Source organism: Haliotis cracherodii, unplaced genomic scaffold (assembly GCF_022045235.1).
Source record: "Haliotis cracherodii isolate W230 unplaced genomic scaffold, xgHalCrac1.p SCAF_12, whole genome shotgun sequence".
NCBI lineage: Eukaryota > Metazoa > Mollusca > Gastropoda > Lepetellida > Haliotidae > Haliotis > Haliotis cracherodii.
The window spans coordinates 19,502,742-19,611,134 of NW_027266267.1; the positions used below are offsets into that span (position 1 = coordinate 19,502,742).

The 108,393-nt window shown below is 43.6% G+C and overlaps 2 protein-coding genes across 6 annotated transcripts; one reads left to right on the forward strand and one right to left on the reverse strand.

Annotated features, from left to right (window-relative positions):
- Positions 1 to 4,112: 4,112 nt before the first annotated feature.
- Positions 4,113 to 34,070, forward strand: LOC139458228 (ribosomal RNA processing protein 1 homolog A-like). Its single transcript, XM_071239590.1, has 11 exons — positions 4,113 to 4,239; positions 7,472 to 7,551; positions 8,077 to 8,220; positions 9,552 to 9,746; positions 11,041 to 11,105; positions 12,629 to 12,803; positions 15,143 to 15,240; positions 18,050 to 18,186; positions 19,109 to 20,151; positions 28,196 to 28,280; positions 29,718 to 34,070. The coding sequence occupies exons 1-11, from the start codon at positions 4,116 to 4,118 to the stop codon at positions 29,963 to 29,965; spliced, it is 2,394 nt and encodes a 797-aa protein (XP_071095691.1). The 5' UTR covers positions 4,113 to 4,115; the 3' UTR covers positions 29,966 to 34,070.
- An 896-nt stretch (positions 34,071 to 34,966) lies between these two features.
- LOC139458229 (E3 ubiquitin-protein ligase CBL-B-like) lies at positions 34,967 to 97,005 on the reverse strand. 5 transcript variants are annotated; one of them, XM_071239593.1, is made up of 13 exons: positions 96,446 to 97,005; positions 68,481 to 68,528; positions 60,998 to 61,144; positions 60,311 to 60,442; positions 58,620 to 58,757; positions 57,720 to 57,939; positions 55,110 to 55,250; positions 53,777 to 53,827; positions 51,852 to 51,976; positions 50,149 to 50,261; positions 49,530 to 49,697; positions 44,714 to 44,810; positions 34,967 to 43,538 (listed from the first exon to the last, which is right to left on the reverse strand). In XM_071239593.1, exons 1-13 carry the CDS (start codon positions 96,985 to 96,987, stop codon positions 43,304 to 43,306), a joined length of 2,157 nt encoding a protein of 718 aa, XP_071095694.1. In that variant the 5' UTR covers positions 96,988 to 97,005; the 3' UTR covers positions 34,967 to 43,303. The 5 variants fall into 5 exon arrangements, with proteins under 5 accessions (XP_071095694.1, XP_071095692.1, XP_071095695.1 ...); XM_071239591.1 differs by having other exon boundaries at positions 44,714 to 44,831; XM_071239594.1 differs by lacking the exon at positions 68,481 to 68,528 and having other exon boundaries at positions 44,714 to 44,831.
- Positions 97,006 to 108,393: the final 11,388 nt, after the last annotated feature.

A 108,393-nucleotide genomic window follows, 5' to 3' on the forward strand; every position in this document is an offset into this window, starting at 1 on the left:
ACCTCAAACCTATGTAAAGTAATGGAATCTATGGCCAAAAATAGACTACAACACTACTTAACTCAAAATAACATCATAAACACAGATCAAAGCGGTTTCACTCCTGGCCGCTCAACCTTAGATAATCTCGCCCGACTAGAACAGGACATAAAGACGGGACAACTCAACAAACAATACACAACAGGCATCTTTCTGGATTTCTCCAAAGCATTCGACATGGTTTGGCACAACGGGCTAATACAAAAACTTAAAAAAATAGGACTAAAAGGACAAATAATAAACTACATTCAGGACTTTCTAAACGAACGTAAAATAACAGTGGGGATAGACCATACTCTATCGGACCAGTGTCCCCTAGAAAATGGCACTCCCCAGGGCAGTATCCTCAGCCCCACACTCTTTAATATAATGATAAACGATCTCTTCGAGGGCCTATCCCCTAAAGTAAACACATCCAAATTCGCGGATGATGGAGCCCTCTGGATCCGCACAAAAAGTATTAATATGGCCCAAAATTTACTCCAAAAATCTCTTAATAAAATACAACAATGGGCTGACAAATGGGGCTTCTCCCTTAACTCAGAAAAAACAACAGGAATAGTATTCAAACATAAAAACATGAAACCCGCCTCCCCAATCCTCCAGCTAAACAATCAAACAATCAAATTTCAAAAACAAACCAAATTCTTAGGACTTATCTTCGATCAACATCTCACCTGGGATGCTCACATCCAAAACCTAACAACTAAATGCAGTAAAGACCTAAACACCCTAAGATGCCTCACTGGCTCAAACTGGGGAGCCTCCAAAGATACCCTCCTCTCACTCTACATATCACTAATTAGATCAAAACTAGACTACGGCTGCGCCATATACAACACCCTAAACAACTCTCTATCTAAAAAACTTGACTCAATACAATATCAGGCTCTCAAACTAATTACACGCACCCAACATGGCACCTCCTACACTTCACTCCAGGCCTTAACAGGAGAAATGCCACTAAGTCTACGCAGGGAACAGCTAAGCTTAAATTTCTGGGCCGCATCCCAATCAAACCCTCTCATCCAAAACCTAATAAACCAAAATATCAGCCCCAAAAACCAAGCTCTAGCTCGTAAACACCCCTTACTTACCCCAATATCTCAAAGAATAACAAACTACCTAAATGAACACCAAATTAAAAATCTTAAACAAAACTGCAAACAATCAAATATCTTCACCCCGTAACTTAAAATACCCAAAATAGACACAACACTAGCTAGCCAAATAAATAAACAAACCGACCCAAACATAGCTAAAACCACCACACTAGCATACATACACGAAAATTGGCCAAATTGGTGTCACATTTACACGGACGGATCTTCAGATCCGACCTCCAAACACACAGGTTTCGGAGTCCATACCACACAACCAACTAAAACTACACAATCCTTCCGACTCCCAAACAACCAATCAATATTCACGGCAGAACTAATGGGCATGGCCTCAGCCCTCCATAGTCAAGAATCCAAAAACCACAATAAAATCCTAATACTTACCGACTCCCTAAGTGGACTGCAAGCCCTCAAAAACAAAAATACCAAAAACCGACCTAAATTAATAAATCTAATACTTAAAAGCTCCAACGACCTAACTAACGCAGGCAAACAAATAACTTTCTTGTGGATACCCGCCCACGTAGGAATATACGGTAATGAAAACGCCGATAAGGCAGCTAAACTATCCCTCAAAATCCCAGAAATAAGCTTAAACTTACCCATCTCAAAATCAGAAATTAAAAGTGTAAATAAGCAAAAAATCACCAAAAAATGGCATAACCTATATCTAAACTCAAATAGCCAAATCAAAAAAGTACTCAGCAAACCACTAACCAAACCAAAAATTCACCATCCATCAAAAAAAATCGACAGAGTAATCACTAAACTCCAAACAGGACACACCAACCTAAATAACCACCTAAAAAAAATAAAAAAACATACTACAGGTAACTGCCCACACTGCAAACAACTAGAAACCCCAGAACACGCACTCATCTACTGCACACACTACCTAACACATCGAACCGCATTACAAACCACCCTCAATCTAAACCAGGCTCTCACTCTAGAAGCAATACTAAACCCACAAAATAAACTAGAAAACTTCAAGGCCTTAGGCGTATTCTTGATCAAAACGGAACTAATAAAACGCATCTAAAAACACTATAATCCACCAAATCAAAATTACATAAACACACAAAAATCCACCATACCCAGCTCCCTTAGTTCTCCTCCCTTACCCCATCGGCATCTATTCCAAATCTCAAAATTCCCAAATTCTATATAAGCAACCCCTAAAGCCCCCTCTTGGGTTGCACACACCACTTTCGCCCCTTTCGGAAACACATTAAATGGCCTGGCCGGGCCCGTGTGCGAAATACGCATCAGTCGGAAAGCGCACGTTAAATCTACAAAGTAAGTAAGTAAGTAAGTTGAGAAACGAACACTGGTTATAATATCCCGAAACGATATATATCTTTTAGAATATTTGATAGTTACAGAGACACGTGACATGGAATAAGTTATTTTGTATAGCTGCAGATGAGTGGGACATTATTCCTTTGTGTGGATATTTACGGATACATTCCTCGAACAAGGAAGCTGTCTATTTATACACATAAATTTGGTGGGTTGTAATTATGGTATTTGCATTTTGTTTTCCTTCATTTGAACCGATTCGTTCTTGTTTCTCTACGTCTTGGTTGGGAAACTCTTCAATGCGCGATAGACGTTGTTTTCACAGGGCATTTCCTTTGTAAGCGTGTATAGATTACCGTCAATTTGTAAAATGTGATTCTCTCAGGCAATTTATAAAATGTGTAAATATTTCAGTCATTTTGACTAAAAAATCTGTCCAGATTGATTAAGACGATCAAAAGGGCCTACAAACATCACAACAGATTATTATGTAGGATTAGAAGCCAAACAACATAGAAATGTACTTTTCAACGTAACATTTTCAGTCTCTTGGTGATGACATTAAACATCAAAATGTTTGGAATTCGTTATCATAGTAATACAGATGGAAATGTTTTTCAGTCACTTTGTAAAATAACTGAATATTTATACGTATAATAAATATGTTACACATTTTGACAGTAAAAAAATATACACACTATAAAAAGGCAATGCTCAGATGAAATATTTACTTTGAGTTGCAAGTCAAAATAGTGTAAACGAAAATTACCAAGCAGTGACTTATCAAAACTTCGTCACCATTACCGATGCTACCCACAAAGATACCTACATTTCCTTATTATCTCGAAAACTGTATTTCATTTTGTTGATCAATGTGACCATACGCCCTTATTACTACCGGTATCCATAAAAGTGACTAATGCGCTTACGAATGGCGCAACAGAGGTCGCGAGCTAGTCTAGATTTCTGCTCTACATCCGGGTACTCACTGGGAAAAAACAATAACAAAGGCAACAACCAGTCCCGGGGAATTGCGTTAGATCAGTGCCCCTTTAACAGAGGAATTTTCCAAAAGTCAACTTTCTATTTATTGTCGTACGACTCTTGTTCAGAAGTTGTTTGATCGGGCATACGGGTGGCCCAGTCGTCTAAGGCGCCGCGATTCGCTGTGCAGAGTTGCGTCCCTTAGGCACGCCAGACACCTATATGGTTGTGGGTTTGAATCCTGGTTCGCCCCGATCATTTTTCTAGGTTGGTCAGCACCATACCCGTGCTCGTGGGTTTCACCGAAGTGATAAACGTCTCTGACCTGCATCACTTCGGGCTTTCCTCCCACATTAAGCTGACACGCCGCGATATAACCCAACTCACTCACGCCATTCTGGACGTTTTCAAAGCATTCATAAAATCACAAAGACAGTACTGTATATTTTAAGTTGACATAAATGGACTATCACTGCAGTGTATTTATCCTATTTGTAAGTAAAACGGAAACTACGTTAAAAAAAGATATGTTTAAAGATATTGATTCATTTTTAATTCCATTTATATGTTGATTAAACTGAAAATCCTCGAAGCCGTTCTCTTCCCTTTTGTTTTCACCAATCACACAGAGTTGTCGCTCTTGTGCTTCCGGCAGACCATGTGTTTAAGATGGCGGCTCCCAGTGCTGAGATACAGTTTGCTCAAAGACTAGCTGCAAATGAGAAGAAAATACGCAATAAGGCCCTGAAGAAACTAAGGAAATATATCCACTCAAAATCTGCTGCTAAGCCAGGTACACGATGTCACGTGTTTATCAATTGTGTTCATTGTACTTGTATTTCTTCTGCGCCGAGTTGAGACACGTGAGAGCTTCACTTTTCGCGCATCAGAAAACATGGACATATTGATGGCAAGAACGAATTTCACCGTGCGCAGCTTATATTGTGTTAATTGTCTCAGATTGCTGACTTTGTTTCTCGCTTCACATATCCCACATGCCTCCTCGATCCATAGGTTTAAGCGGGAAGGTGCACTCCTCCCATATTACCACTTTGTTTATAGATGCTCATATATTTTTTTATAAAGATAATTACGTATAAAACATTCAGTAATAAACTGTCAAAACACTGTACGAGAAAACAGTCAACCATGAATAAACCGAAATAGCCACACCCACTGTAATACTGTCATTAGGTCAAAGACTAAAATAGAGGGACAGCCCTCTAGCCTATGTGCGAAACCATCAGGGCTACGGAACTGCCCAGCGCATACAGAAGCTGGCAGAAACGTGATCACTGCAGTCATCGTCGTCAATGCTGAGGATATATTTCAAAATATATATTGACGCTCTGTATTTCTTAACATTGTCAATATTACAACTGAGATTTGTTGGTGCACTGAAGCATAACATTGTCCTTGTATTTGCTGAATACGGTCACACTTAATCTTTAACAAACCTGGAGCAATCCTGCAATTTTTTATTTTGACTCCAGAAATGTGACAAAATCTGACTTTGTACCATGGACTTTTGTTAAACTGTGTTTTGGTGACCCATTATGTCCATAAATTGTGCCACTTTTTGTCAGTTAACATTAAATTTGGATACAAACTAATGTTAAAAACGAGATACCCCCAAAATGCATTGATATTTCACTGGGACACTTTCATGAATTATTTTCATGAAATGATGTTTATTTTGCAGTCAGTATACATGATATAGTTAAACTATTGTAACATAAAATAAGATATATTTACTGATTTAAAAAAAATAAAATAAATTATATTATACTTTATATTATGACGGTTTGGTAGTGGTAACATCACTATCATTTTTAGTCTGTCATACAGATCCTGAAAGTGAAACAAATGTGTCCAATACAGCCCATGCAAGTCTATAATATCTGGCAAGTCTGGATGTCTGTGCATCCGTCTTGCATCTGCAGCAGTTTCCCAACACCAGTAAACACAGCTGTCTCTTACAATAAGTGCTTTCCTGTACACAACAGTTATCAAGTTCTGAAACCATGACTGATTCCTTGGTTAGACGACCCATGAAGACTGGGGTAGAATAGGTCTTCAGCAACCCATGCTTGCCGCAAAAGGTGACTATGCTTGTCGTAAAAGGCAACAGGATTGGGTAGTCAGTCTCGCTGACTTGGTTGATGCATGTCATCGATGCCAATTGCGTGGACCAATGCTCATGATATCAATCACTGGATTGTCTGGTCCAGACTAGATTATTGAAAGACCACGGTCATATAGCTGGAATATTACTGAGTGCGGCGTTAAACAACGAACAAACAAACAAACCTTGGTTAGACATCACCTCCGTATTGCAGGGGATAGAGTGTCTGCCGGAAAGCGGAAGGTTGGTGGTTTGATCCCCATCTGTATCTTAGCAAAAGATGTTAAAATATGGTACTTGTTGTTACCCTGTCTTGTGCTCGGCATTAAGGTGATAAGACAAGGACTGGTTGGCTCGGAGTCAGTGTACTGTGTCTGAGTGGGGTATTCATGTAAAACTGCGGCATGGCATCTCAGTGGGCTGGCTCTATAAAACTGGCATTAGTTGAGACTAGCATAAGCAGCCACACACACATGCATGCATGTCACTATGAGAACAATAATCTTACACATTTAACCACATTTCACCACACCACCGACCGCCTCCGTGGTCTAGTGGTAGAGCGTCCGCCCGGAGAGCAGAAGGTTCGGGGTTCGATCCCCGGCCGCGTCATACCAAAAGACGTTAAAAGATGGTACTTGTTGTTACCCTGTCTTGTGCTCGGCATTAAGGTGATAAGACAAGGACTGGTTGGCTCGGAGTCAGTATACTGTGTGTGAGTGGGGTATTCATGTAAAACTGCGGCATGGCATCTCAGTGGGCTGGCTCTATAAAACTGGCATTAGTTGAGACTAGCATAAGCAGCCACACACACATGCATGCATGTCACTATGAGAACAATAATCTTACACATTTAACCACATTTCACCACACCACTGACCGCCTCCGTGGTCTAGTGGTAGAGCGTCCGCCCGGAGAGCAGAAGGTTCGGGGTTCGATCCCCGGCCGCGTCATACCAAAAGACGTTAAAAGATGGTACTTGTTACCCTGTCTGGCGCTCGGCATTAAGGGGCTAAAACAAGGACTGGTCGGCTCTGAGTCAGTATACTGTGTCTGAGTGGGGTATTCATGTTAAACTGCGGCATGGTATCTCAGTGGGCTAGCACTATAAATCGGCATCAGTCCGGACTAGTACAAGCAGCCACACACACACACACACACACACACACACACACACACACACACACGTACATGCACGTCGCTATATAAGTGCAATAATCTTGGACGCGACGTTAAACCCAATTTCACCTCACCTCACCTCACCAACTCCTTGGTTAGACACTGAAATAAGTCATCGATGAAATCAATTATTTGGAGCAACAATTACCATGCTTTCACAGTTGCTCAGTGTTCCCATTTACTTGTAATTACCAGTTTTTTACCGATAAAATTAGACTTGGACCGGTAATTCATGTTACTGCAAGTCCCTGTGGACTGGCAAATAAATTACCTCATAAGTCTTTGTTGTTGAACAAAACATTGGTGATATTCAGATAAGTATATTTTTCGAACAAAGTCAGCTTGTTTGTTACCATTAGGGTTTCCTGTTATCTATTTTTAGTGCAAGGAAATAACATTTCGCTTTGCTTTGAGGTTAAATATATATTTGTAGTCTCAAAATACTAAAAAACCCGAGAAAATAGTGACTGAACTTTGTGTGAATAACTTGTAGATCTAACAAAGTTACTTCTGAGATGACGTCGTTGCATTTTTGTTGTTGAAAGTTGGGACTTACAAAAATTAGAGGGGACTGGTCATTTTTAGAGTTACCAGTCCACGAGGTTTTAAAACGCAACGGGAACACTGTCACTTTCCTGTACATTTTAACAGTAACCACAGGGTTACATTGACCTTGATCATGATCGTTGATGATGCTTGTTAATGGATGTACTTGTTTCAGGACTGACAGAGGAGGACCTCATCAAGCTATGGAAGGGTCTTCACTACTGCATGTGGATGCAAGACAAGCCCTTGCTGCAGGTAAACCATCCCAGGGTTAGAATACGTCCCCAGGACTCTGCATCACATCTGGGGGTCAACGGTATCGACGGGGTCGGGCGACACGCTACTGATGGGGTCGGATGGCATGGTACTGATGGGGTCCGATGAGGCAGTACTGACGTGGTCGGGTGAAGTGGTATTGACGGGGTCATATGGCATGGTACTGACGAGGTCGGGTGAAGCGGTATTGACGGGGTCTGATGGCATGGTACTGACGGGGTCGGGTGAAGTGGTATTGACGGGGTCATATGGCATGGTACTGACGGGGTCAGGTAAAGCGGTACTGACGAGGTCGGGTGAAGCGGTACTGACTGGGTTGGGGGACACAGTACTGATGGGGTCTGGTGAAGGGGGTTCAGGTGACTGGGTCGAGTGAAGTGGTATAGACGGGGTCGGGTGAAGTTGTATTGACGGGGTTGTATTGCAGCAATATTGACGGGGTCGTGTGACGTATTGACTGGATCGGGTGTCCTGGTATTTACTGATGTTTGTGTTTGCCACCAGGAGGAGCTGGCTGTCCACATCACCCGCCTTGTCTTCAGCTTCACCAACACTGCGGCAGCCATGACATTCTTCAAGGTGTTCCTGGTGACAGAAGCTCGCGAGTGGAACGGCATCGACAGACAGCGGCTGGACAAGTTTATGATGGTCAGTGCTGGGGCAGTTTGAATACAGGGTTATAAAGTGGAGCAGTGTCTCAGCAGAGTCTCAGCAGAATAAACTGACAGCCTTAATGGCCAGCACATTTTAAAAAAACAGTAGGCCCTGTGGAAAAACTGTAGGCCCAGTGGAAAAACTGTAGGCCCAGCGGAAAAACTGTAGGCCCAGTGGAAAAACTGTGGGCCCAGCGGAAAAAACTGTAGGCCCAGGGGAAAAACTGTAGGCCCAGCATAAAAACTGTAGGCCCAGCGGAAAAACTGTAGGCCCAGTGGAAAAACTGTAGGCCCAGCAGAAAAACTGTAGGCCCAGCAGAAAAACTGTAGGCCCAGCGGAAAAACTGTAGGCTCAGTGGAAAAACTGTAGGCCCAGCGGAAAAACTGTAGGCCCAGTGAAAAAACTGTAGGCTCAGTGGAAAAACTGTAGGCCCGGTGGAAAAACTGTAGGCCAAGCAGAAAAACGGTAGGCCCAGCAGAAAAACTGTAGGCCCAGTGGAAAAACTGTAGGCCCAGCAGAAAAACTGTAGGCCCAGCGGAAAAACTGTAGGCCCAGTGGAAAAAACAGTAGGCCCAGTGGAAAAACTGTAGGCCCAAACATTTCAGCTGAAGCAGGGAGACGTATTCTTGCATTATAACTTACAAAACACAATCAGTCAACCAGAAGCTTTTACTGCTCTCATATCGACCCCCCAGAGGCTCGGCAGTGATAGATGAAGCCCACATTCATCAGGAAATATCAGCTTGAAAACATCTTTGCGACTATATGTCATACACCATTTGAAAGGTCTAATCCCACTGTTTATGAATATGAAAGTTTTGTTAATCACATTAATTAAAGAATGCTTAATAAATAATTACTTAAATAAATGGCAGGCCGTAAGGGTCTGCTGAACTTTAAAACTGTCAGCCCGAGAACAAATCTATCGGCCTTGGGCCTACAGGCCTATTTCAAACACTGAATGTAAGTCAGGGCTGGGCAGATTTATAATACAGTGTTATTTACGTTGGTCAGAGACCCGTGAAGATTCCGGGGTAGAATAGGTCTTCAGCAACCCATGCTTGCCGTAAAAGGAGACTATGCTTGTTGTAAGAGACGACTAACAGGATCGGGTGGTCAGGCTTGCTGAGTTGGTTGATGCATGTTATCGAACCGATGCTCGTGAAATTAATCACTGGATTGTCTGGTCCAGACTTGATTATTTACAGACCGCGGTCATATAGCTGGAATATTGCTGAGTGCGGCGTTAAACAACAAACCAACCAACCAACCAATGTTGGGCAGAAATCAAAGTTCATGACAGAGATGCTCTGACATGTTTTCAGATGACGCGGCAGATGCTCCACCAAGTGTTTGTGCTGCTGAGACAGGGTGGATGGGCGGAGGAGATGATCGCCGACCTGGCAGAGGTGATGCGGGCGACGACGCTGAGCACGACGTCAGACAGCATCCCTGACAGTTTCTCCATGCACCTTGCTGACATCTACCTGTCAGAGCTGGCCAAGGTTGGAGCCCAGCAGGTGGGTGCAAATGTTGAACCAATCTCATTGAAATCAGATCTTAGTTCTCGCTACCGCTAAACAAAGATCTGACAACATCCCATTACGGGTCACGTCAGAACGATCTTTCGCGAATTTGGACCGACCAGTGAAATGACTGACAAGCAATCGACATTGGCCAATCAAGGGCAGCTTTCTCGAGCTTTACGACACTAGTTTCAAACTGGCGACTATGCTTCTAAACATAGTTTGACATATTCTCGATTTAAAAATTTAAAACTGATAGAACATTCTGGAATGGCTTATATATGGCATAGATTGTATGGTTATAATCACAAAACCGTAACTGTAGTTCGGAATACCCCGTGTTAAATATATCGTGGTTACATGATTAGAAAACACATTCTGACTGTCACTTTCATGATCTGGTAAGCGACGCTCTGATTGGTTGGATGAAAGGTTGTTCTGACGTGACCCCTAATGGGATGTCCTCGGATCTTTGTTTAGCGGTAGAGAGAACTAAGATCTGATTTTAATGAGGTTGTTGAACAAACATCGAGGTAGGATGGTGGCCTTCCTGGCCCTCTGAAAACTCAAATATCGAAGCCTGAAATATTGGTAAGAAAATTATCAATCGTGACCAAACTCGCTCTTTTTTTCTTTTTTCCTAAACCTTGCAAGTTTTGGACTTTGGACATTAATATACTTCCGACAAATAATAGTGAATGATAGTGAATGTGTAAGGACGATAAATGTCTCTAAAATTAATTAATGTGGCAGATCAATGTGTGGTGTGTCCACCATTTTGGGCCACTCACTCATGAACTCACTCATGAACTCACTCACTCATGAACTCACTCATGAACTCACTCATGAACTCACTTACTCATGAACTCACTCATGAACTCACTCACTCATGAACTCACTCATGAACTCACTCACTCATGAACTCACTCATGAACTCACTCACTCATGAACTTTCATGGTGGTCAGATGCAGGGCCACCTCAACAGCTACAGTGTCAAGTCCATTTCTGGTATCCCCCGCCGTAATATTGCTGGAATATTGCTAAAAGCAGCGTTAAACCATACTCACTCACAGACTCACACAATAGCCACATTCAAATCATTAGTTCCCTTTTCTTTGTTGTTAGTATACATATGTAAGTCTGAAGTGTGTGAGAAGGAACAATTGTTGAAATACACAAAGTTTAATTGTCATGTGAAGACGTTGTTGATTGATTGACTGGTATTTGAAATAGAAGATCCTACTGGCCAACTCCTCTCTCATGCTGCTCTCTGATTGGTCATTTCAGCTGGATGGTCAGCAGATCCTGTCTCTCCTCAAAGTGTTTGACGACTACCTGCAGACTGGGAGAAGGTATGTCCCCTCATTCATGGCCTGTATGTCAGCAGCTGGAGGTCATCAACGGATGATGTCTGGATGTCCACATGGCCTTGACAGATACTGTCTGAATGTCCACATGGCCTTGACAGATACTGTCTGAATGTCCACATGGCCTTGACTGATGCCATCTGAAAGTCCACATGGCCTTGACAGATACTGTCTGAATGTCCACATGGCCTTGACAGATACTGTCTGAATGTCCACATGGCCTTGACAGATACTGTCTGAATGTCCACATGGCCTTGACTGATGTTTGAATGTCCACATGGCCTTGACACATGTTCTCTGATTGTCCACAAGGCCTTGTCAATGTGGCCTTGACTGATACTGTCTGAATGTCCACGTGGCCTTGACTGATGCCATCTGAATGTCCACATGGCCTTGACAGATACTGTCTGAATGTCCACGTGGCCTTGACTGATACTGTCTGAATGTCCACATGGCCTTTACTGATGCCGTCTGAATGTTCACATGGCCTTGACAGATACTGTCTGAATGTCCACATGGCCTTGACAGATACTGTCTGAATGTCCACATGGCCTTGATTGATGTCTGAATGTCCACATGGCCTTGACGCATGTTTTCTTATTGTCCACAAGGCCTTGTCAATGTGGCCTTGACTGATACTGTCTGAATGTCCACGTGGCCTTGACTGATGCCATCTGAATGTCCACATGGCCTTTACAGATACTGTCTGAATGTCCACATGGCCATGACTGATACTGTCTGAATGTCCACATGGCCTTGACTGATGCCGTCTGAATGTTCACATGGCCTTGACAGATACTGTCTGAATGTCCACATGGCCTTGACAGATACTGTCTGAATGTCCACATGGCCTTGACTGATGTCTGAATGTCCACATGGCCTTGACGCATGTTCTCTTATTGTCCACAAGGCCTTGTCAATGTGGCCTTGACTGTTACTGTCTGAATGTCCACATGGCCTTGACTGATGCCGTCTGAATGTCTACATGGCCTTGATTGATGCTGTCAAATGTCCACATGGATGTCTGAATGTCCACATTGCATTGACTGATACTGTCTGAATGTCCACGTGGCCTTGACTGATGCCGTCTGAATGTCCACATGGCCTTGTCTGACACTGTCTGAATGTCCACATGGCCTTGACTGATGCCATCTGAATGTTCACATGGCCTTGACAGATACTGTCTGAATGTCCACATGGCCTTGACAGATACTGTCCACATGGCCTTGACTTATGTCTGAATGTCCACATGGCCTTGACGCATGTTCTCTTATTGTCCACAAGGCCTTGTCAATGTGGCCTTGACTGTTACTGTCTGAATGTCCACATGGCCTTGACTGATGCCGTCTGAATGTCTACATGGCCTTGATTGATGCTGTCAAATGTCCACATGGATGTCTGAATGTCCACATTGCATTGACTGATGCTGTCTGAAAGTTCTTATTGCACTGATGGATGTTCTGTAGACCTGTAGACTTCATCACTAGAGTGTGTTGTGTCGTCTCCAGGCCCCTGGTGCTGAAGAGGATCATTGGAAGTGTGTACAACAGCGTGGTGGAGCAGACAGCGGAGAGGTTGCAGCGGGAGGGAGAGAAGAAGGAGGAGGCAGTGGAGGATGGGATGGAGGGGACAAAGGATGACTCGGACTCTGGCTACGACGAGGACTCGGAACCCAAACTGAAGGTGAGTATACGCACAGGGGGCCAATCAGCTTGTTGGTGAACACTGACGATCTCAGGAATTATGGGTCGTCTAGGATACTTTGCTCTGAAAAACACAAGTGATATTAAACTAATGCTATGTACATGGATGACATTCGTTGTGACTGAAGTATCTGAGACCGCCTCCATGGTCTAGTAATAGAGCGTCCGCCCTGAGAGCGGAAGGTCCGATGTTCGATCCACAGCCATGTCATACAAAAAGACGTTAAAAGATTGTACTTGTTGTTAACCTGTCTGGCGCTCTAAAATAAGGACTGGTCGGCTCGGAGTCAGTATACTGTATCTGAGTGGGGTATTCATGTTAAACTGCGGCATGGTATCTCAGTGGGCTAGCACTGTAAATTGGCATCAGTCCGGACTAGTACAAGCAGCCACACAAACACACACACGTGCATGCACGTCGCTATATAAGTGCAATAATCTTGGACGCGAAGTTAAACCCAATCTCACCTCACCTCACCTCACCTCACCTCACCTCACCTCACCTCACCTAAAGTGTCTGAAGAGGGGAACCTGCAGCTGTAGGAGGATGTCTGCCGTGACGGGACATAGATTTTATTTTTTTTCATAGATAATTACTTTGGTATCAAAATCTTAACACATCATAATTATGTTTCATGATATGAATCTATTGATTAATGTCACGATGTATTCTCCATCTTCATGGGGACAAAGTTACTGACTCAATTGTGTCATTTTTCAAAGTGAAATTGACAAACTTGCATCTTGAGAATCAGTCCCATCAGTAGATGTTGGTTGCAAAGAAATCTCCACTTGAAGATTAGAATTGGCCTTCAGCAACCCATGCTTATCATGAGAGGCGACAAACGTCCAGGCTTGATTTAGCTATGTAAAACATGCACAAGTGCATCCTATTATTGAAAAATGCAGCCTAATATTTATGTCTTCAGCAATCCATGCTTGTCATGAGAGGCGACAAATGTCAGCGCTTGATTTAGATATGTAAAACATGCACAAGTGCATCTTATTATTGAAAAATGCAGCCTAATATTTGTCTACATGCGTCAAGTGCATGTCAAAATATTTCAGATTTGTGTATGGCTATCCCTTAATGGTCTTTGAACACACACGATACCTCTAAAGTTTATTTACCCTACTAAGCCACGAAGCCCTGTGTTATCTGTATTTTGTCATGCTTTCTTGGGCTTGACATCATCAAACTGTCGGCACTTCAAGATTATGTGCATGTGTGAAGCCCATTTCTGGTGTTCCCCGCCGTGATATTGCTGGAATAATGCTAAAAGCGGCGTAAAACCCATCTTCCCGAGGCAAGAGAGTTAACTGACTACATAAGTCCAGTTTCCACCCTTGCTGAACGTTTTTATGAGTTATGTCCCTTCTGAGCCTCTCCTATGGACCAATCGGATTCCATCACTTGCATTTGTTTCAAACAAAATGGCGGTGCCCAGTCAAGACGATCTGATCGATAATCAAGATCTATATTGTGATAAAACGAGTCTTACATTGCGAGAGCACCTTGCTTAAAAACATGAAAAGATTTGGAAAATATCTGTTGACAACGAGTTGACGGTGTACATGCTTTGCAAATCCTGCAATTGACCGAAATCTGCATGACAGTTTACACACCGGATTTCGATTTTGGTGCGCGATTTTGATTGGACTCTGCATAGACTCGTTAGTCCAGCCAAAATGTAACTCCATAATACCAGTCTAGTTCGGCAAGGGTGGAAACTGGACTTTTATAGTCAGTTAACTCTCTTGCCTCGGGAAGATGCGTAAAACCATACTCAATCACACACTCAAGATTATGTGCACATGTTCCTATTACGTTTTACAACAATGCGTCATTAACTTCTGTGACAATGGCTGTAGAACAGCCTATGTTTCAACTTTGTTGTTTTATGGAGCCAAGGTGCAACCTGGTTTTGTCTGGTGCAACGTGTGTTTTTGATGACAACATGAACCTGGTGCAAGTTAAATCATGTTCCTTAAATCGAGCCCAGAATGGAATCTGGTGGTCAGGCTCGCGGACTTGGTTGATCCATGTCATTGTATCCTGGTTGTGTAGATCGATGCTCATGATGTCGATCACTGAATTGTCTGGTCAAGATTATTAACCGACCGCTGTCCAATGCTTGGTATCGCTGAGTGCAGCGTTAAACAACAAACTAACAAACAAAACAAACAGAGCAACATTGTTCAGGTACAGATCTGTTTGCAGCATTTTTGCTACTTTCCCAAATTATTTCAGGTCCTGCTTGTAGAGTGTGTGAAACTATGCACGACGTGTGTCCTAATGCGATGGTTCCTCTGTTTCAGTTTGACTGCTCGCTGCTTGCAGATCATCTGTTCCAAGTGGGGAGCCAGGAGCGATGTCGGGGAACAAACAGACAGATGCTGTACAGGACTGTCAACAGGTGAGAGCATCTCTACCACAGACCCTCCATAGTGAGGGCATCACAATCACAGACCACAGACCCTCCATAGTGAGGGCATCACTATGACAGACCACAGACCCTCCATAGTGAGGTCATGACTACCACAGACCCTCCATAGTGAGGGCATCTCTACCACAGACCCTCCATAGTGAGGGCATCACTATGACAGACCACAGACCCTCCATAGTGAGGTCATGACTACCACAGACCCTCCATAGTGAGGGCATCTCTACCACAGACCCTCAATAGTGAGGGCATCTCTACCACAGACCCTCCATAGTGAGGGCATCACTATGACAGACCACAGACCCTCCATAGTGAAGGCGTGACTACCACAGACCCTCCATAGTGAGGGCATCTCTACCACAGACCACAGACCCTCCATAGTGAGGGTATCTCTACTGCAGACCCTCCATAGTGAGGGCATCTCTACCACAGACCACAGACCCTCCATAGTGAGGGTATCTCTACCACAGACCCTCCATAGTGAGGGCATCACAATCACAGACCCTCCATAGTGAGGGCGTGACTACAACATACCCTCCATAGTGAGGGCATCTCTACCACAGACCACAGACCCTCCATAGTGAGGGCATCTCTACCACAGACCCTCCATAGTGAGGGCATCACTACCACAGACCCTCCATAGTGAGGGCATCTCTACCACAGACCACAGACCCTCAATAGTGAGGGCATTACTACCACAGACCCTCCTTAGTGAGGACGGGGACACAGGTGGCCCAGTCGTCTCAGGCGCTGCTATTCACTGTGCAGAGTTGCGTCTATTGGGCACGCCAGAACCCTATGATTGTGGGTTCGAATCCTGGTTCGCTCTGATTATGTTTCTATGTTTGTCAGCACCATACCCGTGCTCGTGGGCTTCATCGAAGTGGTAAACGTCTGAGACCAGCATCAGTTTGGGCTTTCCTCCCGCAATTAAGGTGACACGCTGTGATATGACTGGAATACTGTTAAAAGTGGCGACAAACCCAACTCATTCACTAACTTAATCCCTATGGCACCTCACCCCTCATCACCTCACCTATGCTTACCTCACCTCACCTCACTTCACCCCTTATCCCCTCACCTCTCATCATCTCACCTATGCTTACCTCACCTCACCTCACTTCACCCCTTATCACCTCACCTCATCACCTCACCTATGCTTACCTCACCTCACCTCACTTCACCCCTTATCACCTCACCTCACCCCTCATCATCTCACCTATGCTTACCTCACCTCACCTCACTTCACCCCTTATCACCTCACCTCACCCCTCATCATCTCACCTATGCTCACCTCACCTCACCTCACTTCACCCCTTATCACCTCACCTCACCCCTCATCACCTCACCTATGCTTACCTCACCTCACTTCACCCCTTATCACCTCACCTCACCCCTCATCTCACCTATGCTCACCTCACCTCACCTCACTTCACCCCTTATCACCTCACCTCACCCCTCATCACCTCACCTATGCTTACCTCACCTCACTTCACCCCTTATCACCTCCTCTCATCACCTCACCTATGCTTACCTCACCTCACCTCACTTCACCCCTTATCACCTCACCTCACCCCTCATCTCACCTATGCTCACCTCACCTCACCTCACTTCACCCCTTATCACCTCACCTCACCCCTCATCTCACCTATGCTTACCTCACCTCACCTCACTTCACCCCTTATCACCTGCTCTCATCACCTCACCTATGCTTACCTCACCTCACCTCACCTCACCCCTTATCACCTCACCTCATCACCTCACCTATGCTTACCTCACCTCACCTCACTTCACCCCTTATCACCTCGCCTCTCATCACCTCACCTATGCTTACCTCACCTCACCTCACCCCTTATCACCTCACCTCTCATCATCTCACCTATGCTCACCTCACCTCACCTCACTTCACCCCTTATCACCTCGCCTCTCATCACCTCACCTATGCTTACCTCACCTCACCTCACCCCTTATCACCTCCTCTCATCACCTCACCTATGCTCACCTCACCTCACTTCACCCCTTATCACCTCCTCTCATCACCTCACCTATGCTTACCTGACCTCACCTCACTTCACCCCTTATCACCTCCTCTCATCACCTCACCTATGCTTACCTCACCTCACCCCTTATCACCTCCTCTCATCACCTCACCTATGCTCACCTCACCTCACCTCACTTCACCCCTTATCACCTCCTCTCATCACCTCACCTATGCTCACCTCACCTCACCTCACTTCACCCCTTATCACATCACCTCACCTCTCATCATCTCACCTATGCTTACCTCACCTCACCTCACCCCTTATCACCTCCTCTCATCACCTCACCTATGCTCACCTCACCTCACCTCACTTCACCCCTTATCACCTCTCATCACCTCACCTATGCTTACCTCACCTCACCTCACTTCACCCCTTATCACATCACCTCACCTCTCATCATCTCACCTATGCTTACCTCACCTCACCTCACTTCACCCCTTATCACCTCACCTCTCATCACCTCACCTATGCTTACCTCACCTCACCTCACCTCTCATCACCTCACTTCACCTCACCTCACTTCACCCCTTATCACCTCACCTCTCATCACCTCACCTATGCTCACCTCACTTCACCCCTTATCACCTCACCTTTCATCACCTCACTTCACCTCACCTCACTTCACCCCTTATCACCTCACCTCTCATCACCTCACCTATGCTCACCTCACTTCACCCCTTATCACCTCACCTCTCATCACCTCACCTATGTTCACCTCACCTCACCTGTATGTTGTGCAGGTTGCGGGATGCCGCGGCAGGTGCTGTACCGACCGCTGATGAGACGGAGGACTACGACCCTGATGCAGACTTAGAGGATGCTGTGATGAGGCTGGTGAATCTCAATCCTAAAAAGAAGAAGAAGAAACGCCAGCAAGGTGCCCTAGTTTGTTCCCATTTACACTCTTGTTACCCGGAGGCGTAGTTACCCGACGGAGTAGATTGTGGGTTGTTGACTAACGCCTCACAGGTCAATATTCTTGCTCCATGACTGCATCTCTCAGTCTGGGCTTGTCATTGTGCCTGGTGACCTCGATCACTGCTCATGCTTCCAATCATTGGATTATCTAGCCCAACTTGATTGTTGTCAGGCCATGGTGTAGCTTGAATATTGCTGAGTGGCACTGAACACCACTCACTCCACTCCTGGAGACCCGTGAAGATCCGGGGTAGAATAGGTCTTCAGCAACCCATGCTTGTCTCCCCGTGAAGATCCGGGGTAGAATAGGTCTTCAGCAACCCATGCTTGTCTCCCCGTGAAGATCCGGGGTAGAATAGGTCTTCAGCAACCCATGCTTGTCTCCCCGTGAAGATTCCGGGGTACCATAGGTCTTCAGCAACCCATGCTTGCCGTAAAAAGTGACTATTCTTGTCGTAAGAGGCCACTAACGGGATCGGGTGGTCTGGCTCGCTGACTTGGTTGATGCATGTCATCGTATCCTAATTGCATGGATCGATGCTCATGATGTCAATCACTGCATTGTCTGGTCTAGACTCTATTATTTTTAGGTCGCCATTATATAGCTGGAATATTGCTGAGTGTGGCGTTAAACAAACAAACAAACACTAGTTTATTTAGGAATATTGTGTAGGCTGTATGTCCTTTGGGTGTTGAAGACAAGATTTTGCTGGAGACAAATGTCTTTAGGACCTTTTTAGTATATTATCAAATTTTGATGGAACATTTTTCTATATCATTGCTACAGTTTAAACATATGAGGACATTTTCCATGACGATAAGTAGTGTTCTAGAGAATAATCCAATCTTAAAACGAGGTTTTTCTGTTATTACTTCTGTAGAAGCAACGGATAAGGTGAACACACTGGATAAGGTGAACACACTGGATAAGGTGAACACACAGGATAAGGTGAACACACAGGATAAGGTGAACACACAGGATAAGGTGAACACACAGGATAAGGTGAACACACGGGACGAAGTGGACGCACAAGATGAGGTTGCAGGTGAAACAGAAGATGTCGTCAAGAAAGGGAAGAAGAAGCAAAAACGCAAACTCCAGGAAACGGCGTCGGAGAAGAATGCTTCAAAGAAAGTAAAGTTAACTCCATCCAGTGAGGCTGATAAAAAGATATATCTGGATACAAGCAGTGCTGTGTCAGAAACAGATTCCCCTAAGAAGAAAAAGAAGAAGAGGAGGAAGAAGAAGAAGGGGGCCCAGTCTGCAGAGGTGGCTGAACAAGGGGGAGATAAGTCAGTGTCCAAGGGAGGCAACTCCCATAAGGGTTCAAGTGGGGATGAGCTGCAGAACGATGGAAGTATAGGCACTAGCCCTCCAAACAATAAGAGTTGTGAAACTATTCCCAAGGAACAAGGCAGTTCAAGCAAGAAGTCTAAAAAGAAGAAAAGGTTAAAATCAACTGAAGAGAAGATTGAGGAGAAAGATGTTTCTCCTCCAAAGAAAACAAAAGCAGTGCCTGTGGACGGTAGCGTCAGTAAGCAGCTGTTCAAGGACGAAGGGAAAGATGGTGAGAACAAAAATAAAGGAAACAAGAAAAAGTCCAAAAAAAGTTCATTGAAGGAAGATGAGATAGTTAGTGTAAGCAAGGAGACAAAGGATGGAAATGCTAGTGTTGGCAAGGAGACAAAGGATGGAAATGCTAGTGTTGGCAAGGAGACGAGGGATGAGCATCTGCTAGAGGGAGAGGTGGAAATATGGGTGCCCAGCAAAAAGCATCAGGCCAAGGTCAAGGCTGAAGAGAAAAAGACCAAGGACAAGAAGTCGAAAGGATCCGAATTTGCGAAGTTTGAGAAGATGTCAACTCCACCTGCTGCCTTTGTGAAGAAAGCCGTTGCCAAGGTGATGAAGACACCGGTTAAAAAGGTAAGAGATGTATATTTGAAATTTTTTAGACTTAAATGACATGTTTACACAGCTGAAATAGGCATATATATATATATATATATATATATATATATATTGTCGTACCACAACAGCTGGAGACATTTATAAAAAGTTGTATTTTTTCACATAATTTTTATTTAATTTAGCACATTACCGTATTCGACGTAGTAAGCGCCCCGCTCTTATTAGTGCCCACAGTCATATTTGCTAATATATTGGCTAGCGAACAATACCAATCAGCACCCCTGACGATGGATCAATGTACACAAGACTTATTTAACCGTGTATAATACACACTCGAGTGTTACCATGGTTATATGCACCCTTAATTATGGACATTTAAATTCTTGAAAAATATATCTGTCATGTATAATATCCACAGACTTTTCTTTTGTATCATTTCAGGCTGTCAGCATAAACCACAAAATTTACGATCTTTCAACTTTTTTTTTTTCACCAATTTTTTTTCTAATCAGAGCCCCCTATTTCTAATTTTAAGAGCGCCTTACATTGAATACAGTATTTTGGGACAGCTCATTTATTATAGGGATGGTGGGTCATGAATTATGATTCTCTTTCTGATTAAATCCTCCTTGGGGCACTTATCGCATTTTCCTTGCTCAAGAAAATCTACATGACATAGTTGTAACCATTTTCCTTAATAAAAAATGTTACCACACAAAAACTTCGTTTTCGTATGATATACGACCACCCTTACGGGGCCTCACCACCAACGGCGCCTCACGCCAGGGGGAGCAACTCTCACCCAAATCACTTTCCTTATGTCATCTGTAAGAGACAGACGTGTTGATTTTTCACACAAAACAAAATATGAGAAATCTATCGTTCGACAAGAACCATGGCTGACCAAACTGTATGTATGGTACATTTCTTTCATTGCAAAGGCGTAATACCTCGCATTGTGAAGTTATAGAGTTGTAATTGACGCCACGTGCACGGTACCTTTGAATTCAAATGGCCGTAATGGCGTCCATATTGTAGTTCCACGGGCTGATACATGTAACACCAAGGCCATTAAGAAACGGCTTGGGGTTTTGTTATATCATACAGCATTGGTCTACAATTTTTTCCTTTACAAAACCCAAGGTGGTGTGTTAATTTATAAACTACACTTACCTTTTTTACGGGTTTTACACCTTAGCGCGTAACACGCCCCTTTGGTGTTCTAATTAAACTACGACATTGGCTATTAGTATCGTGTTACAAATCGCATTCTACATTACGCCTTTGCTTCTAGTTTTACAATTTAAGCACGTATCTTTCCAATCTTTATATCACACTGATACACGTTAATACCCTTCCCGCCAACCTCAGAAATTACGGTCTTGTTTACAAAGACCTTCAAACTGTGTACGGGTTGTTCTAAGACAGGCACGAACGCTGCCTGATATGTCTGGCGGAGGACATTGCCTTTACCCCCCAAAAGAGACAAGTTGACTTGTTCCACTTTAAAGAGGTCTATAAAGGCTGGGGTAGATATCAGATCTACTAAGACATCCCCCCTCCCCATCTAAAAAGGGTAAAAAAGCTGCCGAGATTGTCTCCCCCGCTCCCTCTCCGGGGGCCGGGGGAGAAGGCTAGAGGGTCCCCGTAGTAAGCACTGCACCCTCTCCTGCACTGTCTTTGGCAGACTGTTCTGCGTTACTTAAGTCGCCGATGGCGTCGATGATGGAGGAGGTGAAGTCTCGGCTCCGGCAGGAGCTACGGGCTGAGCCTTCCCCGTTGTCGGCGCCGGACGCGGCTTCGAGATCTGTGTTATGCCCGGCGTCGGCCGAGGCAGGCCACTTGATCTCGGGGACGATCCGAGACCGGGCTTCGGCTCCGGCTCGAGGTCGCTCCCCAGCGGAGGGGTGGCGGGCGCCGGCCCGTGCACTACCGACGCACAATTTTCCCTAGCGGAGCCAGACGCCTCTTCCGAGGCCGAGGCTTTCACTAGTGGATTCGTAGCCCGGAGCCAGGGGGGTTCCCTTTGTCTCGGGGACGATCCGAGACCGAGCTTCGGCTCCGGCTCGAGGTCGCTCCCAAGCGTAGTGGTGGCGGGCCCCGGCCCGTGCACCACCGACGCACAATTTTCCCTAGCGGAGCCAGACGCCTCTTCCGAGGCCGAGGCTTCCACTAGTGGATACCTGCCCCGGAGCAAGGTTGGTTCCCTTTGTCTCGGGGACGATCCGAGACCGAGCTTCGGCTCTGGCTCGCGGTCGATCCCCAGCGTAGTGGTGGCGGGCGCCGGCTCGGCCCGTGCACTACCGACGCACAATTTTCCCTAGCGGAGCCAGACGCCTCTTCCGAGGCCGAGGCTTCCACTAGTGGATACCTAGCCCGGTGCCAGGTGGGTTCCCTTGAACCTCCGGCACCTCGGCACCGGGACTCGGCATCGGGCCGGGTGCAGAGGCACGTGCGGGACAGGATTGTCCAGGTACTGCCTCAGGTGGCTGCGCCCATGCCAGAGTCGGAGACACCCAACTTGACTAAGGTCAAGCAGGGCCGGCTGTTGCCCCCCCTTTCCCGTGTGCGGTGCGGAGTTGAAGGCTGCTTACATATGCTTCGAGGAGCAATATCATAATGCATGCCAACAGCTCCGTGTGTCCGTACACTCCGTGTATCTGTCGGCTGTACAGAGTGAGTTAGCGGGAGAGGGGCCGGTCGACTCTTCGGAGTTGGCCGCGCAACTAACGGAAGTTCAGTTATCTTACGCGGGACGCTATTCGTAGCTGTCCCTCGCAGATGATGTGCGCTGTTATGGGCATGCGCAGGCGGTGGATGTCGGTATCTAAATACTCGAATTACACACGCCAAGACTTACTTGCTTTGCCGTATAAGAGGGTGCCACCCTCTTCCCTGGGGCTCAGCAGGTGGTCCGAGAGGCCGCTCAATTGTATACTTCCATCAAAGACTCATGAGGCCATGTTGGAGGTATTAAGTGTTAAAACCGCGTAAGCGGGCCTCTCCAATTGTCCCCTCCTACGCTAACGCACGGGTCAGACGTCCACACCTGCTTGGAAGCCGCCGCTTCCTTCAGGTATAAGGGCGCCGGGAGGAGCAAGAGAGGCACGGGCCGGGGCAAGGCAGCTGGTCGAGACCAACAGCTTATTCGCGTGGCTGGGAACGATGGGTTCCCATTAGCGCCCGAAGAGCCCCGGGTGAACCCACAGTCGCAAGTTATCGAAGTGCCGACAGCCGGGGTCCACTGCCTCCAGCCGGATGTCCCCGTAGGCGGCCGACTGGCTCTATTCCTGAAGGAATCGGAGACAGTTACATCACAATCCCCGGACCCCGTCCATTTTAAGGGATGGCCATTTGCCACGGTGGAAACATCATCCGCCCCTCCCCTTCTCCGGGATAAAGCACACTCCGGTGCCTGCTACCCGAGAGAAGGCGGAATTCCTCCGTGCCGAGGTCGACGCACTTATGAAAGCTGCGATCGAACCGAGTCCCGAGGGACAGGAAAACGAGGGCTTCTACTCGACTTGTTTCCTAGTCACCAAACAGTGACCTCACCTGTCGAGACAGGAGAATGGCTAACGTCAATAGACTTAAATACGCCTATCTCCACATACCAATACACCCCGAGTTCAAGAAATACCTGAGGTTTTCTTTCGACGGGAGGTGTTATCAGTTCAGGGTTCTACCATTCGGGATCTTCACGGCCCCGAGGGTGTTCACCAAGCTGATGTTGATTCCCGCCCAAGTGGCCAGGTCAAAAGGTCGGTTCTGCCATCCGTACCTCGACGACTGGTTACTAAGAGCTCTATCGCAATCCCTGAGTCAGATAGCTACACAACAAGTGATAGATATTCTGATCACTCTAGGGTGGATGGTCAGTCTCAAGAAGTCAGATCTGAGCCCCACTCAGAATCTAGTCTTCCTAGTGGCTAATTTCAACACGGTGAGAGGACGTGTATCTCTGTCACAAGATATCAAGTCCCTTAAGCGCAAGTCACACTGCTCGTACATAGCTCCAGTGACTGGACAACATGGCGGCGACAGTGTATTTGGTCTGGCGGGGCGCTTGAGAATGAGTCCCATTCAACAAGCACTCTGTCGACTTTGGGCGAACTCGGAAGATCTCGAGACTGTGCTCGAGACTCCGTAGTGGCTCATAACACACCTCCAGTGGTGGACCGAGGTCGGGAATCTGTCCCGGGGGCTCCCCCTCGACACTCCCATTCCGTCTCTCACAGTTCAAACAGACGCGTCACTCTCCGGCTGGGGAGGCGATCTGAATGATCACACTGCCTCGGGACTATGGTCCCAGCAGGAGATCAAACTGCATATCAATGTGCTAGAACTGAGAGCGGTCAGGTTGGTGTTCCAACGCTTCCCGGGTCTGCTTCGTGGCCAAGTGGTTCGTCTAGAGATGGACAACCAAACGGCGATGACTTACATCCGGAAGCAGGGGGGAACGGCGTCTCCGTCGCTTCGACGAAAGACGTGGCAGTTCCTACTATAGTGCGACTCTCACGATATCAGGGTGCTACCTGTTTATCTCCCGGGGGTGGACAACGTCCGTACGGACGCTCTGTCTCGCCGGATCCTCGCTCCTCACGAGTGGAGGCTCGACCCGGGGATATTCGGGATTTTCTCCCTGTTAAACAGGCCGTTACAGGTGGATCTGTTTGCGTCTGTGATGAATCACCAGACACCAACGTTCTGCTCCCGAGTCCACGACCCGAGGTCGGTGGCACCAGACGCCTTCCAGCTAGATTGGACGGACAGAATTCTGTGGGCATTCCCCCCAGTACCTCTGATTTCCAAGGTCCTGTCTCAGCTAAGCACTCAGCCTGCGCGACTAATTGTGCTCCTGGCACCTCTTTAGTTGGCGCAGAGTGTGTTTCAAGTAATACTCAGGTTTCTGGCTCAGCCTCCTGTTATATTACCTTTATGACCGGACCTCCTATCCCAGAACGGGGCCCTCCACCCGAATCCCAGGATTCAATGGGTGGCTTGGCCACTGTCAGGAATCGCCTCCAGAAGAGCGGTATTCCTGCACGGGTTGCAGACACAATACTGGTTTCGCGGAGAGATTCGACAAACGTTCAGTACGATAGATAGGCCTGCTATGCGCCCTGGTGTGTCGATAGAGGGATTGCAGATCTTTTTTTCTGCAGATCTCGTATCCGTGCTTGAGTTTCTCCAGTCGCGACTAGATGACGGCCTGGCCGCATCAACAGTCCGGGGGTACTCTACAGCTATCGCAGCTTTTCACGTCACTGTCGACGGGGCACTTCTGGGTGCACACCCATTAGTGCAGCGCTTTTTAGCAGGTGTGGACAGGATCCGACCGCCAGTCCGGCGGATCAGTCCTCCTTGGGACTTGTCAATCATTCTCGATTGGCTGTCCGGTCCTTCCTTTCGGGATCTGTCGTCTCTCTCTCTTCAGCTGTTGAGCTGGGAGACGGCATTCCTTCTGGTGGTAACGTCCGGCAGACGGGTAGGCGACATTCGTGTTATGTCAGCCGATCCCGAAATAACTGTCTTCCATGCGGTCGATAAATATCACCGGGACAGAGTCAGTTTTCGACTACCGGACTCTTACCGTCAAAGGCTCGCACACGCTTCCACGTGAACGGCTCCTATGATTGAGCTACCTGCTCTTTCACAGCCTTCCTCGTCGGGGACCACTGCAAGACATGCTCATGTCTTGGATGTCCGCACGACTCTCAAGGCCTATATCAGCAGAAATATTGGTGTCCGTAAGGATAACCAACTATTTTGCTGTTACGGCGGTAGGAAGGTTGGCTCACCTGCGAGTAAACAATCTATCTCGAGGTGGATAGTTTCAACCATTTGTACAGCGTATACGCTTACAGGCAGGGACCCCCCCTACCAGGTTGAAGGCTCATTAGGTTAGAGCAGTGGCTGCGTCAAAAGCGTACGCCGCGGCTCTGCACATTGAGCAGATCTGCTCCGCGGCTATTTGGAGCCAGCCGAGCACGATTCATCAAACCTTACCAACTCGACAAACACTCAAGCGAGCGTACTCGGTTTGGTCAGTCAGTTCTCCGAACGGGGCAAAGTTCTAATCTCTAGCCGATTGAGCATTCGAGATTTTAGACAGTCCTCCGGTTATACTGCTCGGTAATGGTCCGGATTTTATCTTCTGCGGTCGATAAATATCAGTCCGTACTACTCGATAATACTCGTATTTTGCGCACGCGCTCCTTCGATCCTCGGGGACCCTCTGGCCTAGCTCAGCGCTGGTTATGGTCTCTCGTGATCTACGCCCCTATATCACTTGTTCAAAAAAAGTGTGGGGGTGGGAGGTGTTTCGAGTCCTCAACTTATGACAAGCCGCAAAAACAGGCTTTATCATAATATATGGTCGACCACGCCCTGTCTCTAGCCCCCGCCTTTCGACGGTGGTGCCTCACGATAAGGTTGGTTCCATTTATTGAACTCAATATTTTATTCTGTTGAATAATCAAATACGATGTATTTATTTACGCCTGTTGCTGACGGATGCCACTTCCTAGATTATCTTTGGGAGTCTGTCCTGATGCAATAAGTGCCCCAAGGAGGATTTAATCAGAAAGAGAATTTTACAAACCTGTAGAGGTTATGAATTCTCTGATGAAATCCTCCTTGGGGCACGGCCACCCACCTCCCCACATTCCGTCAGCATTTGACATATGGAAAGTGATTTGGGTGAGAGTTGCTCCCCCTGGCGTGAGGCGCCGTTGGTGGTGAGGCCCCGTAAGGGTGGTCGTATATCATACGAAAACGAATTTTTTGTGTGGTAACATTTTTTATTAAGGAAAATGGTTACAACTATGTCATGTAGATTTTCTTGAGCAAGGAAAATGCAATAAGTGCCCCAAGGAGGATTTAATCAGAGAATTCATAACCTCTACAGGTTTGTAAAAATTTTTGTCTTGTATTAAGGTTAGTGGGAGTGTGGCAAGGTGATGTTAGCTTCCGTTGCCTTTTAAACAGCAAGAGTGGCCACTGTTACCCTGAAACAAAGATCAAATGAAATGTTCTTGTCTAAACTTGTTTAATATTTAAAATAAAACAAAGTTTAGAAAATATATATCCGTCATTGCCCTTACATAGATGTTGTTCATGTGCACACAAAGTTTAAGCACACAGTGATGGAATATTATCTAGGTCTACTGACAAGAAATCAAACCTAGAAATGAGAGAATCAAGATCAGCTTTTTTAATGTTTAGGTGTCAACATGGTCAAATAGTACAAAACACATTTTATCATTTATATTAAATAAGCATTTGAATGTGAAATTGTCACCAAAGTGGTAAACGTCTGAGACCTGCATCACTTCGGACTTTCCTCACACATTAAGCTGACACACTGTGATATAACTGTAATACTGTTAAAAGCGGCGTTAAACCCCACTCACTCACTCACTCACTCACTCACCCACTCACTCACTCACTCACTCTCTGAGATGTAATGTTGCAGGTTTCCAGAAAAAAGGCTGTCCTAGTAGTCGTAAGGTGTTGCAGTTCTCTATGCTGAGTTACGCCACTGTATAACTGAAATTATATGTGGTGTTTTTCACTCACTCACTCACTCACTCACTCACTCACTCACTCACTCACTCACTCACTCACTCCAGAAAATAATCTAGTGAGCTACAGCGCCTCATTGCACAAAATGTCTCAACTGAGATTCACTGGCCTCCTGACCCGTGAAGATTCCGGGGTAGAATAGGTCTGCAGCAACCCATGCTTGCCGTAAAAGGCGACTATACTTGTCGTAACACGCGACTAACGGAATCTGGTGGTCAGGCTCGCTGACTCGGTTGATGCATGTCATTGATCCCAATTGCAAGGATCGATGCTCATGATATTAATCACTGGATTATTTACCGAGTGCCGTCAAATAGCTGGAATATTGCTGAGCGAGGCGTAAAACAACAAACCAACCAACCAGCTACTGACCTCCTACAAATATGTATTCTAACTACAGCCTTTATTCTCCTGCTGAGGGCAGAGTAAACAACCAAGAGACTGGTTCTATTTATTTGTTGTGGCATTACAGACCGGCGACGCCCTACAGACCACACCCGAGATGACAGCCAGTGAGAAGAAAGTCAAGTTTAACATGAAGAAGAATACCGCCCAGAGTGAGTGGTTACTATGGTTACACGGAAGTGATTGAGGTGCCGTGATTAATGCGTGTCATCATACCCCAACAGCATGGTCGGTTCTCATAATATCAATCACTGGATTGTCTGGTCCAGACTCAATTATTTACAGGCTGCTGAGTGCTGCGTTAAGCAACAAACACACTTTTCCTCCCACACGACTGGTCCAGGGTCCCAGGGTCCCAGGGTCCCAGGGTCCAAGGGTCCAAGGGTAACTCTTGATCGGTTTCCCATCAACATATCGAGTTGTACACAGATTTCTGTTGATGTTAGTGTATCATCTCCTGACCATTTCTTTGTGTACCCCGGATTTGGTTCTTATTTAGCAGCATGTGACGTTTACAGCATCAGTCTGCTTTATGGCATAAGGGGAGATAACTGTACGCACAAAAGCCAATGTTGTTCCCAGTATAGGCCCGTTATGATCCTTGTTAGAAAACTAGAAGACTTCAGCAACTCATGCTTGCTGTAAAAGGTGACTATGCTTGTCACATGAGGAGACTTGCGAGATCGGGTGGTCAGGCTCGCTGACTTGGTTGATTCTTGTCATTGCATCCCTATTGCATGGATCGATGCTCATAATGTCAATCATTGGATTGTCTGGTCCATACTTGATTACTTACAGATCGCCATCATATAGCTGAAATAGTGCTGAGTGGGGCGTTAAACAACAAACACACAAACAAACACACTGGTAAACTGGTAGATCAACCGATAGAACTACACTGGAATAATGAACCATGGATTGTCATACTTTGACGTCATATCAAGCCTCTTTAAAATCTTTGGAATTTTGGTATACCGTTTAAAGGCACAGAAAGTTCTTCTTGGGGAATTCGTGCTGTTTAATGCTGTAAATACATTTATGACTTTCAGTGTCTTAAGTGTAAAAAGTACTGCTAACAGCTTCAATTTCTAACAGATGCAATTTCATTGCATCTACATACTCAAGCCATATCTCCTGTGGGAGCTAGTTTTTGATAATAGATGAGTTTATCCTTTTGTATGTACTTGCAGAGATTGAACGATGAGTTTATCCTTTTGTATGTTCTTGCAGAGTTTGACAGATGAGTTTATCCTTTTGTATGTTCTTGCAGAGTTTGACAGATGAGTTTATCCTTTTGTATGTACTTGCAGAGTTTGACAGTTGAGTTTATCCGTTTGTATGTACCAGCAGAGTTTGACAGATGAGTTTATCCTTTTGTATGTACGTGCAGAGTTTGAACGATGAGTTTATTCTTTTGTATGTATTTGCAGAGTTTGAACGATGAGTTTAACCTTTTGTATGTACCAGCAATGTTTGAACGATGAGTTTATCCTTTTGTATGTATTGCAGTGTCTGAACGATGAGTTTAACCTTTTGTATGTACCTTCAGTGTCTGACAGATGAGTTTATCCTTTTGTATGTACTTGCAGAGTTCGAGGACAGTATAACGGTCAGTCCCATGCCAGCCTTCAACCCTAAGATGACCCCGACGCAGGGCATCCTCAAGTCTCCCGCGTCCTCCGATATGGCATCAGCACAGTCTGGCAAGAAGAAGAAGAAGAAGAAGTCAATGGGTGGTAACGCTGACAAAAACACTCCAGTGACACACAGGACTGACAAAACTCCTGGTTCAAACAAGAAGACACTCACACGATCTCGGGCAGCAGATTTCTTCTGAGTTGTGTCACCATGAATGTTGTACTGAGATTCAATAGCAACACAATAGGCCTATGCGCTATACGCCAAGGATGCTGACAATATCAACTCCACACCAGCCTCCGTAACACGGAGGTCTGCTGCAACTATAACTACAAGTGTCCTGGTTGCCAAGGTTGTTGTTATGGTAACAGGTGTGGTTGCCCTGGAAACAGGAGTGTCCTGTTATACTTTGTGACCACTCACTCACTCACTTACTCATGTAACAGATCGTGTACAGTGGTGTTATAGACGGGAACAGGGATACACTGAGTTAAGGCAAGTTCACTGGCAGCTGTCTATAGCTGGGTGGGGTGGGGCTCAATTGGAGGAGCATTCTTCACATATTGTGTGGGGGGGTTGTTAAAGAGTGGGGTGGCAACTTTAATATATATTGGGGTTGGGAGTTGGATGCATGTAGTTAACACATGGTTAAAGTGAGTGACTGAGTCAGATGGCTTTAGCGCTGCTTTTAGCAATGTTTCAGTTATGTCACAGCAAGTCAGCTTATTGTGGGAGGAAAGCCCAAGTGATGCAGCTCTCAGACGTTTATCACTTCGGTGAAACCCACAAGCACGGGTATGGCGCTGACAATCTAGAAACATAATTGGGGCAAACCGGGAATCGTACCCACTATCATAGGTTTCTGGTGTAGCGAAGGGATGCAACTCTGTATAGCAAATTGCAGCGCTTTAGATGGCCACCTGTGTCCCTTTGTAGCTAAAGAATTAGAGAAAAACCAACAAGCGACGAGGAAGCACAGATTGCCTGTCCCGGATAAATGAATGGAAGACGTTCTGAGCCTTTGGCAGGTGACGCACAAAGTTCATTCACAAGGGTACAGCTAATCCCCCCTGTAATTTGAGTATCAAGTAGGATATTGAGAGAGATAATGAAGAAAAAATGTCAACCCTACAGAAAAACTTCACTAAAGGCAGCCTATTGTTCAGATGATATTTAATGTATTTAATTTGTGACGTAAAGAACAGGGCTGAAGTAACATATTTTATTCAACAATGACGCACGATGACATCACATGACTTCAACTGACCAATCAGCAGTTAGAATCAATAAAATGCAAATACCAGAATGTTATTCTGCATGGTCATTCTACCTTTATGGGTTTCGTATTCGACGTAATAAGCGCCCAGGTCACTGTCAAAACTAGAAATAAGGGGCTCTTATTAGCATGATTAGAATACTATTTTGGTAAAAAAAAAAAAAACAGAGTTGAAAGATCGTAAATTTCGTGGTTGATGCTGACAGCCTGAAATGATACAAAGAAAAGTCTGTGCGTATCATACATGACAAATCTATTTTCCAGAATTTAAATGCCCATAATTAAGGGTGCATATAACACACAAGTGCATATCATACACGAATAAATAAGTCTTGTGTACATTGATCATTCAGAAGGGATGCTAATTGGGATTGTACACTAGCCAATATGTAAGCAAATATCGCCGTGGGCACTTATTATAAAACCACTCACTCACTCACTCACTCCGCCACCCTCCCACCCACCCACTCACTCACACACTCACTCACTGGGCTAGGACGGGGGTAACCACAATTTGGTAAGCAGAGTTGCTTCCCTTAGCATTGCCAGGATAGGCTTATTGTGGGTTCTATTCTCAGATTTGCCGAGATTATGATCCTCGGTTTGTCAGAATCATACCCATGGATGTGGTAAATGTCAAAAGTGCTGCCTCTCTTCAGGCTGTGCGACCACATCAAGCTGACATCCTGTGATAAAGCGGTAATACTGCTCAAAGCAATGTTTGATTACCAGAGTGAATGTTGGTCTGAACAAGAGATGTTATAATTGTACAGTTTATGATTTGTATATAGGTTTCCATGGTGATGACATAGCACTGCAGTCAGGGTTTGCCACATATTTCTTCATAGTGTATTTCCATGGTTACAGGAGCCAGTTGCCTCTGCAATTCTGTTGAGATTCTGTAGGAAGAAACTGATGTCCTGATTTCGTTGGTTAAATTGAGATTTCTCAAATTGCGAATTTGATTGAGGATTTTCAGGAAATCTTGATTTCAAGTAATGATTTCAAGTAATGATTACAAGTCAAAACAAAATGTCTCCTCTACCCTAGATGAATTGATATGTCCAGTTAACACTGAATGATAATGAGGTGTCCAGATTATGTTGAATTATAGTGAGGTGTCCTGATGTCATTGGAGGAAACTGAGGCATTTCAAGTTTATCTGGGCCGGTCGGGTAGCCTAGTGGTTAGAGCGTTCGCTCGTCGTCCGAAAACACAGGTTCGATTCCCGACATGGGTACAATGTTTAAAATCGGGGGGGGGGAGTATGAACGATGTCCTATTTATACAGTTTCAGCATCTTTTGTCCTGTTCAACTCTTGATAAGGATAATCAGTCATTTCATATATAGAGGATATTATATGAGTGTTCATGTCATGTATGACATGGACACGAATATGCCAGCAATGTTCTATTTATTACCGAAGACACACAGAGACGAATTGTAGAGTTTACCTTTAACGACAGTAAGTCACAATAGCAGCTGAACCACAATTTGTCGAATGACGTCAACAATCTTCAGCTATGACACCGTTTCTAGTGTGACGTCATACCGACATTGCGTCACAATAAGATTCGAATGACGTCAACAATGTTGTCCGGATGACAGAAACAATACACTGTTGTCACATGATAAGGAAGATATGATTTTTATTAACCCCGATATGTTTGCCCCCGTAGGTCATAAATGAATAAAATATGTTATCAGTGCCCAATATGATAACATCTATGGAGGTTATCCTTTCAATCTTGAATCCTTCATTACATTACACACCTGGCATATAAGGGTTTGTTTAGTTCGTCATGGGAAGATAAAAATGTCACTATCAAAAATGGAGTAGTATACATTGATGGAGTATGGAACATGCTGATGAAACAGCACTGAAACATTTGTGGTTCCCCCGAATGAGTTTGTGTCAGAGGTGGCTTGGTCTTCCTGCTAGAAAGGCATTACTTAACTTTCCTGTCTGCTGTGCTCCTGGTGGCTTATAGAAATGGGGTTCCAGGGTGTGGGTCAACCTCGTGTTGGTATCAATGGACACCCAGTCTTTCACGTTCAGGAGTGTTTCTTGTGGAGCATTGCTCACACAGAGGTGCCTACCGTTATGATTTGGCTGTAGTCATTGTGAGTTTTATCCAAACATTTGAATATATGGTATTATTGTCCTCATCGAAAGTTCAGTATTATATACTACTCAAAAGAAGTTAAGGAAACCGAATTTCTGCATAAAACTATACAGTAAACTACTTTTATAACAAACACGCTTATAACGAACTGATGGATATAACAAACTGGTTTTTAGTAGCGTCCATTTGCTGCATATATGCTTATGATGAACTACGGTTTTAACGAACAAAAATTAGTGGTCCCTTTGATTTCGTTATTACCATAGGTTACTGTAGTTAATCGGACAGATTTACTATAATCATAGTGAGCTTCTTGATTGAGTTGGAATGGGTGAGTTGGGTTAAACGCCGCTTTTAACAGTTTTCCAGTTATATATTGCGGCGTGTCAGCTTAATGTGGGAGGGAAGCCCGAAGTGATGCAGGTCTCAGACGTTTACCACTTCGTCTAAGGCGCTGCTATTCGCTGAGCAGAGTTGTGTCCCTTGGGCATGATAGAAACCAATGATTGTGGGTTCGAATCCTGGTTCACCCTGATTATGTTTCTAGGTTTGTCAGCACCATACCCGTGCCTGTGGGTTTCACCGAAGTGGTAAATGTCTGACACCTGCATCACTTCGGGCTTTCCTCCCACATTAAGCTGACACGCCGTGATATAACTGGAATACTGTTAAAAGCGACGTTAAACCCAACTCACTCACTCACTCACTGGTGTAGCTCTGATTTACTTGCAATCTGAAGTGGTGTATACGACTCAAAAGACAGATTAACCATAGTAATTTGAAGAATCAGGTGTTCCTTAACTTCTTTTGAGTTGAAGATTATGAAAAGACCTACCCTTGCTTGACTGATGACATTCTTGAACCATGTTGTACATTGTAGAAGTTGAAGACATTTGAATAAACAAAGAGTATTGTTTCTGCATTCTGTGTTCTTGATGCTTGTGATATCAATCAGTGGCTGTGTCACGATTTACAGTAATTTGTCTTAGATGTTTAATTACATCAACTTGTCTGTATGAACACATGGCCGACCAACATGAGGATTGGATGGTTAAAATTACTATATTCTCATATTATACATTTATATACCACAGGTATCGAGGTACTAATGCCGGTAATCAAAAGCGGTCTTATGTGTTCCCTGGCCAGTGCATCCGTTTGCATTCGAGTTATCATTCTCAACTCCCTGGGCAGTATACAACCCAACCTGTTAGAAGTTTTTACATCCGCTTCACATACCGGATACCCATTCCCTGCTGGGTGAACAGAGGCACATTTGAACTAAGTCACTTGCCCAGGGTGACCCCACACGTTGTGACACTTGTGTTTCGAGTGTATGTACGTATCCGTGTTTCCACTGTCTTGTCATCTACCGTCAGTCCTATTACATACCCTTGTCTTGTGATATACGAGGCCTTCCAGACCCGTAAAGATCCGTGGTAGAATAGATCTTCAGCAACCCATGCTTGATGTAAAAGGCGACTATGCTTGTCATAAAAGGCGACTAACTGGATCGGGTGGTCAGACTCGCTGACTTGGTTGATGCATGTCATCATATCCCAATTGCATGGATCGATGCTCATGATGTCAATCACAGGATTGTCTTGTCCAGACTTGATTACTTACAGACCGCCGTCATATAGCTGGAATATTGCTGAGTGCGGCGTTAAACAACAAACCAACCAAGTTCAGTCGTCGTATATGAGCCCCAACACTCTCTCTCTCTCTCCGTCTCTCTCTCTCCTCTCATTCACCAGGAGCTAGGTTCACACGCAGATAAAAAACAACAGCAAAGGGTTGATGGTTTGAAACATTTATGCATTTTCTTTATACATGCATGGGAGCCGTGAGCGTCGAGAGGCCACCCACAACTTCATATACAGCAGTCAAGCAGGATAGGTGGCAGGGACGTCAGCCCTTCACACAGTACCCTCAGTGAACACTGGAGATAACTAGACATACACCACACTGGCAATATACACATTTATACACCACTTATAGTGGCAAAGGTTTGCATAACAGTGGTTAGTGAACATGAAAAACCAATTCCACAAACTGCCACATATGGACCTAAAACGGAACATATTTAGCACTTGGTGCCCAATTTCATTTCTTTGGAATACCTGAAGGCCATTTCACATATTGTGACAATATTTGATTGTAGTATCCACGGTGACAGGATGTGGAATATGACCAGAATCCGCAAGCTCCTCACAGTGATACCCCGGAGCTCTCTATACTATCACTGCCACCAGTCAAACCTCCCCACTGTGAAGCGTGGCCACAACCATACATGGAATTGAACTCGCAGCCGAATGACCGTTATGTTTACAACCAAGTGACAATGCCGTGATGTGGATACTCTTACCCTTGCTATATTATTTTCTTTGTTTATCAATCTGAATTAGCGTTTCATGACAACTATCATGTAATTGATATTGTTAGACTGTAAGGGGGATTGGTTGATTTTCCATTTGTCTGCAATTGTGAACCAATCTGATCAAACAAACAAAATGGTAAATACATCTGGAAAATATGGTCAGTCATAAACCTTTTCAAAATTCACTATGATATGGGGTTAGAGGGCAAATTTGAAGATTCTTGTAATGGGCGTGCCCCTACTGGTGGCAGCGATGTGACCGAGAGTGTAACGAAGGTGTCAAGCGCTGGGAGGGAGCTTGAAGAATCAGGTCCTGTGATTGGAGGAGGTGGGTGATGCTGGATGTACAGGGCATGAGACAGGTCATGAGAACACTGCAAGCAGGGCAACCAAGCGGCATTGTATTAAGTACAGCTTCAAGAACTCATATAAACACCAAAGGCCAACAAAAATTGATTGCTACATTATCCCCTGTCCTCTCAACTTCTTATTTCATTATAACAGAACTTTTACAAAAACAATTGTGTCAGGGAACTGTAGTTCACCTGGATATGTACGCAACAGTTTTAAAAACAAAGGCAGTCTGAACCTTATTCTGCTGTCTGCATTGATTTTTATCTATTCTCTGTATAAATACTAAACACTAAAACTAAAGTCTAATGAATTGACCAAAATGTCATCAAAAGGAGAAACATACATGACAAAGTCTTACAATTTCATAGAAGTGAGTGAGGTTTTACACCGCCTTTAGCAATATTCCAGCAATATCACGGCGGGGGACACCAGAAATGGGCTTCACACATTGTACCCATGTGGGGAATCAAACCCGGGTCTTCGGCGTTACAGTAGGCTACCCGACCGCCCCTTTTATAGAAGTGTTACAGCACATGGAGAGATTTAACAGCATGACTCACAGATAGCTAACTAGATATTAACTGTAATCACATTTTGAACAATGACTGAGTAATGGTCTTAAATAACTTTTTCAAAATGGCTGCCATGGTGGCCATATTGAAAAACTGATTCCAACCTCTTCAATAGATTCAGTGCCATCATTGTTGGGAATAAACAAGTGAAGTTCCAGCTTCATTGGTCTTGTGGATTCTGAGGAGGAGAAATTTACAGAAGACAAGCAGACCAGCAGACAACGACATACGCTCACTTTCAATCGTGACCTTGAAAGATGATGTTTTTAAAAATAAAACCCCCTCCTCCTTCACTATATTGATAAATTTGGATCATAATGTAATAATTAATTTCTTATGGCCAGAGATTAGTGTTTGTGAAAAATATAGTTTGGCTGGAAATACATTCCGCACCCCTCACTCAGCCTGTCCTACACCGTCAATGTGACTTTACCAAGCCACTTTACATTTACCCTTATAGTTCAGGAGGGACAGTGTTCCTGGAACTGCCAGCCAACCAAGGCCAAGTGCCCCTCAAATGTAGTAATGCAATATTTTACAAATTGGTGTGAGTTGATTATGAAATCGAGGCCCTGTTAAAAAATAACTCAATCTTGGGACATTCATCTTCCAGCCAAACTATTTTTGACATACATGAACAATTTGAAATGTATCCAAGACAATGAGGAGTCAACAGTCTCCATGAATGATGATAGCTTATGTACAGGGAAGTGAGGACAGCAAGTAACAAACATTGTACACATTGTACACAGTTGTATATGTACAGGAGAGGGTACTGCGTAGAGGGGGATATGAGTCATACCGCCCGGTAGAAAGTATGTATATATAACAGTGGACATATCTTAGAAAAAAACAACAATATACATAGCACTGTCAAAACAGTCATACAATAAGAATTGGATCAGCTTGTGAGCCAGCATATAAACAACAATAACAGACTCAATGGTCATGAATACCAATGGAAAAAAAACAAATCCTATGAAAATATGACCTTAACAGATCACCATACATTAGGTATGGCAGGGGGATACAAACATCAAGCCTTCACAATAAAAGTTAAAGTTGCGATAAAAAAATTACAAAATATACTTTAGCTAAGAGGGCATGCCTTGTGTGTAACATATGTTCTAAGTCAACCGTATAAAACATACACACTCCCAATTGTCCTGACTAACTTACTGGTTTCAATGGTCCGAGGCTCAAACCCGAATTGATTCAGCCAGATTCCACCTTATTCAGTAATTGCTGGGGCAGCGAAAAAGGTCAAGGTCGTAAACACTCGATCAAGGTCATAAGCACAAAGTTCAGTGTCATAAGCACAAGGTCAAGGTCATAAGCACTAGGTCATGGTTTCCATGCAATGTCAAAGCCAAATTTTCCAAAGCTTTGACAAATGGAGCATAAAATGGAGCCTACATGAAGTCATGACAGAAATCAGAGTATCCACGGTATCAGCAATGGGAAAAACACTGCCCAATAGCAAAACAATAGGAAACAGATTGTAACATTGTATGACAGTTATAACCATATAGTTTTAAGTTTGGGCCTGACAGCAGCCTTCAGCACCAGATCCGACAAAGTTCAGGGTCCAAGACATGAATATACAGTTTAATATGGTAATTAACACTAACCCACTGCCAGTACAGATGCAAGGTGCTAGAAAATCGGTTGTGCTTCACACCACTGTGAACAGTATTTCACATATACTACTCAAAACAAGTCAAAGAGCACCCACAAATGGAAGGTTATGTGCACCCACCAGCCATGACAGACTAACAATAGTCATAAGATAACATTGGGCTGTCTTTAACTTCTTTTTGAGTAATATACATGGTGTGTCAGTTTGTGTTAGGAGGAAGGCCAGAGTGATGCAGGTCTTTGACGTTTACCACTCTGGTGAAACCCACAACACAGGTATGGTACAGAAAACACCGTGACAATCTGGGTGAATCTGGGATTCAAACCCATGATCACAGGTTCACGGCATGCCTGAGGGAGGAATTGCAGCACACTGCAGCACCTTGGGTGAGGTGGCCCTCAAACCAGGGCCACCCCTGGCCCTCGAACCTGGGCCACCCCTGGCCCTCGAACCTGGGCCACCCCTGGCCCTCGAACCTGGGCCACCCCTGGCCCTCGAACCTGGGCCACCCCTGGCCCTCAGACCTGGGCCACCCCTGGCCCTCAGACCTGGGCCACCCCTGGCCCTCAGACCTGGGCCACCCCTGGCCCTCAAACCTGGGCCACCCCTGGCCCTCAAACCTGGGCCACCCCTGGCCCTTAAACCAGGGCCTGTAGAGTGTGGAGGACACTGCTGATGTGAGTGCAATAATACTTTGGTTAACATGTACAAGGAAGAAGATATCCCATTGGCCTATAATGATAGACTCAACTACTTATTTCACGCTTAGATGTTTAGTATTTTCCATTAATATACACATGTAATATATAGTATATTCCAAGGAAAATATAGTTTCATGCAAAGTTTTTAAGTTTGCAAATCAGGGCATTGTAATGATTGCCTACCTCGTTAAGATAACCTTGAACCTGTGTTGCTGCTTGTAACAGAGACTAAGGACATCTCATAGTTCAGTTTAAGAACAAAATGTCCAGTCGAATGGTAGGAATTTGTCATTTTTCAAAGGTGAACAACAGCAAATAAAAACATTATCTGATAATATTTATGTCATCTGGAACGTCAGTCTTGATCCCAAAGCTAGTTTCCTTCCGCAACACAGAATTCAGGGCCTCCCTCCACTGTTGAAACTCTATCGTCGACTTACGATAGTCGCAGCACTCGTATCATCTTATGGCGCATGGCCCAGTAGTTATTAAGTGTTAATTAACAAATGCAAAATACAAATAATTCTAGACAGCTGTGTACATTATCCTACCTATTCTGGTCAACACACCTTATTAATCACGACAGAAGAACTCGGACATGCCACAGGCTTATTTAAGAACAGCATGCCCGTTGATCTTTCTGGCAAAGCAAATACAAAATCACATTATCCAAAACATAATTCTGCAATGTTATTTTCCTTATGAGCAATAACACAAAGCCTTATTTCAACAACTTCACTTTAAGTTGTTTGGTTAGAAAACCAAATACTGCAGTTGACCCAGGATTTTTATACATATTTTTCTGCATTTCTTTTGAACAATAATGCTAAAGTCACACTGTTTTTTCTCTCTCACCTATTTGGTAAAATGGAGTCAGTCAAAAGAAATTGTTAAGTCAAATGTAATATTTCTTCTTTCTAATTTCAACTTGTTTGTCAGTCTCTTTAACCAAGTGAAACAATATCTGGCCTTCAGTTTTGTCCCTTTGCCTTCTGATCCGGACAAGATACTATTCTATTTCCACATTCCTGCACATTGTGTAACATGTTACAAATATATTTTACATTATATTATGAATAACTATTTGATCTCTGAAGTTGATGCAACTGCTGACAGAACCTCACCCCACCCCCAGGACCCCACGAGCCCGGGTATGGTGCTGACTAAACCTAGAAACATAATCAGGGTGAATCGGGATTCGAACCCACAATCATACACTGCACAGCAAATCGAGGCACCTAAGTCAACTGGGCCATCTGTGCCCCCTACTCTTAGAGGAGACTTATCAAGTTAAAGATGCTCCTATTTTGAATGCAATAATATACGACTCAACATTTGACCAACATTCATCTTCAGTCAATGGTGTGGTCCTTAGCAAATGTTGAGCAGCATTGCTCAATTGATACTCCCATCCTGCAGGAATCTGTATATTCTAGCACAGCATAGACGCTGTGGGGATGTACGGTCAGGGTGCCCCTATCAGCATTATCTCAATTGATACACCCATCCTGCAGGAATCTGTATATTCTAGCACAGCATAGACGCTGTGGGGATGTACGGTCCAGGTGCCCCTATCAGCATTATCTCAATTGATACTCCCATCCTGCAGGAATCTGTATATTCTAGCACAGCATAGACGCTGTGGGGATGTACAGTCAAGGTGCCCCTATCAGTGTTTGTCAACTGATCACCCATCTTGTCTATTCTATCAGAAGGTATGTACTAGATCAAATGGTCTCACAGAGATTTACAGAAATCAGAAATAAGGAGGGTAGTCGTAAGAGACATTTTATATAAAAAAAACAATAATAAACATGTCATAAATATGCATACAAACTCATGCTCTATTTGCAGGTATTTGGAAGAATAAAGACACACCCACCCAGAATCAATGCCGAATTTCATTTTCAGTTATGAACACCACAAACAATATACTGTAAATCTGGAAATTAATACGTCTCCAAATTAATACGACTGCTGACCCCTAGCCAAAAAATGCGACTCAAAATCAATGCGACTCCCCCCACCCCATCCCCAGTGGAATGATAGGAATCCTTACCCTAATCCAATCAAACAGTGGTCAATGATGCCTAGTTTGACACGAGTGGGTAGAACCCTTGACCCCAGAAGTGATAACTCACCGGATGCCCTTTGTGTAATTCCTATTCTTTAAATGACATTGTTATGTACTTGTTACAACTGCTGCTCAATAAACCGTGTTTGTGTATATATTCAAGTTGGTATTTCCGCTATCCAAAGTGTGAGCTATCCGAAGTCATGTTGTTGATAGTCATTTTGGAGACATAAATACGAAGTTTCATTAATGCGAACAAAGACCACTCGCATTTTTAGCATTTAATTCATGCTCGCGTTAACTTCAAGATTTACAGTACCTCGTAACATAGGATTATCCTATAACACGTATCTCCCATTGTACGCAATAGATGCCAGGAAATTTGTTGTGCCTGCTAAATCCCAGTATGAGATGACCACAATAAAGCTAACTTGGTGAGAACACTACGACCTTTATGAGACGACTTGGAGTCAGTTGGCTTTAACATTGCTTTGAGTGTGAGTGAGTCAGCTTAATGTGGGAGGAAAGCCCGAAGTGATGCAGGTCTCAGACGTTTACCACTTCGGTGAAACCCAAGAGCACAGGTATGGTGCTGACAAACCTAGAAACATAATCGGGGTGAACCGGGATTCGAACCCACATTCATAGGTTTCTGGCGTGCACAAGGGTCGCAACTCTGCACAGCGAATCGCGGCGCCTTAGACGACTGGGCCACCTGTGCCCCCAACATTGCTTTGAAGAGAATTTCAGTTATACTCCATGTGTCAACTTGACGTGGGGGCAAAGCCAGGTCTCAAACGTTTAGCACTTGAGCTGACGAACCTAGAAACATAATCGGAGTGAACAAAGATTTAAACCCTCGATCAAAGGTTTCTGGGTGTGTCCAAGTGACGGAAGTCACAGGTCAACTCAGATCTATCATTATCAGTATTGAGATGTTACCTTCAATATACAATTAACTACTCTTGATCATTCGTATTGTTAAACCGAAATATAATTTAAAGTTCATGAAGCCCTCAAACTTTCCTGTCTCATAACAATAACTTAGCCACAAACCATAAAATGTTAGAACCGGACGCCATCTTGTTTCCTAGCAGACGAGTCAATATTCATCACGTGACAAGTCAATACTGATCATGTGACAAGTCAATACTGATCATGTGATAAGTCAATGTTTGAGGTCAGTGTCAGTCACATGATTTGGGGGTCAACATTGCAACGTATTTTTTTGTCACGTGGTACGGAATAATCAATGGAATAGCAAGATTCTTAAAAGAGGCATAACTGGTTATAATGAACACATTCTTAATGAAAGATTATCAAGAAGTTTGCCTACAGTAATAATTACCTTATTTATCATTATTGACACTGATATATTCACCTGTGAAGCTGTTCTTCATGAATAATCAAGATATTCAGCTGTCAAGTTAATTGTCAGGATTATCTTCGTACCAATATCATGAACAGTTTAGTAGATCTTCATGAACACATCTATCATGAAAGGTATTATTTAGATGCCCACCTACAAGTATGTTGACCAGGCTAAATGGTAAACAGAGTGTCAGCTTGACGAACAACATGCTTTGTACAAGCGGCCAGGGCATGTTTATCAAAAGGTGCATCTGGCGTGTTGGTATGCAATTCAAAGAGAAAAACCAGCTCTTGAAGAATGGCATACTTGTCCCAACATTACAGCGACAGAAATAGGCAATTTGTGGGCGTGTCCCAATGTTACAGTGGCGGAAACATGTAACTTGTGGGCGTGTCCCAATGTTACAGTGGCGGAAACATGTAACTTGTGGGCGTGTCCCAATGCTACAGTGACAAAAACAAGTAACATGTGGGCGTGTCCCAATGTTACAGTGACAAAAACATGTAACTTGTGGGCATGTCCCAATGTTACAGTGACAGAAACATGTAACTTGTGGGCGTGTCCCAATGTTACAGTGACAGAAACATGTAACTTGTGGGCGTGTCCCAATGTTACAGTGACAAAAACGGAACTTGTGGGCGTGTCCCAATGTTACAGTGACAAAAACGGAACTTGTGGGCGTGTCCCAATGTTACAGTGACAGAAACAAAGTAGAAAAGTCTCCTCTCTTGGTGCGGCTGAAATGAATAGAGTCACAGCCTCATGGGATATACGGACATAAATACTAACGTACTAAAAGCATAAGTGACTCTCCGCCACACGACCCCAGGAACCTGCGAGGGGTAGGACCAGACCGAGGCAGCCTCACTTTGATTGTAGAGTGAGTATAAATTATTTGATTACGACACGTCTACAGCAGAACAGTCTCAAGTCACATGACACTCTGTCCACGTCTCTTCTCAATACAATCAGTCCAGGCGTATCAAACGTGGCGACAGTGCCCCCTGGTGGTTGGTAGAATCATCACACTCCCTACTATTTTTCATCGATTGTTTTTAACAAACGTATCCAGAATGTCCTCGGCCATTTTGAGGTTGTTGTGCGACACTCTCAAGGCCTCCACTGCTTTGAGGCGATCGTAGCCCCGGTCTACGAGTATGGTGACGTGCTCCTCGTTTAAACTGCCCACAATCGTTCCATTGTTCTCCTTGTTCAGGTCCTGGTTCTCTCGCAGTCCCTCGCGCCGAGCGGGCAGGGGGATATCATTCACATCTCCGCTGAAAAAACACACACATCCAATAATAATTAACCATACTTGATGGTCCCAGCTGTCACAGTAGTGTAGAATAGTGGGCAGATCGATCTCATTAACTCATAGAAACAACATCAAAATACTATCATACATTCATATTTTCCCCACAAACAGGAAATTATTTTTGATTTTGTATTTATTTTGTGCCAGATGTATGCTCTTCTATTTGTATAGTAACCATGCATATTTATGCACATGTCTTCAAGTTTGCACATACATCTTAAACTATCACCCAACCTACATTCCACATCAGTAAAAGAGCTGGAATGCAGGGGGATTACAAGATCCTTCCCCTTTAATGACTTGATATACACTCCCCATCAATGATTCTATATTCCCTACCCCTCAATGACTCGATATTCCCTCCCCATCAATGACTTGATAAACCCTCCCCCCTCAATGATTCCATATACCCTCCCCCTCAATGATTCTATATTTCCTACCCCTTAATGACTCCATATACCCCCCCCTCCCCCCTCAATGATTCCATATACCCTCTCCCCCTCAACGATTCCATATACCCTCTCCGCTCAATGATTCCATATACCCTCCCCCTCAATGATTCCATATACCCTCCCCCCTCAATGATTTCATATACCCTCTCCCTCAATGATTGAGGGGTGAAGGTGTGGAGGTGTGGGTCTGTGGGGTGGAGGTGTGGGTCTGTGGGGTGGAGGTGTGGAGGTGTGGGTCTGTAGGGTGGAGGTGTGGGTCTGTGGGGTGGAGGTGTGGGTCTGTGGGGTGGAGGAGTGGGCCTGTGGGGTGGAGGTGTGGGTCTGTGGGGTGGAAGTGTGGAGGTGTGGGTCTGTGGGATGGAGGTGTGGAGGTGTGGGTCTGTGGGGTGGAGGTGTGGGTCTGTGGGGTGGAGGTGTGGGTCTGTGGGGTGGAGGTGTGGGTCTGTGGGATGGAGGTGTGGGTCTGTGGGGTGAAGGTGTGGGTCTGTGGGGTGGAGGTGTGGGTCTGTGGGATGGAGGTGTGGGCCTGTGGGGTGGAGGTGTGGGTCTGTGGGGTGAAGGAGTGTCATTGTGGGGATGAGTGTGTCATTGTGGGGTAGAGGTGTGGGTCTGTGGGATGGAGGCGTTGGTATGCGGGGGAGGTGTGTTACTGTGGGGTTGAGAGGCTCGGGTTTGCTGTACTTACTGTGACTGAACAGGAGCTGGCTGTTTGGCCCTGGGCATATGGGCAGGTGGGCAGGCATATTCACTTGGAAGTCGATGTAACTGGGGGGGAGCGTTTCCTGTCACGGAGAAAATAGTTCCTGTAAAATGTGAGTGAAGCATGAGGAAAGCATTAGGCAAAGCATGCTGGGTAAGCAACTAAGGGCAAGCACAGGCATGCAACTTCAAAACAGCAGAGTCAAGCATGACAAAAATTCAACATAAAAAACCAAATATTGGAACAAAGTGTTTGTTCACATGAATGCTTTGCATGAAAGATCAAGTCAAACATGTTATATATGTGCCAAAGTAATATATTTCTACCTCAACAAGTGCATCAAGTCTCAAGAAAGTCGAGAGAACATTGCATACAACTATTCAGGGATATGTTAAGTGCATCACAAACCCTTCCAGAACTGTTTTGTTGAGGAATTGGTGAGAATTAGAGCCCTAAGTTCTTGTGATTGTGCAGCCTAGTGTAAATGTCAACATCCATGCAGAGGTGTTTACTCATTCAGCCATCTGGGAAGATCCCGGGTAGAAGGTCTTCAGCAACCCATGCTTGCCGTAAAAGGCGACTCTGCTTGTCGTAAGAGGCGACTAACAGGATTGGGTGATCAGGGTTGCTGACTTGGTTGATGCATGTCATCATATCCCAGTCGTGTGGATCAATTTTCATGATGTCAATCACTGGACTGTCTGGTTCTGACAAGATTATTTACAGACTACCGTCATATAGCTGGAATATTGCTGAGTGCGGCGTTAAACAACAAACAAACAAAACAAACAAAACTCATTCAGCAGATCCTCAGATCCAAGACTCATTCAGAGTGAGTGAGTGATGACTGCATTATTCCAGCTCTATCCCTATGACAGGTTGTGAGTAATGGACCAGACAAACCAGTGACTGAAAGGACGTCAGTAAATCCCCACCATCAAGGTACACAGACACACAATCAAGCCTGTCACAGAGAACTCATCCCAGACTCTAGGTGATGGGTCACTAACTCTACGCAACTGCATGGTACTGAAGATGAGTGAGTGAGTGAGTTTGGTTTTACTCCGCTTTTAGCAATATTCCAGCAATATCACGGCGAGGACACCAGAAATGGGCTTAACACATTGTACCCATGTCGAAATTAAACCCGGGTCTTCGGCGTGACGAGCGAATGCTTTAACCACCAGGCTACCCGAGCACCCCAGTACTCAAGATGAGTGAAGGACCCAAATGGTAATTGTTGTTTATAACCATCCCAATATTTAATTATATATATTTACTTTCACTTTTTATAACTGTGTGGTTTATATGGTATTGTTTTTAAAAAACAAAACAACATAAATACAAAAAAGTACACAGGGTGGAAATTAACGCTCACCTATAGGCCCGAGGCCAGTAGAAAATACCTCGGGCTAATATACTCATACTTCTACTTAGCTATAGGCCATGCTGTTAATTATCGTCCTCTCGATTCCCCAAATCGCTGCGCTAGACATCTGGCATAATCTTTCAAGTCTTAAAAGATTGAGTTAAAAGATTAGTTAATAAATATGGCAAATATTTGCCCCTTTTCACCATGTGTAAACTTTGATGGACACCTGTAGCGAACTTAAACTTGCTGACCTGCTGTCTGCTGTATAGGTAACATATACCTAACAAGTATGCTACAAGATGTGCTACTCCATGTATAACTCTGTAATGTCATATACTGAATTGAATAAAAAAATATTTTTTTTAAAAAAGATTGAAATTTGAGAGTCTGCTTATTTTTTAAGGATTAGTAACCTTTTGCAGGGCTAGCAGAAAACAATTCCCACAAGCCCTGTGTTTTTCTAGTTAATTTCCATCAATGGCACAGCACAAGACAGAAGACAAATGATCGTGACAGTGTGACAACGTGACTGTGAGACAGTGTGACAGTAAGACTGACCAAGACTTCAGCGTCACAAGCAGAGACATAAGGGTCAACACATGAAGCTTCAGGAGTATGACATATCTCACCGTATTCAAGTTACCAAGACAACAGACAAGTATTTAATTAAAATGGCCATATGAGTTCTATAAGCATGCACGTCAAGCCCATGGTGACTCCTGGCCTGAATAGGTGCCCACTACCCTATGCTTGTGGTAATACTTCTGATTCAGCACATATCTCTCCATAGGGGACACTGCTGATGAGTGAATGTATGCTTGTGGTAATACTGCTGATTCAGCACCTATCTCTCCATAGGGAACACAGCTGATGAGTGAATGTATGCTTGTGGTAATACTGCTGACTCAGCACGTATCTCTCCATAGGGAACACAGCTGATGAGTGAATGTATGCTTGTGGTAATACTGCTGATTCAGCACCTATCTCTCCATAGGGGACACAGCTGATGAGTGAATGTATGATAAGTGAATGTATGCTTGTGGTAATACTGCTGATTCAGCACCTATCTCTCCATAGGGAACACAGCTGATGAGTGAATGTATGCTTGTGGTAATACTGCTGATTCAGCACCTATCTCTCCATAGGGAACACAGCTGATGAGTGAATGTATGATGAGTGAGTGAATGTATGCTTGTGGTAATACTGCTGATTCAGAACCTATCTCTCCATAGGGAACACAGCTGATGAGTGAATGTATGCTTGTGGTAATACTGCTGATTCAGCACCTATCTCTCCATAGGGAACACAGCTGATGAGTGAATGTATGCTTGTGGTAATACTGCTGATTCAGCACCTATCTCTCCATAGGGAACACAGCTGATGAGTGAATGTATGATGAGTGAATGTATGATGAGTGAGTGAATGTATGCTTGTGGTAATACTGCTGATTCAGAACCTATCTCTCCATAGGGAACACAGCTGATGAGTGAATGTATGCTTGTGGTAATACTGCTGATTCAGCACCTATCTCTCCATAGGGAACACAGCTGATGAGTGAATGTATGATGAGTGAGTGAATGTATGCTTGTGGTAATACTGCTGATTCAGCACCTATCTCTCCATAGGGGACACAGCTGATGAGTGAATGTATGATGAGTGAATGTATGCTTGTGGTAATACTGCTGATTCAGCACCTATCTCTCCATAGGGGACACTGCTGATGAGTGAATGTATGCTTGTGGTAATACTGCTGATTCAGCACCTATCTCTCCATAGGGTTTGGTTTGGTTTGTTGTTTAACGCCGCCCTCAGCAATATTCCAGCTATATGACGGCGGTCTCTCCATAGGGAACACAGCTGATGAGTGAATGTATGATGAGTGAGTGAATGTATGCTTGTGGTAATACTGCTGATTCAGCACCTATCTCTCCATAGGGAACACAGCTGATGAGTGAATGTATGATGAGTGAGTGAATTTATGCTTGTGGTAATACTGCTGATTCAGCACCTATCTCTCCATAGGGAACACAGCTGATGAGTGAATGTATGATGAGTGAGTGAATGTATGCTTGTGGTAATACTGCTGATTCAGCACCTATCTCTCCATAGGGAACACAGCTGATGAGTGAATGTATGATGAGTGAGTGAATGTATGCTTGTGGTAATACTGCTGATTCAGCACCTATCTCTCCATAGGGAACACAGCTGATGAGTGAATGTATGATGAGTGAATGTATGATGAGTGAGTGAATGTATGCTTGTGGTAATACTGCTGATTCAGCACCTATCTCTCCATAGGGAACACAGCTGATGAGTGAATGTATGCTTGTGGTAATACTGCTGATTCAGCACCTATCTCTCCATAGGGAACACAGCTGATGAGTGAATGTATGCTTGTGGTAATACTGCTGATTCAGCACCTATCTCTCCATAGGGAACACAGCTGATGAGTGAATGTATGATGAGTGAATGTATGATGAGTGAATGTATGATGAGTGAGTGAATGTATGCTTGTGGTAATACTGCTGATTCAGAACCTATCTCTCCATAGGGAACACAGCTGATGAGTGAATGTATGCTTGTGGTAATACTGCTGATTCAGCACATATCTCTCCATAGGGAACACAGCTGATGAGTGAATGTATGCTTGTGGTAATACTGCTGATTCAGCACCTATCTCTCCATAGGGAACACAGCTGATGAGTGAATGTATGATGAGTGAATGTATGCTTGTGGTAATACTGCTGATTCAGTATCTATCTCTCCATAGGGAACACAGCTGATGAGTGAATGTATGCTTGTGGTAATACTGCTGATTCAGCACATATCTCACATATGGCATATACCACACAGACATCCTTGGAGCAGCATAATATTCGCATTACTAAGTAGTGTAAATATCACACACAGACATCCCTGGAGTGGTATAATACTTGTATTACACAGCAGTGCATATGACATCACACAAACATCCTCGGAGCGGTATAATAACGCAGTATAAATAGACAAAACAGACAAGATGCAGAAGGTGGTTATCTGTAGCAATATGTAGCATTTAGTCTCCAGTAGTTAAGCACAGCAGACCACTGCTCTCATAGATCTTATACGGTTTAGACACAATAATGCATACTGCAGACAGAACAAGAGATCAATATAGAAGAGGCGAGGGGAACAAAGCAAATAGCTGTCACAGGAAAAAGCTCATATAATGAGATCACTGCCTAAGGCCAACTTTTGCAGGGTCTCAAAACCTAGCTTACATAGCCTCCACTTCCAGTCTTGACCCTATCTTTCTCCTCCCTGTCATTGTCTGGTAACTACACAGTGATTTATGTCTTTCCTGCTTGGGTATATCTGCCCCTAACATTGCCTATTGCCAATGAATTCCCCAACCCCTTGTGTAAGGATGCTGGTATGCTGATGCCGTACCTCCCTCAGGTGACGGCGGGTGTTTGGAGATGCCCTCCGACGTGGGGGAGGTGTTGATGAGAGGGTGCACGCCAGGCAGGGGTTTGTCGTAGTGCGAGTCCGGCTCCGTGTCAACGGTCTTCACAGTGTGGCCGGGGATGTCGTACCTTAGCTCCGCATAGGACACTCCTGAAACACAGGCTACATCTTAGACACTGCCACCCTTCCCTCTAAACAGTTACTACACCTGCACCCAGAAGCCGAACTTGAGTTAACATTCCGCTGCAACACAGTGGGATCCTCTGGAGCCACAAGGGGTTGAGTTTAGGGGTTAGAGGTTCGTGGACACCATGTGAGGAGATATTCTCAAGCTAAACATTAGTGTGATGTTACTTTCTGTACACTGACTTTTACCAGACACAAGGCATAAACTAGGCTCTCCACAAGGGATCGTTTCCATCTAATGTGCGAGAGTGGGGTGTATGAGAGGGTGGAATATGAGAGTGGGGCGTTGGAGCGAGTGGAATATGAGAGAGTGGGGCGTGGGAGAGAGTGGGTGAGTGAGTGAGTGGGTAAGTGAGTGAGTGGTAGCTAGCAGCAGCCAAGTGTTCAGGTGTGTGTGAGGACAGCTGTATCTAACCTTGGTCCTTCTCTGCGGGCGTCACGTTGATGACCGTCCTCTGGGGTACTGTCGGCCGCTGGAGGCGGGGCGTGTCTTCGTCGTCTGCTGGCGGGGTGGGTGGAAGCTGACGTCTGTCAACATAAACAACACAACACATCTCGTCACTCAGCAAACACAGAAAACCTCATACATTGCGTAATGTTTGTTTGTGTGCTGTCAGCCATGAACACTGGGCCAGACAAACCAGTGATTAACACAAAGACTAACATCCCATGTAGTCAGAGTATGACACAGCAAGTCTGTTTGTGTGTTGCTTAATGCCACACTCAGCGCTATTCAAGCAATATGACGGCAGTCTGAAATATTTGTTTGTTTGTTTGTTTGTTGTTTAACGCCGCACTCGGCAGTATTCAAGCTATATGACTGCGGTCTGTAAAAAAATCGAGTCTGGACCAGACAATCCAGTGATTGATATCATGAGCATTGATCTAAGCAATTGGGATCGATGACATGTATCAACCAAGTCAGCGAGCCTGACCTACCGATCCCGTTGTCACCTTTTACGACAAGCATAGTCGCCTTTTATGGCAAGTATGGGTTGCTGAAGACCTATTCTACCCCGGAATCTTCAAGGGTCCAGTCTGACGGGAAGTGACGGGAAGCTTATGCCAAGGTAGGACGTCGATAAGGATTCAAACTCTTAGAACATTAATGCTTGCCTTCACGCTACTGTACCACACACCAATTTCTTTGTTTTCTGTCAGTACTGCTGAAAACTATTTCCCAAATTCCACAATGCGGATCCTGGACTAACTAAGGGCCACAACTCAGCACTGTGAACAACGACCTTTAAGTGATGCGGTAGGGGTGTGTGTAGGGGACATAGTACGAGGAGGTTTTGGTGATTTGAGAGGGGAGTGAGTAGGGGACAACCTACCTGGGAGGTTTTGGTGATTTGAGAGGGGAGTGAGTACGGGACAACCTACCTGGGAGGTTTTGGTGATTTGAGAGGGGAGTGAGTACGGGACAACCTACCTGGGAGGTTTTGGTGATTTGAGAGGGGAGTGAGTACGGGACAACCTACCTGGGAGGTTTTGGTGATTTGAGAGGGGAGTGAGTACGGGACAACCTACCTGGGAGGTTTTGGTGATTTGAGAGGGGAGTGAGCACGGGACAACCTACCTCGGAGGTTTTGGTGATTTGAGAGGGGAGTGAGTACGGGGCAACCTACCTGGGAGGTTTTGGTGATTTGAGAGGGGAGTGAGTAGGGGACAACCTACCTCGGAGGTTTTGGTGATTTGAGAGGGGAGTGAGTACGGGACAACCTACCTGGGAGGTTTTGGTGATTTGAGAGGGGAGTGAGTACGGGACAACCTACCTGGGAGGTTTTGGTGATTTGAGAGGGGAGTGAGTACGGGACAACCTACCTGGGAGGTTTTGGTGATTTGAGAGGGGAGTGAGTACGGGACAACCTACCTGGGAGGTTTTGGTGATTTGAGAGGGGAGTGAGTACGGGACAACCTACCTGGGAGGTTTTGGTGATTTGAGAGGGGAGTGAGTACGGGACAACCTACCTGGGAGGTTTTGGTGATTTGAGAGGGGAGTGAGTAGGGGACAACCTACCTGGGAGGTTTTGGCGATTTGAGAGGGGAGTGAGTACGGGACAACCTACCTGGGAGGTTTTGGTGATTTGAGAGGGGAGTGAGTAGGGGACAACCTACCTCGGAGGTTTTGGCGATGTGGTTGGGGAGTGAGCAGGCGACATAGTACGAGGAGGAACCGGAGGCGGCACGTCTCTCTTTGACGTGTGCGGAGAATCAAACGGGGAGCTGCGATCTCTTGTATTCTGAAATTATAAAACACCATAGCTGACACCACAAACATACAAACATTCCATGTACAGTACCCACAAACATACAAACATTCCATGTACCATATCAACAAACATACAAACATTCCATGTACAGTACCCACAAACATACAAACATTCCATGTACAACACCAACAAACATACAAACATTCCATGTACAGTACCCACAAACATACAAACATTCCATGTACAGTACCCACAAACATACAAACATTCCATGTACAACACCTACAAACATACAAACATTCCATGTACAGTACCCACAAACATACAAACATTCCATGTACAACACCAACAAACATACAAACATTCCATGTACAGTACCCACAAACATACAAACATTCCATGTACAGTACCCACAAACACACAAACATTCCATGTACAGTACCCACAAACATACAAACATTCCATGTACAGTACCCACAAACATACAAACATTCCATGTACAACACCCACAAACATACAAACATTCCATGGAGAGTACCCACAAACATACAAACATTCCATGTACCGTACCCACAAACATACAAACATTCCATGTACAGTACCCACAAACATACAAACATTCCATGTACAACACCCACAAACATACAAACATTCCATGTACAACACCTACAAACATTCCATGTACAGTACCCACAAACATACAAACATTCCTTGTACAACATCCACAAACATACAAACATTCCATGTACAGTACCCACAAACATTCCATGTACAGTACCCACAAACATACAAACACTCCATGTACAACACCCACAAACACACAAACATTCCATGTACAGTACCCACAAACATACAAACATTCCATGTACAGTATCCACAAACATACAAACACTCCTTGTACAACACCCACAAACATACAAACATTCCATGGACAGTACCCACAAACATACAAACATTCCATGTACAACACCCACAAACATACAAACATTCCATGTACAGTACCCACAAACATACAAACATTCCATGTACAGTACCCACAAACATACAAACATTCCATGTACAGTACCCACAAACATACAAACATTCCATGTACAGTACCCACAAACATACAAACATTCCATGTACAGTACCCACAAACATACAAACATTCCATGGACAGTACCCACAAACATACAAACATTCCATGTACAGTACCCACAAACATACAAACATTCCATGTACAGTACCCACAAACATACAAACATTCCATGTACAGTACCTACAAACATACAAACAAAGTGCTTACAAGTCAATGAAAGCTCAATCGATTGTTCTATCAATTTTTAATTTGCTTTCATTCTTTCACAATGGCAGATTGAGTGAGTTGGGTTTAACACCACTTTTAACAGTATTCCAGTTATATCGCGGAGTGTCAGCTTAATGTGGGAGGAAAGCCCGAAGTGATGCAGGTCTCACACATCTACCACTTGAGTGAAACCCACGAGCACGGGTATGGTGCTGACAAACCTAGAAACATAATTGGGGCGAAACGGGATTCGAACCCACAATCATAGGTTTCTGGCATGCCCAAGGGATGCAACTCTGCACAGCGAATCACAGCACCTTTGACGACTGGGCCACCCGTGCCTCCCAATGGCAGATTGAAACATGTCGCCAAGAAAAATATGTTGCGCAAGTATCACGTGGGTATTATCTGACCCTTTTCTGGTTATATACCACTTGCCTAAGGTTGTGGCATATAACCTAACACCACATATACCCCATGTGATACTGCTACAACGTATAATATACAAGAACACTATATGGCTAAATGCTAAGTGAACAACTCACTCTGTCTCGGGGGCTGACCGACAGGGCATGTAATGTAGTCGTCCCACCGTCCTGAAATGCAATGTCAAGGATAGAAATGCGTTCTTTTCAAGTGTGCCACTAACACATTTATGGATTTTTAGAAAGGCCAACCAGATGAAAATTTTTCAATTAAAAGCATAATAGGTTATTTGAAATACAGTAATTTAAGCAAGTTCCTCACTGACCTCAATAACATGCATCAACCAAGTCAGCGAACCTGACCACCTGATCCTGTTAGTCGCCTTTTACGACAAGCATGGTCACCTTTTACGGCAAGCATGGGTTGCTGAAGATCTACTCTACCCCGGAATCTTCACAGGTCTCAGAGACTAGTGAAAATATAGACAGACTAGTTGTTTTTATCCAAAATCTACTTATGTTACATAAACCAATAGTCCAAATTCAGCTGTCGGCTAGTTGGATATAACCAATGGCAGGAGTTATTGTTATCGAATTATCAATGTATTGCAATTGTTTGTCCTACAATAGCACCATAACGATAGAACATACAAATGCCAATAGCAATGGCGATAGTATGAACAACAATCGATAGTTTCAATAGTTTCAAATGGTATTAAATAAAACATAAATCAATCAAATTTCAAACATGATTTAGAGTTACTTCCCTTTGGTTTGAGCAGCGACAGGGAGAAAAATGTCTGACTTTGAGATTGTCAGCAATACATTTTTCCTTTTTATTACATTGATTAATATAATTATCAAGCCTTTAGGCTGGTTTAATACTATTGCAATAGTGTGGGAAACAGGGGCAGTACAATCGCAATAGCGAAAATAGCCCTAATAGTCATCCCAATAAACCCATGGTGTCTACCCAGCAACCCATGCTTGTTGAGAGGCGACTAACGAGATCGGGTGGTCAGGCTCGCTGACTTTGTTGATGCATGTCATCGTATCACAATTGTGTGAACTGATGCTCATGATGTCAATCACTGGATTGTCTGGTCTAGACGAGACTAACGAGATCGGGTGGTCAGGCTCGCTGACTTAGTTGATGCATGTCATCGTATCACAATTGTGTGAACTGATGCTCATGATGTCAATCACTGGATTGTCTGGTCTAGACGAGACTAACGAGATCGGGTGGTCAGGCTCGCTGACTTAGTTGATGCATGTCATCGTATCACAATTGTGTGAACTGATGCTCATGATGTCAATCACTGGATTGTCTGGTTTAGACTCGATTATTTCCAGAACACCGTCCTATAGCTGGGATATTGCTGACTGTGGCGTTAAACAACAAACAAACTAATAAATATAATGGACCAATAATACACTGGACGTATAATCTCACATCATCATCCTCTATGTCCATGGTGTGGTTGTGTCTGGGCTCCACCTTGAGGCTCCCCGACGGGTGGAAGGCGTCCACTATCACCTGCTCTGTGCCCTTGATCTCAGTACGACAGAAAGGACAACTCTGCCCATCAGAATCCTGTAACAGACAGAGAAATTGGAGTCATGTACAGAGTTGTCTCCCTTTGGCCAGACATGCTGCAGAAAATATTTCACTGTACACATCACTGGATACATCATTAGAAAATTGGTGAGGTGAGGTGAGGTGAGGTGAAATGGGGTTTAACGTCGTGTCCAAGATTATTGCACTTATATAGCGATGTGCATGCATGTGTGTGTTTGTGTGGCTGCTTGTACTAATCCGGACTGATGCTGATTTATAGTGCTAGCTCACGGAGATACCATGCTGCAGTTTAACATGAATATCCCACTCAGACACAGTATACTGACCCCAAGCCGACCAGTCCTTGTTTTAGCCCCAAGCGCCAGACAGGGTAACAACAAGTACCATCTTTTAACTCTTTTGGTATGACGCGGCCGGGGATCAAACCAGAGACCTTCCGCTCTCCGGGCGGACGCTCTACCACTAGACCACGGAGGCGGTCTCTTATAAAATTGGAGCTTCTTCTCTATCATATTTGAGTTTTATTCATGAATTTTTCTGATGAATAGTGAGTGACTGATCTTTTGACCAGTGTCAGTGGTGGGCCTCACCTGCCACTGTGTCAGACAAGGGGTACAGTATGTGTTTGTGTTGGGTCTCACCTGCCACTGTGTGAGACAAGGGGTACAGAGTGTGTTAGTGGTGGGTCTCACCTGCCACTGTGTCAGACAACAAGGGGTACAGTGTGTGTTTGTGGTGGGTCTCACCTGCCACTGTGTGAGACAAGGGGTACAGAGTGTGTTTGTGGTGGGCCTCACCTGCCACTGTGTGAGACAAGGGGTACAGAGTGTGTTAGTGGTGGGCCTCACCTGCCACTGTGTCTGACAAGGGGTACAGTGTGTGTTAGTGGTGGGCCTCACCTGCCACTGTGTGAGACAAGGGGTACAGAGTGTGTTAGTGGTGGGCCTCACCTGCCACTGTGTGAGACAAGGGGTACAGAGTGTGTTTGTGGTGGGCCTCACCTGCCACTGTGTGAGACAAGGGGTACAGAGTGTGTTAGTGGTGGGCCTCACCTGCCATTGTGTGAGACAAGGGGTACAGAGTGTGTTAGTGGTGGGTCTCACCTGCCACTGTGTCAGACAAGGGGTACAGTGTGTGTTTGTGGTGGGCCTCACCTGCCACTGTGTCAGACAAGGGGTACAGTGTGTGTTAGTGGTGGGCCTCACCTGCCACTGTGTCAGACAACAAGGGGTACAGTGTGTGTTAGTGGTGGGCCTCACCTGCCACTGTGTGAGACAAGGGGTACAGAGTGTGTTTGTGGTGGGCCTCACCTGCCACTGTGTCAGACAAGGGGTACAGTGTGTGTTAGTGGTGGGCCTCACCTGCCACTGTGTGAGACACGGGGTACAGAGTGTGTTTGTGGTGGGCCTCACCTGCCACTGTGTGAGACAAGGGGTACAGTGTGTGTTAGTGGTGGGTCTCACCTGTCACTGTGTGAGACAAGGGGTACAGTGTGTGTTTGTGGTGGGCCTCACCTGCCACTGTGTGAGACAAGGGGTACAGAGTGTGTTTGTGGTGGGCCTCACCTGCCACTGTGTCAGACAAGGGGTACAGAGTGTGTTAGTGGTGGGCCTCACCTGCCACTGTGTCAGACAAGGGGTACAGTGTGTGTTTGTGGTGGGCCTCACCTGCCACTGTGTCAGACAAGGGGTACAGTGTGTGTTAGTGGTGGGCCTCACCTGCCACTGTGTCAGACAACAAGGGGTACAGTGTGTGTTAGTGGTGGGCCTCACCTGCCACTGTGTGAGACAAGGGGTACAGAGTGTGTTTGTGGTGGGCCTCACCTGCCACTGTGTGAGACAAGGGGTACAGAGTGTGTTTGTGGTGGGTCTCACCTGCCACTGTGTGAGACAAGGGGTACAGAGTGTGTTTGTGGTGGGCCTCACCTGCCACTGTGTCAGACAAGGGGTACAGAGTGTGTTTGTGGTGGGCCTCACCTGCCACTGTGTCAGACAAGGGGTACAGTGTGTGTTTGTGGTCGCCTCACCTGCCACTGTGTGAGACACGGGGTACAGAGTGTGTTTGTGGTGGGCCTCACCTGCCACTGTGTCAGACAAGGGGTACAGTGTGTGTTAGTGGTGGGCCTCACCTGCCACTGTGTGAGACAAGGGGTACAGAGTGTGTTTGTGGTGGGTCTCACCTGCCACTGTGTGAGACAAGGGGTACAGAGTGTGTTTGTGGTGGGCCTCACCTGCCACTGTGTCAGACAAGGGGTACAGAGTGTGTTTGTGGTGGGCCTCACCTGCCACTGTGTCAGACAAGGGGTACAGTGTGTGTTTGTGGTCGCCTCACCTGCCACTGTGTGAGACACGGGGTACAGAGTGTGTTTGTGGTGGGCCTCACCTGCCACTGTGTCAGACAAGGGGTACAGTGTGTGTTAGTGGTGGGCCTCACCTGCCACTGTGTGAGACAAGGGGTACAGAGTGTGTTTGTGGTGGGCCTCACCTGCCACTGTGTGAGACAAGGGGTACAGAGGAGGTGGCCGCATGGCTCGATGCGGATGTCCTTGTCGTTCTCAGCACAGATCTTGCAGAGTTGGAAGGTGGAGCCCATCTCGCAGTACAGCTCGTACTGCTCCTGCGTCACCTTGATGTGGTCCTCCTGGCTGTCCTGTACCAGGAAACTCAGGTCGGGGTTGATGTGGCGACCGTCAGGGTACAGGAAGCTGAAACAGACGCAAGTTCTGGGAATCAGTGGGGTTTTATCACTTATCAATTATCATAGGTTTTCCAAATTATGAATGGGAATTAATGGGTCCATGTCATCAAACTAAGGTCCAGGGATTCCAAGTACAAAAGCAGCTAACTCAAAGGACTGAAGAAACACCTCCATCTGCCCTGACACAGACACTGGTGCTATACTTACAAGCCCTCCCTCTGCCCTGACACAGACACTGGTGCTATACTTACAAGCCCTCCCTCTGTCCTGACACAGACACTGGTGCTATACTTACAAGCCCTCCCTCTGTCCTGACACAGACACTGGTGCTATACTTACAAGCCCTCCCTCTGTCCTGACACAGACACTGGTGCAATACTTACAAGCCCTCCCTCTGCCCTGACACAGACACTGGTGCTATACCTACAAGCCTTCCCTTTGCCCTGACACGTACACTAGATACACTTACAAGCCCTCCCTCTGCCCTGACACAGACACTGGTGCTCTACTTACAAGCCCTCCCTCTGCCCTGACACAGACACTGGTGCTATACTTACAAGCCTTCCCTCTGCCCTGACACAGACACTGGTGCTATACCTACAAGCCTTCCCTTTGCCCTGACACATACACTAGATACACTTACAAGCCCTCCCTCTGCCCTGACACAGACACTGGTGCTATACTTACAAGCCCTCCCTCTGCCCGTCCAGCAGCGCCTGACACAGAGACTTGTTCTGAGGGATGGTCTGAAGAATCTGCTTGTCTGACGTCACATAGCCAATGGCCCACTGTCCCAGCCTTGTGCAGCTGAGCCGAAACACGTAGCTGTAGACAGAAATCAGGACAATTAGTCAACAAAAACACAGAAAAGAAAACAAAGAAATCAAACATATTTCAGAACACCATAATGCTCAAGATTGAATAATGTTTCAGATGGCAGCAGAACGGCAAAGAGATTGTAATGGGTTGACCTAAAGAAAACTACATGCATCAACTTCATGGTTTAGTCAGCTCTTGCAACAAGATTGGGTACCAGGCAACCTTCTCTCACTTATTCCACCTCCCTGCAATTATCAACTTTTCACTCTCTTCTTTCCCTACTCATTCTCAGACAGTGACTCTCCCTCCTTCCCTCACAAGCTCAGATGTCCTCCTGCCTTCCCTTTCAAGCTCAAACGTCCTCCTGCCTTCCCTCACAAGCTCAGACGTCCTCCTGCCTTCCCTCACAAGCTCAGACGTTCTCCTGCCTTCCCTCACAAGCTCAGACGTCCTCCTGCCTTCCCTCACAAGCTCAGACGTTCTCCTGCCTTCCCTTTCAAGCTCAGACGTCCTCCTGCCTTCCCTCACAAGCTCAGACGTTCTCCTGCCTTCCCTCACAAGCTCAGACGTCCTCCTGCCTTCCCTTTCAAGCTGACGTCCTCCTGCCTTCCCTTACAAGCTCAGACATCCTCCTGCCTTCCCTCACAAGTTCAGACGTTCTCCTGCCTTCCCTCACAAGCTCTGACGTCCTCCTGCCTTCCCTTTCAAGCTGACGTCCTCCTGCCTTCCCTTTCAAGCTCAGACGTCCTCCTGCCTTCTCTCACAAGCTCAGATGTTCTCCTGCCTTCCCTCACAAGCTCAGACGTTCTCCTGCCTTCCCTCACGAGCTCAGACGTCCTCCTGCCTTCCCTTTCAAGCTGACGTCCTCCTGCCTTCCCTTTCAAGCTGACGTCCTCCTGTCTTCCTTCTCAAGCTCAGACGTCCTCCTGCCTTCCCTCACAAGCTCAGACGTTCTCCTGCCTTCCCTCACAAGCTCAGACGTCCTCCTGCCTTCCCTCACAAGCTCAGACGTTCTCCTGCCTTCCCTCACAAGCTCAGACGTCCTCCTGCCTTCCCTCACAAGCTCAGACGTCCTCCTGCCTTCCCTCACAAGATCAGACGTTCTCCTGCCTTCCCTCTCAAGCTCAGACATCCTCCTGCCTTCCCTATCAAGCTGACGTCCTCCTGTCTTCCCTCTCAAGGTCAGGCGTCTTCCTGCCTTCCCTCTCAAGCTCAGACGTCTTCCTGCCTTCCCTCTCAAGCTCAGACGTCCTCCTGCCTTCCCTCTCAAGCTCTGCATCCTCCTGCCTTCCCTCTCAAGCTCTGACGTCCTCCTGCCTTCCCTCTCAAGGTCTGATGTCAAAATTTACGGGCCACTGTCATATAGCTAGGATACTACTGAGTGGGACACAGACAGAAAGACAGACACAGACACAGACACAGACACAGACACACACACACACACACACACACACACACACACACACACACTGTCGTAAGTCTATGTCAAAGCATGGGAGTTGCGATTGTCTTAGCGCTAAGATTGCTTTGTGGAATGTTGCCCTGTACGTTGTACACACCTCCCTGGTTTGTTGATGTAATTCTTTAGTCTAGCCTTCACCTCGTCATACGTGAGGAACGCCACGTAGCCAGGATGCGTGACGGCCAAAACGTTCCAGTTGCGCAGCAAATTATTCCAAGGCTGAAACAATCTGGAAGAAAACATTGCTAGTGTTAAAATAGCCGTAGATGAATGAAATCAACAAGATCAAGAGAAATACAAGTTGTTATTTTGTTCATTTACAAGAAAGGCAAAAATATATTAAAAATATAATTCCTATCTTGTGAAGACATCAAACACTGATATATTGTCGTATATCCTACCTTGTGATGACAACGCTAATATATTGCCGTATATCCTACCTTGTGCAGACATCAAACACTGACATATTGCCATATATCCTACCGTGTGAAGACATCAAACACTGATATATTGCCATATATCCTACCTTGTGAAGACATCAAACACTGATATATTGCCATATATCCTACCTTGTGAAGACATCAAACACTGATATATTGCCATATATCCTACCTTGTGCAGACATCAAACACTGATATATTGCCATATATCCTACCTTGTGAAGACATCAAACACTGACATATTGCCGTATATCCTACCTTGTGAAGACATCAAACACTGATATATTGCCATATATCCTACCTTATAAAGAAATCGAACACTGACATATTGCTGTGTATCCTACCTTGTGAAGACATCAAACTCAAACACTGATATGTAGTCGTTACACGTAAGGTCGATGGTGGACTTGAGCGCCATGGCCTCCAAGGAGGTGCTGATGGAGTGAGTCTCATTTAGTGTGCTGCGGAAATCTTTCCAGGACACAATGATTCTGAAACAGAAGAGGATGTATTAGACCACAGCTACTTGTCTCTCAGAAATGTGCTGATCCAGCACGATGTCAAAGTACTGCAGCATTAAACCAGCCTCAGAAACTCGCCTTTTTCAGACTAGTCGAGAGGACTGTAGAAACATTATTTCACTGGTACTTTCAATTAACTTGAGTACAAAAACACATGCATTAAATGAAAAACTCAAATGTCTAAAAACAGTTTGCGTAAAAACCCAATGAAGCTTTTTCAGCATGGGTACAAAGGAGCTAATTTCCGAAACACAATTACGAGCTAATTTTCTTTCCGAGTCAAGCCTATATATTTAAAACAGTTACATACATCTAAAACATTCTTCCATTGTTTTTAAATCTTAAAATGTTCACTAATTTTGGGGGAAAGCCAATAGAGTGATGAATAGATGAGTGAAAAAATATTGGTTACCCAATTGAAATAGAAACCCTAGAGTCAAACTCAATTGCTCAAAAAGTTATCTGGAGCTCTGGTCATGCTTGAGCAAGCTAAGAATGTACACTATGTTTTTCAAAGCTGTCAATTTTACTCAGTTCCAGTGTGTAGTAAGGTTAAAGTATTGAGAACCGGTTCAGGCCCCTCAACTGCTGCTAGTCAACGAGGAGTGCCATGATTGAATTTTCACTAGTCCTCAGCACAATTTGGTAGCCTTGGGCTTGCAGACTAGTGTGAATTTCTAAGGCTGTAAACCAGCGTTGGAAAAAAAGGAAGGCCTGGGTTTCTTGAGATTCTACAGTACTTCTAGGGACTCCTGAATACCCCCTCCAGTTAACAAGATAAACAATGGGTTAGGACAGGACCCCTTGATTTTCATGCAAAATCTCAATCTCTGGAAACTAGGACACCGTGAAAAAAACTGTAGGCTATACACTGTGATAAAACTGTAGGCTATACACTGTGATAAAACTGTAGGCTATACACTGTGATAAAACTGTAGGCTAAACACTGTGATAAAACTGTAGGCTATACACTGTGATAAAACTGTAGGCTATACACTGGGAAAAAACTGTAGGCTATACACTGTGATAAAACTGTACGCTATACACTGTGATAAAACTGTAGGCTATACACTGTGATAAAACTGTAGGCTATACACTGGGAAAAAACTGTAGGCTATACACTGGGAAAAACCGGAGGCTATACACTGTGATAAAACTGTTGGCTATACACTGGGAAAAAACTGTAGGCTATACACTGTGATAAAACTGTTGGCTATACACTGTGATAAAACTGTTGGCTATACACTGTGATAAAACTGTAGGCTATATACTGTGATAAAACTGTTGGCTATACACTGTGATAAAACTGTAGGCTATACACTGTAATAAAAATTGTAGGCTATACACTGTGATAAAACTGTTGGCTATACACTGTGATAAAACTGTAGGCTATACACTGTGATAAAACTGTAGGCTATACACTGTGATAAAACTGTTGGCTATACACTGTGATAAAACTGTGGGCTATTTGTGATAAAACTGTAGGCTACACACTGTGATAAAACTGTTGGCTATACACTGTGGTAAAACTGTTGGCTATACACTGTGATAAAACTGTTGGCTATACATTGTGATAAAACTATAGGCTATACACTGTGATAAAGCTGTAGGCTAAACACTGTGATAAAACTGTAGGCTATACACTGGGAAAAAACTGTAGGTTATACACTGTGATAAAACTGTACGCTATACACTGTGATAAAACTGTAGGCTAAACACTGTGATAAAACTGTAGGCTATACACTGGGAAAAAACTGTAGGCTATAGGCTATACACTGGGAAAAACCGGAGGCTATACACTGTGATAAAACTGTTGGCTATACACTGGGAAAAAACTGTTGGCTATACACCATGATAAAACTATTGGCTATACACTGTGATAAAACTGTTGGCTCAACACCATGATAAAACTATTGACTATACACTGTGATAAAACTATTGGCTATACACTGTGATAAAACTGTTGGCTCAACACCATGATAAAACTATTGACTATACACTGTGATAAAACTATTGGCTATACACTGTGATAAAACTGTTGGCTATACACTGTGATAAAACTGTTGGCTATACACTGGGAAAAACTGTAGGCTAAACACTGTGATAAAACTGTAGGCTATACACTGGGAAAAAACTGTAGGCTATACACTGGGAAAAACCGGAGGCTATACACTGTGATAAAACTGTTGGCTATACACTGTGATAAAACTGTAGGCTATACACTGTGAAAAAACTGTAGGCTATACACTGTGATAAAACTGTTGGCTATACACTGTGATAAAACTGTTGGCTATACACTGTGATAAAACTGTAGGCTATATACTGTGATAAAACTGTTGGCTATACACTGTGATAAAACTGTAGGCTATACACTGTAATAAAAATTGTAGGCTATACACTGTGATAAAACTGTTGGCTATACACCATGATAAAACTGTAGGCTATACACCTTGATAAAACTGTAGGCTATACACTGTGATAAAACTGTGGGCTATTTGTGATAAAACTGTAGGCTATACACTGTGATAAAACTGTTGGCTATACACTGTGGTAAAACTGTTGGCTATATACTGTGATAAAACTGTTGGCTATACACTGTGATAAAACTATAGGCTATACACTGTGATAAAACTGTAGGCTAAACACTGTGATAAAACTGTAGGCTATACACTGTGATAAAACTGTAGGCTATACACTGGGAAAAAACTGTAGGCTATACACTGTGATAAAACTGTACGCTATACACTGTGATAAAACTGTAGGCTAAACACTGTGATAAAACTGTAGGCTATACACTGGGAAAACACTGTAGGCTATACACTGGGAAAAACCGGAGGCTATACACTATCGGCTATACACTGTGATAAAACTGTTGGCTCAACACCATGATAAAACTATTGACTATACACTGTGATAAAACTGTAGGCTATACACTGTGATAAAACAGATGGCTCAACATCATGATAAAACTATTGACTATACACTGTGATAAAACTGTTGGCTATACACCATGATAAAACTATTGGCTATACACTGTGATAAAACTGTTGGCTATACACTGTGAAAAAACTGTTGGCTATACACTGTGATAAAACAGTAGGCTATACACTGTGATACAACTGTTAGCTATACACCATGATAAAACTATTGGCTATACACTGTGATAAAACTGTTGGCTCAACACCATGATAAAACTATTGACTATACACTGTGATAAAACTGTTGGCTATACACTGTGATAAAACAGATGGCTCAACATCATGATAAAACTGTTGGCTATACACTGGGAAAAAACTGTTGGCTATACACCATGATAAAACTATTGGCTATACACTGTGATAAAACTGTTGGCTCAACACCATGATAAAACTATTGACTATACACTGTGATAAAACTGTTGGCTATACACTGTGATAAAACAGATGGCTCAACATCATGATAAAACTGTTGGCTATACACTGGGAAAAAACTGTTGGCTATACACCATGATAAAACTATTGGCTATACACTGTGATAAAACTGTTGGCTCAACACCATGATAAAACTATTGACTATACACTGTGATAAAACTGTTGGCTATACACTGTGATAAAACAGATGGCTCAACATCATGATAAAACTATTGACTATACACTGTGATAAAACTGTTGGCTATACACCATGATAAAACTATTGGCTATACACTGTGATAAAACTGTTGGCTATATACTGTGATAAAACTGTTGGCTATACACTGTGATAAAACAGTAGGCTATACACTGTGATACAACTGTTAGCTATACACCATGATAAAACTATTGGCTATACACTGTGATAAAACTGTTGGCTCAACACCATGATAAAACTATTGACTATACACTGTGATAAAACTGTTGGCTATACACTGTGATAAAACAGATGGCTCAACACAATGATAAAACTTTTGACTATACACTGTGATAAAACTGATGGCTCAACACCATGATAAAACTGTTGACTATACACTGTGACAAAATTGTTGGCTAAACACGCCCAGACACTGTTTATTTGTTTGTCTTTTATCTAAAACAGCAGTGTGCACCCATCAATGATTGATATCATATTAATGACACTCAATCAGCCACATCAATAAACCTGCACTAATCCATTTAGTTGCCCCTAATTACGATGACCGGTTACTGGGGATCTGTTCCAACCAAGCACCACCCTAAGGGATGACAGGTGTTAAATGTGATTGGTTTAGTTTGTTTGTTGTTAACGCCACACTCAGCAATATTCCAGCAATGTGACGTCAGTCTGTAAATAATCAAGTCTGGACCAGACAATCAAGTGATTGGCATCATGAACATCGATCCACGCAATTGGGATACAATGACATGCATCAACCAAGTCAGCGAGCCTGACCATCCAGTCTTGTTAGTCCCTTCTTACGACAAGCAAAGCCGCCTCTATCAGCAGCTTGGGTTGCTGAAGACCTATTCTACCCCGGATCTTCATGGGTCTGGGATACGATGACATGCTTCAACCATTAGAATCCACCACTGATTGGACCTCCAGTGGTATCAAATTGAGAGGAATTTACAGGTATCAAATCTACACTGACATCCTCTAAATTGAGAAGCAGTAATGAGATAGGTTTTTAAGTTCATATCAAAGGCAATTTTCATTCGACCAACACTTATGAGTGAGTGAGTTGAGTTTAAAACCGCTTTTAACAGTATTCCAGTTACATCGCGGCGTGTCAGCTTAATGTGGGAGGAAAGCCCGAAGTGATGCAGGTCTCAGACGTTTACCACTTCGGTGAAACCCATGAGCACGGGTATGGTGCTGACAAACCTAGAAACATAATCGGGGTGAACCGGGATTCGAACTCACAATCATAGGTTTCTGGCGTGCCCAAGGGACGCAACTCTGCACAGCGAATCGCTGCGCCTTAGACGACTGGGCCACCTGTGCCCCCCTCTAACACTTATGATGGATCACTGCATTGGTGTATGTCCAAACTTCCGTTCTCTTCAAACCGAAGTTTTTGTTTTAAAGCGCTTTGAATACACTTGACCCTGACCAAGAAAAACTATGAATTTATGTCCTGTTGATGACAAATTCTGCGCTGTATTTTAGAATAATAATATTCAAGTAAGGAAGTAAGTTACTGCAGTCTCGTTAGCCCTCTACTTCGTCAGTTCTAAACACTCCCACACCACCGTCACACTTCAAAATGTATCACAACAAATATTTTATATCAGTTCTCTCCTCAACCATAGGTATGTGTTATTTCTATTTTTTATTATATTCATCATTCGGCCCACTCCCTACACCTGAGTGGAGTGGAGAGGAGTGGCGTGGAGTGGAGTGGAGTGGAGCGGAGTGGAGTGAGTCAAGTGAGTGAGCAAGTCAAGTGGAGTGGAGTGGAGTGGAGTGGAGTGGAGTGGAGTGGAGTGGAGTGGAGTGGAGTGGAGTGGAGTGGAGTGGAGTGGAGTGGAGTGGAGTGAGTCAAGTGAGTGAGCAAGTCAAGTGGAGTGGAGTGGAGTGGAGTGGAGTGAGTCAAGTGAGTGAGCAAGTCAAGTGGAGTGGAGTGGAGTGGAGTGGAGCGGAGTGGAGTGAGTCAAGTGAGTGAGCAAGTGGAGTGGAGTGGAGTGGAGTGGAGTGGAGTGAGTCAAGTGAGTGAGCAAGTCAAGTGGAGTGGAGTGGAGTGGAGTGGAGTGAGTCAAGTGAGTGAGCAAGTCAAGTGGAGTGGAGTGGAGTGGAGTGGAGCGGAGTGGAGTGAGTCAAGTGAGTGAGCAAGTGGAGTGGAGTGGAGTGGAGTGGAGTGGAGTGGAGTGGAGTGGAGTGGAGTGGAGTGAGTCAAGTGAGTGAGCAAGTCAAGTGGAGTGGAGTGGCGTGGAGTGGAGTGGAGTGGAGTGGAGCGAGTCAAGTGAGTGAGCAAGTCAAGTGGAGTGGAGTGGAGAGGAGTGGAGTGGAGTGGAGTGAGTCAAGTGAGTGAGCAAGTGGAGTGGAGTGGAGTGGAGTGGAGTGGAGTGGAGTGAGTCAAGTGAGTGAGCAAGTCAAGTGGAGTGGAGTGGAGTGGAGTGGAGTGGAGTGGAGTGAGTGAGTGAGTGAGCAAGTCAAGTGGAGTGGAGTGGAGTGGAGTGGAGTGGAGTGGAGTGGAGTGGAGTGAGTCAAGTGAGTGAGCAAGTGGAGTGGAGTGGAGTGGAGTGGAGTGGAGTGGAGTGGAGTGGAGTGGAGTGGAGTGGAGTGGAGCGGAGTGGAGTGAGTCAAGTGAGTGAGCAAGTCAAGTGGAGTGGAGTGGAGTGGAGTGGAGTGGAGTGGAGTGGAGTGGAGTGGAGTGGAGTGGAGTGGAGTGGAGTGGAGTGGAGTGGAGTGGAGTGAGTCAAGTGAGTGAGCAAGTCAAGTGGAGTGGAGTGGAGTGGAGTGAGTCAAGTGAGTGAGCAAGTCAAGTGGAGTGGAGTGGAGTGGAGTGGAGTGGAGTGAGTCAAGTGAGTGAGCAAGTGGAGTGGAGTGGAGTGGAGTGGAGTGGAGTGGAGTGAGTCAAGTGAGTGAGCAAGTCAAGTGGAGTGGAGTGGAGTGGAGAGGAGTGGCGTGGAGTGGAGTGGAGTGGAGTGGAGCGGAGTGGAGTGAGTCAAGTGAGTGAGCAAGTCAAGTGGAGTGGAGTGGAGTGGAGTGGAGTGGAGTGGAGTGGAGTGGAGTGGAGTGAGTCAAGTGACTGTGTGAGTGAGTGAGTGAGTGAGTGAGTGAGTGAGTGAGTGAGTGAGTGAGTGAGTGAGTCAAGTGACTGTGTTAGAGAGTTGGGTTTTAATGAGTGTCAACTTAATGTGGGAGGAAAGACCAAAGTGATGCAGGTCTCAGACGTTTACCACTTTGGTAAGACCCACGAGCACGGGCACGGTGCTGACAAACCTAGAAACATAATCAGGGCGAACCAGGATTTCAACCCACAATCATATGTTTCTGGTGTGCCCAAGGGACGCAACTCTGCACAGGGAATTGCAGAGCCTCAGACGACTGGGCCAACCGTGCCCCAGCTGAGCATGGAGATTTGAAGCAATCATGGGAACATCTACATAACCATAGGGGGCGTTTGGGTAGCCTAGTGGCTAAAGCGTTCGCTTGGAATGCCGAACGCCCGGGTTCGATTCCCCACATGGGTTGCAATGTGTGAAGCCCATTTCTGGTGTCACGCTGTGAAATTGCTGGAATATTGCTAATACCAGTGTAAGACCATACTCACTTAGATAACAATAGTATTATCACACATAACCATAGTATAATCACACATAACAACAGTTTAATCACACATAACAATGGTATTATCAGCCCTTAACCTCACCCAGTGTTTAATGAATTCATCTTCCGGCCCCCTCCCTTGCAGCTCAGCCTGGAGATGAGAAACACATAATAAAGTGGATGGATGTACGATCTTGAGTGGGGTTTAACACCGCTTTTAACAGTATTCCAGTTATATCACAGTGTGTCAGCTAAATGTGGGAGGAAAGCCTGAAGTGATGCAGGTCTCAGACGTTTACCACTTCGGTGAAACCCACGACATGGGTGTGATGCTGACAAACCTAGAAACATAATCGGGGCGAACCGGGATTCGAAACCCACAATCATAGGTTTCTGGCGTGCCCAAGGGACGCAACTCTGCACAGTGAATCGCGGCACCTTAGACGACTGGGCCACCCGTGCCCCCGGACTTACAATCAGTCATGGGACATCAACATGGCACAGCAGTATCAGCCCTGAACCTCACCCAGTGTCTAATAACAACCCGTGAACATCCAGGGTAGAATAGGTTTTCAGCAACCCATGCTTGTAGTAAAAGGCGACTATGCTTGTCGTAAGAGATGACTAACAGGATCGGGTGGTCAGGCTCGCTGACTTGGTTGATGCATGTCATAGATCTCAATTGTGTGGATCGATGCTCATGACGTCAATCACTGGATTGTCTGGTCCAGACTCGATTATTAACAGACCGCCTTCATATAGCCATGATAGCTGGAATATTGCTTGGTGCGGCGTTAAACAACAAACAACCAACCAGTGTCTAACAAGTCTAATATCATGCATGTGTGTAAGGAAAACATGTACTTCCTCGTGTGTGTGATACCTGATAGGGAGTGTTATGAGATAATATACCATGGCTGCAATTACACACAGAATCAACTGTTTTCCTCATCCTGCTCTAGTCACCAATATATCTTAAACAAACACTCACATGGCTTTTTGTGACACAAATCAAACTCAGTGAGTCTTTTTATTGTGATAATATACAGCAAAACCCATTTGTACATTTCCACCAGTCCTCATGATATAAGGCTTCTGGGCAGTTTGGCAAGGACTATAGGTCTTGTGCCAATTTCCAAAGCTGATACTTAGAGACTACAGGGATCCAAATGAAGGGAATCCTACAGTATCTGAAGCAAGGATCCCATTAATTATATTCTCACCACCAAAAGAAACGCAAACTATAGAAACATGTGGAGAAGTTTATAAGCTGAGAAGAGATGTTTCTAATGTGTACCACTTTATGAGTGAGTGAGTGAAGTGACTGTCTGAGAGAGTCGGGTCTAACGCCGCTTTTAACAGTATTACAGAAATATCGTGGCGTGTCAGCTTAGTGTGGGAGAAAAGCCTTGTAGATACAGCAGTCGTATTAATTTGGAGACACATTAATTTTAAGATTTACAGTAATGGACAGAGGGTAGCCTTGTGGTTAAGTGTTTGCTTGTCATGGTAGAGACCTGGGTTTAATTCTCACATGGGTTAGTGTGTGAAGCCAATTTCTGCTTCTCCCTGGAGATGATTAATTGATCATTCTACCATGAATGTAGAAATTACACAATTCTGACTGGTCAATCAGAGGTATCAAAGCACAATAACCACCTCTGATTGAAACAATCAATTTGATGGCTCCATCACTAAAGATAATGTTTACAGACCACACAATAATTTTATATTTGTAACTTCACACTGTCCATTTCAATTTAGCGCGGGTGGCCCAGTCTTCTAAGGCGCTGCGATTCGCTGTGCAGAGTTGTGTCCCTTTGGCACGCCAGAAACCTATGATTGTGGGTTCCAATCCCGGTTCGCCCCGATTATGTTTCTAGGTTTGTCAGCACCATACCCGTGCTCGTGGGTTTCACCGAAGTGGTAAACGTCTGAGACCTGCATCACTTCGGGCTTTCCTCCCACATTAAGCTGACACACCGCAATATAACTGTAATACTGTTAAAAGTGGCGTTAAACCCAACTCACTCACTCACACTCCAAATTCAATTTAGCGCGGCTAAATCTACAAGTGACCAAGTTCAACACCCAAACCACAGCACGTTAATATCCTGATTGATCGCTCTTTCAAACTTACGGCCACTACTTGTCGTGTATCGGGGACGGAAGTGATGTGCGGTTTCTCTTTCACAACGAAAAACATGACGAGCACATCACATGAATATCTACATTCCTCTGGCATCGTGTCCGTGTGTCAAACAACAAAGTGAAACTACTGATAAACTACTGATGTCCACACCTCCAATCAGTGTCATACAGGAAACTTTGATATAAAGATCACACCCTGGCTGAACAGGGTGATATCCTTGTCACTGTATCATATATCATATTTGAAATGTAAATATTACTACAGTGATCGCTCGCTATTGCGCTCTTCGATAAAGCGCTACTTCGGTTACTACGCGCGGTAACGCATGGCTCCCAAAATTTATGTACACTTTTATTACTGATAGTTTTACACAGACATAATTGTATTGTTGTTCGTTGTTCATTTGCACATAACGCTTCTCATTGCATAATCAACCGTTTATCGCTGAATGGAGTTCTAATAATCTGTTTGAAAACATCCGCGGCAAGTCCCGGAAATACGATTGTTCAACTAGTTAACTTATCACACTATCGACCTTTGATCTTAGAAGCGCATGCATGCAATAAAAGAGAACCACAAGCGAAGTTTATATTCTTAATTAGTGGGCAATCCAATTTGAGGCGACACTGTCACACACATGTAGTTGCTGTCACAACACGGCGGTCATTCATTTCGTAATCGCGCTTTCGTAACATCGCCTGGTTTTTTCCGTAGTTATAACAAGCGATTTCATAGGATTAAAATGTGTTTCTAATGACGCTTTCTTGCCGAAATCTACTACAAGTTTCGTGATTGGTCAATTTTGAGCACGTGACCTCAGGCAGCCAATCAAATTATAGCTGTGATACCAATCTCGTGTTTGATAAATTTCAGAAGTTGGCGAAAGATTTTTTGTTAAATCGTGTTAATCTGAACGTTTTAAGCAGGAAATCACGATATATATTAAAAATATGGAACTTCGCGAATGTATCGTGCTAGGTTACGAGCTGTGACAAAGATTTTTCATGCATATATTTTTGCATTAAATATTGTGTCCGAGCCGAGAATTCAAGGCGACAAAAGCCGAGATGTCATTTGACTTACATTACACGCGATCGCACGAAACGATGGAAATAATAACTTAGATGTAAGTTTGATTACTTTTAGATATATTTTTGTTGATTTTATTTATCACTTTGTATAATATATTTAAAGATTTGTTTAAAACGTCTTTATTTTGCTCTTTGATGTGGACCCGTTGTCGAAATGTGTGTCCGAGAATTTTATTTTCAATAACATCGCGGGAAATAGTGAATAATTTTTTAATTTATCGATTAAAAATGATAAATTGAAATGGAATACGTATTTCAGACATTGTGAAATGTGACAGATTTAATAAATGAATGATATTAAAGGTAGATCTAGGTCCATAAAAATATATACTATTTTGATGTGACGTGAGATAAACACATTGATGATTTGAGATTTTCCGAGCGCGCGCCTCGGCCTCGGTTAAACGGCTCATCGTCTATAACGCCCACCAATTATTTGGACCCCATTGGTAGCGTTATAGCGAGCGATCACTGTATTATGATTAATGCTGCGTACACTGATTGTTCTAAATGCTGGTTTCACAAAATTAATTCAGGTAGACAATGAATACACAGAAGAGTGACTAGTCCCACCGAATACCTTGATAAGCCTTTTATTTTTCATTATTGTTTGACAAAAGATGTGGCCTTTAAATCAAAGTAGGTGGTTGGAAATGATTTCTTCTTTAGTTTCAACTTCCAGAATAGCACTGCTTCTCATAAATGAAAAACAAAGTCATAGGTCACACTATCAAGGAAGTATGATTGTGAAACGATACTGACAGATATTTGAGTAATTTTATTACAGTAAAGATTTTTAAATATATTTTTCACCTTTTAATTAAAATAGCAGTGATAAAATCTTGTCTTTTTTTCATTATACCTAAGTGCATCTCTATACAAGTCGGCCCAAAGTAATCATATTTTATTTTTTCGAATTTAAGGTTGTTGTTTGTTGTTTATCCCAAATGCGTGGAACAATGCTCATGATGTCAATCACTGGATTGTCTGGTCAGACTTGATTATTTACAGACCGCCGTCATATAGCTGGAATAATGCTGAGTGAGGCGTTAAACAACAAACAAACAAACAAACAACAACAACAAAACAACAATCTGCAAAATGCACTGAAAGTGAAAGGCTTCCATATGCTCGTCTGCTCAGATTTCAGAATAAGCGCTTTTGTTTACAAACAAGAGAAAAGTTTGATCATGTGACATGCAAGTCAGCTTGTGGCAGTGGTGTCATGCTAAGTCATCACTGCGTCAGGGAGTGGATATAACTATCAATACTGCCTCTGAAGCCAGGCAAGTATCTATGTATCCCCCTTCCCTGTGATGGCCGACTTGTGTCAGGGGAGACTACTTGGACATAACAGGGTCTATGCTTGGGGTGAGGTGAAATGGGGTTTAACGTCGCGTCCAAGATTATTGCACTTAGATGGAGACGTGCATGCACGTGTGTGTGTGGCTGCTCCGAACTGATGCTGATTTATAATACCCCACTCAAACACAGTATACTGACTCCAAGCCGACCAGTCCTTGTTTCAGCCTTTAATGCCGAGTGCAAGACAGGGTAACAACAAGTACCATTTTTTAACGTCTTTTGGCATGACGCGGAAGGGGATCCAACCCTGGGCCTTCCGCTCTCCTGGCGGATGCTCTACCACTAGACCAAGGAGGCGGTCGTCTAAGCTTGGCCACTTATACATCCTCCGCTGAAAATTTGGGATTTCATTGGTCATTCTGGATTACCGTATTCGACGTAATAAGCGCCCCGATCTAATAAGCTCCCACAGCGATATTTGCTAACATTTGGCTAGTGAACAATCCCAATTAGCATCCCTTCTGAATGATCAATGTACGCAGGACATATTTATTCGTGTATAATACGCACTTGTGTGTTATATGCACCGTTAATTACGGGCAATTAAATACTGGAAAAATATATCTGTTGTGTATAATACGCTCAGACTTTTCTTTAGTATCATTTCAGGCTGTCAGCATAAACCACAAAATTAACGATCTCTCAACTCTTTCACCAAAAATATATTCTAATAAGAGCCCCCTATTTCTAATTTTGAGAGCGACCTGGGCGCTTATTACATCGAATACGGTAAATAGAATAACACACATTATTGACTTGTAACAAGTAAGGAAGTTGAGATCTAGGAAGTCAAAAAGCAGAAACTGTCTTTCTCTTTGTTGATTTGGATGTCATTTCACTACAGTTTCAGCGTTAGAAATTGGCACTAGTCCTACAGTCCTTGTCAAACTGCCAATAGTTAAGGTATCATAAGGACAAGTAGACATTTGCCATTACTAGGGGTTTCTCTATATGTTATCATCATAAGGACAAGTAGACTAAAACTGGTTTTTTTTACCACTGAGTTTATACGTAAAATAAGTTATACAGCACTTTATTTTGAGAAATATATATCAGTATTCTTAATTGAAGGGGTGTTCTGGGGTCCATGTTATAACAAGATGAGTGAGTGAGTGAGTTGTGTTTAACGCCGCTTTTAACAGTATTCCAGTTATATCGCGGCGTGTCAGCTTAATGTGGGAGGAAAGCCCGAAGTGATGCAGGTCTCAGACATTTACCACTTCGGTGAAACCCACGCGCACGACTATGGTGCTGACAAACCTAGAAACATAATCGGGGCGAGTCGGGATTCGAACCCACAATCATAGGTTTCTGGCGTGCCCAAGGGACGCAACTTAGACAATCGCAGCGCCTTAGACAACTGGGCCACCCGTGCCCCTTATAACAAGATGAAGTGAGGTGAGGTGGAAAGGGGCCCAACATCACCTTTAAGATTATTGCACTGATGTAGTCATGTGTGAGATTTGTTTGTTTGTTTGTTCGTTGTTTGATGCCGCACTCAGCAATATTCCAGCTATATTCCAGCAGTCTGTAAATAATCGAGTCTGGACCAGTTAGTCCAGTGATTGACATCATGAACATTGATCCATGCAATTGGGATACAATGACATGCATCAACCAAGTCAGCGTCCCTGACCACCCGATCACATCAGGCGACGAGCATCGTCGCCTTTTACAGCAAGCATGAGTTGCTGAAGGCCTATTCTAATTTGGATCTTGTGAGTGCATGCATGTTTACTTGCATGTCACAGTACACTGATTCCGAGGCCGACCTCCTTGTTTTATCCAAGCACAAGGCAGGGAAACAACAAATACCATCTTTAGGTATGACGCATCCGGGGAAGGAATCAACAACCTTCTGCTCGGTCCACTACACCACTAAGGCAGTCTATGACAATACACTCCCCCCCCTCCCTCCCCCCCCCAAAAAATGTAATGCTTCATTCCAAACACTGAATGTTTGCTATATTCAGAAAGTTGGGTTAATGCAGCCTTCAACAATATCCAAGTCATATCACAGTGTGTCAGCTTAATTTGGGAGGAAAGATCAAAGTGAAACGGGTTTCAGACGTGGTATGTCAAATAGGTTATTAAGCACTTTATTTTTGTGTGTGTGTTTGCTTGTTTGTTTATTTGTTTGTTGTTTAACACCACCCACAGCAATATTCCAGCCATATGATGGCGGACTGTAAATAATCGAGACTGGACAAGACAATCCAGTGATTGATATCATGAGCATCGATCCACGCAATTGGGATATGATGACATGCATCAACCAAGTCAGCGAGCCTGACCGATCACATCAGTCGCCTCTTACAAGCACAGGTTGCTGAAGACCAATTCTGACCATGTTCTTCGAGGGGCTTGTGATCAATTTATGATATCTGAGACCAGTTTGGGAAGATAAAATATTCCAAATATTCTAATGATCACATCATGCTATTTTCACTGCCTCACATTAGGTCCAACGTGTATCTAGTGTGTATGAGGGAGTCGACTCCTGCTGTTCCACACAGACTGTAACAGTAGTGTTCTGTTGTACTTTATCTGCAAGAGAACACACACTTGATCTCCATAACTAGGTCACCATGTTTATCCCCTGTGTTTTTTTCCCTATCGATAACAAGGAAGGAGAATGTATACCACAAGGGACTCGATAACTTGATCGGCAGGATAGGCGGACACAGACACAGATAATGTGCACTAGCATGCACAGGCCGATTCATGTAATATACTTCCTTGATCGTGACAGTAGGCTGAGGCAGCCAGCAACTCAGGTCTAGGCCTGGAGTCACATTACATGAAATCTTCCATGCAGTGCCTCACAAGGAAGGGCTGGTTCAAGAGACTGATAATCGGAATTATCATCAATGTGAAGAAATATTAACATTGGTTGGTTTGTTGTTTGACGCCACTCTCAGCAATATTCCAGCTATATGACTGAGGTCTGTAAATAATCAAATCTAGACCAGACAATCCAGTGATTAATATCATGAGCATCGATCCACGCAATTGGGATCAATGACAAGCATTCAATTATTTACAGACTGAGTTATATAGCTGGAATATTGCTGGGTATGGTGTTACAAAACAAATGATACCCAAACCAGTATACAATGGTTGGTTGGTTGGTTTGTTGTTTAACGCCGCACTCAGCAATATTCCAGCTATATGACGGCAATCTGTAAATAATCGAGTCTGGACCAGACAATCCAGTGATTGATATCTTGAGCATTGAGTGAGTGAGTGAGTGAGTGAGTGAGTGAGTGAGTGAGTGAGTGAGTGAGTGAGTGAGTATGGTTTTACGCCGCTTTTAGCAATATTCCAGCAATATCACGGCAATGGTAGTGAGGAAACTTCTCCCTGATAACACCAGCACCAGTCTTAATGATACCGTCCGTCAAGTGTCCTGGTCCAGACAATCACTGGACACAAATCTTGTGCCATTTCGTCTGACTATCATGTAACATTAGATTCATCTCGTGTTGGCACATCATACAGTGAGCTCATCTTTCAATGAAATACAAACACACAGTGTTAGCAAAGAATATATTGTAAGAAGCTTTGTTCTAATCGTAATTTTGTATGTAAGGTAATCTAATGTGCTCAGTAAGCTAATCTAGTGCTCAGTAAGCTAATCTAGTGTGTTCGGTAAGCTAATCTTGTGCTCAGTAAGCTAATCTAGTGTGTTCAGTGAGCTAATCTAGTGTTCAGTTAACTATTCTAGTGTTAAATAAACTAATCTAGTGCTCAATTAACAATTCTAGTGTTCAGTAAACTTATCTAGAGTGTTCAGTAAACTTATCTAGAGTGTTCAGTAAGCTAATCTAGTGTGCTCAGTAAGCTAATCTAGTGTGTTCAGTAAGCTAATCTAGTGTGTTCAGTAAGCTAATCTAGTGTGTTCAGTAAGCTAATCTAGTGTGTTCACTAAGCTAATCTAGTGTGTTCAGTAAGCTAATCTAGTGTGTTCAGTAAGCTAATCTAGTGTGTTTACTAAGCTAATGTAGTGTGTTCAGTAAGCTAAACTAGTGTGCTCAGTAAGCTAATCTAGTGTGTTCAGTAAGCTAATCTAGTGTGTTCAGTAAGCTAATCTAGTGTGTTCACTAAGCTAATCTAGTGTGTTCAGTAAGCTAATCTAGTGTGTTCACTAAGCTAATCTAGTGTGTTCAGTAAGCTAATCTAGTGTGTTCAGTAAGCTAATCTAGTGTGTTCACTAAGCTAATCTAGTGTGTTCAGTAAGCTAATCTAGTGTGTTCAGTAAGCTAATCTAGTGTGTTCACTAAGCTAATCTAGTGTGCTCAGTAAGCTAATCTAGTGTGTTCAGTGAGCTAATCTAGTGTTCAGTTAACTATTCTAGTGTTAAATAAACTAATCTAGTGCTCAATTAACAATTCTAGTGTTCAGTAAATTTATCTAGAGTGTTCAGTAAACTTATCTAGAGTGTTCAGTAAGCTAATCTAGTGTGCTCAGTAAGCTAATCTAGTGTGTTCAGTAAGCTAATCTAGTGTGTTCACTAAGCTAATCTAGTGTGTTCAGTAAGCTAATCTAGTGTGCTCAGTAAGCTAATCTAGTGTGTTCAGTAAGCTAATCTAGTGTGTTCAGTAAGCTAATCTAGTGTGTTCAGTAAGCTAATCTAGTGTGTTCACTAAGCTAATCTAGTGTGTTCAGTAAGCTAATCTACTGTGCTCAGTAAGCTAATCTAGTGTGTTCAGTAAGCTAATCTAGTGTGTTCGGTAAGCTAATCTAGTGTGTTCAGTAAGCTAATCTAGTGTGTTCAGTAAGCTAATCTAGTGTGTTCAGTAAGCTAATCTAGTGTGTTCACTAAGCTAATCTAGTGTGTTCAGTGAGCTAATCTAGTGTTCAGTTAACTATTCTAGTGTTAAATAAACTAATCTAGTGCTCAATTAACAATTCTAGTGTTCAGTAAACTTATCTAGAGTGTTCAGTAAACTTATCTAGAGTGTTCAGTAAGCTAATCTAGTGTGCTCAGTAAGCTAATCTAGTGTGTTCAGTAAGCTAATCTAGTGTGTTCAGTAAGCTAATCTAGTGTGTTCAATAAGCTAATCTAGTGTGTTCAGTAAGCTAATCTAGTGTGTTCAGTAAGCTAATCTAGTGTGTTTACTAAGCTAATGTAGTGTGTTCAGTAAGCTAAACTAGTGTGCTCAGTAAGCTAATCTAGTGTGTTCAGTAAGCTAATCTAGTGTGTTCAGTAAGCTAATCTAGTGTGTTCACTAAGCTAATCTAGTGTGTTCAGTAAGCTAATCTAGTGTGCTCAGTAAGCTAATCTAGTGTGTTCAGTAAGCTAATCTAGTGTGTTCACTAAGCTAATCTAGTGTGTTCAGTAAGCTAATCTAGTGTGTTCAGTAAGCTAATCTAGTGTGTTCACTAAGCTAATCTAGTGTGTTCAGTAAGCTAATCTAGTGTGTTCACTAAGCTAATCTAGTGTGCTCAGTAAGCTAATCTAGTGTGTTCAGTGAGCTAATCTAGTGTTCAGTTAACTATTCTAGTGTTAAATAAACTAATCTAGTGCTCAATTAACAATTCTAGTGTTCAGTAAACTTATCTAGAGTGTTCAGTAAACTTATCTAGAGTGTTCAGTAAGCTAATCTAGTGTGCTCAGTAAGCTAATCTAGTGTGTTCAGTAAGCTAATCTAGTGTGTTCAGTAAGCTAATCTAGTGTGTTCACTAAGCTAATCTAGTGTGTTCAGTAAGCTAATCTAGTGTGCTCAGTAAGCTAATCTAGTGTGTTCAGTAAGCTAATCTAGTGTGTTCAGTAAGCTAATCTAGTGTGTTCACTAAGCTAATCTAGTGTGTTCAGTAAGCTAATCTAGTGTGCTCAGTAAGCTAATCTAGTGTGTTCAGTAAGCTAATCTAGTGTGTTCGGTAAGCTAATCTAGTGTGTTCAGTAAGCTAATCTAGTGTGTTCAGTAAGCTAATCTAGTGTGTTCAGTAAGCTAATCTAGTGTGCTCTGTAAGCTAATCTAGTGTGCTCAGTAAGCTAATCTAGTGTGTTCAGTAAGCTAATCTAGTGTGCTCAGTAAGCTAATCTAGTGTGTTCAGTAAGCTAATCTAGTGTGCTCAGTAAGCTAATCTAGTGTGCTCAGTAAGCTAATCTAGTGTGTTCAGTAAGCTAATCTAGTGTGTTCAGTAAGCTAATCTAGTGTGCTCAGTAAGCTAATCTAGTGTGCTCAGTAAGCTAATCTAGTGTGCTCAGTAAGCTAATCTAGTGTGCTCTGTAAGCTCAGTGTGTTCTACAATACCAACTGATTACAACTACTCTCACACTACACCACCCCCTACCCACACCTGCTTGTCGTAGGAGGCGACAGGCAGGATCGGGTGGTCAGGCTCGCTGACTTGATCGATGCTCATGATGTCAATCACTGGATTGTCTGGTCCAGACTCGATTATTTTCAGACCACTAACATATAGCTGGAATATTGCTGAGTGGGGCGTTAAACAACAAACCAAACCAACCACATCAAGACAGAACAGTACACTATTCCACAATATCAGCTGTTAACTAGTCTGTCATGCAGTCCCTGAACCCTATTATTTTCCCTTCCCCCCAGCCCTTTCTGTAATAGTAATGCAAAAGCCCTAAATAAAGCAAGTCTGGATTTTCCTAAGCAATCTCCCATCTCGCTGGGGCTGCTTTTTAATTTAAGAGGAGTTACTTGTTTCTATCAACATCCTATATTTTCGGAAGCATTAGTCTAGCTGTTAACTACAACCTCCCCACCCATTCTCATCTCTCATAAACAGTAAGCTTGCTGTTATGGCAATTGCCTCCATTAACTGACGAGGATGTACTGCTTTGTCTCTGTCTGCGTGAAGTAGGAGGGATGGGCGTCCTGCCATACCCACCCCCACACCAGCATCGTTAGCAGCAGGGTAATGAGTGGCAATAGACTCAACACACACACCTCACTTCCTGTTTCCCTCTCACAAACAACCTGTGTCTTTCACAAACTATGAATGAATAACAGCGTTGGCAGAAACTGGAAAATACCTCTCATGCCCCATGCTCTGAAAACACTTCTTTATTCTAAAACAAACTGTTTATATCCTACATTGCTACTGCTGTTGTATGTTTGAAACATGTGTCTGAGTTTCGTTCCACGGGCTTCTTCCAGATTCCTACACAGGGATCGGAAAACAATAGCAGCCTGCTACTCGTCCCTTCTGTCGGGTGTCACTGATCAGTGTCCGAAATGACTGCCAACTTGCCTGCCTGACCGCCTGCCCGACTGCCCATCTGACCACCTGCACGCCTGCCCATCTGACGACCTGCCCGACTGCCCATCTGACCGCCTGCCCATCTGACCACCTGCCCACCTGACCCTTCTGCCCACCTGACCGTCTGTTCGCCTGCCCACCTGCCCGCCTGACCACCTGACTGCCTGCCCACCTGACCACCTGACTGCCTGCCCGCCTGACCACCTGACCACCTGCCCGCCTGCCTACCTGACCGCCTGACCACCTGACCACCTGACTCCCTGCCCTACTGCCAACCTGCCTGTGGCTTGATTCTTTTCTGTAGGGCTGCATGAAATTTTCCTCCAACCAACCCAACTGCCTGGAAGATAATTTTATGACTACTTACAACTGAACTTAATTATGACTCCTTTTAGATTCTCAAGTGATTGTTTGCATTATTTCAAGAAGCGATTTGTCTCTTTTAGGGGCAATTTTTCAATATTTATAATGTCTGAATGTGGGCAGGTAACTTTGAAGACGGGCAAGCATCAATTATAGGTTACCTGCCCAACCATCTTGTTGGGTTTAAAACTTATTTTTTAAACACTATCACTGATAACATTCTGTGTCAACTGCAATTGCTCAAAGACATACAGCAGGCCCAGATACATTCTGCGATAGCATTATCAAAATTCTGCACCTAAAATTACAAGTTTCTGCAGTAAAATCTGCACAATTTCCCCCTCAAAAATAAAGACAAACTCATATTTTTGTTTAAAAATTGTACTCTTGGCAATACAAGCAATACTTCCAGACACAGACATGAACATGTGTAGGACCCTACAGTCCCATCTGGGCAATACAAGCGATACTTCCCGGGACAGACATGAACGTGTAGGACCCTACAGTCCCATCTGGGCAATACAAGCAATACTTCCCGGGACAGACATGAACATGTGTAGGACCCTACAGTCCCATCTGGGCAATACAAGCAATACTTCCCGGGACAGACATGAACATGTGTAGGACCCTACAGTCCCATCTGGGCAATACAAGCAATACTTCCCGGGACAGACATGAACATGTGTAGGACCCTACAGTCCCATCTGGGCAATACAAGCAATACTTCCCGGGACAGACATGAACATGTGTAGGACCCTACAGTCCCATCTGGGCAATACAAGCAATACTTCCCGGGACAGACATGAACATGTGTAGGACCCTACAGTCCCATCTGGGCAATACAAGCAATACTTCCCGGGACAGACATGAACATGTGTAGGACCCTACAGTCCCATCTGGGTAATACAAGTAATACTTCCTGGAACAGACATGAACATGTGTAGGACCCTACAGTCCCATCTGGGTAATACAAGCAATACTTCCCGGGACAGACATGAACATGTGTAGGACCCTACAGTCCCATCTGGGCAATACAAGCAATACTTCCCGGGACAGACATGAACATGCGGAATGACCTGCCCTGCTGAGGTGGGTCATCCAGCTCGGGATGTGATTGTGCAAATGGCTGTAGCGGAGTGGTTGCTGTCATTGACCCAAATACTGCTACAAGTACAAGCAGCCATTCATAATATTACTCTGCAGGTCACCTGCAATTAGTCTTCTTCCATTCAGAATCTGGTTAACCCTACATATGCCAACATGTGGAGCAACCCACTCCTCGCAAGCTCCGATGTTCATACAGTTTGGCCCTCGCCCTATGAAGGTTCATACTCCAATGAGTGGTGGTGGAATGGGGTTTAACGTCGCGTCCAAGATTATTGCACTTATATAGCGACTTGCATGTACGTGTGTGTGTTTGTGTGGCTGCTTGTACTAGTCCGGACTGATGCCGATTTATAGTGCTAGCCCACTGAGATACCATGCCGCAGTTTAACATGAATACCCCACACAGACACAGCATACTGACCCCGAGCCGACCAGTCCTTGTTTAGCCCCTTAATGCCGAGCGCCAGACAGGGTAACAACAAGTACCATCTTTTAACGTCTTTTGGTATGACCCGGCCCGGGATTGAACCCCGGACCTTCCGCTCTCCGGGCGGACGCTCTACCACTAGACCACGGAGGCGGTCCATATTCCAATGAACCCACACAAAGTGAAAGTCACTTCTTAAATGACCAATATACTGAATGTACCTGTGATATTAAGTGCTGCTGGCCCAGTGAACTAGCAAATTTAGTCCAGCAATATCACGGCGGGGGGACACGAGAAATGGGCTTCACACATTGTACCCATGCCGGGAATCAAACCCGGGTCTTTGGCGTGACGAGCGAACGCTTTAACCACTAGGCTACAGCCCCACTGGTTCTAAGAAATTTATCAAAACAAAAGTGTTTACAAGGCAGATTCAAACTAAAGGCCATTTCATGGTCGAAATATTCAAGGCTTCTTCAAGCTTATTCTAACCTGTACAGTTAGGAAGTGTGTTACATACAGATATATTGCCCTACTTTCAAAGCAACCTTTCCAGAAGCAAACATTGTGCTTTTCAGTGGACAAGTTTCTATTAAAGAAACTAATTGTGAAGCCAATGGCCCGGTATGGTGGACAGGAAATATTTGAGAGGAGAGTGCATAACCTGAGTATGAATCAGTTCACCCATACTACCACTGGGGCATCCCTGACAACATACTGACAGCATACTGACAGCATACTGACAACATACTGACAGCATACTGACAGCATACTGACAACATACTGACAGCATACTGACAGCATACTGACAACATGCTAACAACATACTGACAACATGCTGACAACTTACATACTGACAACATGCTGACAACATACATACTGACAGCATACTGACAACATACTGACAGCATACTGACAACATACTGACAGCATACTGACAGCATACTGACAGCATACTGACAACATGCTGACAACATGCTGACAACATACATACTGACAACATACTGACAACATGCTGACAACATACATACTGACAACATGCTGACAGCATACTGACAGCATACTGACAGCATACTGACAACATACTGACAACATGCTGACAACATACTGACATACTGACAACATGCTGACAGCATACTGACAGCATACTGACAACATACTGACATGCTGACAACATACTGACAACATACTGACATCATACTGACAACATACTGACATGCTGACAGCATACTGACAGCATACTGACAACATACTGACAGCATACTGACAGTATGCTGACAACATGCTGACAACATACTGACATACTGACAACATGCTGACAGCATACTGACAGCATACTGACAACATACTGACATACTGACATACTGACATCATGCTGACAACATACTGACATGCTAACAGTATACTGACAACATGCTGACAACATACTGACACTAACTGACAGCATGCTGACAATATACTAACATGCTGACAGCATACTGACAACATACTGACATGCTGACAGCATACTGACAACATACTGACAGCATACTGACAACATGCTGACAACATACTGGCAACATACTGACAACATACTGACAGCATACTGACAACATACTGACAGCATACTGACAACATACTGACAGCATACTGACAACATACTGACATACTGACAACATACTGACAACATGCTGACAGCATACTGACAACACACTGACAGCATACTGACAGCATACTGACAACATACTGACAACATACTGACAACATACTGCCAACATACTGACAGCATACTGACAACATACTGACAACATACATACTGACAGCATACTGACAACATACTGACAGCATACTGACAACATACTGACAACATACTGACAGCATACTGACAACATACTGACAACATACTGACAGCATACTGACAACATACTGACAGCATACTGACAGCATACTGACATACTGACAACATACTGACAGCATACTGACAACACACTGACAGCATACTGACAACATACTGACAGCATACTGACAACATACTGACAGCATGCTGACAACATGCTGACAACATGCTGACAGCATACTGACATACTGACAACATACTGACAACATACTGACAACATACTGACAAGTCCTCTAGCACTGTAAACTCAAATGGTAAAACCCTTTACTGGACCGTTACAAAGTAAATGACCTTATGATCCCATTCCACAAAGTGATCTCAGTCAGGGACAGACCATTTCATATTGGTGGGAAGAGCCTGGCATTTTATCAAAAACAATTGATTGTCCCCGAAAGTTCTTAAACAAAATATACATGCTTCAGCAATGTTGGGAAAAAAAGAATTGCCTGCCACAAATAATTATTATTATTTTTTTTTTAAATATAAAAAAATTCAGGCTCATCGTTTTAAATTAAAAAAATATCTGTTGTTTCAGCTGTAGCTGAAAAACATGTAATCTTGATACAAAATCTCCCCCCCCCCCCCCCCCCAGAATAGCAAATAGTCCATCCTTAAGCACTAAGATGATCATGACTCTAAAATGTAATAGGTTACCATCCGCGTTGACAATTCATGTGTGTGTTGCGATCCATACCACCATGTATTGCATGTGTTCCTACATCTGTACTTCATGGATCTAATAAAATAACCCAAACATTGGACTTCCCTATCCACAGCCCCCCCCCCCCCACCACACACACACACACTGACAACTTTGTAGTCATCCGACAGGTTGATGTGGCCACTACGCATTAATAGACACATTATACAGGAAGCTGGTCGGGAATAGTTTCCTCTTCACGATCAGAGAAATCATTTGCTAATTTCTGAATTTCATTTCGACTTGTCACTTATGTAAACTTTGCCAACAAGATGAATATATGCATGATTTTGAAAGAACTCAATACACTGGTATTTTCCAAACGTATTGTGATACACATTCATTAGTGTTTCAAATCATGGTATATCGGTAATACCACACACCTCTAGTGACAGACAGATACACCATAAAGATTGCTTTATTGACTGGAACAAAGCATGGTTTGCTAAGACCAATCTTAACACAGGCCTTAATGGGTCAAACGCGATGCCAAAAGATAAGTTCAAGCAATCAGACTCTTAACGTTTTCTACACAGCCTGCCATCCTGGCACAATCTTTAAACAATCTGGTCACATTTTAAACAACATCTTCCTGAGGCAAGGGCGTTAACTGACTATAAAAGTCCAGTTTCCACCCTTGCCGAACTGGTCTGGAATTTCCTGGCTCGATCGTAGCGTCACCAATGGCTATTACAAGATATGTCCCTTCTATGTTCCTCCTATTGACCAATCAGATTCCATCTCTCATATCACTTACATTTGCTTCAAAATCCATGGCTGCGCCCAGTCAAGATGATCTGATCGATAATCATGATCTATATTGAAATAAAACAGGTCTTACACCGCAAAGTGCATCAAATCACTAGAGCACCTTGATTAAAAATATGAAAAGATTTGCAAAATATCTGTCGACCGAAACCTGCATGTTGAAATCCATTTTGTTTATGAACCGGATGTCTAGTTCGTTACACGATTTTGATTGGACTATGCATAGACTCGTAAGTCCAGACAAAATGTAACTCCATAATTCCAGCCTAGTTTGGCAAGGGTGGAAACTGGACTTTTACAGTCAGTTAACTCCCTTGCTTCAGGAAGATGTTTAAACAATTGCTCCCATAATTATCGACCCGTGAAGATTCCGGGGTAGAATAGGTCTTCAGCAACCCATGCTTGCAGGAAAAGGTGACTATGCTTGTCGTAAAAGGCGACTAACGGGATCGGATGGTCAGGCTCAATGACTTGGTTGATGAATGTCATCAATTCTAATTGCGTGGATCGATGCTCATGATATTAATCACTGGATTGTCTGGTCGACTCGATTATTTACAGACCGCTGTCATATAGCTTGAATATTGCTGAGTGCGGCGTTAAACAACCAACCAACCAACCAAACCCATAATTATCACCCTATTACACACTCTGTTTTTCAATGACACAATTTCTTTCATATTAATTAAACACAAATGCTGCTTTCAAGTTTGAACGTCAAGGTGCTTTGTAGTATATTTCCCTCTCTACATCACTGGGGCTACTTGAGGCAGAGCTGGGTCCACTCTATCTGGCTCTGTGTCAAAGTGTAAACTACTAGCCCCACCACTTGTCTTCCATGCCGAGCTTCCTGTCGCCGTGACGACAGCTGACCTATCACATAATGGCTAGTAATGGCCGATTTCCTCCACAGTGGAACAGGCTACAATTACAACCACCAAATTTATGTGTGTTCATCAAATGTGTCAGGCGTACTTTGAAATTGAAATTGTGTTGGCTCCAATTCAGTTGGGAAGTTTCATGGGAATGTGAGAGACCAGATATATCAGTGCCTGTTTTCAGTTCACTTGTAAGACATGACACTGGCTTAACACCATGTGACACTGCTCAACACCATGTGACACTGGCTCAACACCATGTGACACTGGCTTAACACCATGTGACACTGCTAAACACCATGTGACACTGCTCAACACCATGTGACACTGCTCAACACCATGTGACACTGCTCAACACCATGTGACACTGCTCAACACCATGTGACACTGCTAAACACCATGTGACACTGCTCAACACCATGTGACACTGCTAAACACCATATGACACTGCTAAACACCATATGACACTGCTCAACACCATATGACACTGCTAAACACCATATGACACTGCTAAACACCATGTGACACTGGCTCAATACCATATGACACTGCTTAACACCATGTGACCCTGGCTCACACACCATGTGACACTGCTAAACACCATATGACACTGCTAAACACCATATGACACTGCTAAGCACCATATGACACTGCTCAACACCATATGACACTGACACTGCTAAACACCATGTGACACTGCTAAACACCATATGACACTGCTAAACACCATATGACACTGCTAAGCACCATATGACACTGCTCAACACCATATGACACTGCTAAACACCATGTGACACTGCTAAACACCATGTGACACTGCTAAACACCATATGACACTGCTAAACACCATATGACACTGCTCAACACCATATGACACTGCTCAACACCATATGACACTGCTAAACACCATATGACACTGCTCAACACCATATGACACTGCTCAACACCATGTGACACTGCTAAACACCATGTGACACTGCTAAACACCATGTGACACTGCTAAACACAATGTGACCCTGCTAAACACCATGTGACACTGCTAAACACCATATGACACTGCTTAACACCATATGACACTGCTAAACACCATATGACACTGCTCAACACCATATGACACTGCTAAACACCATGTGACACTGCTAAACACAATGTGACCCTGGCTCAAAACCATGGACATAATATAACCACATTGCTGTAGCAGGTCATGATCTTGAAGTGACACTTCTAAACACTATGTGACACTTCTAAACACTATGTGACACTGCTAAACACCATGTGACACTGTTATAAGCTCTTTGGCACTGCTAAAAGCTCCAGACACTGCTACAAGCTGCCAGACACTGCCAAAAGCTTTGTGATACTGCTAAAGGCTCTGACACTACTTAAAGCTCTGTGAAACTCCTTAAACTTTCCCAGAGCCGTAACTTTTAGTTTCATCCCCAGAGCCATAACTTTTAGTTGCATCCCCTGAGCCATTACTTTTAGTTTCATCCCCAGAGCCATAACTTTTAGTTGCATCCCCAGAGCCGTAACTTTTAGTTTCATCTCCAGAGCCGTAACTTTTAGTTTCATCTTCAGAGCCTTAACTTTTAGTTTCATCTCCATAGCCATAACTTTTAGTTTCATCTCCAGAGCCATAACTTTTAGTTTCATCCCCAGAGCCATAACTTTTAGTTTCATCTTCAGAGCCGTAACTTTTAGTTTCATCCCCAGAGCCATAACTTTTAGTTTCATCCCCAGGGCCGTAACTTTAAGCTTCATCCCCAGAGCCATAACTTTTAGTTTCATCCCCAGGGCCGTAACTTTTAGTTTCATTCCTAGAGCCATAACCTTTAGTTTCATCTCCAGAGCCGTAACTTTTAGTTTCATCCCCAGAACCATAACTTTTAGTTTCATCTCCAGAGCCGTAACTTTTAGTTTCATCCCCAGAACCATAACTTTTAGTTTCATCCCCAGAGCTGTAACTTTTAGTTTCATCCCCAGAGCCATAACTTTTAGTTTCATCTCCAGAGCTGTAACTTTTAGTTTCATCCCCAGAGCCATAACTTTTAGTTTCATCTCAAGAGCCGTAACTTTTAGTTTCATCTCCAGGGCCATAACTTTTAGTTTCATCCCCAGAGCCGTAACTTTTAGTTTCATCTTCAGAGCCGTAACTTTTAGTTTCATCTCCAGAACCATAACTTTTAGTTTCATCTCCAGAGCCATAACTTTTAGTTTCATCTCCAGAGCCTTAACTTTTAGTTTCATCTCCAGAACCATAACTTTTAGTTTCATCTCCAGAGCCATAACTTTTAGTTTTATCCCCAGAGCCTTAACTTTTAGTTTCATCTCCAGAGCCATAACTTTTAGTTTCATCTCCAGAGCCATAACTTTTAGTTTCATCTCAAGAGCCGTAACTTTTAGTTTCATCTCCAGAGCCATAACTTTAAGCTTCATCCCCAGAGCCATAACTTTTAGTTTCATCCCCAGGGCCGTAACTTTTAGTTTCATTCCCAGAGCCATAACTTTTAGTTTCATCTCCAGAGCCGTAACTTTTAGTTTCATCCCCAGAACCATAACTTTTAGTTTCATCTCCAGAGCCGTAACTTTTAGTTTCATCTCCAGAGCTGTAACTTTTAGTTTCATCCCCAGAGCCATGACTTTTAGTTTCATCTCAAGAGCCTTAACTTTTAGTTTCATCTCCAGGGCCATAACTTTTAGTTTCATCTTCAGAGCCGTAACTTTTAGTTTCATCCCCAAAGCCGTAACTTTTAGCTTCATCCCCAGAACCATAACTTTTAGGTTAATCCCCAGATTCTCATCCCAAGTAAGTGAGTATGGTTTTACGCCACTTTTAGCAATATTCCAGCAATATCACGGCGGGGGACACCAGAAATGGGCTTCACACATTGTACCCATGTCGGGAATCGAACCCTGGTCTTTGGCGTGGCGAGTGAAGGCTTTACCACTAGGCTACCCGAACGCTCTTCTCATCTCAAATTTGCCCCAGTAGCAAAATTGTCATGACAGGGGGGGATTCCCATCCAAACATTAAACAAACACAACTAACTTCCCATAACAACAACACATGGTCTATCAACGTTAGTTGTGTAGAGGAACGTGACTGTGTTTGTCAGCTTGACTCCTGACAGTTGCTACGGCTCTGGTCCTGCCCCTTAGAGAAGCACTTGTAAGCATGTCTGGTGTCTCCTTAGGGAGTGACATTACTTGAAATTCCGTATTTGACGTAAATAAGCACCCAGGGCGCTCTCAAAATTAGAAATAGGAGGCTCTTATTAGAATATTTTCTTGGTGGAAAAAACCCAAAGTTGAAAGATAAATTTCATGGTTTATGCTGACAGCCTGAAATGTTTATATACAACAGATATTTTTTCCAGAATTTAATTAAGAATCGCAAGCTCCGACATTTATACAGTTTGGCCCTCACTCTATGAAGGTTCATACTCCTGTGAACTCACACAAAGTGAAAGGCAATTCTTATAATTTTTTTATCACAATTTCTTACCTCAAAGGATGGATGCCAAGGTCTAAACAAATTTTATTTAGTACGTATGACTTCATGTTTACACTGACAGCCATACAACAACCAGCTATATCGCGGAGTAAAATAGTTCCTCAAAAAGAGAGGTGACATGAGCGTATGGATGCACAACTTGCTCTTCAGAAACATCTTACGCAGCACGTGTTCAAATCATATCCTCATTAGATGATAAAGTTCTGTAAAGAACTACCTCAGTAAGTAAGTCACAATGACGCGTCGTAATACATTTACATCGAGTACAAGACGTCAAAATGGCCGACAAGATGATTTCCGAAGTTGTTAATGAACCTGTGGCGGTTACATGTGTTAGTCATCATTGATCAACTGGCCGATCATTGAAAGGTGAATACAGATGCGTCAAACAGACACTAAGGTAAATTCATAGATTGCTGGAGACGGTCAGTGTCAGCCGAAGACACGGATTGAGTCGATTCTACGATAGTTTAGATTTCTTCGTTTGCTCATTAGGATAGGCCGTAGCGAGGATATTCGTGAACAATCATGCAGTCACGCTCTCTGACATTTCTCAATGTATACTGAAACGCTGAGACCAAGAATAAAGGTTCTAAATAATCAGAAAGAACACTTATGTATGTTTTCATGCTAGGGAATTCCCAGGGGTTTCCCCAGGAAGGTGGAAGTAGTCCGACAGTGTTTACGTCATTTCAAGAACACGGTCGCATGAAAAACTTATGAACGTCAAATTGTGTCGTTCATACACTTATGAACGTCAATTTTGCGGTCATGTGACCGACCTCTCGTCCAATGGAAAAGCCGTATATCGTGTAAACTTCAAATTAAAAAATTATTTGCCCATAATTAAGGGTGCATATAACACACGACTGCGTATTATACGCGTATAATTCAGCCTTTTGTACATTGATCAATCGGAAGGGGTGCTAATTGGGATTGTCCACTAGCCAATATCTTAGCAAATATCGCCGTGGGCGCTTATTAGAGCGGGGCGCTTATTACGTCGAATACGGTACGTCTCTCCCAATAGCATAAAAGGGTACCCGGTAGGATGAGATGGGTATGTGAATGTTGACCTTCAAGCGCCCGACAAGCGAATAAAAATGGAGAGCACACAAATCTATTAGTGCTTTGAGCATACACAGAGTATAAGGAGGTAAGCACAACAAAAGTACACAAATTATTTATTTTTGATAATGTACACGAGGTGAATAATAAGAAATGTCTGTCATGACAAAGCACGTACCCCAAATGATGCAATGTGTTATGTGACATCCAGTCTAGAGTCACAGTGAAATCGTCATGGACAATACTGCGTTCACACACTCCTGATATCTTAGTCATGACTGGCACGCCTCAATGCTTCCATTGTGAGGGGATCTTTGAGGACAGAGTCGAGCCATGTAACCAACAGCCCGCTAGATACATGTTAATAATTGAGAGTGTTATTCATGTGATAAACTTATAGATAGGAAAATGAGGTTCTCCAAAGAGGAACCTTTGGCAAGCTTTAACATAATGCAAAGCCTATTTGCTCAGAAACTCTTGACTTATCAATTTCTCTACAATCAGATCTGCAACTAGGCTTGTAAGGGGCGACTGACGGGATCGGGTGGTCAGGCTCACTGACTTGGTTGATGCATGTCATCGTATCCCAATTGCTTGGATCGATGCTCATGATATTAATCACTGGATTGTCTGGTCCAGACTCTATTATTTACAGACCGCCGTCATATAGCTTGAATATTGCTGAGTGCGGCGTGTTAATGCGGAGAGGTATTGTATCAGAGTTTTGTTTGTTTGTTGTTTAACGCCGCACTCAGCAATATTCCAGCTATATGACAGCGGTCTGTAAATAATCAAGTCTGACCAGACAATCCAGTGATTGACATCATGAGCATCGATCCACGCAATTGAGATACAATCAACCAAGTCAGCGAGGTTGTGTACCCAATCTTGTTAGTCGCCTCTTACGACAAGCATAGTCGTCTTTTACGGCAAGCATGGGTTGCTGAAGATCTATTCTACCCCGGATCTTCATGGGTCTTGTACCAGAGTAAAAGATCTGACTTTAATGAGACTATTGAGAAATGCTCCGTTTCCTGTGAGGACTGAACAAATACAGCTGCAAAATAGTTGTCTCTACATCATGAATGGCGCAGTTCACACTGGAATTTCTACATTTATTTTTGTTATGGCTGAAATAATGCCGATGTGACGATGAAAGTTTTACTCACTACGGTTAATGAAAATTATGTCTTTAAATTCGATTATATATAATTGATATAAAGAATGGGACAATATGATAAAGCGATTATGAGACACATGTGTTGACCACTGTTGACATTTACTAAATATATTTTAGGAATAAAAAATATGAATAATGATTGCCATAGGCTCGTAATGAAAGTCACATAATGCATAAAACGCATAAATATAGGCATTTGCTTCCGACTGCATCATATACAGAAATCTTATAAAATAATTGTTACTCTCGAGAAATTAAGACATGCACATTCAGCGAAACATTTGATTTGCTGATAAACCAGAAGTTGTGAAGACGGAAAACAAGTGTGTGTGGTCATTCAATCTGAAATAGCTGGAATACTGCTGAGTGCAGCATTTAACAACCAGAGCTCCAGATAAGCTTTTGGTGTTGTGGGTATTTTACCCATGCATTTTAAAATCATTGGGTATCAGTAATTCTATCTGCGTATTCAAATTTCTGTTACCCACTAGTTTTTACACATGTGGGTATTTAAGTTAAATATTTAAAAACACAATTCATCTAGTCCCTCAAACTGGTGTCGTGTGGGTTCGAGAGCTTTATAGGACTCAAAAATACCTTGATACTTCCACAAGAAAGTGTGATGGCCAATGATCATGATGTAACTGTCATCGTGGAGTTTGGCAAGGTTGACGGAATGCCTGATGCTGATTTGCTAATCGAATACGCAGGGTTACTTCACAATATTTTGATGATACGCACAAGTTTTATTTTTGTAGCGTATCTGTAATGTTCGTTGCGTATATGATACGCTTGGATTATATTTTACTGTGTATTTCTGCATTTCTGATGCGTATTTCACGCAGATACGCAGCTTATCTGGAGCTCTGACAACAAACAAACAAGCAATATATATTCAGTATCTATTTCCAAACCGATACATATAAGTAAACAGTTATGATGACAAACTAAAGAAAAAATACTTTTTATGAAAGGTTACGGAGAGCTGAGGTAACCATGGTAACATGACAAGGAAACCAATACACAAAGCATGATCATGAATTTCTGCCATCTTGTCAACATTCACCCACGATAAATTATCAATCATTGATTGGCTGATGAAGTCGATCATCAGGTATGAACATGAATACTTGCCCATAGGCCTGAGGCTAGTAGAAATTATCTCAGGCTAATCAAATTATAATTCTACAAGCCCATTGGGGCTCTTAGTTTATTGACACTTGCTGTAATTTATCTATTGTTTGCTTGTTAGGTTTTGAGTTTATTACCACCCCTGACTTTTAATCATAAATATACATACAGGGCCGTCTGACAATGACTATCAGCATGCTCAGTCTGTGCCATGATTATTTCAAGTTTAATATTTGTTTGTTTGTTGTTTAACGCTGCACTCAGCAACATTCCAGTTATATGACAACGGTCTGTAAATAATCAGGTCTGGACCAGTCAACCCAGTGATTGACATCATGAGCATCTATCCACATGATTTGGATACAATGACATGCATCAACCAAGTTACGACAATCATGGTCACCTTTTACGGCAAGCATGGGTTGTTGAAGACCTATTCGACCCCGGATCTTCAAAGGTGTCGAAATTCAATACTACCCAAACATGTCTCGGACTAATGAGACAAATGATCCCAAACAGATTAAGTCACAGAAATATGGGGCTACAATAAGGCTGGCTCTAAGATGAATATCGATAGCCAGCCCAAGGCTACAGTTGATGTCTTCTTCACTAAAATCAGTGAGTGTGTATGATTTTACGCCGCTATCACGGCGGGGGACACCAAAAATGGGCTTCACACATTGTACCCATGTCGGGAATCGAACCTGGGTCTTCGGCGTGACAAGCAAACGCTTTAACCACTAGGCTACCCAACCTCTCCCACTACTAGCCTCAGTATATTGGTTTGGTTGGTTGGTTTGTTGTTTAACGCCGCTCTCAGCAATATTCCAGCTATATGACGGCGGTCTGTAAAATAATCATGACTGGACCAGACAATCCAGTGATTGATATCATGAGCATCGATCCACGCAATTGGGATCGATGGCATGCATCAACCAAGTCAGCGAGCCTGATCACCCGATCCTGTTAGTCGCCTTTTACGACAAGCATAGTCACCTTTTACGGCAAGCATGGGTTGCTGAAGACCGATTCTACACCGGATCTTCACGGGTCCCCTTTAGTATATCTCTGAGCATCATTTTCAGTAGAGTTCACTATTATCATATCGACGATTACTATCTGAGCATACGAGACCAAATAGACATGGGCTTCGGACTTGTGGCTAAAGTCACTGACTTCTGTATGTCATAAGAACTAAAGAAAAACATAATTTGCCTTTTCCCAGTTTTTAACAAGCGTAAAAAAATGGTTTCAAAATGACGTCATAATGCTCATTAAGATATAGCGTGTTGAAGGAAGTGTTGCTATAGCATGAGGATAAGGGTGTGATTCAAAAACTCCTGTCTTAACTCTCATGTCCAGTAAAGATTCAGGTCTCTTGGTTAAAATACTGTATTCGACGTAATAAGCGCCCCACTCTAATAAGTGCTCACGGCGATATTTGCTAATATATTGGCTAGTGAACAAGCCCAATTAGCACCCCTTCTGATAGATCAATGTACACAAGACTTGTATAATGTGTCTTGTATAATACGTGTGTTATATGCATCCTTAATTATGGGAAGTTAAATTCTGGAAAAATATATCTGTCGTATATAAACATTTCAGGCTGTCAGCATAAACCACGAAATTTACGATCTTTCAACTCTGTTGTTTTTCACCAAAATAATATTCTCACACGAGACCCATATTTCTTATTTTGAGAGCACCCTGGGCGCTTATTATGTCTAATACGGTACTATGCCAGAAAATCTTAAGTATCTCAGGACCTCCTTAGTTCGGAACACTTTCGCAGTCATGACTTTTGAACGGCTTTTATGATGTTTGAGACTTGGTCAATCAGAATGACCTTCTGATGTTGGGCAATGTTAGAAATTAAGTCAGTTGGTGTAGCTGAGTGAGTTTTGTTTTACACCGCTTTTTTAGCAATATTCCAGCAATATCACAGCAGGGGACACCAGAAATGGGCTTCACACATTGTACCCATGTCAGGAATCGAACCCGGGTCTTCGGCGAGACGAGCAAACGCTTTAAGCACTAGGCTACCCGACCACCCCGGGTGTAGTTGAGGTTTGCTGGTGATGGAGACATGACTGCTTCCCACCGACCTGCTATTTTGATCACGAAGCATATATACAGTGAACTACGTTCCTAACGAACAATGAAATAACGATTATAATGAACTGACGAATATAACAAAATGTGTTTTGATCCCGTCCATTTGCTGTATATTTGCTTATAATGAACTACAGTTATAACGAACTAAAATTAGTGGTCCCTTCGAGTTTGTTATAACCGTAGTTTACTGTACAGTCAAAGGACAACATGTATGACTCTTGATCAACCAAATTTATAGCCGTTTCCATAAATGTATCCATTCTCTGACAACGAAGGTTCGTTTCAAGGTGTCAATTGCAGTAATCCGATTGTGGTTACTGTAAATAAAGACGAGTTGGTGCGGTCCGCCAATCATTTCACAAACAAATTTGCAGAAATGTAAGTGTAAACAATATTGAATGAAAGTTTTAAAAAAATCAATATATAAGATTAAAAACATAAAGCCAGATACTCAATGAACACTTTTTGTAAACAGATAGTGCAATACGATAACTATCTTGTTTCCTTCAGAAAAGATTTGTTGACATGCTATTTTCGGTGTTATGTGTTAACAGTAACATTTGCTGCGGAATAATAGTCAAAACTGTGTGTATAATGCGCACCCCCTACACTGCTGTATTTTTTAATATACAGTGTATATTTTATCATGGCTCCTATATTATACATAAGCAAAAATAATATTCATAAATAACCATTCTTATTTGTTAGGTTATATTTGTGATACGAACGTATTTGCTACTTTGAGTATCTTTAACAGCCACAGTGTTATTACACTGTATCTGTATTCTACTAATGTTAGTCACATGCAAAGTTATATAGTTTGAACCAATATGCCGCAAGACTGCACTTCGGAAGCAGCTTCTAACGTTAATAGTTCTGGCGACATTGTGGCTGTCGCTTCACTGATTTTGCATGTCTCTTCTGAAGAGCGATACACGAATCTACACAAACTTCGGTAATTACCAAGTTCTGTTTACAGTACGATTTGCAAGTGGTGGGTTTTCAAAACAATGGACAGGGAGTTAATTAACTCTTTCAACGTTAAGACACAGACACAACAGGTGTTGTTGTGTGATGCTATGTGTACTCACTTGTCACCGAATGACCGTCTCCACCAGTCTGCAGCATCACTTTTAGTAATCCTAAAGGTCTCCCCTGCATAGGTTCCAGAGGGAGGAGGGTAGATCGCCTTTAACTCCGCAAGCATGTGCGAAAATACCAGTGACAGCTTTGTCAGGTTGCGTCGGAAGTGAGAATTCTCATCGAAGATTTTGTCTCTTCCTTCGCGAAATAGCTTGATAGTGTTTTTGCATTTGCTCATTAAATTTTCAATGAATATTCTAAAATATTCACACTCGTTGAGCGTTTGTAGTTTGTCGTCATGCTTTGAGCAGATCAAACGCAAATGCTGATAGGTGTCGGGCAGAATATCCAGGATGAATGGAGGGCTGTTCCTTAAATTCATCCTCGAATGCTGACACAGTTTCACAACTTTGTCCATCATTTTCCATGATTTCTCGATTGTTCGTTTATCCACTACAACTAATTTTGGAGGGGCTAGAACTTCCTGAAGACGGCTAAACATGTTTCCAAAATTCTTGCCTTGATTTCGACTCCTACCACTCACCGCCATTTTGCCCTTCCTGGTCCAGCCCCGAGTCGACGAGGTACGGCAGTCAATAAGCGGGTCATAAGGATTGGGGATAACAAGTCTACGGAAATCTGCACGGGCCACATGTGAGCAAGAGTTTCAAATTCTGTTTTACAAGGATATGGAGATCCGGATGTGTCACATTTATTGTATAACGTTTGCAGTTCGTTCGTTACAGTAAAAGTCAAACAAAGTCTGCTTTTTCATGCACATTTCTATGGTGAGAAATATATCCAAGTGATGTGAGGTGTACAATAGTGAATGTCTTAATGTACATTTTTACCAAATTCATATTGAAATAAAAAAAGAATGTGCGGACACTAGAGGGACCAGTTCCATGTTTGATTGTAATGAGTGAGTGAGTGAGTGTAACAGTATTCCAGTTATATCGCGGCGTGTCAGCTTAATGTGGGAGGAAAGCCCGAAGTGATGCAGGTCTCAGACGTTTACCACTTCGGTGAAACCCACGAGTACGGGTATGGTGCTGACAAACCTAGAAACATAATCGGGGCGAACTAGGATTCGAACCCACAATCACAGGTTTCTGTCGTGCCCAAGGGACGCAATTCTGCAAAGCGAATCGCGGCATCTTAGACGATTAGCAAACGCTTTGGCCACGAAAGTACCCCACAACCCTCGAGTGAGTGAGTATACACTGTTTTCTGGGTTATTATTAGTGTCTCCCCAAATATTATCTGTCCAGTGTTAAAGGTACATGTGGATGAGAGTGAGTGAGTGTGTTGGGTTTTAACGCTGTTTTGAGCATTATTCCAATTATATCACGCATGTCAGCTTAATATGGGAGGAAAGCTCGAAATGATGCAGGTCTCAGACGTTTACCACTTCGGTGAAACCCAGGGGCACGGATCTATATGGTGCTGACAAACCTAGAAACATAATCGGGGCGAACCGGGATTCGAACCCACAATCATAGGTTTCTGGCGTACCCAAGGGATGTAACTCTGCACAGCCATCCGTGCCTCCTCATTCTGTGGGTTGGCTGCTGTATTTGGGTTTCCCTGTGTGCGGGATGCTTGTTGTACTAAATCGTAACGAGTGGAACAGTCTTCCCTTGGCTTGGTTTGTTGGTTTGTTGTTTAACGCCACACTCAGCAATATTCCAGCTATATGACGGCGGTCTGTAAATAATCGAGTCTGGACCGGACAATCCAGTGATTAATATCATGAGCATCGCTCCACGCAACTGGGATCGATGACATGCATCAACCAAGTCATTGAGCCTGACCACCCGATCCCGTTAGTCGCCTCTTACGACAAGCATAGTCGCCTTTTACGGAAAGCATGGGTCTTGACAACCACCGAGACACTTATTCGGAGCATAAGACGACAGAGCCAGGTTAAGATCGCCTCACGTGTATTACATATGACACTTTGAGTAGTATAGCCTCTGAGATATACATGATGTTTTAGGTCGTTGTTATCAATTAATGCATTCAGACAGCCTTCAATCAAATATGGCCGCGAAATTATCCATCTTTAGGCAAGCAACTAGGAACACACGAAATATTTAGCATCTAACGATGATGCCACAGGCTCATTTGCAATGCTTTCTAAGAAGAACCAGAGCAAAACAAGTCTTTTGCAAAGAAGCCTAATTTGAAACTACAGTAAACTACGGTTATAACGAACTCAAAGGGACTACTAATTTTAGTTCGTTATAACAGTAGTTCGTTATGAGCACATATACAGCATGATTACAGCAAGTATTCTGGACCAACAAGTTAGTTCGTTATATCCGTCAGTTCGTTATAAGCGCGTTCGTTATAACCGTAGTTTATACTAGAATCCACAACAGACGCTAACCAAAGCATCTTTTGACATGCACCTAAGAACAATAAATGTCCCTCATATATAAGGCTGCCAGGTGCTGTAAATTTTCAATCTATTCTTGGAAAACCAATAAAGTTATTATCTGTAGAGCAAACTAGATATTTTTGTGGTGATCCTTAGCAAACTTTGAGTAGTATACGGCCTCTGTCTAAACAATGGTTTCCGTTGCTGTCACTGTCCGACTCATTACTCACATGGTAACGTAATGTATTAATGCGCACATTCTTGGCACAACTCTCGCAATGTTGATGTTGAGGTACTGTTTGTAAGAGATGAGAAGAGTCTTGGGACAACGTAATTTAAGAATGACTATCATGGGATAATCTTTGTGTGTTTTGCGATATATATCCTGCATTATGTTTTTTCCTTCTACAGGATGTTTACCATCCCAAAACAAACTCGCGTGATACACGCTTTCATATTTCCACGCCAACACGATTATTTTACAGAGTCCCCGGACACCACCTCGCGACTTCATCTTCCTTGGCGATTTCTTAGACGTCAAACATCCTTCCTGGATTGAACTGTACAAGGCAGCTGTAATGTTGTATAAGAATGTCCCATACCACCAGGAACATGTTTTATCGCCTCTTATTTCAAGCAGAATCAGTCTTGGCTGATTACGTGTCATATCGTACCTCGAAAACGTGGGGCGTGCTCATGCTATCGATCATTGGTTCGCCAGGGCTGGTGCATATGGAAGGTGTAGTGTATATGTGTATATCGCATTCTTTTGTTTATTTAAAAGGCGACTAACGGGATCAGGTGGTCAGGCTCGCTGACTTGGTTGATGCATGTCATCGATCACAATGGCGTAGATCAATGCTCACGATGTCAATCACTGGATTGTCTGGTTCAGACTCGATTATTTACAAGCCGCCGCCATATAGCTGGAATATTGTTGAGTGCGGCGTTAAACAACAAACAAACAAATAAACTTACACCTTCATCGGGTGATTAAATGCTACGAGGCACAGAACTTATGTACTGAACCGCAAAAGAAACGTCACCCCAAGTAACATGGCATGAAAAGTTGTCATTTCAATATCTGGGTAAGTTTTGTCAAAGTTTCTAACATTTAACATTACCTTGTCCGGAAAAAACAAATTTGATGATAAAAAAAACAAAGCGGGTGACAATAAAACCGATCGCTTAAACAGCAACGGCCATGGTAACCCGATGCACGTGAGTTCCGTGCAAATTTAAATGCACATGCGTTCCCCTATTTCTTGCCCTATAAAAATCCTCCCGGATCGGATAACATTCTTTCGTTATTGAATTGCTACCACATGCCAAGACTGACAAGAAATCAGCGACACCAAGCCCTTGGACGATTGCAAGCTGGACAAAACCGCCCGGCAAGTAGCCCATGCATTTCAAGTCCACGTAAGGACCATATACAGGCTCCAGCAACGGTGCCAGATCACCAACACTACACATGACCGACCACGTAGTGGAAGACCAAGGGTCACCGCCCGACGTTAGATTGTGCGATATCATCTTCCAAGATCGCTTTGTTACTGCTGCGGAAACTGCTCGACAGACCATGGGGACGCACCAGCCACACATTAGTGTGGACACAACAGCAGATGGCAGAGACAGTCTGGCGACGCCGTGGGGAACGTTATTCAGATGCTTGTGTTGTTGAGAGAGACTCGTGAGGTGGTCCGAGCATGATGGTGTGGGGTGGAATTGGTCTTGCACAGAGGGTCGGCCCTGTGGTCTTCCAGAACATCGGTCCAGGGAGAGGCAATGGTGTCACAGCAGCTCGGTATATTGATCAAGTCTTGAGACCACACGCCATACCTTATTTGGCTCGTCGCCGCAACGACGAGTTTCAGTATGATGGCATCAGAACCATGCAGTGGCCTGCCCTCAGACCCGAATTAAATGCAATTGAGCACCTGTGGGGCGAGATTAAAAGACGGCTGAATGACATCCGACCAAGGCCGACAACTGCAGCTGAACTACGTCAGGCGTTCGTCAGAGTGTGGGCTCAAGTGCCTATGGCCTTCATCAACCGCCTCATCCATTCCATGTATCGACGTTGCACGGCAGTCATCAAAGCACATGGCGGACACACGAGATACTGACTTGTGATGCCATTTTCTCAGAGACTAGAGCTGTGTTTCACTTTAAGAACATTTGACACTTTCATTTCAACCTTGATAATCAGTTTTGCCAAGGTTAATCATTTTTATATGTCTCAAAGTATGTTTACAGCGTTTGGACAAATAAGGTTTCTCATAAATCTATCCATGGTGACGTTTCTTTTGCGGTTCAGTATATATCTGATAAATGTACCTAAAGATAACAGAGGAGGAAACTTCACAAGGGAAGCCAGCAGTTTATTGGCGCAGATAGGTGATTAGCAAAGGACAAATGGAGCCAGCACTTAACAGTTAATAGGCTGATATGTGTTAAATGTTGGCTTCCATTTGTCTGTTTCAAGGTGTCAATAGCGGTAATCTGACCATGTTGTAAATAACGGTGAGTTGGTACGTTCTGCCGATCAGTTCAAACACAACACTGTCGAAATTAATGAAAAAATTAATAAAATTTATAAAATAGCTTACAAACATACGTACAGATATATACAACGAACACTTTCTATAACCAGATATACGGTGTACTACAGTGAGTGAGTATGGTTTTACCCCGCTTTTAGCAATATTCCAGCAATATCACGGCGGGGGACACCAGAAATTGGATACACACATTGTACCCATGTCGGGAATCGAACTCGGGATTTCGGCGTGACGAGCGAACGCTTTAACCACTAGGCTACCCGACCGCCCCCTCTGTGTACTACAGCACGGGTCTGTTGACATGCTGACCGCCTCCGTGGTCTTGTGGTAGAGCGTCCGCCCGGAGAGCGGAAGGTCCAGGGTTCGATCCCCGGCCGCGTCATACAATTAGACGTTAAAAGATTGTACTTGTTGTTACCCTGTCTGGCGCTCGGCGTTAAGGGGCTAAAAGAGTCAGTATACTGTGTCTGAGTGGGGTATTCATGTTAAACTGCGGCATGGTATCTCAGTGAACTAGCACTATAAATCGGCATCAGTCCGGACTAGTACAAGCAGCCACACACACACATACACGTGCATGCACGTCGCTATATAAGTGCAATAATCTTGGGCGCGACGTTAAACCCCATTTCACCTCACCTCACCTGTTGACATGCTTGTACATGATTGCGGTAACCTATTTGCGTTGGACATGCTTGTACATGATTGCGGTAACCTATTTGCGTTGGGGGAAAACAGCAAAACTAATTGTATGCGTATACCCACCAGTGCTCACTATACACAAGAGCATTGTCCATTCGTGACCAACTCGTGTTATTCCGGGACAAGCCGAATAGCGACTCGTGCCCCTATCATGGCCATTTTTGCGACCGTCTTTGCGCAAACGGGCATACCTAAAACAATTGTCAACTCGTTGCGTAATGGTTCACATTTATTTCCCCATATATTATATATATTTCAGATGCAATTTGAAGCACATCGGGACATGCGGAATGATACAGTATAATTGAACACATTTAACTGTGTCTTGGGTATATTTTTAGATGCAAGACATATGTAAAATCAAAAATTATTTCTGAGGGATTCTTTGACGAAGAACTTGAAATCATACGCGCATTCTGATTGGTTTGTCGTATTTTCGCACATAACATTCATCGATAGGGGGGCGAGTCTTCTTGCAGGTTACGGAAAGGGGCGAGTGGTGACGAACGCATTCATCGATAGGGGGACGAGTCTTCTTGCAGGTTACGAAAGGGGCGAGTGGTGACGAGTTGAGCATTGTCGTGTTCTCCTTGACTGAAAGAATTAAAAAAGCTAAAGGTCTTCTGCCTCCGGATGAGAATCTACTCCTGGCCGCATCCAAACCAAATCAAATGAAGCGTACTAAAATACCTCTGTGAGAGTCGGGAAGTGAGTGGGGCGATACGTTGAGAAGGACATCATGTGATATTGATATAATAGATCAAGTAATAGGTTAAAAGGGGCACTGATCTAAAACAATTCCCCGGGACTGGTTGCTGCCTTTGTTATTGTTTTTACCCGTGAGTACCCTGATGATATAGCAGACATCTAGACTAGTTCGCGACCTGTGCTGCGTAATTCGTAAGCGCATTTGTCACTTTTATTGACAGTATAAGGGCGTATGATCACATTAATCAACAAAATGAAATACAGTTTTGGAAATGATAAGGAAATGTAGGTATCTTTGTGGGTAGCATCGGTAATGGTGACGAAGTTTTGATAAGTCACTTGATGGGTAATTGTGCGATTTTCGTTTACACTATTTTGACTTGCAACACAAATAACTTCTTTGATAGGCATTTAGAAGTTGGAGTACTAAGTAAGGATAAGAATTTATGGATGAACAACGTCTTTATTACAATTAAGAGCGACGTTTCGGTGTAGGTTCTAACACCGTTATCAAGCAAGTGATTTACAGAGTACTTACTTACTGCTTACTTACTTTGGAGATTTAACGTGCGCTTTCCGACTGATGCGTATTTCGCACACGGGCCCTGACAGGCCATTTAATGTGTTTCCGAAAGGGGCGAAGGTGGCCTGTGCAACCCTAAGAGGGGGCTTTAGGGGTTGCTTATATATAATTGGGAATTTTGAGATTTGGAATAGATGTCGATGGGGTTGGGGAGGAGAACTAAGGGAGCTGGGTATGGTGGATGTTTGTTTGTTTATGTGATTTTGATTTGGTAGGTTATTATGTTTTTAGATGCGTTTTATTAGTTCCGTTTTGATTAAGAATACGCCTAAGGCCTTGAAGTTTTCTAGTTTATTTTGTGGGTTTAGTATTGCTTCTAGAGTGAGAGCCTTGTTTAGATTGAGGGTGGTTTGAAATGCGGTTCGATGTGTGAGGTAGTGTGTGCAGTGGATGAGTGCGTGTTCTGGGGTTTCTAGTTGTTTGCAATGTGGGCAGTTACCTGTAGTGTGTTTTTTAATTTTTTTTAGGTGGTTATTTAGGTTGGTGTGTCCTGTTTGGAGTTTAGTGATTACTCTGTCGATTTTTTTTGATGGATGGAGAATTTTTGGTTTGGTTAGTGGTTTGCTGAGCACTTTTTTGATTTGGCTATTTGAGTTTAGATAAGGGTTATGCCATTTTTTGGTGATTTTTTGCTTGTTTACACATTTAATTTCTGATTTTGAGATGGGTAAGTTTAAGCTTATTTCTGGGATTTTGAGAGATAGTTAAGCTGCTTTATCGGCGTTTTCATTACCGTATATTCTACGTGGGCGGGGATCCACAAGAAGGTTATTTGTTTGCCTGCCTTAGTTAGGTCGTTGGAGTTTTTAAGTATTTGATTTATTAATTTAGGTCGGTTTTTGGTATTTTTGTTTTGGAGGGCTTGCAGTCCTCTTAGGGAGTCGGTAAGTATTAGAATTTTTTTTGTGGTTTTTGGATTCTTGATTATGGAGGGCTGAGGCCATGCCCATTAGTTCTGCCGTGAATATTGATTGGTTATTTGGGAGTCGGATGGATTGTGTGGTTTTAGTTGGTTGTGTGGTATGGACTCCGAAACCTGTGTGTTTGGAGGTCGGATCTGAGGATCCGTCCGTGTAAATGTGACACCAATTTGGCCAATTTTCGTGTATGTATGCTAGTGTGGTAGTTTTAGCTATGTTTGGGTCGGTTTGTTTATTTATTTGGCTAGCTAGTGTTGTGTCTATTTTGGGTATTTTAAGTTTAGGGGTGAAGATATTTGATTTTTTGCAGTTTTGTTTAAGATTTTTAATTTGGTGTTCATTTAGGTAGTTTGTTATTCTTTGGGATATTGGGGTAAGTAAGGGGTGTTTACGAGCTAGAGCTTGGTTTTTAGGGCTGATGTTTTGGTTTATTAAGTTTTGGATGAGAGGGTTTGATTGGGACGCGGCCCAGAAATTTAAGCTTAGCTGTTCCCTGCGTAGACTTAGTGGCATTTCTCCTGTTAAGGCCTGAAGTGAGGTGTAGGAGGTGCCATGTTGGGTGCGTGTAATTAGTTTGAGAGCCTGATATTGTATTGAGTCAAGTTTTTTAGATAGGGAGTTGTTAAGGGTGTTGTATATGGCGCAGCCGTAGTCTAGTTTTGATCTAATTAGGGATATGTAGAGAGAGAGGAGAGTATCTTTGGAGGCTCCCCAGTTAGAGCCAGTTATGCATCTTAGGGTGTTTAGGTCTTTACTGCATTTAGTTGTTAGGTTTTGGATGTGAGCATCCCAGGTGAGATGTTCATCGAAAATAAGTCCTAAGAATTTGGTTTGTTTTTGAAATTTGATTGTTTGATTGTTTAGCTGGAGGATTGGGGAGGCGGGTTTCATGTTTTTATGTTTGAATACTATTCCTGTTGTTTTTTCTGAGTTAAGGGAGAAGCCCCATTTGTCAGCCCATTGTTGTATTTTATTTAGAGATTTTTGGAGTAAATTTTGGGCCATTTTCATGTTTTTAGTGCGGATCCAGATGGTTCCGTCATCCGCGAATTTTGATGTGTTTACTTTAGGGGATAAGCCCTCGAATAGATCGTTTATCATTATATTGAAGAGGGTGGGGCTGAGGATACTGCCCTGTGGAGTGCCATTTTCTAGGGGACATTGGTCCGATAGAGTTTGGTCTATACCCACGGTTATTTTACGATTGTTTAGGAAGTCCTGGATGTAGTTTATTATCTGACCTTTGAGTCGTGTTTTTTTTAAGTTTTTGTATTAGCCCATCGTGCCATACCATGTCGAAAGCTTTAGAGAAGTCTAAGAAGATGCCTGTGGTATATTGTTTATTTAGTTGTCCTGTCTTAATATCTTGTTCTAGTCGGGCGAGGTTATCTAGGGATGAGCGGCCAGGAGTGAAACCGCTATGATCTGGGTTTATGGTGTTATTTTGGGTTAAGTAATGTTGTAATCTATTTTTAGCCATTGACTGAGCTTTGATGTTCTTTAATTCGGGTTTTGAGGGGCCTGGATGTTTCTCCTATGTAAGCCTACAGCCATCAAGCCACCAGAACATCGGCCATTGATGACTACCACAGCAAGACTGTCATCAACTTGAGCAGCAAAAACCTCAACAAGCATCAGATCGCTGTCCTTTCCAAAGGCCTAAAATTGCAGTTGTACTCCAAGCGAGCAACACCTCTCCAAGCCTCCAGAGCCTCCTCAAGCCCACGCACAGCACCGCTGATAGCAAGCCCAGGGAGACTTACTTACTACTTACTTTGGAGATTTAACGTGCGCTTTCCGACTGATGCGTATTTCGCACACGGGCCCGGCAAGGCCATTTAATGTGTTTCCGAAAGGGGCGAAGGTGGCCTGTGCAACCCTAAGAGGGGGCTTTAGGGGTTGCTTATATATAATTTGGGAAATTTGAGATTTAGAGAACTTCAAAGGTAATTATATAACCACTCACCCATCCATTCACAACAACCTACACCTCCTAATCAACGCTCACACCCAAGCCCGAACCTAAAACTACACTCACAAAGCCCACCTAAACAAACTCAAACACTTCAAATTAAAACACAAGCCCTCCAATTAATCTCTTAAAGCTTTAAACAACTCACAAACCCAAAACAACCAAAACACTACTCACCCCTTCCAAAACACTCCATCCACAACCCCTCACCTCAAACACCAAAACTCACACACACATCCTATACACCCAATCCCAGCATGACAGACCAAAGACAAATCGAGATATGCGAAATCGCTGGCATTACATCCCCTACACCTGCGGAGGCGCACAACACCTCCGACAGGGCAACACCCTCACTCATTCCCGCAGGCTACGGCGATGAAGACCCTCAAGCCTCCTACAAGGAAACTCAACCCAGCACCCCACCTCCCCAAGCATGCAACTAAAAAAAACGCAAACTAGACGCATCGACATCACCTACCTCACACACCCTCTCACCCGCAGCCCTCATCACCACATGGGCCCTCTACTTTTTTTCGGCCACCCCCTCAGTACAACTAGCTCCAACACTGACCATAAATAAAATAGGCATGTGGCTAAGGCAACAAAAAATCAATTACCTAAACATCAAACGTAGCTTCAAGGGATATCAGATAATCTTCCCAAATCAAGAATCCTACATAGCAGCAACTAAAATTAAACAAATATTCCAATTCACCGTAAATAGCTCTAAACCTAACTGGCAAATATACACTAGGGGAGTTATTCGAGGGCACCCAAGGGAAACCGACGAGCGACTCGTGCCCCTATCATGGCCATTTTTGCGACCGTCTTTGCGCAAACGGGCATACCTAAAACAATTGTCAACTCGTTGCGTAATGGTTCACATTTATTTCCCCATATATTATATATATTTCAGATGCAATTTGAAGCACATCGGGACATGCGGAATGATACAGTATAATTGAACACATTTAACTGTGTCTTGGGTATATTTTTAGATGCAAGACATATGTAAAATCAAAAATTATTTCTGAGGGATTCTTTGACGAAGAACTTGAAATCATACGCGCATTCTGATTGGTTTGTCGTATTTTCGCACATAACATTCATCGATAGGGGGGCGAGTCTTCTTGCAGGTTACGGAAAGGGGCGAGTGGTGACGAACGCATTCATCGATAGGGGGACGAGTCTTCTTGCAGGTTACGAAAGGGGCGAGTGGTGACGAGTTGAGCATTGTCGTGTTCTCCTTGACTGAAAGAATTAAAAAAGCTAAAGGTCTTCTGCCTCCGGATGAGAATCTACTCCTGGCCGCATCCAAACCAAATCAAATGAAGCGTACTAAAATACCTCTGTGAGAGTCGGGAAGTGAGTGGGGCGATACGTTGAGAAGGACATCATGTGATATTGATATAATAGATCAAGTAATAGGTTAAAAGGGGCACTGATCTAAAACAATTCCCCGGGACTGGTTGCTGCCTTTGTTATTGTTTTTACCCGTGAGTACCCTGATGATATAGCAGACATCTAGACTAGTTCGCGACCTGTGCTGCGTAATTCGTAAGCGCATTTGTCACTTTTATTGACAGTATAAGGGCGTATGATCACATTAATCAACAAAATGAAATACAGTTTTGGAAATGATAAGGAAATGTAGGTATCTTTGTGGGTAGCATCGGTAATGGTGACGAAGTTTTGATAAGTCACTTGATGGGTAATTGTGCGATTTTCGTTTACACTATTTTGACTTGCAACACAAATAACTTCTTTGATAGGCATTTAGAAGTTGGAGTACTAAGTAAGGATAAGAATTTATGGATGAACAACGTCTTTATTACAATTAAGAGCGACGTTTCGGTGTAGGTTCTAACACCGTTATCAAGCAAGTGATTTACAGAGTACTTACTTACTGCTTACTTACTTTGGAGATTTAACGTGCGCTTTCCGACTGATGCGTATTTCGCACACGGGCCCTGACAGGCCATTTAATGTGTTTCCGAAAGGGGCGAAGGTGGCCTGTGCAACCCTAAGAGGGGGCTTTAGGGGTTGCTTATATATAATTGGGAATTTTGAGATTTGGAATAGATGTCGATGGGGTTGGGGAGGAGAACTAAGGGAGCTGGG

Bases quoted from the DNA above. Each gene is read 5' to 3' on its own strand.
- LOC139458228 (XM_071239590.1), top strand. From the start codon at position 4,116: ATGGCGGCTCCCAGTGCTGAGATACAGTTTGCTCAAAGACTAGCTGCA. The intron at 8,221-9,551 runs GTCAGTGCTGGG...ACATGTTTTCAG, and splicing joins GGCTGGACAAGTTTATGATG to ATGACGCGGCAGATGCTCCA. The intron at 11,106-12,628 runs GTATGTCCCCTC...TGTCGTCTCCAG, and splicing joins TACCTGCAGACTGGGAGAAG to GCCCCTGGTGCTGAAGAGGA.
- LOC139458229 (XM_071239591.1), bottom strand. From the start codon at position 96,987: ATGGCGGTGAGTGGTAGGAGTCGAAATCAAGGCAAGAATTTTGGAAAC. The intron at 68,529-96,445 runs GTGAGTACACAT...TCTCATCTCCAG, and splicing joins AGACGGTCATTCGGTGACAA to GCTGAGCTGCAAGGGAGGGG. The intron at 49,698-50,148 runs GTTAGATACAGC...CCTGTGTTTCAG, and splicing joins GCCCGCAGAGAAGGACCAAG to GAGTGTCCTATGCGGAGCTA.